The sequence below is a fragment of the Nycticebus coucang genome, chromosome 14, assembly GCF_027406575.1.
Source record: "Nycticebus coucang isolate mNycCou1 chromosome 14, mNycCou1.pri, whole genome shotgun sequence".
Taxonomy (NCBI): Eukaryota; Metazoa; Chordata; class Mammalia; order Primates; family Lorisidae; genus Nycticebus; species Nycticebus coucang.
This window is the reverse complement of record NC_069793.1, coordinates 4,510,485-4,654,321: the sequence shown is the minus strand read 5'-3', so window position 1 is coordinate 4,654,321 and position 143,837 is coordinate 4,510,485. Positions and strand designations below refer to the sequence as shown.

Sequence of the window (143,837 nt, the reverse complement as noted above, 5' to 3'; positions counted from 1 at the left end):
TAAAGTGTTTCTTGTGATGAGACTGAGGCCGGACCTTACTGGGAAGGGTCCTGACACCGTGTGCTCTTCCGGGTGTATCAGATCAAGGGTTTGCAGTGTCGATTTGTACCATTCACCCTGAGCATCTGAGGTTGGCATGTGCCAGGATTCTCCACTATTAAGTTACTATTTTTCCCTTTTTAATTAGTAAATTAGGGGAGAGACTTTGAGACTGTGAAAACATCCTGTCTCTGCTTTAATTTCCACCCATTCATTTCCGTCTTCTTCCTTGGTCTTGTCCATAGCAATTATTACTATAGTGTTCTAATCGTCATTTTCTATTTCCCTCATTCCTCCCACCTTTAATAATTCAGATCCTTCTGTAAGGAAGAGTTATCACTTCTCATTTATTCATTTTTTCAGTCATTTTTACCTATGTGGGCTCATGAATATTGGTTTTATTCTTTGGGTTATAATCGAATTCTACCATTACTTTGTTTAGTTGTTCCCACCTTGGTCATTAACAGCCCTTTCAATTTGACTCTTATGCTTTTTTCTTTCTTTTTCTTTCCTTTCCTTTTTTTTTTTTTTTTTTTAGCACTTTCTTACTTTCTGGGACCATCAGTTCTACCGGCCTGGTGGGAAGGCACCCAGCAAACCAGAACATCCACAAAGGTGTGTTGGGTCAGGGCGCTGGCCTCTCCCTCTCCCAGGTGCAGAGGCTGATGTGGGATGGGCACAAATAGTCTGCAGCCCCCAAGGGTGGGCCCTTCCACTGTAACCAGAGAGGTGACTGGGAAGTGTGGAAGTGAAGAGCAGCCAAAGGAGGAAACACAAAGCCTATTTATTCAGAGCAGCTACAGCAGGGAGCCGGCCACCCACCATTGATTGTGTTTTGTAAAGAATCAAAGGCAGGCAGAGGAGTGGGGAAGCTTTATAGCTAGGAAAGAGAAGGCTCCAGCTGTGCCCCATTGGCATGCAGAAGCTGCAGGTGGGCCCACTAGAAATAGGGTATCTTATGGGGTTGGCTAGAGGTGCATAGTCAACACTTCCAACATACAAGAATGGCCATAACAACGCTCTTGTGATACCTAAATACTAGAAATAACCCAAATGTTGATCTGCAGAATATCAAGAGAGAAGAACCAAACTCTGTAAAATAAAGAGGTTTATTCTGAGCCAGAATGTGCAACCATGTCCTGAGGCCACACCTAGGAAGCCTGAGCGAGTGGACCATTGTGGTTGGGCTACAGTTTGGTTTTAGACATTTCAGGGAGATGAGAATAATACAGAAAGTTATAAAGTGATACCGGAAGGCGTGTGTTGGTTTGACCATAAAACCAAGGCAGGACAGGGAAGTCATCTCCAAGGGGTTATAGTTTGGGTTTAAAGATGCTTTGATTTGTATTTGGTTAAAGAAACGAAGCTTTGTGAAAAGGCTTGGAATGTTTTAAGTTAAAGAGGTCTGGCTCAGCACCCACAGCACAGTGGTTATGCGCCAGCCATATACACCAAGGGTGGTGGGTTCGAACACAGCCTGGGCCTACTAAACAACAATGATAACTACAACAAAAAAATAGCCCAGGAATTGTGGTGGGCGCCTGTAGTCCCAGCTACTTGGGAGGCTGAGTCAACAGAATTGCTTAAGCCCAAGAGTTGGAGGTTGCTGTGAGTGATCACGCCATGCACTCTACCCAGGGTGACACAATGAGACTCTGTCTCAAAAAAAAAAAAAAAAAAGAGGTCGGATAATCAGAGATAAACCACCAAATATATACCCATACTCAAGCAATCTTTTTTTTTTTTTTTTTTGTGGTTTTTGGCCGGGGCTGGGTTTGAACCCGCCACCTCCAGCATATGGGACCAGCACCCTACTCCTTGAGCCACAGGCGCCACCCTACTCAAGCAATCTTAAGTAAATTGAGGACCTGCAGAAGTGGCTGAAGCTTTGTCTTGCGTAGACTTTGGCCTGTTAATGAGCTACAAAGGACATCTCTAAAGAGGGAGGGGGCCTGACAGGCATATCTAACTTCCCTCTCCTGACCAGCAACCCAGCTTTAGAGTATCTCTGGGGGTCTTCTTGGCCAAGAGGGGTCCGTTAGGTTGACTGGGGGAAGGCTTAAGATTTTATTTTAGTTCACAAGAGAAGTGGATTAATAGATGTCGTCATATGTATAATGACATGCAAAATAGCAATGAGAACACCCATGTTACAGCTACATAAAACAGCCAAATTCTAACACAGACCAAAAGAAGCCAGCCGCCAGGCGAGGCAGCAGTGCAGTCACCCCTCTGACACTCACAGTGAGTTTGTTCGGGAATGCCTGGAAAGGCGTCAAACCCCAACAAAAGCAAGGGCAGGATTCTTACAAAAGGCAGGAAACTTGTTATTTGCAGGGAAGAAGGAGAGGGTTTTGGGCAAGGAAAGACAGACACACACACAGCTTTTGGAGAGCTGGTAAAGTTCTAGTTCTTGACCTGGCTGGTAGTTGATTAGTTATTCACTTTGTAATTATTAATTGTGCTGCCCATTTATGCCTTTTGCCCTTTGCTGTATATTCATTACGTTGACAATACTGTAAAAGACTTGGGAAAAATTAAGGGGAGGTGAGAAGATGAATGTAGGATGTACAGGGGAGAATGGAGCCCAGTAGACACGGGGACGTGGGGTGCAGGGCCTCTTGTGGGTCCACAGTACAGACCCGTGCTTGTTTCACCGTTAAGGGAAAGAGGTGGGTCAGAGAGGATGACAGCCAGGAGCGGCAGGAGTTAATCAGCAGGAAAAAGTTCCCAGGGAGACAGGAACCAGCTCTGGGCAAGGAGATCCTTCACAGGCCAGCACCAGCACGTGTCCTCAGCTTGGTATTTACTCAGGCCTGGTGCAGGCAGGAAGGGAGCTCCTATCACGGGGCTGCTGTTTTCTCTTTGAATGAAGAGCCAACGTTCTGCTGAAAGTGGAGAAGGTTTTGAAGATGGGGAAGGGGACGGGAGAGGGTGCCCCGCAGGTCAGCAGGGGGGTGGTTGCCGCAGCACAGATGGCTTGGGCCTGGGGGAGGCAGGTTTTGCCATTGCCAAGGGGTGAGTTGGAAGGTCAAGGATGCTGAAGACTCTGGATTAGCAAGAGAGTGACTGACTTGTTAGATCAAGGAATCTAAACTGGAGGAGGAAGAGAAGGCAGTGTGACAAAGGACCACCAAGTGTGGCCTTGGCCCAAGAATAGGTACAGTGGAAGCAGAGTGGTGGGACGGCTGGAAGGATAGTTTGAGAGCAGGAGCCAGGGAAGGCTATCACTAAGCTGGAGCCTCTCCACGTGAGTGACAACAGGGTCCCGAGCATGGCCTTGGGGCCGGAGAAGCCACCAATGCCACCAGGACTAGGAGGCAGTAAGCCAGAGGCACATAAGAATGGATTTCCTGTGCCATCTCAGGGCCAGGGATGGAGGGAAGACACTGGTCCAATGCCATCAGAGTTGGATGGGAAGGTTGCCCAAGAAAGTGACGGGTGGCATTTCCCTGAGGTAAACACCTACGAGTGTATTACCAGGTTGTACAGCATATATTTACTGGCCAAACCCTTTTCCAGAGTGACTGTACCATTTTGCTTTCCCGGCGGCAATGTAAGAGAATTCAAGTTGTTCTGGATCCACAGAGAGTCTGGGTCTAGGAAGGTGGTACAAGGCAGTCTCCAGGGTACTGGTACTACTGTTTCTTAACTGCGTGCTGACTATACGGGTTCAGTTTGTGAAATCCACCAAGCTGTAAGCTGAAATGTGCATTTTCCTGTATGTATATTGATCCTCAAAGTGATAAAACCATATAAAATACCTTTGAATTAAACTATGAATTTATTGAAATTAAAAACATGCTTTTTTGTTTTTTGAGACAGAGTCTCCTTCTGTTGCCCTGGGTAGAGTGCCATGGCGTCATAGCTCACAGCAACCTTAAAATCTTGGACTCAAGCGATCCTCTTGCCTCAGCCTCCTGAGTAGCTGGAACTACAAGTGCCCACCACAACACCTTGCTAGTTTTCTTTTTTTTTTGTAGAGACAGGGTCTCGCTCTTGCTCACAATGGTCTCAAACTCCAATCCATCTACCTCGGCCTCCCAAAGTGCTGAGATTACAGGCTTGAGCCACCACGCCCAGCTAAAAGCATGCTTTAAAAAAAATTGAAGTTAGGGTGGCGCCTGTGGCTCAGTGAGTAGGGCGCTGGCCCCATATGCCAAGGGTGGCGGGTTCAAACCCAGCCCCTGCCAAACTGCAACAAAAAAATAGCCGGGCGTTGTGGCAGGCGCCTGTAGTCCCAGCTGCTCCGGAGGCTGAGGCAAGAGAATCGCGTAAGCCCAGGAGTTAAGAGGTTGCTGTGAGCTGTGTGAGAGAGCCACAGCACTCTACCCGAGGGCGGTACAGTGAGACTCTGTCTCTACAAAAAAAAAAAAAAGAAAAAAATTGAAGTTAAAAATTCCATGTAAATCCATACCAGGATGGTTTCATTTTCCTTAATACTTTTTTTTTTTCAGCTATACTAAATACCCAAAAACCACAATATTTCTGAACACGATGAGTGCTCACCAGGAGGATGGGTCATACACTACATATGTAATTCTATGCTATTCTCAGCAAATATTCTTTTCTATTCTTAAAATTCTCATAATTTTAATGTCTTTTTGTGTTTAGAGCATGAAAATGAATGTTCTCTTTGCAAATACTGACAATAAAGAGTAGAGCGAAGAGGAAAGTATAGGCCTCCTCCTGAAGGGGAGGAGAGAAGATACTTCCAGGTCTGGACTAGCTCATAAAGCAGGTCTTGTTACTTCTTTAGCTTAACATACAGTTGATCCTCATGATCCGTGGATTCCAAATTTGCAAATTTTAAATTACTAGCTAAACTCTATTCCAAACTCCCAAATCAATATTTGACACGTTTGAGGTCATTCAAAACACATGCATGGGTGGTGCCCGTGGCTCAAAGGAGTAGGGCGCTGGCCCCATATGCCAGAGGTGGCAGGTTCAAACCCAGCCCCGGCCAGAAACTGCAAAAAACAAACAAACAGGGCAGCACCTGTGGCTCAGTGAGTAGGGCGGCGGCCCCATATGCAGAGGGTGGTGGGTTCAAACCCGGCCACGGCCAAACTGCAATAAAAATAAAAAAAAATAGCCGGGTGTTGTGGAGGGCGCCTGTAGTCCCAGCTGCTCGGGAGGCTGAGGCAAGAGAATCGCGTAAGCCCAAGAGTTAGAGGTTGCTGTGAGCCGTGTGACGCCACAGCACTCTACCCGAGGGCAGTACAGTGAGACTCTGTCTCTACAAAACAAACAAACAAAAACACATGCATGCATGTGTGCAGAGGAGAGGGCATTTTGAGTCACCAACATGCATGTTTCCAAGTGAGATCTAGCAAGGTAACACTCCTCTTGCCCTCTTGTTTTGCTCGTCTTTTTAATGCCATGTTTTTCTAATTTTTGTCCTTTTTGTTGGTGATCCTGCCATTTAAAACGGCTCCAACACATGGTGCTGAAGGGGCTGTCCATAATACTAGAGTTCCTAAGTGCAAAAAGCGGTGCTGTGCCTTATGGATAAAATACACATTAGATGATCTTTGTTCAGGCATGAGTTACAGTGCCGTTGGCTGTGGGTTCAATGTTGATGAATCAGTAATATACATTAAACAAGGTGTCTCTAAAAAGAAACAAAAAAACAAGGTTATTGATTGATAAAAATGTTGTAGCCAAAGGCTCACAGAAACCTTTATTTTTCCCTAAGAGCAGTATTCAATAAGTTAGTGTACTTGGGGACTTTATTAAACGTGACTACTGTAAATACCAAAATCAACTGTATGGTGAAACTGAGGCACAGTCCAAACATCCTGTTTGTTGTCAACTCAGTGAAAAAAATGAAGAAGCCAGGACACGAAGCAGAAGGCATTGTTATTCCAGAGCCCTCACTCTCAAATGCGGTGTCCACAGAAGCCTTACATTCAAATAACATTGCTAATTCAATAATTAAGAGGATCGAACTCTGAGCTGATTTAGCTATTTCTGCGCAGAAAGCACATGAAACAATCCGGGCCCTCAGACAAAAGCTGGAGGACTTAATTGTATCTTTCCGTTTGTATTTTATCCACAGCCATCAGAAACGGTTCGCCTGCCCTGGTTAACCATTCGATTACACTACAGAAGCAGCTATGCAGTTCCTAGAGCTGTGCCTTCAATGAACACTTGCCTCCAGTGACCCCAATCCACCAAAAGGCAGAATACCACCTGAGAATGAATTTCCTCACATGCCAGACTGTCCTGGCCAGATATTTCTGATGTCTGAAACCCATTTTGTAGTAACACTTTAGAGTGAGGTTCATCAGACATTTTCTTTTTCTTTTTTAAGGGACAGTCTTATTTTATTGCCCTCGGTAGAGTGCCATAACGTCACAGCTCACAGCAACCTCCAACTCCTGGGCTTACGCGATTCTCTTACCTCAGCCTCCCGAGTAGCTGGGACTACAGGCGCCCACCACAACACCCGGCTACTTTTTGTTGCAGTTTGGCTGGGGCCGGGTTTGAACCCGCCACCCTCGGTATATGGGGCCAGCACCCTACCCACTGAGCCACAGGCGCCACCCATCAAACATTTTCTATAAAGGGCCAGAAAGGAAATATTTTAGGCCTTGTGAACCATATAGGCTCTGCTGCAACTACTCAACCCCGCCCTTTTATGGGAAAAACAGCCACATTAAAAATAAAATTTAAACAAAAGGGAAAAAAGGAGCCACAAACAGTACCTGGTGAAGAGATAAGACTGTGTTCCAACAAAACTTTATTTACAAAAACAGATGGTAGATGCTCTAGAGACGGGATTGTGTGTTGTCTTTGTGATTTTAACCCCAGAAGTAAAAAACAGACCTATTTTGCCAAAGAGGAAATGAAGACATGGAGTCCTAGACACTGAGTTTTGAGATGGACGAGGAGAGAACTTCATTTGGCTGTTCGGGTGTATTTTCACTTCTGCAGTGAGTATGGAAACCGCACTTCTGTGAGAGCTGAGCTTACTGGGAGCATTAAGAGCACACACAAAGCAAAAGGATCTTGTCTTCACATATCTTCCCAAGTGGGCTAGGTCTCAGCAAATCCATGTCCCTGCAACATGAAACTGGACACCGCGGTGGTGACATCATAAATCGCATTTCAGATGCTCCCAGAGCTCAGAGAGGCCGTTGACCCTGTTTGCACTCTCTCAGCTTTCTGTGTGTTCGGTTTCCTAGCCCAACACCCCAAGGTGGGTTATAAAACTGGGAATAGAGCCTTTTTGGTTTCCTCCTGGGAGATTATCCTTGACGGGTTTTAGTTTGGACTCGGGGATGCCTGAGGGTCTTACGCAGACTGCAGTCCCAGAACTAGTAACTTGCCAAACCTTTTCTAATTAAAGTTAAGTACCACATACTTTCCTTTCCGTTTGCCCCATTGTTACCTCATGTCTTGCAAAGCACTTTCTGAGCCTCAGTTTTTGAATCTGGGACGAAGCTCCTTCCTCCATGTCCTACTGCAGAATTAAGTCCTTGGCCCTGCGGGTACAGGGCTTAGCACGGGCCTGACCCCTTGTAAGTGCACAGATCGTTAGCTGCCACCCCATGACTTCTAGGGCACCCCAGAGCCTCCCAAGCTACTGGACGCAAGAGGTGGGGGGAAGCGCGGGAATGTAGGTGGGTTCGGGCGGAAGTCTCACGAGGCGCCTCGAGGTCACCCGCAGGCTCGGTCCCCTGCGCTCCGACTAGGTACCGCTGACGTCGACCTGCCCCTGCCGGGACCCCCAAACGCCAGCTAGCACAGCCCGGGAGCCGCACCCCGGGAACGCCCGCTTCCGCCGCAGACCTACCGAAAATAGCTCTTTCAGGCCGCGCGCTAAGCGTGGCCCAAGCGGGCCTTGGAGGCGGGGCCTGAGTGCAGCCACACCCCTCGCGTCCGGCAGCGCCGGACTCCGCGGGGACCGCTCCCTTCCCCAGACGGGCCGCCCCGCCCCCGGGCCGGCTCCGTGACGTCACTTCCGGCCGTCCTGGGCGGGGCCCCGGCAGGGCGCGCTCCCCTGAGCTGTCTTGGCTGTACTGCCGGCCACGTCCCCGCGCTGGGTCGCGGGCTCTTCCCCACGTCCGAGGGCCGCCGGGCCACCGCGGGCCTGCCGCGCCCGGGTAAGGGGCTTGCGCTGCCGTCCGGGGAGTTGTTGTCAGGGCTCTCAGAACCTGCTTCGTAATGAGAGAGGAAAGTGCGGGGCAGAAGGAAGGTTGAATGGGGCACAACGGGCAGGAGGTGGGTGAATGGGGCGAGAGAGGCAGGAGCAGAGGGACAAGAGAAGCGTCGGATAGGAGCATAGAATGAGTGCAAGACGATGAGAAATGGTGGAGAGGAACAGGAGGAGGGAGGAAGGGACAGGAACCACTTGGGCCGAGACTGGCTGGGGCCCCTGAGGCAGGAGGAGGGAGAAGGGCTGAAGGGGATTTTGGACTGGAGAAGAGGAGGGCAGGTTGCTCCAGTTTGGGAGCAGAGTGGCGACACTCCCTTATGGGGCGTGAACGAAAAGGTCTTCCCCAGGCAAATCCTGGACCAGGTTGGGCCCCAGGAAGTGTTGCCCTCAGAAAGAGTTGCCCTTGGGCGGCGCCTGTGGCTCAGTCGGTAAGGCGCCGGCTCCATACACCGAGGGTGACGGGTTCAAACCCGGCCCCGGCCAAACTGCAACCAAAAGATAGCCGGGCGTTGTGGCGGGCGCCTGTAGTCCCAGCTACTTGGGAGGCTGAGGCAGGAGAATCGCTTAAGCCCAGGAGTTGGAGGTTGCTGTGAGCTTTGTGAGGCCACGGCACTCTACCGAGGGCCATAAAGTGAAACTCTGTCTCTACAAAAAAAAAAAGAAAGAAAGAGTTGCCCTGTGGTTGACCCAGGCCTGTGTCCCAGACACTCTCTACCTGGGAGGGCATTGTGCATTTTCGGAGATTTTCTCCCCTGCTCATCCATCTGCCTGCCTCCCACCCTGAGTCACTAAGTAGTCCCCCATGTGGCTGTTTAGGGTGTGCCTTTAAGGTTAGGCTGATACGGAGGAGTCAGCATCCACATGGTTTGCGCAAGAAATAAACATCGTGCTTATAGAAATGTGAATTTAGCAACTTGCAACTCCCTCTGCCCCCAGGAGGCATCTCTGAAATTTCAATGAAGTCAGCAAGGAAAGTATTTTAAACACAAATTTTCCATGCATACACTGGACCTGCCTAATGGACAAAGGAATGTGAAATCTACCCACATTGCCATCAAGAAGTAGGCCTTAGCATTCAGCAGTGTTACTTCCAAAGATTAGCACAGGTGTGATCTTGACATTTAGGTGTGGAAGTAAGCAGTGTAATTAAGATAATATCCAATGTTCCGGGTTCCCATCTGCCACGGAGTCACATCCTTTGGACTAGAGGACAATGTCTATATACACAAAACCATAATCCTGTGTTCTTTGGGCTTCTGCTACCAAAGTCCAGACAGGTGACATTTCAAGATTAGATGTCTGCAGTTGTCCTGTATTTGTTTCTGCAATCCCTACTCCTTGGTATGTATAGCTTCCCACATTTGGAGTAGGGACTGGGGCCACATTGCTGCTGGTTCATAAGTCATAGCAGCATAATGGAAGGTGAGGATAACTAACTCCTTTCCCACACCTGAGGATTACTTGTGTTGGATCTTTGGGACCTGTCTGGCAGAAAAAAAAAAAGAATTAAGCTATTTGGAGTCCAATTTCATGTAACTTGCATGCAGTACCCTATATGTATAACAAACAGGTTCATAAAATAGTTAAAAATCAAGCCAAAGTCAGAAAACAAGAAATCAGAGACAAGAGGTGTTAGGAGCCAGCTCAAGGATATGGCAGTTGATGCCTGGGGGCACCGTTTGGGGGTGCCGTCTCCTGGAGTGTCACCTGGTGATCCCTGTAGAAAGGGAACTCCCAGCACCCGTCTGAGCTTCCACCTGTCCACCTGCCCAGCCCTCCTACTTAATGTTAACTTAATTTTCTTGCTTATTTCCCTCCTGCCCCAGGGTGCTCTGTCCTTTCTGTCTATTACAATGACAGAGCTTGATCTACCCAGACTCCGCCTACCAGATGGTACTGAGAATAATGGGTTTGCCCTAAGGGCCAGGCTCTGCCTTAAGGCTCACTGAAGCCCTTGCAGGGAAACTTTTAAATCTTATTAATGGTTTGTCCATCATGAGTCAACTTACAAAGATTAGCACAGATCCCAATGTGTGGACATTTAGAGTATTCTGTTGGGAAGTGGAGGCAGGACCATTCCAGAGAAATTAAGTCACGGCACAGTGAAGGCACGTTCTTGACTCTACATAGCAGCCAGTTCCTGTTGCTGTGGGAGTGACCCCCAGCCTACTGGCCCAGAGGGAATGAGCAGTGAGGGAATCCAGCCGAAGTTTCCTGAGAAACTTAGTGGTGTGTCCTTAGCCTGTGGAAGTGTTCTGTGCATGTGTGTGATTTCACACATGCGTGTGTGTTTACATGTGTATGTCTGTGTGTCTCCGCTTACACACGTATGCATTAACTGTGTGTATGCATGAGTGTGTGACTATGCGTGTGTGTATGGCTGTGTGTGCACTTGTGGACAGTCGTGGTGGGGAGCAGGCGCATGGTGGTCCTTGCCATCACCACCTACTGACACCTGCCCAGCATAGGAGGTGATAAGCTGTGATCTCATCTGTACTCTCCCGAGTTCATGTTCAATATTAATTAGTGAGTGAATTCTCTGTGCGATTAACATCTCTTCATTGCAGCTATGTTCCTGGGTTCCTCTAAAGTTTTGGTTGGCTTCTAGAAAAATAAAGCCCTTGATATGTAAATCACCTGTTTTTTTCTAAATTATTAAAATGTAGGTGTGCAACTGCATCCACTTGGATAACACTATGCCTTTCTAAGTAGCTCAAAGTACTTAAGTTAAGATCAGAATAGTTTTTTTTTTTGTTTTTTGGCCGGGGCTAGGTTTAGAACCTGCCACCTCTGGCATATGGGACCGGCACCCTACTCCTTGAGCCACAGGTGCCACCCAGATCAGAATAGTTTTAATCTTTTTTTTTTTTTTTTTGTAGAGACAGAGTCTCACTTTATGGCCCTCGGTAGAGTGCCGTGGCCTCACACAGCTCACAGCAACCTCCAACTCCTGGGCTTAAGCGATTCTCTTGCCTCAGCCTCCCGAGTAGCTGGGACTACAGGCGCCTGCCACAACACCTGGCTATTTTTTGGTTGCAGTTTGGCCGGGGCCGGGTTTGAACCCGCCACCCTCAGTATATGGGGCCGGCGCCTTATCGACTGAGCTACAGGCGCCGCCCTAGTTTTAATCTTTTAATTTTTATTTTTGTTGTTGTTGCAGTTTGGCCGGGGCTGGGTTTGAACCCGCCACCCTTGGCATATGGGGCCGGTGCCCTACTCACTGAGCCACAGGCGCTACCCCTAATTTTTTTTTTTTTTTTTGAGACAGAGCCTCAAGATGTCACCCTGGGTAGAGTGCTGCAGCATCACAGCTCACAGCAACCTCCAACTCCTGAGCTCAAGTGATTCTCTCGCCTCTGCCTCCCAAGTAGCTGGGACTACAGGCGCCTGCCACAACGCCCGGCTATTTTTTGGTTGCAGCTGTCGTTGTTTGGCGGGCCTGAGCTGGATTTGAACCCGCCAGCTCAGGTGTATGTGGCTGGCGCCTTAGCTGCTTGAGCCACAGGCGCTGAGCCTACTTTTTTTTTTTTTTTTTAAAGACAGAGTCTCATTATGTTGCCCTCAGTAGAGTGCCTTGGCATCACAGATCACAGCAACCTCAAATTCTTGGGTTTAAGCAATTATCTTGCCTCAGCCTCCCAAGTAGCTGGGACCACAGGCACCTGCCACAACGCCCGGCTATTTTGTTTTTGTTGCAGTTGTAATTGTTGTTTAGCAGGCCCAGGCCCGTTTCAAACCCACCAGCCCCCATTTCTCATCATCTTGCACTCATTCTGTGCTCCTATCTGTCCTGACCACCGTGCTATAAGCACTGAGCCAATTCTTTTAATATTTTTAAATTTTGATTTTTTCTTTCTTATTTTTTTTTTTTTTTTTGCGGTTTTTGGCCGGGGCTGGGTTTGAACCCACCACCTCTGGTATATGGGGCTATCGCCCTACTCCTTTGAGCCACAGGCGCCACCGATTGATTTTTTTTTTATTATTATTTTTTTTGATACAAAGTCTCACTCTGTACTCTGCCCAGGCTAGAGTGCTGTGTGTCAGCCTAGTTCACAGCAACTTTAAACTCCTGAGTTCAAGTGATCCTACTGTCTCAGCTTCCTGAAAAGCTGGGACTACATGCACCCTCCACAACACCAGGGTAATTTTTCTATTTTTAGTAGAAATGGGGTCTCACTCTTGCTCTGGTTGGTCTTAAACTCCTGAGTTCAAGCAATCCACCCACCTCCGTCTCCCAGAGTACTAGGATTACAGGCATGAGCCACGGTATCCAGCAGAAATTTGTACATTTTTTAACAGCTGCCATAATGTTTTATATAAGAATGGGACCATACTTTATGGAACTGTTCCAGTTTTTTACTATTATAAATAATGCTGTCATGACTATCTTTATAGATCTCCACTTTGGACATCTGTCCAGGAGCTTCCTTAGAAGAAACTCCTGTAGTGGAAATTGCTACATCAGATTTGACATTGAAGGCTTTGATACATGTTGCCACTTTCCCTTACAATGAATGATCTGTTGAATGTGGCTATTTTGGCACCTCCCTCTTGGCTTCTGGAAGGAGTGTTGACTCTTTTTCAAACCCTAGGTTCATCTGTTACTGGAGTGGAGCATCTGCCTTTGTCTCACATGTGCCACAAAGTATGTGGTGGCCCTGGAGTGCTCCACCAGTCTACTTTCACCTGCAAAGCCAGACCTCGCCCGGTCACACAGTGCCAAGCCTGCAGCTCTCCAAGGAGGAAGATGGCCCAGCTGGGAGCACACCCTGAGCAGCTGCCTGTGGTGAGTGTCCCAGGCCCCGCAGACTGGGCCTGCCTGTGTTGTGATGAGACAGTGAGCCCAGAGAGGGCTCTGAGGGGGCTTAGCAGGGTCAGCATAGAGTCTTGGAGAAAGGAAAGAGCAAAGCCTCCCAGTAAGCAAGGGGGGCTTGGACTATGGCCCTCTACTGTCAAGAGTCCTGCCTGCTGAGGTGGATGAGTAGTGTCAGACATGAGGGGATGGGGACCCTCTGTGGCCCTCTTCTGCTTCTGTGATACAAATGCAAGAACCACAGGTGGTTCTCTTCTCGGCCTTGTGTTATGGTACCATGACACTTCCAGGAGTCTCCTCTACAGGGGGGATGCTGCCGCTCACTGATGCAGGGCAATGGCAGAGACCCCCTCTTAGCAGGCCCACTAGAGGCTGCCCCCAGCCCAGGAATGACTCAGGCCTCGTCTGTTCTAAGGTGAGGAACTGGACAGGAAGCAGGAAACTGGTTCACTTCATTACATCAGCTCCTGCCGACCTTTGTTGAAGCACAACTCTACAGTCGGCTGAAGTGCTAGAGCAGAGGGTAGCAAACTACAGCCCTAGGGCTAAGTCCCACCTGCTGCCTGTTTGTGTAAATAAAGTTTTATTGAGACACAGCCATGCCCACCACCTACATAATAGTCCAGGGCTGCTCTTACATCACAATGGCAGAATTGAGACACAGACCATGTGACCCACAAAATCTTACATATTTGCTATTTAGCCCTGTATAAGAAAAGTTTGCTGATCCCTAAAAATTTATAGTCAGGGGCAGCAAAAGGTCATAGACCTGAGGTGCATTCAGGGGGCCAAGACCTTCCTAGCCCATGAGAAACCCTGGTCACTGGCTTGGCACCTGTAGCTCAGTGGCTAAGGTGCCAGCCACATACACCAGAGCTGGCAGGTTCGAATCCAGCCCAGGCCTGCCAAACAACAATGGCAACTACAACCAAAATATAGTCTTGTGTTGTGGCGGGCACCTGTAGTCCCAGCTAGTTGGGAGGCTGAGGCAAGAGAATTGCTTAAGCCCAAGAGTTTGAGGTTGCCGTGAACTTTGATGCCACAGCACTCTACCAGGGCAACACAATGAGACTCTGTCTCAAAAAAAAAAAAAGAAAAGAAAAACTCTGGTCACATTACCCCACCTTGAATTCACCTTTAAATCTGGGGTTCAGGCCCAGGGAGCATTCTGGGCCCAGTGGTATTAGCATTTTAAGTGCATTCAGTAGATGTGACTGGCCAAGAGCCACTGAAATCCACATATTTACCAGAAGCCCAGCTGCACTGCTTCAGCTAAGGGAGGATTGTGAGTCCTTAGTACCCAAGACCTTCCGGTCTCTATTTCCCTGTCATGAGATTGGTCTGTTTCTTCTCTCGCTACCCCACCCCCACTTTTTTCTGTCAGAACAAAGAATGCTTTTTGCACTCTAGAAAACAAATGCAAATCTGGTTTATAAGACTGAGTGACTTTCTAAACATGCAATGTATCAGGAGCCCTTGAGACCATTTTGCAGAGAAAGCTCAGTTTGAAGCGAGAAAAGTTACTCTTGGAAAAGGATGACAAGTGTCATGGAGTGTACTAGCCATCCAGAAGAGTTTGTGCTCAAAGGTGTTTTTGCAGCTATGGGGCCACTTTACAACTATCACCACTGATTCAGGAGGTAGAAAGCCACCTCCCTGACACCCCTTACGCAGCGTGGGAGCCACTTCCGTCTCGTCTCGAAGCTGCGAGTGCTTTGTGGGCTGGGCTGGTGGCCAAGCCAGGTGCTGTGCTAGGCGCTTGCCTGTGTGATCCCAGGTCACCCTCATGGGGCTCTGGGAGGCTCAGGAGGTTCCATGGCTTGCTCAGGCCACTTGGTTGGCAAGCCTGGAGCTGCTTCAGAACTCAGATGCCGTTGCCACTGCGGGTCCTGCCTGCTCCACTTTCTTATCATTGTAGCTTCTTCAAGGGAGCTAAGAGGCTGTTCCTGCAAGTCACACACAGGTAGTCCCAGTCTCTGAGTGGCAAGTGGGGAGCTGCCCCAGCGCCCCCAGCCCTGCAACCACGGAGCCTGGGGTTGCTCTTCACTCTGGGCTGCTAAGTGCCAGTTTCCTTGTGACCATTTCCTTTTCATTACTATCATTATTATTTTACTTAAAATAATGATTTTTCTAACAATGGAGCACTAGAATGAAGAGGGCTTTGCCGTGCAGGTGAGTGGGTGGCCGTGAGGACCGTACAGTCTCTTAAGTGGGGAAGTCGCTCATTCACTCACCTGTCCATTCACCCAGTGACACCCTCTGTGTCAGGTGCCTGGATGTGGTCCCAGCTGCCCTGGACTGGCTTCCCCTTCTTCCCACTCTTGCTATAACCACCTTCCTGCCCTTATCACGCCTCTGCCTAAGGCCCTGCAGGGGTTCCCATCCCTCTTCTGTGAAACCAAACTTCCCTGGAGCTCATGGGACCCCCTGCCTCTCTCCAGCCTAGTTCCTGTCTCACAACTGCTTTCCTGGCCTCTGAGCCTGCCATGGTCATTTGTTATGCCAGTGCTACTTGACCACCAGGTGCCCCATTTAGCTTTTGGAACATGGCCTTAGTATCACATTCCCAGGAAACCTTCCCTGCCACGCCCACCATCACCACCCCTGGCTGAGTTCTTTGTCCTCAGGGCCCCTGTGGCACCCTGTTCTCTGCCACCCTCACCCAGCCACCCTCAGGGTCTCTGACCAGAGGACCGGCGTACCTCACTCTTCAAGACCTGTCCAGACACTGTCTCCTCCCTGCTTCCCAGCACCAAGTCATGCCCTGGCTCAATGCTTGTGCCAGCTTGCAATGGCCTCTTTTCTGTGCCTCCTGCTGGACCGCAGGCCCCTTGGAGAAGGGTTTGTGTGTGCTTCAGTTTTGTCGTAAGTGCGCTGCCTGGCATATGAGTAGGCACTCAGGAGATATTAGATGGGTGGGTGGATGAATATTTGAAAGGATGGATGGATAGATTCAAGGATGGGTGAGTGCTGGGTAGGTGGGTGGGTGGGTGGATGGATGGATGGGTAAATGGGTAATTGGATAGATTGATGTATGAATGGATGAGTGGGTGGGTGGACGGTTGGATGAATGGATGGCTAAGCAGAGTTTCCCATGTGAAAAGCATGGTCATCTGTCACGGGGTTCAGGCTGCAGATTATGGTAGAAGTTGCAGCGGAAGTCTTGGTCAGTCTTGGTAATGAGAAGGCCTTAGTTCTATGCACATGGCCAAGACTTCTCCTGCTCTTTTTTTTTTTTGTAGAGACAGAGTCTCACTTTATGGCCCTCGGTAGAGTGCCATGGCCTCACATGGCTCACAGCAACCTCCAACTCCTGGGCTTAAGCGATTTTCTTGCCTCAGCCTCCCGAGCAGCTGGGACTACAGGCACCCGCCACAACGCCCGGCTATTTTTTGGTTGCAGTTTGGTGGGGGCCGGGTTTGAACCCGCCACCCTCGGTATATGGGGCCGGCGCCTTACTGACTGAGCCACAGGTGCCACCCTCTCCTGCTCTTTTAAACTCTATAAACTTGAGGGTGGGAGAGTGGGAACTTTTGGAGGTTGAGACTCATAATGAAATCAAGTCAAGAAGTGCATCAAATGCGAGGCCCAGGGCAGAGTGTTAGTACCACCGTGGGTCGGATGTGCTGTGCTCCTGGACACCCAGCCCTGTTCTCAGCACCTGGCTTGATTTGCACCTTGCACCCTGGCAGAGCCCTCCATAGCGGGGGCAGTGCTGCAGGCCAGGCTGTGTTGCAGACCAGATGCCTCTGACCAGGATCCTTTCTTGACAACAGATCCTTCGGCTGAGCAGAAGGGAACCATTACCAGCCTGAGGAGCCGGCCAGCTGGGAGCCTCAGGGACCACCCAGCCTTACTCCCAGCTCAACCGCAAGATGTGGACAGCCCTTGTGCTCGTTTGGATTTCCTCCTCATCCTTATCTGAAAGCCAAGCTAATGATTCTAGTAAGTGAGAAAGCTGTGTGACTGTTGGACAGGCTCCCAGTGGCCACAAAGCACCCTGAGCCATGAGAGAAGTGTCTGTAAACCCAGGCCAGTGAGTCAGAAGCCCTGGCCCCGCCCAGGGCTGGGTGTGCGGGGTGGTGGTGGTCAGACTGGAGCTTCCCCAGGCTGATGTGGGGAGGGAGCCCCCAACAGGACAGGCAGCTGAGCTCTGAAAGGTCACTTGCTTGGCTCTGTGAGATTGCATGTCTTCCCTAACTCCTCTCTTCACTAGGGCTTCAGTCATGCAGACATCAGATACTCAGTCACACTTCTACTCTGTGTCAGGCTGTCCACCTCCAAGAAGTCCTGCCCTGAGTCTGATCACAAAGCCATGTGAATATATAATCAGCAGTTTTTCTGCTTTGTAAACCTGGGTGTACGTTTCATGGTGAATCATACCTGTCATGTGAGGTTTTTCATTCTGATGTTGGGAATTTAATCAAAGCTTAAGCCTTCCATGGGCTGGAGGTTCAGAGAGGGCAAAAGTGCTTTAAAATCGAAGTGCTCAGCGCTGTACACCAGATGTAGGCAGAGAGAAGAGGAGGGAAGTGTGTTCACACGTCACCTCCCGTGACAGCTACTAGGCTGGGAGCACAAGGCAGAGCCAGCTGCAGGGGCAGACATGCAGACAGTCTCCGAGCATGTTGTTGAAAATGATTGTATCTGTTTTTCTCCTTTATCTGACTTAAGGCTACTTGTGGCATAAATTAGTCAAGAAAAACACATCTGAGGAAACACTTGATAATAAAACATCCGAGAAAATGACCACGATGGCAGTTTCTCCTGTCACGTTGACCAGAGGGACTTGGGTAGCTGATCTCAAACGGACTTCTATCATAACAGAGGAAGTAGTCAGGACACATGTGAGCTCTCCAACCACTGCCCGAGGTACAACTGGTGATGCAGCCTCCAGAGCTCCCGTGATGCCTGTTCCGTCTGCCCCCACATTCCCACAGCAGACCCTGTCTGCTACCACTACTGGGCTCCCGTCTCTCAGCACACCCCTTGCACAAGTGCCAAGTAGCGCATTGCCAAGAATACCCACCCTGATGACATTGGCCACACATGCTCAGACTGCTGCTGCGACCACAGCAAACCTGAACAGTTCCATGAGCTCACGTGGTCCTTCCAAGCACACCCCCGAAAGCTCCACAGCAAGCCATGCACCCCCCACCAGTCCCCAAGCACAAGGTCCTACCATCCAGGTGACCACGCGCTGGCCTGTGATTAACACAACAAGTAGGTCCACACCTGCCCTCTCCAACATGACCACAGAGTCTGCCAACACCTCCTCCGTGGCTTTGGTGTCCTCCACAGTGGGGACCACCACCAAGGCACAAGCCAAGGAGCCAACTGTGCCAGTGCTTCACCCCAGTCCGACCCCTGGGGCAGAAGCCATGCCCCCCACAACACAACCAAGCCCTTCTCCATCTACACAGGGGACCAGTGGGCCAAGATTGCCTCTGACACCTGAGCAGGTGGAGACCAAAGCCAGTCCTGGTACCATGTCCACTAGGCCAACACCCAGGAGCTCAGGGGACCCGAAGATGCCAGCCACAGACTCATGCCAGCTTAGCACCCAGGGCCAGTACGTCCTGGTCACCACTGAGCCCCTGACCCAGTCCTTGGAGGACAAATCTTCTCTCCTGGTGGTGCTCTTACTGGGGGTGACCCTCTTCATCACAGTCTTGGTCTTGTTTGCCCTCCAAGCCTATGAGAGCTATAAGAAGAAGGACTACACGCAGGTGGACTATTTAATCAATGGAATGTACGCAGACTCAGAAATGTGAGCATGGCAGGCGGCTGGACGTGGGGCCCTTCCTCCTCCTCATCCTTTACATTTTGCCTCAGACCAAACCAAGTGCTTCCAGATTCTTTTGGTGCAATTTAGGAGATATGCCAGATGCTTAAACACATTTAATTGCTGTCAGATTAATTCTATGATCACTAAAGAATTGCTGCTTTTTGCATATTTATTTTTATAATCAATTGTGTGTGCAGGAACAGCCACTGAGTCTGCCCTGAGTGGGGTGGGCAGGCCCAGTGTCCCTGGTACGTGGCATCCGACTGGAATTAAAGCAATGACTGTCTTTCCGTGTCTGGGTCAGTGCATCCCACCCTCAGTCATTCAGGGGGGACTTTTTTTTTTTTGTAGAGACAGAGTCTCACTTTATTGCCCTTGGTAGAGTGCTTTGGTATCACAGCTCACAGCAATCTCCAGCTCCAATCCTGGGCCTAAGCGATTCTCTTGCCTCAACCTCCCCAGTAGCTGGGACTACAGGCACCTGCCACAACGCCTGGCTATTTTTTGTTGCTGTTTGGCCAGGGCCGAGGTTTGAACCTGCCACCCTCAGTCTATGGGGTCCGCGCCCTACCCACTGAGCCACAGGTGCCACACATACTTGAAATGAGTATGATGGGGGTTGTTTTACAAAGCCCTGGAGGACAGCTCTGTCCTTGCCACTTTCTTGATTCTTAAGCTTTACTTAAATTCTCTGTTCTGCCAGTTTGTTGGCACTCTTGAAAAATACCACTACCTACTGTTTTATACATGGAGAGGAATTTTTTAAAAAGCAAATCAAGTATCAATATTACCATTTCCAGTAGATAAACACAAACTGTGGTTTTATTTTTATAATTTGGCTTTCTTGAAGTTACTAAAAATACAGATTACTGTAGTATCTGATAATTACAACAGTATTTTTTTTTTGTTTTTAAAGTAAGTTACAGAGGGCAGCGCCTGTAGCTCAGTGGGTAGGGCGCCAGCCACAAACACCAAGGCTGGTGATTAGAACCCAGCCTGGGCCTGCTGAAACACTGCAATAACAACAAAAAATAGCCAGGCATTATGGCAGGCGTCTGTAGTCCCAGCTACTTGGGAGGCTGAGGTGAGAGAATCGCGTAAGCCCAAGAGTTGAGGTTGCTATGAGCTGTGGCGCCATACCACGGCACTCTAATACCCAGAGCGATAGCTTGAGACTCTGTGTCAAAAATAAAAATAAGAATTAAAAATAAAAATAATTGGGCGGTGCCTGTGGCTCAGTGAGTGGGGCACCGGCCCCACATACCAAGGGTGGCAGGTTCAAACCTGGCCCCGGCCAAACTGCAACAAAAAGGTAGCCAGGCATTGTGGTGGGCGCCTGTAGTCCCAGCTGCTCGGGAGGCTGAGGCAAGAGAATCGGTAAGCCCAGGAGTGGGAGGTTGCTGTGAGCCGTGAGACACCACGGCACTCTACCGAGGGCGGTAAGGTAAAACTCTGTCTCTACAAAAATAAATAAATAAAATAAAAATAATTAAATAAGCTATAGTGTATGTCTAGATTAATCAATGGAATACTCTGTGAATTTGAACTGTATTTATTTACAGGAGTTTAGTTTACAATGCATAAGACTGTACTCATCCATACTTCTTTTGAAGGCCGTACTCACCAGGAAGTTTATATTAAACAGTATCTTTGCACTATGATCAATTCACATGTGATTGTTTACATTAAACAATACCTGGGGGAAAAAAAAAATCACAGCTTCTCTCTGATACCCAAACCTGCCCTGGGCACTCACCAGAGGCCCTAGCCAACATCTTCAATCCTCCTTTTTCTGACCTGGTCATGGTGAGCCTCCTGGGACCTGATTTGGGTGCAATATTCACAGTCCACGTGTGGAGCCAGGTCAGCCTGGGCCTGCTCAGGCCATGAGCTCAGTAGCCCACACAGCTCACGAGGGGGCATGGTCATTACTCATACTAGAGGTCCCAAGGACCTTGCTTGGGTCAACCTGGACCCCAAGGGCAGGCCTGGGGTTCAACCACAGGACTCCTCAGCTGGACAGTCCCCCAGGGTCAAGGCCTTTTGCCCTAACAGCAGTCAGAGCCAGCTGACGCTGAATGCACGTAACTCATGTGGTTGTGGCGTCAGACCCAGGAGATCAGCACTACAACCTCAATTTTGAAGACGGGACCACTGAGGCCCAGAAAGGAGAAGTCAGTCACCCATGAGGCCAAAGTCAGGACTAAGCCTTGGTCCTAGAGCCCCTACTCTTTTTTTTTTTTTTTTTATCCTTGAGACAGAGCCTCAGCTGTTGCCCTGGGTAGAATGCGTGGCTTCACAGCTCACGGCAACCTCCAACTCCTGGGCTTAAGCGATTCTCTTGCCTCAGCCTCCCAAGTACCAGGGACTACAAGCGCTTGCCACAATGCCCCACTATTTTTTTGGTTGTAGTTGTCATTGTTTGGCAGGCCCAGGCTGGATTCGAACCCTCCAGCTCTGGTGTAGGTGGCTGGTGCTTTAGCCGCTTGAGCTACAGGCACTGAGCCAAGCTGCTGCTCTTTTACCACCTGCCAGGACTGAGCTTAGCCTTCCGGCCTTCCCCTGCCACCTGCCCAAGGCAGTGGATGGTCCCCACGTGGCTGGGGCATCTTGTAAAGCTGTGTTCCTAGGCCAGGTCTGCAGTTGTTAACTGTGACCTGGAGCAAGCTATGGAATGTTCTGGAACTCAGCTTCATCAGGGAAATGGGGAAAAACAGCACAACATCTGTTATATGTGACAACAGGGTACTGGGCCCAGACGGGAGGGGAACTGACTGTTGCCTTGGTAGACCTCACACAGCTCACAGCAATCTCCAACTCCTGGGCTTAAGTGATTCTCTTGCCTCAGCCTCCCAAGTAGCTGGGACTACAGGCGCCCGCCACAACGCCCAGCTATTTTTTGGTTGCAGTTTGGCCAGGGCTGGGTTTGAACCCGCCACCCTCGGTGTATGGGGCCGGCGCCTTACCGACTGAGCCACAGGCGCCGCCCGCTTCTCAAGTTCTTAAAAGGATTTCAAATAGCCCATAATAAGAGACAAAGATACTTCATAGCAAATTCCCGAGCCACTTGAAATTAACTTAAAAGCCAAGGTTGGAGAGAGAGAGACAGAGTAGGGAAAGGGGTCAGACAGTGCAGGGTCCGCATTTCCTGCCTCCCAGCTTGCTGCTGCCTCTTTCTCACTCAGTCCAGCCGCCCCCCTGGCCCTTTCCCTCACCGATTGTGCCATCTAGAATGATAGCTGCGTTCCAGCAAGCCTGTGCCCTTTTCTCTGTCCCTTCCCTGGCAGGCTCATTACACACCTGAGGGGCAGTTGCATGTCTAGTCTCAGGCGTGGGCTCTGGTGGTGCCAAGGAAGACGATTGGTTCCGGCCCCAGTGTGTCGCCCACACTGCCGGGGCTTCAGGCCTCCTTGCAGCATTGTGCTCAGCTCTGAGAAGCCGTTTCTGCTGCTGGGCATCACCCCAGTGGCCCAGGCCAGGACTGTCCCATTAAGGGCAGGCTCCCTACCCTGGCTAGTTGAGTCTCACCCAGGAGAGCCAGAGCGCTGGGCCCACCTGAGCCATGGCTCAGAGGGTGTTCTCCTAGACCAGGGGTCCTCAACTTTTTAAACAGGGGGCCAGTTCACTGTTCCTCAGACCGTTGGAGGGCTGGACTATAGTTTAAAAAAAAAACTATGAACAAATTGCTATGCACACTGCACATATCTTATTTTGAAGTAAAAAAAGACAAAACGGGAACAAATACAATATTTAAAATGAAGAACAAGTAAAGTTAAACCAACAAACTTACCAGTATTTCAAAAGGAACCATGGCTAATGAGATGGTCAATGTCCGGTTCCATATTTGTCACTGCTAGTCGTAACAAGTGATGCAAGTGTGCATCAGTTAGTCTAGATCTGGTTGGAGATTTCAGATGTTTCATTCTGGAAAAAGTCTGTTCACAGACGTAAGTACTACCAAAGATGGTTGCCATTTTGAGTGCATGGTTCCTGAGATAAGGATATGTCTCAGAGAGGAGAGATGCATAGAAATTAGGAAGGCTGCTTGACTTGAATGCATCTTTCAGAGAGTCACAATTCTGCAGTTCAGACAGTTCCATTTGGTAAATCATATCCACATTTTCAATGTCGATAGAAAATGGGTTATGGAAAAGCTGTATGTCCTGTTCATGGAGATGAAGCTCTTTAAATCTAAATTGGAACTCCTTTTGCAACTTTTCCAGTGAATCCACACGTTTTATTTGGGAATGCAACCAATGGATTTTCCACTAACAGATTTTGAGTTGTGGGGAGATGGCAGAAATTTTCCTCCTTCACTTGTTTGATGAGGAGGCCTAATTTTACTTCAAATGCTTTCGCATGTGATTGCGTATCACAGATGAGCTTCCCCTTTCCTTGAAGTTGCACATTGAAACTTTGAGTAGCTCTGTTACCTCTGTCAGAAAGGCAAGGTGCCATTTCCATTCTGCATCATTAAGCTCTGGTACTTCTTTGATTTTTGAAAGCAGAAAAACTGTAATGTGTGGAAGTAAGTCATAGAAATGTTTCAAAACACTCCCTCGACTCAGCCAATAGACTTTTGTGTGGTACGGGATATCTTCACAGGCAACATTTAGCTCAGACAGAAATTCCTGAAATTGTCTGCGGTTTAGTGCATTACCTCTAATGAAGTTAACAAAAGATACCACAGTTTTCATAACAGAGTCCCACTTCAGTGATTTACTACACAGTGCTTATTGGTGGATGAGGCCGGGTATGGCTATTGGATAAGAATGGTTATGTTTGTCCATCTCTTGGTTAATGTGAGCAATTACTCCTTTCTTAGACCCCCCCATGCTAGGAGCACCATCAGTTGTCACACTGGCTAGTTTTGCCCAGTCCAGCTCCAAACTATTCATAAATATCCTTTTCATAAATATCCTCTCCTGTAGTTGTTCCTTTGATGCTTTGCAGTGCAGCCAGCTCTTCTGTGACTTCGAAATAGTCATTTGTCCCACGAATAAAAATTAGAAGTTATGCAGAATCACAAACATCATTTACTTTCATCGAGTGCCAAGGAAAAATAAGAAAGTTTTTTTGCGGAGTTTTGCAAATGCTGATGCAAATTGTCTCCCACTTCTTCAATCCTTTGTGTAATTGAGGGTCTTGAAAGACTCCCTGTACTAAATAAATCGGCCTTCTCTGGACACATCTCTTTGGCAACAGAAAGAAGGCATTCTTTAACAAATTCTCCCTCCAAGAATGGTCTGCCAGTGCACGCTATTAGCTTGACAAGTTGAAAATTTGCTCGCAGTGATGAAGTATTTAGCCATTTCTGCTTCAGAAAAGTATTTTGCTGAATTGTCAATGTATATTTCAGTTTTAATATTTGATCTTTTCTCACTTCTCTGACCAAACAATCATATTTATCTTTATGTTGAGTTTGATAGTGTCGATGCAAATTGTATTCTTTGAACACAGGCACTATATTCAGGCATATCAAACACACAGCTCTTTCCTTGTACTGCATGAAAAAGTAATCATAAGTCCACTGTTCTTTGAATATCCTATACTCCGAGTCAATTTTTCTCTTTCTTGATATCATTGTTTCCTAGGGATTCCAAATTGCTATTAGTAAAATACCAATATATATATATAGCGCTCCAAAAACAATATACCAGCGATAACTTTGCCCACACAGAGACATATAGACTGCACTGCCCATCATTGCAGTCTGATCAGTGCCCATCAATGCAGCCTTGCCAGTCCACATCATTTCAGCCTCGCCAGTGCTCGTATGGTGGAACTCCGCTTTTACCTCAGGCTCACATGGGTGTGGTGCAGGCACGATTACAGAGCCGGTTCCTCCACCACCTTTCCAGTTCACACTACCCTGTGCGAACCACATTGCGATCTGTGAACTCTCACAGGAATCTGATCGCATGGGTGAGAAGACTTCCTTTTTTCGGAAGAAAAAAGGCATATGTGCTTTCCCTTTTCCTGCAGTGGAATCTGATCACATAGGTCTTCTCACCCATCTCTGAGCAGCGCGAGTGTGGCCATAGCTGAACTCGCACTGCTCAGAGATCACAACAGTGTGAACCGGGGCTTACACAGCACACAACATACAACATCATACACAACTGAATAGCAATCAGAATATCAATGCACTTACTCTCAATTAAATTGGGTTTCCTACTACTCAGCTGTCTGCAGAGCTGGATTAAGTTCCCATGGGGCCCTAGACAGATTGCCAGTTTGGGGCCCCCATGGGATAACACCGAGCACTGACCATTTGCATTAACACTGACTGTTGACCATTTGCGATAACACTGACTGCCGACAATTTGCATTAATACTGAGTGATAACAATTTGCATTAACACTGAGCGCTTACAATTATCATTACCTCTGAGCTCTGACCATTTGCGCACTGACAATTTGCATTAGCACTGAGCGCTATTTCCATTATCACTGTGATGCAACTTCCCTAGAAACCACCCCCAACCAACCAACTTAAAAAAAAGGCGCCCCCTATCTACAAAAAAAGACCTCCTAACTTCAGAAAAAAAAGGCCCCCCTTAACCGGAAAAAAAAGGCCCTACTAACTGCAAAATAAAAAATAAAAATAAACCTCCTAACTTGAAAAAAAAAATAAATCCTAATTTGTTCTTACCTCGGTCCTTAGGCAGCAGCAGGCTTTGCACAGGCCACCTGTGACTCCTCTGATTACACCAGAGACTGAGAGGAGGAGTGGAGAGACAGACAGAAAGAGGGGAGTGGGAGAGTTTGGGGCACATTCCACACATGCGCACTGCGGCCCGGACAGTCAGCTGCTAAGCAAAACAGGCAGGGTAGCAAAAATACCCAGTGGGCCCAGACAAGTCGGCTGTTAAGCAGGACAGGCAGCCATGGCAAAAACACCCAGCAGGCCAGATAAACGTCCTCAGCGGGCCGTAGTTTAAGGACCCCTGTCCTAGACTGTGGTGCCTCATTCCCTTCTTGAGAGGTAGGACAAGAACCCACAGGGCAGGACTTGTGACCAGGGGCCTCTGCCTGGTACCCCTTCAACTACCTTGGCCCACCTGTCCCACCAGGGGCCCCAAGTTCTTTTATACCGTGAAAGAACTGGTGACACTCCCTGCCCCTCCCTCCTTGGGGATCCCATTCCAACACCCACTGTCATTCCCAGGGGACCACAGGCACCTCCAACTCACAGCACATGAGGTGGAGCTCAGCACTGGCCCCCGAGGTGTATTTGGGCCTAAGGGTCCTCCCTGTACCCAAGGGCATCAACCCCTGCTAAACTAGAAATCTGTGCTGCATCCCAAGTCCATTCAACCATACTAAGTATTCCTGTTCTCCAACCACTCTGCTGCCCTGCCTTGAGTCCCACCATCAACTACCCGCCCACTCTGCCCCCATGCCTCAGCTCATCTGTCCTCCACCCAGCAGCCAGGGACTTCTCAAAACACAAATCTGTCTACACCTGGCCCTGCCCAAAGCCTTTCCCCGGGTAAGTAAAGGCTGAGCAACCCCACCTGGCATTACAGGCCAGGATAGACCACCTGGTGGGTCCTGGCCCCTGCATCGGAGGCATACCCAAATCCAGGGTCCCCAAGCTGTCTCCTCCATGCCTGGAGGAAACCAGACTGCAGGGAGCCAGGCCTGTGTGGGCCTGCCTGGAAGTCCCATTTGAATCAGTTCATCAGATGCTCATTGAGCATCTACTCTTTGCCAACCAGCTGGGGACTCAGAGATGAAACTGCCCAGCCTCCCAGGAGCTCACAGCGTGGCGGGTGAGACCCCAGTGCAGGCCTGGGAAGCACCATGAAGATGGGCTGGAAGGAGGCTCCTCCCTGCTCTCAGAGAAGGCCACAGGCAGGGGGCCTTCGGAGCCTCCCTCTTCTAGGCCTTCTGTCCCTGCATCAGGGGTCGGGCGAGTCCAGGGCCCAGTACAACACCGGCACACAGGAGGCACAGTCCCCGTTTGATGGATGAGCGTCTGTCTGCACAAAAGGGACCAGCAGGCCAAGGTGGAAGCGAGAGTCTGATTCAGGCCTTAGCCCCAAAGGAACTCTCCTCCCCATTGAGGACCCCGGGCACAGAAAGGTCAAGCTGCTTGTCCACGGTCACCCACCAAGCAAGTCCAGGCAGGATTCGCACGGGGTCCGTCCTTGTGCAAATGTCGGCCGTGGCTGGGGAGGACAAGGCAGCACGGAGAGCGGGGGCTCCTGCTCCAAACTACCCGCGGCAGCGGCGACCCAGCGCCCTGTGTCCTCTGGGCAGTCTCAGCAATTCGGGAGGAAGCCCTAGGGCTCCCCCTGGCGGTCAAGGCTCCACCCCGGCCGCGGTCACCGGCCCTGGGGCCTGTCCAGGCCTGACACTGTCCCCCTCACCTTGGTCCCCGCGCCCAGCACCCGTGGAAATACCTCAGCCAAGCTGCCCCGACTCGGGAAGCTTTACTGGTGACTCCCGACCGGAGAGCTCTGGCCCTCCTTCCAGACCAGGGGAGTTTGCCTCCCACATTAGACAGGAGGTGGCACTGCGCCATTTGTGCCTGCCTTCCCGCCAGAAGCCCAGTTCTGGGAGAATGCAGCAAACCCGCATACAGGCCCAGGGCTTCGGTCCCAGAACCCAAAAGCTGGGTCGCTTGGGGCAATCCACGTCCACAATTTCTCTATCTACAGCTTTACTTAGAAACAACAGGGCCAAGGTTTATGCCCCACAATGACTGGTAATAGCTAATAGTTTCTGAACACTTAGTGCATGCCAGGCTCTCGTTTAATTCCCTCATTTATGATCTTCCTGCACCCTCCCCACAGCTCATCCCCCACAGCAGCCCGAAGGATATTTTAGAAACATAACTCAGCCCATAATACTCCCCTGCTCCCACTGTGACTAGGGAAAAAATCCAAACATTGGAACTACAAACCCACTTGGCCACAAAGAGGCATTTGTAAAAAGCCAGGCTCCGGCTTGGGGTCCAGGCAGAGAGACGGGAAGGGCCCCAGGAGGGCCCAAGAATAAGCACAGGGAGGAATCATGTCATCTGACTCAAGGTTTAAAAAATTACTTTTGTTACACTGAATTATCTACACGTGACTCACACCAATAGTCCCAGGTACTTGGGAGACTGAGGTGGGAGGATCACTTGAGCCCAGGAGTTCGAGGCTACAGTGAGCTATGATGACACCATTGCACTCCAGCCTGGGCGAGGGTGACTGAACAAGACTCCATTTCTTGAAAAAAAAAAAAAAAAAAAGGAAGGAAGGAAGTTGGGGTGAAGAGGGAAGAGTTTCTTTTTTTTTTTTTGTAGAGACAGAGTCTCACTGTACCACGCTCGGGTAGAGTGCCGTGGCGTCACATGGCTCACAGCAACCTCTAACTCTTGGGCTTACGCAATTCTCCTGCCTCAGCCTCCCGAGTAGCTGGGACTACAGGCGCCCGCCACAACACCCGGCTATTTTTTGGTTGCAGTTTGGCTGGGGCTGGGTTTGAACCCGCCACCCTCGGCATATGGGGCCAGCGCCCTACTCACTGAGCCACAGGCGCCGCCCAAGAGGGAAGAGTTTCAACTTAAATCTCCTAAGTAAATGATGGCTCTGATCAGGGAGGGACCAGGGGGAGTATATCTTGCTCCCTCTGGGGGAGTGAGAACACTGACTGGGACAAGAGGTGTGTTCACACAGACAGAGAGAAGCCCAAGAACCAACAGGACTTCTATTTCTTTCTTTCTTTCTTTCTTTTTTTCAGTTTTGGCCGAGGCTGGGTTTGAACCCGCCACCTCCGGCATATGGGGCCGGCGCCCCACCCCCTTGAGCCACAGGCGCCGCCCTGGGACTTCTATTTCTTTTCTTCTTCTTCTTCTTCTCCTTTCTTTTTTTTGAGACAGAGTCTCACTCTGTTGCCCAGGCTTTACTTTACTACAGTGCGGTGGCTTTAGCCCAGCTCACAGCAACCTCAAACTTCTGGGCTCAAGTGATCCTCCTTCCTTAGCCTCCCAAGTAGCTGGAACTACAGATGCCCACCACAAGGCCCAGTCAATTTTCCTATTTTTAGTAGAGATAGGGTCTTACTAAGTTGTTCAGGTTGATCTCAAGTTCCTGACCTCAAGTGATCCTCCCAACTCAGCCTTCCAGAGTGCTAAGATTATAGGTGTGAGTGACCCATCTTTCCTGGCTCTGCTATTTCTTTTTTTATTTTTGTTTTTTGAGACAGGGTCTCGCTTGTTGCCTTTGGTAGAGTGCCGTGGCGTCACAGCTCACAACAACCTCAAACTCTCAGGCTCAAGCGATTCTCTTGCCTCCTCCTCCCAAGGAGCTGGGACTACAGACGTCTGCCATCACGCCCAACTATTTTTAGAGATGAGGTCTCCCTCTGGCTCAGGCTGGTCTCACCGGCCTTGGCCTCCCAGAATGCTAGGATTACAGGTGTGATCCACCAGGCCCCGCCTGGCTCTACTATTTCTTTACACATATCCCACAAACTCACTGACTTCCCCCATGGTGCCCATTTCCAGATGAGGAAACAGGACAGAAAGTTAGGTGACTTGCCCAATGTCACATAGGTAAGAGATGGGCCAATCTTTACTCCCAGTCCGCTTGGCTCCAAACCAAGCTTTCGCCCCTGCTCTGTCCCAGTCCACACACTGAGCTGATGTGAAGCACCAGATTTGCTCAGTCGGGGCCATCCAATCTAGCCTTCTGAAGTAAATGGCTCAATGTCCTCTGTGTGGTCCCACCTCCCTGATGGTGAAGACACCCACCAGACAGAACACTGCTCAAGGACAGGTGTCTCAGTGAAAAGAGAGAACCACACAGTGGCTCTAGGGGGCAGGCCCAGTGCATGAGGTCTGGGGCCCCACCCCTAGCTCCGGCCTCTCTCCTGAGTCTTTGGGAGAGCTGAATTCCGTATCTCTGAGAGGCTCAAAGAACAATTCCACAAACCAGGAGCAGACCTTTCTCTCAGGGAAACATAAATCACAAGGAATAGAAACCTCAGGCCATGCCAAAGAAAGTGGGATTTTTTGCAAAGATAGAAGATCTGGGCTCCATGGGTGCTGTGCTCTCTGCTCCTCTCTCCTCTCCTCTCTGCACAACTCTGTTCTCCCTGCGGAGCTCTTGCCTCTCAAGATGTATTGGGTCTGCTTTCTCCAAGGGGCTCTGCCTTTAACCTTGGCAACAAAAGTGGTGCATTTAGAATCCCATGTCCGTGGCAGAGCCTGTGGATCAAAGGAGTAGGGCACCGGCCCCATATGCTGGAGGTGACGGGTTCAAGCCCAGCCCCGGCCAAAAACTGCAAAAAATAAATAAATAAAATAAAATCCTATGTCCATTTGTGGTTCCAGCTACTTGGGAGGCTGGGGCAAGAGGATTATTTGTACACAAGAGTTTGAGGTTGCTGTGAGCTATGGTACCACGGCACTCTACCTAGGGCGACATGATGAGACTCAGTCTCAAAAAAATAAAAATAAATAAACTTTCATATCCAATTATGGGGTCCCTATGGCCCAGTTCACTGTAGGCAGAAGGTTGTCCCTAGTGTTTCTTCATGGCCCAGCTGTTCAGAAAGGGGTATAGACAGAGAAGAAAGGATGTTCACAGCTTGGTATCCATGCCAGGCTCTGGGCTGAGCTCTAGGACACAAAGATCTATAGGAAGTGTTTCCTGCCTCAAGGAGTTGCAGTGGGGAAGATGGTGACAGAGACACCCGATCAATGATTATAGGGGTGCTCCTCGGCTCAGTGCCCATAGCTCAGTGGTTAGGGTGCCAGCCACATACCCAGGGGCTGGTGGGTTCGAACCTGGCCCTGGCCTGCTAAACAACAATGACAACTACAACAAAACAACAACAAAATAGCTGGGCATTGTAGTGGGCACCCGTAGTCCCAGCTACTTGGGAGGCTGAGGCAAGAGAATCGCTTAAGCCTAGGAGTTCGAGGTTGCTGTGAGCTGTGATGCCACAGCACTCTACCAAGGATGACAAAGTAAGACTCCGTCTCAAAAAAAAAAAGAAAAGGGTACTCCCGGACATTTTGCAGAACAACTGGCATTAAATCTAAAGATGAGGGCCAGGTGTAGTGACTCATGCCTGTAATCCCAGCGCTTTGGGAGTCTGGGGCTCAGAGAAAGTTTGCTTGATGCTGGGAGTTTGAGGGAGCCCAGGCAATATAAAGAGACCCAACCTCCACAAAAATATGAAAAAATTAGCCAAGTGTGGTGGCTAACATACCTGTGGTCCCAGCTATTTGGAAGGCTGAGGTGGGAGAATGGGAGTTGGGCCCAGGAGTTTGAAGCTACAGTGAGCTGTGATCACACCACTACACTCCAGTCTGGGTAACAGAATGACACCCTATCTCAAAAAAAAAAAAGAAAGAAGGAAAAAAAATGATGCAATGACACATACTGGTTTCTTTTCTTTTTCTTTTTTTTTTTGAGACAGAGTCTCAAACTGTCGCCCTTGGTAGAGTGCTATAGTGTCACAGCTCACAGCAACCTCAAACTCTTGTGCTTAAGCAATTCTCTTGCCTCAGCCTCCCAAGTAGCTGGGACTACAGGTGCCCACCACAACCCCGGCTATTTTTTTTTTTTTTTGGTGTTATTGTTGTTGTTGCAGTTGTCATTGTTGTTTTAGCAGGCCCGGGCCGGGTTTGAACCTGCCAACCTGGATATATGTGGCCTCACCCTACTCACTGAGCTACCGGCACTGCCAGATACATACTGATTTCTGCCCCGCAGAAGGACACACAGAGGCTCCTAGAAGAAATATCCTTGGCAGTATTATTTGTAAAGGCAAAAAATTGTAAAAGCTCTAAAATGTCTTCGGTAGTGCTGCAAAGTGCTGGACACAGGTTCAAAAGAATGAGCTAGAGCTATACATGTGCATAGCAGAATCAATGGTTTTCCAACACATGTTACTGAACAACAAAAGAAAAAGTGGCCAACAGTACAGCACAAAATCGCTTGTGTTAGTTAGCCATTCACAGCACCCTATGCACCCTCACCATTTCCAGGAGTCTGGAACCCGGCATGGCTTAGCTGGGTCTTCTTCCACGTGGTTCCTCCAAGGGCTGCAGTGTCATCTGAGGCACGCCTGGGGAAGAGTCTTCAAGCTCCTGTACCTGTTGGCAACGTTCTGCTCCCTGAGGCCTGAGAACCGAGGGCTTCTGTTTCTTTTTTTGTTGTTGTTGTTGCTGTTGCATTTCGGCCGGGGCTGGGTCTGAACCCGCCACCCTCGGCACATGGGGCCGGCGCCGCACTCACTGAGCCACAGGCGCCCCCCAGGGCTTCTGTTTCTTGTTGGCTTCCAAGGCTTCCTTGCATGACTGACAGACCACAGACGGCTCGCAGCATGGCAGCTTTCTCCTTCAGTGCCAACAAAGGAGAGAGCCATCCAGCAAGACAGGGGCTATAATCATTTTTTTTATCTTTATTATGATTTTTGTGGTAAAATAGACGTAATATAATATTTACCATTTGAATCATTTTTAAGCATACAATGCCATGGCATTAAGCACATTCACAGTGTCGTGTAGCGATAACCACTATTTCCCAAACTTTTTTGTCGTGCCAAACTGAAGCTGTGTCCTTTAAGTGATGATTCTCCATCACCCTCCACTCCTGCCCCCTAAACACTTTTCTACTTTCTGTCTCTCTGAATTTGCCTATTCTAGATACAGTGGAATCATCCAATATTTGTCCTTTCATTTCTTTTTTTCTTTTCTTTCTTTCTTTTTTCTTTTTAAAGACAGAGTCTTACTTTGTCACCCTTGGTAAAGTGCCGTGGCGTCACAGCTCACAGCAACCTTCAGCTCTTGAGCTTAGGTGATTCTCTTGCCTCAGCCTCCCGAGTAGCTGGGACTATAGGCGCCCACCAAAGCGCCTGGCTATTTTTTGTTGCAGTTTGGCCAGGGCCAGGTTTGAGCCTGCCACCCTCGGTATATGGGGCTGGTGCTCTACCCACGTAGCCACCCTGTCCTTTTGTTTCTGATTGTAACAATCTGATGCACCCCTCCCTCTTTTTTTCTTAGTTAGCCCAGCTCAAGGTCAATATTTTCAAAGAACCAACTTTTGGTTTCACCGTGTGATGGTTAATGTTAGATGTCAACTTGACTGGGTTAAGAGATACCCAGATAGCTGGTAAAGCATTATTTCTGGGTATGTCTGTGAGAGAAGGAACTGGGGCATTTGAATCACTAGATGGAGTAAGGAAGCGCCACCTTCGTCCAATGTGTGTGGGCACCATTAGATTCACGGAGAGCCCAGATAGACCAAAAAGGGAGAGAAGAGGTGAATTCACTCTTCTTCAGGAGGTGGGACGTCCATCCTCTCCTGCCCTTGGACATCAGAACTCCGGGTGTGAGGGCCTTCCGATTCTGGGAATCAACACCAATTTCTCTGTTTCTCAGGCATTCAGCGTCAATTGAGAGATAACACCACTGTGTTCTCAGGCTTTTGGACTCAGTATGACCCACGCCACTACTCCCCTCGCCCGTTCGGGCAGCACGGTGCCGGACTTCTCAGCCTCCATAATCACACAAGCCGATTCCCATAACAAACCCTTTCTTACATATTTTCATCTAGTATACCTATCCTATTGGTTCTGTTTCTGAGGAAACCTGACTAATTAATACACATTGATTTTCTCTACTCTTTTTTCTGCTCTTTTTCTGTTTCCTGTCTTGTCGATTTCTGTTCTAATCTTTATTATTTTCTTCCTTCTGCTAGCTTCGGTTTTGTTTGCTTCTCTTTTTCTAGTTCATTAAGATGTATAGTTAGGCTATTGATTTGTGATCTTTCTGCTGTTTTAATATAGGCATGTGCAACTATAAATTTCTCTCCTAGCACTGCTTTCCCTGCGTCCCTTAAATTTTGGTATGCTGACTTTTCAGCTTGTTCTTTGCATCTCAAGATATTTTCAGGCTGAATACTGTGGCTCACGTCTGTAATCCTAGATCTCTGGGAGGCCAAGGCAGATGGATTTCTTGAGCTCAGGAGTTCAAGACCAGCCTGAACAAGAACGAGACCCCATTTCTACTAACAATAGGGAAAAACAAAACAAAACACACACACACAGTTAGGCCTTGTGGCAGGTGCTGTAGTCCCAGCTACTCAGGAGGCTGAGCCCAAGAGTTTGAGGTTGCTATGAGCTATGACGCCATGGCACTTTACCCAGGGCAAACTGACTGAGACACTGCCAAAAAAAAAAAATTCTTTTTTCTTTGAAGATACTTTCCAATTTCCCTTGTGATTTCTTCTTCAACTCATTGGTGGTTTATGAGTATATTGTTTAATTTCCATACATTTGTGAACATTCTAGTTTTTCTTGTGCTATTGATTCCTAGTTTCATTGCTCTGTGATTGGAAAAGGTACTTTATGTTATTTCTTTTTTTTTTTAATTTTTTTTTTTTGAAACAGAGTCTCAATGTGTCACCTTAAGTAGAGTGCCGTGGCGTCACAGCTCATAGCGACCTCAAACTCTTGGGCTTAAGTGATTCTCTTGCCTCAGCCTTTCAAGTAGCTGTGACTACAGGCACCCACCACAACGCACTATTTTTTTTTAAATTGTAGTTGCCATTATTGTTTAACTGGCCTGGGCAGGGCTTGAACCCGCCAGCCCCAGTGTATGTGGCTGGCACCATAAGCACTGATCTATGGGCACCGAGCCCATCTTAGGTATTTCTAACAGAGCCAGAAGAACAGGATAGAAAAGCACTTACACCCTAGAACTTCCATTTTATAACTGCACACAAAAAATACAGAGGAAAGACCAAAAGGAAACAGGGCAGATTGTTAACCTAGAAATGAGATCCCAGCCAGTTTATTTTTATTAATTAATTTATTTTTTTGAGACAGTCTCACTTTGTCACCCTCAGTAGAGTGTTGTGGCATCACAGCTCACAGCAACCTCCAACTCTTGGGCTTAAGCAATTCTCTTGCTCAGCCTCCTGAGTAGCTGGGACTGCAGGCACCGGCCACAACACCTGGCTATCTTTAGTGATGGAGTCTCGCTCTAGCTCAGGCTGGTCTCAAATCTGTGAGCTCAGGCAATCCACCCACTTTGGCCTCCCAAAGTGCTAGGATTATAGGTGTGAGCCACCACACCGGCCCCCAGCCCGTTTTAATAAGCTTTTTGTTTTACAGTTCAGTGTTTCCCGTTTTTCCACAATGAATCCATACTCATTTCCTTTTCTTTCTTTTTCTTCTTTTTTCTTTATTTTGAGACAGAGTTTCACTGTCACCCTTGGTAGAGTGCTGTGACATCACAGCTCACAGAAACCTCAAACTCTTGGGCTTAAGTGATTCTCTTGCTCAGCATCCCAAGTAGCTGGGACTACAGGCATCTGCCACAACGCCCGGCTATTTTTTAGTTATAGTTGTCATTGTCGTTTAGCTTACCCAGGCTGGGTACAAACCCGCCAGCCCCTGTATATGTAGCCAGTGCCCTAACCATTGAGTAACAGGCACCAAGCCTATGTTATTTCTTAGTCTTTTAAAATTTAATAAGACTTGTTTTTTTTTTTGTAGAGACAGAGTCTCACTGTACCGCCCTTGGGTAGAGTGCTGTGGCGTCACACGGCTCACAGCAACCTCTAACTCTTGGGCTTACGCGATTCTCTTGCCTCAGCCTCCCGAGTAGCTGGGACTACAGGCGCCCGCCACAACGCCCGGCTAATTTTTGGTTGCAGTTTGTCTGGGGCCGGGTTTGAATCCGCCACCCTCAGTATACGGGGCCGGCGCCCTACTCACTGAGCCACAGGCGCTGCCCATAATAAGACTTGTTTTGTGGCTCAGCGCCTGTAGCTCAAGAAGCTAAGGCGCCAGCCACATACACCAGAGCTGGAAGGTTCGAATCCAGCCTGGGCCTGCCAAACAACAATGACAACTATAACCAAAAAATAGCAGGGCATTTTTTGATACTTGGGAGGCTGAGGCAAGAGGATCTCTCTTTTTTTTTTTTTTTTGTAGAGACAGAGTCTCACTTTACCGCCCTCAGTAGAGTGCCATGACTTCACACGGCTCACAGCAACCTCAAACTCTTGGGCTTAAGCGATTCTCTTGCCTCAGCCTCCCAAGCAGCTGGGACTATAGGCGCCCGCCACAATGCTCGGCTATTTTTTGGTTGCAGTTTGGCCGAGGCCGTGTTTGAACCCGCTACCCTCCGTATATGGGGCCGGCGCCCTACTCGCTGAGCTACAGGCGCCACCCGCAAGAGGATCTCTTAAGCCCGAGAGTTTGAGGTTGCTGTGAGCTGTGACGCCACAGCATTCTACCCAGGGCAATAGCTTGAGACTCTGTCTCAAAAAAAAAAAAAAAAAAAGACTTGTTTTGTGGCCTAATGTATGATCTATCTTGGAGAATTCTCCATGTCTGCTGTTGTTGAGTGGAGTGTTCTGCCTATGTCTGTTAGATCAAGTCAGTATATAGCATTGTCCAAGTACCTATTTCTTATTACTTTTTTTTTTTTTGCAGTTTTTGGCCAGGGCCGAGTTTGAACTCGCCACCTCCAGCATATGGGGCCAGTGCCCTACTCCTTTGAGCCACAGACGCCGCCCCAAGTATCTATTTCTTTATTGATATGTCTGGTCATTCTATCCATTGATTAAAGTGAAGTATTGAAATTTCCAACTATTATTGTAGAAATGTCTATTTTTCCTTTCAATTCTGTCAATATCTGCTTCATATTAGGTATTAATATGTTAATAATTATTATCTGTTCTTGCTGGATTAGAACTTATATCAATATATAATGTATTCCTTATCACTTGTAATCACTTACAGTTTTTTATTTATATTCTATTTTATCTGACAATAATATTCACTCCCGATCTCCTTTTGTTACCATGATACTTGCATGGAAAACCTTTTTTCACCCTTTTACTTTCAACCTCTTTGTGTCTTTGTATCTAAAGTGATTCTCTTAAATATAGCATATAGGTGGATCGTTTTTTTTTTTAATCCAACCTCCCAATCTCTGCCTTTTATTTATTTATTTATTTTTGAGATAGAGCCTCAAGCCGTCACCCTGGGTAGAGTGCTATGGCATCACAGCTCACAGCAACCTCCAACTCCTGGGCTTAAGCAATTCTCTTGCCTCAGCCTCCCAAGTATCTGGGACTACAGGCACCCGCCACAATGTCCAGCTATTTTTTGGTTGTAGTTGTCATTGTTGTTTGACAAATCCCAGCTGGTTCAAACCTGCCAGCTCTGGTGTATGTGGCTGGAGCCTTAGCTGCTTGAGCTACAGGCACTGAGCCCAATCTCTACCTTTTAATTAGAGAGTTTAATATATTTACATTTAAAGTCATGGCTCATGGCTTGGCATCTGTGGCTCAGTGGTTAGGACTTTGGCCACATACACCCAGGCTGATGGGTTTGAGCCCGGCCTGGGCCAGTTAAATAACAATGAGAACTACAACAAAAAAACAGCCAGGTGTTGTCGTGGGCACCTGTAGTCCCAGCTACTTGGGAGGCTGAGGCAAGAGAATCGCTTAAGCCCCCCCCAAGAGTTTGAAGTTGCTGAGAGTTGTGACACCACGGCACTCTACCGAGGGCAACATAGTGACACTCTGTCTCAAAAAAATAAAATAAAATAAATAAATAAAGTCATCACTGAGAAGGAGCTATTTTTTTTCAGTATTTCTTGTATGTCTGTTGTTTTTCATTTCCTCCCCTACTGCAAAAGTTTTTTGTATTTATTGATTCTTTTGTATAAAACGATTTTGATTCCCTTCTTTTTTCCTAGTTTTTTTTCTTTTTAGTTATTCTTTTAAGTTATTCTTTTTAGTTATTCTTTTAAGCCACACCTTTCTCATGCTAAGATTTTCAGTTAAGATTTTCCTGTTTCTCTATTGATGTTTACTCAGTCTGCTAAGCTTCTCACAGTCAGCTGACAATTTTGACACATAATTCAATGAATAGTGCAATGTTTTCATCAGTTTGCTCATTACCGTGACTTCTTTTTTTTTGTTTTTGAGACAGAGTCTTACTTTGTCACCCCAGGAGAGTGCCATGGTGTTGTAGATCATACCAACCTCAGACTCTTGGGCTCAAATGATTCTCTTGCCTCAGCCTCCCAAGTAGCTGGGACTACAGGCACCTGCCACAACAAGGCCCAGCTATTTTTAGAGACGGGGTCTCGCTGTTGCTCAAGCTTGTCTCGAACTCATGAGCTCAAGCGATCTCCCAGACTGCTGGATTATAGGCGTGAGCCACCACGCCCAGCCCTACCCTGACCTCTCTTCATCAGCAATGCTTTCTCTGCCCCCAGAAAAACATTTCATCCCTTTGTACACAATTGTTTTCTTCATGGCATTATCCCCACATACTTAGACTAACATCCCTGATTTTACTGACACTTGAGAAGTTTAACAGAAATTTAATGTTTGTTCGTTGCTCTGATTCAAGCTCCAAGGTTTTTGTGACAGCAGACAAAACCACACAACAATGATGAATGCCACTCAGCAAGATACAAATCCACACTCACACTGATAGAACAAGGTCATGAAATTTTACTGAGCTGCTAATACACACACACACATATTTGAATTTCTTCCTGAATACTATTTTAGCTGTATTCCACACATTTTGATGTTGATATAATGATATAGTGTATTTTACTTTATTCAGTGAAAAACACTTTCTAATTTCCATTCTGATTTTTTTTAATTTGTATATATACGTATTTATTTATTTTTTGAGATAGAGTCTCACTTTGTCGCCCTCTACAGAGTGCCATGGCATCATAGTTCACAGCAACCTCAAACTCTTGGGCTCAAGCAATCCTCTTGCCTCAGCTGCCCAAGTAGATGGGAGGACAGACTTCTGCCACAACACCCAGCTATTTTTAGAGACAGGGTCTCTCTCTAGGCTGGTCTGGAATTCCTGAGCTCAGGCAATCCACCCTCCTCGGCCTCCCAGAGAGCTAGGATTACAGGCATGAGTGTTATTAATTTCTAATTGAATTCCATTATAATAAAAAATGCTTTTAAATTTATTGAGACTTGTTTTATGGCTCAGAAGATAGTCCATGTTGATAAATGTATCATGTAAACTTGAAAAGAATGCATTCTGCCGTTACTAAGTGAAGTTTTCTCCCCAGATGTTTGGGGGTGTTGTTCAGGTCTTCCATATCCTTACTGATTTTCTGCTACTTGTTCTATCACTGTTTGAGAACAAGATGTTAAGTTTCCAGATAAAATTATGGATTCTTCATTTCTTGGTCTAGTCCTTCCACTTCTCACATCACGTATTCTGAACTCTGTTGTTAGATGCATGGACGTTGAGGACTGTCATGTCCTCTCAATAAATTGACCCAGTTTTTGTAACGAAATAACCTTTTTTTTTTTTTTTAGAGACAGAGTCTCACTTTATCACCCTCAGTAGAGCGCTGTGAGATCATAGCTCACAGCAACCTCAAAGTCTTGGGCTTAAGCGATCCTTTTGCCTCAGCCCCCCACTGCTGAGTAGCTGGGGCTACAGGTGCCCACCACAACACCTGGATATTTTTAGAGATGGGATCTTGCTCTTGCTCAGGCAGGTTTCCAACTCCTGAGCTCAAGTGATCCATCCTCCCAGAGTGCTAGGACTACAGGTGTGAGCAACAGAACCAGGCCTGAAATAACGTTCTTGATACCTGGTAATATCCCTTTTCTCTCTCTCTCTCTTTTGAGACAGAGTCTCACTCTGTCATCCTGGGTAGAGTGCTCTGGCGTCATAGCTCACAGCAACCTCCAATTCTTGGGCTCAAGTGATCCTCTTGCCTCAGCCTCCCAAGTAACTAGGAATATAGGCACTTGCCACAATGCCCAGCTAGTTTTTTTGAGGGAGAGGAGGATCTCTATTTTGCTCAGGCTGCTCTGGAACTCCTGAGCTCAGGCACTCCACCGTCTTGACCTCCCAGAGGGCCAGGATTACAGGCATTAGCCACCGCCCGGCCTAATGGGCATGTTTAGATCATTAAATGCAAGCAAGGTGACTATTTTATGGCTTAAGTCTTAACGTATTACTATTTGTGTTCTATGTGTCTCATCTATTTTTTGTTTCCTTTTACTCTCTCTCTGCTTTCTCTTGTATTGAGTATTTCTCAGGATGCTATTTTACCTCCTCTGTTAGCTAATTAGCTAAAATTCTTTGGATTTATATTTCAGTCCTTTCTTTATAGCATACACTGCTCTTATGCCACTTCATGTATAGTACAAAAATCTTACATTAGTATACATTCATTTCTTTCCTCTCAGTCATGGTATGCTATTACTGTCATACGATAATTTCTTATTATTTTTTGTTCAATTACCTGATCCAGTAATCCCACTTCTGAGCATGTACCCAAAGATCTGAAATCAGTTTGTCAGAAATATGTCTGCATTCCCATGTTCATTGCACCACTGTTCACAACAGCCAAGTTACAAAATCAACCTAATTGCTCATCAACAGATACATGGATTAAAAACAGAAAAATGGAATAAAAATATACGCAATAGAATACTATTCAGGCAAGCAAGGTAGCTCATGCCTATAATCCTAGAGCTCTGGGAGGCTGAAACAGGAGGATCGCTTGAGGTCAGGAGTTCCATACCAGCCCCGGCAATAGCAACACCCTGTCTCTACTGAAAATAGAAAAAATTATCTGGGTTTGATGATACATGAATGTAGTCCCAGCTACTTGGGAGGCTGAGGCAGGAGGATCATTTGAGCCCAGCAGTTTGAGCTTTCTTTTATTTTTTTTGAGACAGAGTCTTACTATGTCATCCTCAGTAGAGTGCCGTAGCATCACAGCTCACAGCAACCTCCAACTCTTGGGCTTAAGTGATTCTCTTGCCTCAGCCTCCCAAGTAGCTGAGACTACAGGCGTCTGCCGCAACACCCAGCTATTTTTTGTTGTTGCAGTTGTCATTGTTGTTTAGCAGATGGGTTCCTGGTTTGAACCTGCCAGTCCTAGTGCATGTGGCCGGCTCCCAAACCACCCAGCAACGGGCTGCCGAGCCGAGTGTGAGCTTTCTGTGAGATACCACGGGACTCTGGCCTGAGGCACAGAGCAAGACCCTGTCTCAAAAAAATATATATATATATTATTAGCCTTTACAAAAGAAGGAAATGCTGACATCTGCGACAACATGGGTGAAGTCAGAGAACATTATGTTCAGTGAAATAAGCCAGCCACAGAAAGACAAATACCACATGTTCTCACTTATATAGAGAATTTAAAACAATTGAACTCACAGAAGCAGAGAATAGAATGATGTGATTCTAAGACCAGGGGTTGGGAGGAAAATGAGGAGATGATGGTCAAAGTGTACAACATCGTAGGAAGAATATGGTTTGATTTTTTTATATCTATTGCACAGCATGGTGAATGTATTTAATAACAGAAGTATTGTATATTTCAAAATTGCTAAGAGAATAAATTTCAAAAGTTTTCACTACAAAAAAATGTTGATTAGTGATGATATGTTAACAAGCTTGATTTAATTATTCCACATTGTATTCATAAGTCATAACATCACTTTGCAACCCCATGAATTTTTATTATTATTATTATTATTATTTTTTTTTTTTTTTTGCAGTTTTTGGCCAGGGCTGGGTTTGAACCCACCACCTCCAGCATTGGGGCTGGCGCCCTACTCCGTTGAGCCACAGGCACCACTCAACCCCATGAATTTTTACAAACAAATTGTGGATTTATAATTTTTTTGACTTCATGTTTTTATTTCAGATTTTTTTTTTTTTGAGACAGAGTCACCCTCTGTCGAGTGCTGTGGCATCATAGGTCACAGCAACCTCATACTCTTGGGCTCAAGCAATTTTCTTGCCTCAGCCTCCTGAGTAGCTGGGACTACAGGTACCCACCACAATGCCCAGCTATTTTTTTTTTTAGAGATGGATCTCCCTCTTGCTCTGGCCAGTCTTGAACTCCTGAGCTCAGGTAATCCACCCGCCTCAGCCTCCCAAGTGTTGGGGTTACAGGCGTGAACCACTGTGCTGGCCTTCTTTCAGATTAACATGAGGGTACAGATGATTAGGTTACTTGTTTGCGTTTCTTAGGTAAAGTTCTAGTCATAGCCCTTCACCCAGGGGGTGTGCTGAATATCCCCACATTGTGCACCTTTAGGTGACAGCTTCCTCCTCCCCTTTTTCCTTCCTGGATTTATAATTTTAAAAGTCAAGAACCAGTCAAATACTTTATAAAGAAAACTTAAATATTAAGAAAAAATGTTATGGGCAGCGCCTGTGGCTCAGTGAGTAGGGCGCCGGCCCCATATGCCGAGGGTGGCGGGTTCAAACCCAGCCCCGGCCAAACTGCAACAAAAAAATAGCCGGGCGTTGTGGCGGGCGCCTGTAGTCCCAGCTGCTCGGGAGGCTGAGGCAGGAGAGTCACGTAGGCCCAGGAGTTGGAGGTTGCTGTGAGCCGTGTGACGCCACGGCACTCTACCTGAGGGTGGTACAGTGAGACCCTGTCTCTACAAAAAAAAAAAAAAAGAAAAAATGTTATATATTTATCCCTGTAGTCACCATTTCCGGCACATACCTCATTCCTTGAGGTGGCTCCAGTACCTCTGGGTTGTCACTTTCCTTCACGTGAGGGACTTCGTTTGACACGTTCGTTGCCTAATCTTTTCTTCTGTCAAGTCTAATCTACTGTTAATCCTATCAAATATATTTCTCATCTCAGACATTGTAATTTTTATATCTTAAAGTTCAACTGTGGTATTAAAAAATATTTTCCAGGTCTCTACTCAACATTCTTTTTTTCTGAGATAGAGTCTCATTTTGTCACCCTCAGTAGAGTGCTGTGTCATCACAGCTCACAGCAACCTCAAATTCTTGGCCTTTATTGTCTTGCCTCAGCTTCCCAAATAGCTAGGACTTCAGGTGCCCATCACAACACCCAGCTAGTTTTTCTATTTTTGGTAGAGACAAGGTCTCATTCTTGCTCAGGTTGGTCTTGAACTCCTGAGCTCAGGTGATCCACCCACCCTGGCCTCCCAGAGTTCTAGGATTATACACATGAAGCACCGTGTCTAGCTTCTGCTCAACATTCTTTTTTTTTGGCACAAAGTCTCACTATGTTGCCCTGGGTAGAGTGCTATGGTGTAACAGCTCACAGCAGCCTCAAACCTCAAACTCTTGGGCTTAAGCGATTCTCTCGCCTCAGCCTCCCAAGTAGCTGGGACTACAGGCGCCCGCCACAAGGCCCAGCTATTTTTTGTTGCAGTTGTCATTGTTGTTTAGCTGTCCCGGGCTGGGTTCAAACCCGCCAGCCTCCGTGTATGTGGCCAGCACCCTACCCACTGAGCTAGCAGCGCCGCCTCAACAGTCTTGATCTTTACCTTCCTTAGCACATGGAATATAGTTGTAATAATTATTTGAATATCCTTGTCTACTTTTTCTATCATCTGTGTCATTTCTCATTCAGTTTCAACTGATTTAATTTTCTCTTCATTATGCTTAGAGTTTCTCTCTTTTTTCCTTGCCTGGCAACTTTTTATTAGTTGCCATACATCATTTGTGCTACTTTTAAAAATAATTTTACCTAGTTGTGTGACATTTATTTTCGTATTCATATAAATATTCTTAAAATTTGTTTGGGGACACAGTGAAATTCCCAAGAAATGGTTTGACTCTTTCTGGTCTTGCTTTATTAGGCAGCACCAGAGCAATGTTTAGGGAGAATTTTCCTCACTACTGAGGCAGAACCCTTCTGACTTCTCTACCCAAAGTTCTGTAAGGTTTCCACTCTGCTGGTGGAAAAGAAAAAGTATCCTGGACTGAGACTGGTTGTGGGGGAGGGAAAAGCGGCCAAAGGGGATTATTCAAAGTACCGAAAACCTCCTCCAGGGATCCAGCGCAGCGGCACCCCCAGGCCAGGGGCACCTCTGGTGGGGCAGAAGGTGATTGAATTACTCAGATATGAAGATCATTTTCTAGGTTTTGTGTAAAAGGCCCGGATAATTTCAAGTGGCCATTTTGGAGTTACAATGTTTTTGGATAATTTTGCCCCAGAAGTTTATTAAAATTGGCAAGAGTCTAGCCGGGTGTTGTGGCGGGCACCTGTAGTCCCAGCTACTTGGGAGGCTGAGGCAAGAGAATCACTTAAGTCCAAGAGTTGGAGGTTGCTGTGAGCTATGTGATGCCATGGCACTCTACCGAGGGCCATAAAGTGAAACTCTGTCTCTACAAAAAAAAAAAAAAGAAAAAAAAGACATGATTGCAAGAGGGACTTCACCTAACAATTGCAATCAATGTAACCTGGCTTATTGTACCCTCAATGAATCCCCAACAATTAAAAAAAATAATAAATAAATAAAAAAAATTGGCAAGAGTCATCTTTGAAGTAAATTGATAGAAGTGAACAATTGAACAAACTACTTAAAGGGAGACCCAGGCGTTTCTTCAGTATTTTTGATTCAAGTGGATTATATAATTGGTTAAAGTATTTCAGCTGGTGGTATTTTTTTTTTTTGCCCCCCTCCCTTCCCTGTTGTTGGTGTTCTTCAGCCAAAACTGTAAGATATGTTTGAGTTGTATACTGAATAGTTTCACCAGTTTCAAATGACTGTTTAAATATTGCTGAAGTTTCATGGCAGTTTATTTTTACCCTTATTAGCAGTTTTAGGAATTTTTGACCTCATTCCTTTTCATGTCACAATGGGACAGCTTTTCTAAATGAATACATTGAAAGAATACAGAATTTTTTTCCTTTTATCTTGTATTTACATGGAAGTTTAAGACGTTGCTGTTTCCCAGCAGCCTGGCAGTATTGAGATAGCTATGTGTGTCTCTGTATGTCCTGATATTTAGGAATGCTCTTCAGATGTGAAATTTTCTTTTTGTTTTTGCTTTTTGGCTCATAAATTGGATATTTCATCTGCACTGGATAAGTACAACCGTGGCAAGTACATGGAATAACACAGAAGACTTCTTGATCTTAAATCCGAAGAACTTGGCTAATTCTGGAGACAGCCATATGAAAACTTTAAAACAGAAGTACGGGTAGCTGACTTGAAGTAACTCTATGTCAAATAGTCATAGGTTAAGTATCTTCAAAGAACTTGCATATTATTTCAGAGGATACAAAATAAAAAAAACAACTGGAAAACATAAAAATTACAGAGAAAAAACCAATACCTTCCTGTGCAGTCCTCTTGGAATTTACATAATCTCCCTCTTTCAGGTTAGAGTACAGTGACATTATCATATCATACCTCCCTGCAACCTTAATCTCCTGTGTTCAAGAGATCCTCCTGCCTCAGCCTCTGGAATAGGGACTTGCCATGAGGTGTTGAAGCCTTGTTTCACTGAGTTGGAGAGACTGGATCTAAATGGCGCAGCATGACTTTGCTCCAGCCTGGCTTAATTTTCCTACTCCACCATCATCAACAAAGTAATTGAATTTTGAGAAGCATTCTGAAAACTTTTCATGGACAGAAAACCGATACGATGTGAATCGTCGACGACACAACTCTTCAGATGGCTTTGATTCTGGTGTTGGATGTCCTAAGGGAGGTAACTTTGGAAGGAAAGAAAAAAATGGATGGCGTACACATGGAAGAAATGGTACTGAAAACATAAATCATCGAGGGAGATACCATGATGGAAGTTCTCGTTCTCATAGTAGTATTTTCCATTCTGGAAAAAGCCAAGGACTACATGAAAACAACATACCTGACGATGAAACTGGGAGGAAAGAAAACGAGAGAGAACGCAAACAGTGTGAGGCTGAGGATTTTCCATCTTTAAATCCTGAATATGAGAGAGAACCAAATCAGAATAAATCTTTAGCTGCAGGTGTATGGGGCCTACACGCCCAGACACACACATACCCAACCAAAAAAATCTCCCAAGCTCCTCTCTTAGAATATCCTCCAAATCCTAAATCTAGAACTCCAAGGATGCTGGTCGTTAAGAAAGGTAATACATTTAAACTTGCTTCCTGGTGCATAGTGTACCCACTAAAAAGCTAGTGTTATTTTTACAGTATCATTAATTGGAGAGACAAACTGTAAAACAGTTACAATATGCAATGATTAAGTGTGACTGTAAAAACACATACAAGATACACAGTTAGCAAAGACAAGACCTGGGGATGTAGTTACGCTAAAAATAGATCGAATTTTTGGTGCCATTCTTGACCTCTTCTGTGCCCATGACCTTTGTCATATGATGTATGCATTTCTTTTTATATTCATAGGAAAGTTATACTTTCTTGTCCCTTTATTTTGTTTGAATATGCTCTTCATCTTGACCAATGGATGTCAGCAAACATGTGGAAAACAAAGGCTCGAACTGCACCTTATAGAATTGTGCCTGTTGCTCCTACAGTTTTCTTAAGCCATGAGAAGGACACGTCCTGCTAATCTGATTGTTGCAGCAGGAAGATGACAGATACATAGACACGTGATGTAGACCCACAGATCTGTAGCTTGAAGCAATTATCTCTCTAGATCCAGATCACATTAACCAAGTTCCAAACCCATAAGCAAGAAATAAATGCTCTTTGCTGTATGCCAACTAAAAAAAAAAAAGAAAGGTAATACCAAAGACTTACAGCTATCTGGATTCCCAGTAGTAGGAAATCTTCAGTCACAGCCAGTTAAGAACAGAACTGGTCCCAGTGTTTATAAACGTTTAGTCCCTAAACCTGCTGCTCCACCTACAAAACCTACACAATGGAACAGCCAAACTAAAGAAAATAAAGTTGGGACTTCTTTCCCCCATGAGTCTACATATGGTGTTGGCAACCTTAATGCTTTCAAATCAACTGCCAAGAATTTTAGTCCATCAGCAAATTCAGTGAAAGAATGTAATCGCTCAAATTCCTCTTCACCTGTTGACAAACTTAATCAGCAGCCTCGTCTCACCAAACTGACACAAATGTGCACTGATAAGAAGAGCGAATTTTTGAAAGCATTGAAAAGGGACAGAGTAGAAGAGGAACATGAAGATGAAAGCCATGCTGGCTCAGAGAAGGATGACGACTTGTTTTATTTACATAACAGCAATAGCACTCACCAAGAAAGGGATAGAAACCGGAACTTCGATGAAAATGAAATTCCACAAGAGAATGGCAATGCCTCAGTGATTTCCCAACAGATCATTTGTTCTTCAACCTTCCCACAAACTGATGTTCTTTCAAGTTCACTTGAGGCAGAACACAGGTTGTTGAAGGAGATGGGCTGGCTGGAAGACAGTGAAAATCATGAAACGTGTGCTCCTTTAACTGAGGATGAAATGAGAGAATTCCAAGTTATCAGTGAACAGTTACAGAAGAATGGTCTGAGAAAAAATGGTATTTTGAAAAATGGCCTGATCTGTGACTTCAAGTTCAGACCTTGGAAAAACAGCACTTTCAAACCCACAGTTGAGAATGTGACACAGAGACAAGTCTCAGTGACACGTGGGATGACGACGACGTGTGAAGGATTTCCTAACAGCTTTAGAAATTGTAGTGTGATACATCTTTCATACAGTTTGGGGTGAATTGTAAAAATGAAGAACTATAATTTATGTAGTGAAATACCCCATTAGAAGATTTTTTTGCGGGACTTCAATATGAAGAAAACCAAGAATGTTGTGTTGGGCTGTGTTGAACATTATTTCTCTGTAAATGAACGTTGTAGAAATGAGGACTTTGGTTGATCCAGCATCGACTTTCTTCATCACTGCAGCATTTCTCTGACTAGCAATGTGACGATGTAACAAATGAGATTTTCTCATTAATAATAAAAAATTGTGTAATGTTTTGCAAAAAAAAAAAAAGAAAGAAAAAGTATCCTCAGCCCCCTGTGCACGACTGTGGTTGTTCCTCCTGAGCCTGCGGGTGGCTCTCTCCCCAGCCTCAGCATTTCCTCACTTGCCTGCCCTGAGCGCTGCTCAGACTAATGAAGACCCAAAGGCTGAAGGTCTCGGGTGCGCTCTCAGGCTCTCCCTGCCTTCTGTCCTCCGCTGTGAAGTCCGATTTGCAGCGTTGTCTCAGCTATTGCTGCTTCTTCCTCCAGCCACAGACTGGAACCGCTCCTCGCAACAGGTGGTGCCCGCATGGGGGAGTCACCCCATTTGTTTTCTCTCCCTGAAGGGTCACTAGTAAAGAAAAACAATGACAAAGTAGCACCAAAGCTCCCAAAAATGTAAAACAGTTAGGTTTAAATTTAGCCAAGTATATTTCCATGGTAAATGGGAAACTACAAAATGCTGATGAAATAAATCAAACAAGTCCTAAATAACAGATGCCCTGTGTTCCTGGAGGTATAGATGTACGGATATAGTTAAGAGGACAACTCTTTCAAATTCATCTATAGATTTCATTCAATTCCAGTCAAAATCTCAGCTAGATATTTTTGTGAATATCAATAAGCTGCTTTAAAATTTTAGATGGATAGACAAAGGAACTGGAATAGTCCAAATAAATTTGAAAATGGCTCAGCGCCTGTAGCACAGTGGTTATGGTGCCAGCCACATACACCAGGACTGGTGGGGTCGAACCAGGCCCGGGCCAGCAAAACAACAATGACAACTGCAGTAAAACATAGCCGGGCGTTGTGGTGGGCTCTTGTAGTCCCAGCTACTTGGGAGACTGAAGCAAGAGAATCACTTAAGCCCAAGAGTTTGAGGTTGCTGTGAGCTATGATGCCACAGCACTCTACCAAGGGTGACATAGTGAGACTCTGTCTCAAAAAAAAAAAAGAAAAAAGAAAGAAGAAAAACTGAGGCAAGAGAACCACTTGAACCCGAGTTGGAGGTTGCTGTAAACTATGGTGCCACGGCACTTTACCCAGGGTGACAGCTTGAGACTTTGTCTCAAAAATAATTTTTTTTGAAAAAGAGAAACATGATTAGATGTGACACTGAAGGCACAGACAAGTTAGGCCATCACGCGGTGGCTCACACCTGTTATCCTAGCACTCTGGAGGCCTACCCAGAAGGATTGCTTGAGCTCAGGAGTTCAAGACCTGCCTGAACATGAGCAAGACCCTGTCTCTAGAAAAACTAGCCAGGTGTTGTGGTGAGGGCTTGTAGTCCCAGCTACTGAGGAATGAAGGATCCCTTGAGCCCAGGAGTTGAGGTTGCTGTGAACTGTGATGCCACAGCACTCTACCCAGGGCAATAGAGTGAGACTTTATCTCAAAAACAAACAAAAAAGAATAGACACGTTGGACTTTGTGAAAATCTATAAATTTTGTGCGTTTAAGATATTAACAACTTGGGCAGCGCCTATGGCTCAAAGGAGTAGGGCACCCGCCACATATACAGGAGGTGGCGGGTTCAAACCTAACCCTGGCCCAAAAAACTGCAAAAAAAAAAAAAAAGATATTAACAACAGAGGAAAAACACAACTTACAGAAAAGGAAAAAATATTGTAATCACATATCTGATAAGGGATTAATAGCCAGAATATATAGAGAACTCCTAGAACTCAACAACAAAATAGCAAACAACCCAATTAAAAAATGAGCACCTGTGGTCCCAGTTACTTCGGAGGCTGAGGCAAGAGAATTGCTTAAGCCCCAGAGTTGGAGGTTGCTGTGAGCTGTGACACCATGGCACTCTACCTAGGGCAATAGCTTGAGGCTCTATCTCAAAAAAAAAAAGGAGCAAAGGGGGCTCGGCGCCCCTTGCTCAGCGGTTAGGGCACTGGCCACATGCACTGGGGCTGGTGGGTTCAAACCCCATTGGAGTCTGCTAAAAAAATAAACAAACAAAAATAGCCCAGGTGTCATGGCAGGCGCCTGTAGTCCCAGCTACAAGGTAGGGCTGAGGCAAAAGAATTGCTTGCGCCCAAGTTTGAGAGTGCTGTGAACTGTGACACCACGGCCACAAAGGCAACATAGTGAGACTCTGTCTAAAAAAAGAAAAAATGAGGGGCGGCGCCTGTGGCTCAAAGGAGTAGGGCACCGGCCCCATATGCCGGAGGTGGCATGTTCAAACCCAGCCCTGGGCAAAAACTGAAAAAAAAAAAAAAATTTTTTTTTAAATGAGCAAAGGGGCTGGGTGAGGTGGCTGACGCCTGTAATCCCAGCACTATGGGAGGCTGAGGTTGGTGGATCACTTGAGCTCAAGTTTGAGACCAGCCTGAGCCAGAGTGAGACCCCTGTCTCTAAAAAATAGTTGACCATTGTGGCAGGTGCCCCAAGTCCCAGCTAGTGGGGAGGCCAAGGCAAGAGAATCATTTGAGCCCAAGAGTCTGAGGTTGCTGTGAGCTATGATGTCACACCATTCAACCCCAGGGCCACTGAGACTCGGTCTTAAAACAAACAAACAAAACAAGGACTTAAATAAAAATTTCTCCAAGAAAGATACACAAATAGCCAATAAACACATGAAAAGATGCCCAGCATCACTAATCACTAGGGAAATGCAAATCACAACTGCAGGGAGATAGCCCTCGCACTTATTAGGATAGCTGCTGCTTAAGAAGGAGAAAATAGTAATGAGAAAATGCAAATCAAAAATATAGTGAGCTGGCGGCACCGGTAGTTCAGTGGTTACTTTGCCGGCCACATACACCAAGACTGGAGGGTTCAAACCTGGCCTGGGCCTGCTACAACAACAATGACAACTGCAACAAAAAAATAGCTGGGCATTGTGGCAGGTGCCTGTAGTCCCAGCTACTTTGGAGGCTGAGGCAAGAGAATTGCTTAAGCCCAAGAGTTTGAGTTTGCTGTGAGCTGTGACGCCACTGCACTCTACCAAGAGTGACATAGTGAAACTCTGTCTCGAAAAACAGACAAAATATAACAAATGCTTGCAAGGATGTGGAGAAAAGGTAGGAAGATTAACACAACCATGTGGAAAGCAATATGGAGATTTCTCAAAAAATTAAAAATAGAATTGTATGACCCCAGGAATTCCCCTGTTGGATATATAGCCAAAGAAACTGATATCAGTATGTCAGAAAGATATCTGTACTCCCAAGTTTATTGCAGCACTGTTTGCAATAGTCAAGCAATGGAGTCAGCTTAGGTGTTCATTGATGGATGAATACATAAAGCAAATGGAATAGGCCGGGGCAGTGCTCACACCTACAATTCCAGCACTCTGGGAAGCCAAGGCAGGAGGATCCCTGGAGCTCAGGAGTACCAGACCAGCCTGGGCAAGAGCAAGACCCCATCTCTGCTAAAAATACAAAAATTATCTTGGGGTCCTGGTGGGCACCTGTAGTCCCAGCTACTCATGAGGCTGAGGCAAGGGGATAACTTGAGCCCAGAAATTTGAGAATGCTGTGAGCTATGATGATGCCACTGCATTCTATTTGACAGTCTCAAAAAAATAAATAAAATAAAGGAATGGGATACTATTCAACTATAAAAGGAATAAATCCTGGCACTTGAAGCATTTTGTATGAACCTGGAGGTCATAAAGTTAAGTAAAATAAGCCAAGCACAGAAAGACAAATACCACATGATCTCATTTATATGTGGAACCTAGAAGGTTGGTCTCATAGAAGCAGAGACCAGAACTGTGACTGCCAGAGGCTGGGGCTGGCGGAGGGGAGGGCTGTGTGGGGGGAGGTCAATCAACAGGTACAAAGTTACCGTCGGAAAAAGTTATAGTGTTCTATTACACATGACATGGTGGGGTGATCATAGCTAATAACAATATATTGTGTATTTTAAGATAGCTAGAAAAGAGTCTTGAAAGTCATCAAGATAGACATGCCAACTACCCTGATTTGATCATTATACAGTGTACGCATGTATTGAAACATCACACTATACTCCATAAGCATGTACAAATATTATGTGTCAATTATAAATAAACAAATACCCCAGAAATTAACAAATGTTGGCATGGCTGAGGAGAAACCGGAACCCTCATGCACTGTTGATGGAAATGTAAAATAGTACAGCCACCACGGAAAATAGCACTGTGGTTCCTCAAACGATTAAAAATAAAATTACCCTATGACCCTGCAATTCTACTTCTGGGTATATGCCCAAAGAATGGAAAGCAAGGGCTGGCACAGACACTCATGTCGACAGCAGCATTGCTCACAATGCCTAACATGGAGATGCAGCCCAGTGGTCCGTTGACAGAGGGATGGATAAACAAAATGCCCTGTACGGAAGACTTGCTATGAACAACTGGAAATGCTGAATGAAATATAAGAAAACATAATTTCTTATGTATAGTTGAGATTTTAAAAGTTAAATTTAGGGCTTGGCACCTGTGGCTCAAGCAGCTAAGGCGCCAGCCACATACACCCGAGCTGGTGGGTTCAAATCCAGCCTGGGCCCGCCAAACAACAATGACGGCTGCAACCAAAAAATAGCCGGGTGTTGTGGCGGGCGCCTGTAGTCCCAGCTACTTGGGAGGCAGAGGCAAGAGAATCGCTTGGCCCAGGAGTTGGAGGTTGCTATGAACTGTGATGCCATAGCACTCTACCCAGGGTGACTGCTTGAGGCTCTGTCTCAAAAAAAAATAAAATAAAATAGTTAAATTTAGGAAGGTTTGGATTTTTTTTTATAGTTTTTATTTTTTTTAATTTTTTTTTTTTTATTGTTGCAGTTTGGCCAGGGTTGGGTCTGAACTCACCACCCTCAGTACATGGGGCCAGCACCCTACTCACTGAGCCACAGGCACCACCCTGGATTTTTTTTTTATTGAGACAGAGTCTCACTATGTCGCCCCCGGTAGAGTGCCATGGCATCACAGCTCACAGAAACGTCCAACTCCTGGGCTCAAGTGATTCTCTTGCCTCCGCCTCCCAAGTAGCTGGGACTACAGGCACCCACCACAATGCCCAGCTATTTTTCGGTTGTAGTTGTCATTGTTGTTTGGCAGGCCCAGGCTGGGTTCGAACCTGTCATCTCTGGTGTATGTGGCTGGCGCCCTAGCCGCTGAGCTACAGGCACTGATCCTGTTTTGTTTTGTTTTGTTAGACAGATTCTCACTCTGTTTCCCTGGGTAGATTGCCCTGGCATCATCATGGCATCAGCCTAGCTCACAGCAACCTCAAACTCTCAGGCTCAAGAAATCGTCTTGCCTCAGCCTCCTGAGTAGCTGGGTCTATAGGTGCCCACCACAATGCCTGGCTAGTTTTTCTACTTTTAGTAAAGACAGGGTCTGGCTCTTGCTCAGGCTCGTCTTAAACTCCTGAGCTCAAGCAGTCCTCCTGCCTCAGCCTCCCAGACTGCCAGGATTACAGGTGGGAGCCACTGTGCCCGGTCTAGATTTAGAAAGTTTTTGGTTTGGTTTTCTTTTGGTGTACACTTCAGGAATATCATTCAGTCTTAAAAAGGAAGGAAATTCTGCAATATGCTACAACAAGGGTGAATCTCAAAAACAAAATGCTGAGAGAAGGGCGGCGCCTGTGGCTCAGTGAGTAGGGCGCCGGCCCCATATGCCGAGGGTGGCGGGTTCAAACCCAGCCCCGGCCAAACTGCAACCAAAAAATAGCCGGGCGTTGTGGCGGGCGCCTGTAGTCCCAGCTGCTCGGGAGGCTGAGGCAAGAGAATCGCTTAAGCCCAGGAGTTGGAGGTTGCTGTGAGCCGTGTGAGGCCACGGCACTCTACCCGAGGGCGGTACAGTGAGACTCCGTCTCTACAAAAAAAAAAAAAAAAATGCTGAGAGAAATAAGCCAGTCGCAAAAAGACAAATCCTGTGTGATTCCACTTTCACGAGGTCCCTAGAGTGGTTAAAGTCAGAGAGACAGAAGGCAGAATGGTGGTTCCTAGGGGCTGGGAGAGGAGGGAACCGGGAGTGAACGCACACAGTTTCAGCTTTACAAGACGAAAGGGTTTACAGAAATGGATGATGGTGATGGTTCCACATACATGAATGTATTTAATACTAAAATGCATACTTACAAATGGCTAAGATGGTAACTTTTAAGTTATGTGTATTTTACCATAATAAAAAAATTTTGCAAAACAAATCACCTATCAAAAAAAGGGACAAAACAATCCAGTTTAAAAACAGGTAAAAGGGGCGGCGCCTGTGGCTCAGTGGGTAAGGTGCCGTTCCCATATACGGAGGGTGGTGGTTTCGAACTCGGCGCCGGACAAACTGCAACAAAAATGTAGCCGGGCACTGTAGTGGTCCCAGCTATTCGGGAGGCTGGGACAAGAGAATCTCCTCAGCCCAGGAGTTGAAGGTTGCTGTGAGCTGTGACGCTATGGCACTCTACCGAGGGCGATAAAGAAAAACTCTGTCTCCTGGGCGGCGCCTGTGGCTCAGTCGGTAAGGCGCCGGCCCCGTACACCAAGGGTGGCGGGTTCAAACCCGGCCCCGGCCGAACTGCAACCAAAAAATAGCCGGATGTTGTGGCGGGCGCTTGTAGTCCCAGCTACTCGGGAGGCTGAGGCAAGAGAATTGCTTAAGCCCAGGAGCGGGAGGTTGCTGTGAGCTGTGTGAGGCCACGGCACTCTACCGAGGGCCATAAAGTGAGACTCTGTCTCTACAAAAAAAAAAAAAAAAAAATTAACAAAGAAAAGGACCAGGTACTGTGGCTCATGCCTGTAATCCCAGCACTCTGAGAGGATGAAGTAGGTAGATTACTTGAGCTCAAGAGTTGGAGACTAGCCTGAGTAAGAGTGAAACCCCATCTCTACTTACTAAAAATAGAAAAATTAGATAGGCATGGTGGCGGGTGCCCGTAGTCCCAGCTACTTAGAAGGCTGAGGCAAGAGGATCACGGGAGCCCAAGAGTTTGAGGTTGCTGTGAGCTGTGATGCCAGGGCATTCGACCCAGGGTGACTGAGTAAGACTCTGTCTCAAAATTAAAAAAAAAAAATTAAAAGGGATGGCGTCTGTGGCTCAGTGAGCAGAGTGCCGGCCCCAAATACTGAGGGTGGCGGGTTCAAACCCGGCCCTGGCCAAACTGCAACAACAACAAAAAAATAGCCTGGTGTTGTGATGGGCACCTGCAGTCCCAGCTACTCAGAAGGCTGAAGCAAGAGAATCGCCTAAGCCCAAGAGCTAGAGGTTGCTGTGAGCTGTGACGCCACAGCACTCTACTGAGATCCACAAAGTAAGACTCTGTCTCTAAGAAAAAAAGGAAGGGAAGGGGAGGGGAGGGGAGGGGAGGGAAGAGAAAAAGAATAGAGTCACTGGGGATGGCAGAGCGTGAGGATGAAGCAGGTGTCTGGGCTGCTCTCCTGGACGCTGAGCAGAGTCCTGTGGCTCTCGGGCTTCTCTGAACAGGGAGCTGCCTGGCAGCCCCGGATCATGGAAGAAAAAGCGCTAGAGATTTATGATTTCATTCGAAATATCCGGGACCCAGAAAATACTCTGGAAGAACTGGAAGTGGTAATGGAAAGTTGTATAGAGGTTCCCAGAGATAAACGAAGAAGACTATCTGATTATTATCAAGTTTTTTTTTTCATGCAAAATTGTCTTTACTCTCAGAAAAAAAACAACAAAAAACTGTGGCTTACAAGCTGTTATCCAGTCTTTGGCACATTTGTATATATTAGAGATTCTCCACTTTACAATTGTGGTCATGTAAAAATTCTCAATCATGGCTTGGTGCGTAGCACAGGGGTTACAGCGCCATCCACATACACCAAGGCTGGCAGGTTCAAACCCAGTCCCAGCCTGATAAGCAACAATAAGAACTGCAACAGAAAAATAGCCAGGCGTGTGGCAGGCGCCTGTAGTCCCAGCTACTTGGGAGGCTGAGGCAAGAGAATCGCTTAAGCCCAAGAGTCTGAGGTTGCTGTGAGCTGTGACGCTAGAGCACTCTACCAAGGGTGATATAGTGAGACTCTGTCTCAAAAAAAAAAAAAAATCTCAGTCACACTTTGCTTATTTCTCTCTTTTGAGTTCTATTCGATAGACTATCACATTATTCATACTCCCATTTTAGTAACAATGGCTATTTTAATCTTTAAAGATCCCCATTGCGTATATGACTCTTAACTTCATATTTATTAATTTTTTTAATAACAATAACAATGTTTAAAATAAGGACTAGAAACAAAAACCTCCTAAAGAACGAACGAAGGTAAATACATTCAGAAAAGGAATCAGACAATTGCTACATCAAAATATTAAGCAATAATAATAATAATAATGCAAAGAAAGTAACATTCACAAGTTTATCAAGTTTATACCAATAGTACCTCATTGCTCTTTGGCGACTGTTATTGGGCGGTGCTTAAGAGTAAAACTTCAGTGGTGTTTACCATTTAAACACAAGTTGGAAATCTACATTTCTGAAGGCACCCACTCAACAGAAGAAGATATCAACAAGCAGATAAATGACAAAGAGCAAGTGGCAGATGCCATGGAAAACCCCAACTTACAGGAAATTGTGGAACAGCATGTTCTTGAACCTGACTGATAGCTGGTCTAAGAGCCACCAAACTGTAATTGATATACTTGTTTAAACTCTTTGTATAATGTGAAAGACTCATGTTTAATACATAGGTGATTTATACCTTGAAACATTTTTTTAAAGAATTATTTCCAGGGCGGTGCCTGTGGCTCAAAAGGAGTAGGGCACCGGCCCCATATAGTGGGGTGGCAGGTTCAAACCCAGTCCCGGCCAAAAACTACAAAAAAAAAAAAAAGAATTCTTTCCAAGCAAAATTTACTTACAAGGTAGTACCTAATAGGATTTGTAACATTTAAATGATCAGACAGAATAATATTTTCTAGTTATTATGTGTACGATGAGTTGCTATTTTTCTGATCCCCATTCAGATACAACTACTTTTCGTGTCAAATATCTATGTGCCTAAATACATTCAATTTAAATCATTACTCTATAAAATAAATAAATGATAATTCTTATAATAACAAAAAAATAAATAAATAAGAAAAAAGGAAATGAAAACAGAGAACGGTTCTTGTAAAATTAAACGTAAACCATTGGCTCCATCATCCCACACCTAGTTAATTGCCTAAGGGAAATAAAAACTTACATTCAGGCATGGTGTGGTGGCTCACACCTGTAATCCCAGCACTCTGGGAGGATGAGGCGGTGGATTGCCTGAGCTCACAGGTTTGAGACCAGCCCAAGCAAGTGCGAGACCCCATCTCTAAAAAATAGCCAGGTGGCCGGACTCGGTGGCTCACGCCTGTAATCCTAGCACTCTGGGAGGCTGAGGCGAGTGGATTGCTTGAGCTCATGCATTCGCGATCAGCCTGAGCAAAAGCAAGATCCCATCTCTACTTAAAAAAATAAAAAAACTGAGGCAAGAGGATCACTTGAGCCCAGGTTGGAGGTTGCTGTGAGCTATGACACTACGGCACTCTACCCAGGGTGACAGCTCGAGACTTTGTCTCAAAAAATAAATAAATAAAAATAAAAAGTAGCAGGGCTTTGTGGCGGGCGCCTATAGTCCCAGCTACTCAGCAGGCTCAGGCAAGAGAATCGCTTGAGCCCAAGAGTTTGAGGTTGCTGTGAGCTATAATGCCACAGCACTCTACTGAGGGGGACAAAGTGAGACTCTGTCTCAAAAAAACAAAAAGAGGCTTGGCACCTGTAGCTCAGTGGTTAGGGTGCCGGTCATATGTACTGGGGCTGGAGGATCTGAACCCAGCCTAAGCCTGCTAAACAACAATGACGACAACAACAAAAGAATAGCCAGGTGTTGTGACAGGTCCTGTAGTCCCAGCTACTTGGGAGGCCGAGGCAAGAGAATCACTTAAGCAAGAGTTGTAGGTTGCTGTGAGCTGTGACAGGAGAGCACTCCACCAAGGGCAACATAATGGGACTCTATCTCAAAAAACAAAAAAAAGGTTTTTGCTATATCTCACCCAGTATTTCCAGGTGAGATATAGCAAAGGTATATCTTTGCTGAGGAGTTTTTAGGTCTACTACTCTGCCTTCTTTCCAGAGCTGGGCAACTTCCTGACACTGAACTCGGGATCTCTGGGGACCTCTTCCTCCCTCTGCGTCAGCCACTCACACCCATGTCCATGCCCTGGACCTTTTTGCCACCAGGAAGTGCTTGACCTTTGAAATATGTCATAACTCAGACAAACCACTCTCAAACAGGGCAGTGTGGCCCCCCCAGAGAACATTTGTCTGGAGACATTTTTGGTTGTCATGACTGGGGTTGGGGGCGGGGGGTTTCCAGGATCTTAGTGGATGGAGGGCAAGGAAGCTGCCAAAGGTCCTACAGTGGACAGGGCAGCTCCCACCACAAAGAATTGTTGTCTCTCCTTGCAACAAGGGAACCAAGATCAAGAAATGCTCCTGTAGCCAACCCTCCCCACTTCCGGCTCTTCCCGTTCTCCCTTCACCCTGAAGCTTTTCCCACCTAATCTAAACCACCTCCACCTCCAGTCTTCATTCTCTTTCTGTGCAGTGTGCAGTTCACGGGGTATCACCTCGACCACTCCTTGGTGACTATTCTTGTCATCATCAAAAAAAAGTATAAGACAAATAGAAATAGGTAGGGGCAGAAAGGTAAACAAGTTAGGGGAAGAATTCAAGGGTAAAATGATGATCGCTGGCTTGGGGCCCATAGCACAGTGGTTACATAGGCCACATACACTGAGGCTGGCAGGTTCGAAACCAGCCCGGGCCAGCCTGAAAAAAAAAAATGGTAACTGCAACAAAAAAAATAGCCAGGCGTTGAGGTGGGCACCAGTAGTCCCAGCTACTTGGGAGGCTGAGGCAAGAGAATCACTTGAGCCCAAGAATTTGAGGTTACTATGAGCTGTGATGTCATGGCACTTTACCAAGGGAGACATAGTGAGCCTTTGTCTCAAATAAATAAATAAAATGACCACTGAATAAGAGCTAACACTTATTCAGCACTTATGTGGACTTTTCCTAACTTTCACATTGTCACTCTTTGAGGTAGGCACCATGCTGTTCCCATGTTTTAGATGTATAGAGCCCACAGGTGGGAAGGGCTGCTAGGCCGCCCCAGAGTGAAATAGGAAACTAGAAAGATGTAGAACAAAAATGGTGGTTCTCCCAAGCTCTCTGTAATGCCCATCTGGGGCTGATCTTCGTCTCTCTCTGCAAAGCTTCCCTCCTCTCTCTCTAGATCAGTTGGGCCCATTAATGAGAGCAGTTAATGAGAGTTCCTATTGCCCCACATCCTCACTAGCACTTGGTGCTTTTGGGTTTTCCAATTTTAGCCATTCCAATGACTATGGAACACTATCTCGTTGTTTTAATTTGCAATTCCGTAATGACACATAAAGTTCAACTTTTTTTTTCCATGTGCTTATTTGCCATCCGTGTATCTTCATTGGCGAGGTCTCTGTTGGATATTTGGCCTATTTTAAAAATTGGGTTGTTTGGTTTCTTCCAATCTATAAAAATGGTATGTCTCGGGCGGCTCCTGTGGCTCAGTGAGTAGGACGCTGGCCCCATATGCCGAGGGTGGCGGGTTCAAACCCAGCCCCGGCCAAACTGCAACAAAAAAAATAGCCGGGCATTGTGGTGGGCGCCTGTAGTCCCAGCTGCTCAGGCAAGAGAGTCACGTAAGCCCAAGAGTTAGAGGTTGCTGTGAGCCGTGTGACACCACGGCACTCTACCAAGGGCAGTAAAGTGAGACTCTGTCTCTACAAGAAAGAAAAAATGGTATGTCTCTCCATTTAATTAAATCTTCTGTAATCTCTCAGATATGGTATGTAATTTTCAGTATACAGGTCTTTTATAGCTTTTGTTAAATTTAGTCCTAAACATTTCATGTTATTTAATGCTAATGTACATGAAATTTTGTTTTTTAATTTCTTTTTCCAATTGTCAGTTGTTGGTATAGAAAAATATATGTGATTTTTAAAAATCAACCTTATATCCTGTGACTTTGCTAAATTTATTTATCTGTTTTACTAATATGTTGTCTGGGCACAGTAGCTCATGCCTGTAATCCTAGCACTCTGGGAGGCCAAGGTGGGGGGATTGCTTGATCTCAGGAATTCCAGACCAGCCTAAGCTAAAGGGAGACCCCCATCTCTAAAAATAGCCAGGCGTTGTGGCAGGAGCCTGTAGCTACTCGGGAGGCTGAGGTAAGAGTTTGAGGTTGCTGTGAGCTATGACGCCTTAGTACTCTATGGAGGGCAACAAAGTAAGACTGTCTCAAAAAGGAAAAAAAGTAGTTTTACTAATATGTTATCCTCATAATGTGACATCTATGTAAACAATCATGTTGTCTACTAATAGGGACAGTTTTACTTCTTCCTTTCTAATCTTTATGCTTTAATTTTTTACCTTACCTTATTGCACTGCTTAGATCCTCCTGTACAGTGTTGGGAAGAAATGGTGAGAGTGAATATTCTCTTCTTGCTACTGATTTGGGGGCAAAAGCACCAATCTTTCAGCATGACCTTTTAAAGATTAAACACATTCCCTTCTTTCTCCAGTTTGCTAATAGTTTTGTAATCATCAAAGCGTTGAATTCTGCAAATTCTGCTTTATTAAATATAACTATTGAGATGATCCTATGGTTTTCCTCATTATATAAATATAGTGAATTATATTGACTTACAATAGTATTAAATCAACTTTGCATTCATGGGATAAACCTACTTTGCCATCATGCATTTTCATTCTTATACATTGCTAGATTGAATTTACTGATATTTTATTGAGGATTTATACATGCATGAGAGATATTGTTCTGTAATTTTATTTTCTTATAATGCCTTTTTCAGGTTCAGCATCAGGGTTATGCTAGCCTTGTAAAATGAGTTAGGTGATATTCTTTCGCTTCTATTTTGTAAAAGAGTCTGTATAAGACTCACATTACTTCTTTCTTAAATACATACTAGATTTCACCAGTGAAGCCATCGGCCTGGAGTGTGTGTGTGTGTGTGTGTGTGAGAGAGAGAGAGAGAGAGAGAGAGAAGGAAGTTTTTTCTTTCTTTTTTTTTTTTAGAGAGACAGAGCCTCACTTTATCACCCTCGGTAGAGTGCCATGGCATCACAGATCACAGCAACCTCCAACTCCTGGGCTTAAGTGATTCTCTTGCCTCAGCCTCCCGAGCAGCTGGGATTACAGGCACCTGCCAGAATACCCAGCTATTTTTGTTGTTGTTGTTGCAGTTTGGCAGGGGCAGGGTTGAACCCCACACCCTCGTATATTGGGAAGGCACCCTACCCACTGAGCCACTGGCACCACACGGGAAGGTTTTTTCATAACACATTAAATTACTTTGATAGATATTAGACTAGTCAGACTTTTATTTCTTCTTTGGTCAGTTGTGATATTTATTATCCATTTTATCAGACATGTCAAATTTATAAGAATGAAGTTGTTTAGGCGGCGCCTGTGGCTCAGTGAGTAGGGCGCCGGCCCATAGGCTGAGGGTGGCGGGTTCGGACCCAGCCCCAGCCAAACTGCAACAGAAAAATAGCCGGGCGTTGTGGCGCGCGCCTGTAGTCCCAGCTGCTCGGGAGGCTGAGGCAAGAGAATCGTGTAAGCCCAAGAGTTAGAGGATGCTGTGAGCCGTGTGACGCCACGGCACTCTATCCAAGGGCGGTACAGTGAGACCCTGTCTCTACAAGAAAAAAAAAAAAGAATGAAGTTGTTTATAATATTCTATAGGCATGCGACTTGTATTCCAAATTATAAAGAGTGATTATAACTCAATAATAAGAAGACCAAAAAATCCAATCTAAAAATTGGTAAAGTGAGAGAGATTAAAGATGGTGGCTGAGTAACAGCTTCCCTGCAACTGGGAACAGCGAGTCTGGGGAGAGAAGGCTCCAGGCAACTCTGGCCGGTGGGATCTGCCTATAATCATCCCTTTGAGGATACAGGAAGCCAGCAAGGGACTTCTGGACCCCAAGAGGAGGACAAAAACAGTGGAAAACTGGCAAGTGGTTGCAGGCGTTCGATCAACCTAATCATGCCGGCAACCGTAAGTACAAGCAGCAGTGAGACTGCAAACCAGAAAGGCCTTACCTGTGAACTGTTTCGATGTTCTTGGACTTGGCATTCAGTTAAACTGCCTTGGGGAGAGCTTGAGCAGGAGTGTGGAGAACTTTGGGCATTGTCTGGGCCCCCAGACTGAGCCACTGAGCTGGGCGCAGGAAGCCATTGTGAAAGAACTGCCCCGGCAAGCTCCGCCCTCAGAGTCTCAGAGCAAGGATTGGGCGGGTCAAAGTAACCTACTGAATGAGCAGCCTAAAGGCGGGGACTGAGCTGCCTTATAGCCTTAATCCTTAGGGGCAGAGTGAGACGGTTTTGGCACACTGGAGCCTTGGGCTATTGCCCTGGGTAGAGTGCAGTGACATCACAGCTCATAGCAACCTCAAACTCCTGGGCTTGGCACTGCCCAGACCGCCATAAGAGCTGTGCAGTGACCCCCGACCCGTGACCCGCACCCATGGGGCCTCCACATTCCCTGACCAGGAACTGTGGGAGCCACGCAACCCTGCGGCCTCCCTCCTGTGTCCTCCCAGCTTCCACACTAGCCCGTTCATCTGGACAGGGACTCTGGTAGCTGCGTGCCCTTTGGAGCCCTCACTGCCTCTGCGCAGAGCTCTTCTCCTGGCCAGAGACTGCTGGAGCCTTGGGCTCTCTGTGCCAAAGTCACTGGGCGCCTGGCACTCCCAGAACCGTGCACACCACCCCCAGCCCTGTTGCTGGATCCGGGTGTGTCACAAACCGGAGCTGCTTCCACAACCAGAACTCCCTAGCTAGAGCAGCCCCAGAGGAACTACACAGGGTCACTCCCTACAAAGATCCAGCAACAATAGAGTGATCCCGCTGGGGTCTAATCTTGGAGAGACACCTCCCCAACTCTGAGGACGGCCAGAGGCAATGGTGAAAAACAATCATGAGGCGAAATCAACAGAAAAACTCTGGCAATATGAATAATCAGAGTAGATCAACTCCCCCAAGGATCAATGGGGCAGAAACAGCACAAGACCCCATGCACAAACAAATAGCTGAGATGTCAGAAATTGAATTCAGGATCTGATAGCAAATAAGATCAAATTAGAATTCCAAAAGTTATCTCAAGAATTCAACGGATTCAAAGACCAAATGACCAAAGATTTCGACACATTGAGACAAGAAGTTGCATCCCTCAAAGATCTGAAAAACACAGTAGAATCCCTCAGTAATAGAATGGAGCAAGCAGAAGAAAGGATTTCTGACATTGAAGACAAAGCTTTTGAACACTCCCAAACCCTCAAAGAAGAAGAGAAATGGAGAGCAAAAACAAACCACTCTCTCAGAGAGCTCTCGGATAATTTGAAGAAAACCAATATTCATCTTATAGGGATCCCCGAAAGTGACGAAGTGGCTTCACAAGGCACAGAGTTTCTTCTCCATGAGATTATGAAGCAGAACTTTCCAGACATGCCAAGAGATTCTGAAATTCAGATAGCAGACAGTTTCAGAACTCCAGCATGACTCAACCCAAATAAGACATCCCCCAGGCACATCATAATCAATTTCACTAAAGTTAATATGAAGGAGAAAATTCTGAAAGCTGTCAGACAAAAGAAAACCATTACCTACAAGGGGAAGAATATTAGAATAACTGCAGATCTCCAAGCTAGAAGAGGATGGTCATCGACTTTTGATCTCCTAAAACAAAATAACTATCGACCCAGGATCCTGTACCCAGCTAAACTGAGCTTCATTTATGACGGAGAAATTAAATACTTCAACGACATTCACATGTTGAAGAAATTTGCCACAACTAAACCAGCTCTCCAGGACATTCTTAGACCTATCCTCCATAAAGACCAGCGTAATTCTCCACCACAAAAGTAAACCCACCCAAAAAAAAAATTTTTTTTTTATTTACTTTTTTTTTTTTTGTAGAGAGAGAGTCTCACTTTATGGCCCTCGGTAGAGTGCCGTGGCCTCACACAGCTCACAGCAACCTCCAACTCCTGGGCTTAAGCGATTCTCTTGCCTCAGCCTTCCGAGTAGCTGGGACTACAGGCGCCTGCCACACCGCCCAGCTATTTTTTTGTTGCAGTTTGGCCGGGGCTGGGTTTGAACCCGTCACCCTCGGTATATGGGCCCGGCGCCCTACCGACTGAGCCACAGGCGCCGCCCCACCCAAAAAATTTTTGATCAAATTCCAACTTTCACAGTTGCAAAAGGATTAAAACTGTCCACCGGTCTCTCGAAAGGCTTATCAATACTCTCAATTAATGTGAATGGTTTAAATTGTCCTCTAAAGAGGCATAGGTTGGTGGACTGGATACAAAAACTCAAGCCAGATATCTGCTGCATCCAAGAATCGCATCTTACATTAAAAGACAGATATAGACTCAAGGTGAAGGGATGGTCATCTATATTCCAGGCAAATGGAAAGCAGAAAAAAGCAGGCGTTGCAATCCTGTTCGCAGACGCAATAGGCTTTAAACCAACCAAAATAATTAAGGATAAGGATGGACACTTCATATTTGTTAAAGGTAATACTCAATATGATGAGATCTCAATTATTAATATTTATGTACCCAACCACAACGCACCTCAATTTATAAGAGAAACTCTAATGGACATGAGCAACTCGATTTCCTCCACTTCCATAGTAGTTGGAGATTTTAACACCCCTTTAGCAGTCCTGGATAGATCCTCCAAAAAGAAGGTAAGCAAAGAAATTTTAGATTTAAACTCAACCATTCAACATCTGGACTTAACAGACATCTACAGAACATTTCATCCCCAAAAAACTGAATACACATTCTTCTCATCAGCCCACAGAACATACTCCAAAATCGACCACATCCTACGCCACAAATCTAACCTCAGCAAATTTAAAAAAATAGAAATTATTCCTTGCATCTTCTCAGACCATCATGGAATAAAAGTTGAACTAAATAACAACAGGAACCTGCATACCCATACAAAAACATGTAAGCTAAACAACCTTATGCTGAAGGATACATGGGTTATAGACGAGATTAAGAAGGAAATCACCATATTTTTGGAACAAAATAACAATCAAGACATGAATTACCAGAACCTCTGGGATACTGCAAAGGCAGTCCTAAGAGGGAAATTTATAGCACTGCAAGCCTTCCTCAAGAAAATGGAAAGAGAGGAAGTCAATAACTTAATGGAACATCTCAAGCAACTGGAGAAAGAAGAACACTTCAACCCCAAACGCAGCAGAAGAAAAGAAACAACCAAAATCAGAGCAGAATTAAATGAAATTGAAAACAAAAGAACTATACAGCAGATCAATAAATCCAAAAGCTGGTTTTTTTAAAAGATCAATAAAATAGATAAACCTTTGGCCAACCTAACCAGGAAAAAAAGAGTAAAATCTCTAATTTCATCAATCAGAAATAGTAATGATGAAATAACAACAGACCCCTCAGAAATTCAAAAAATCCTTAACAAATACTACAAGAAACTCTACTCTCACAAATATGAAAATCTGAAAGAAATCGACCAATACCTGGAAGCACGCCACCTACCAAGACTTAGCCAGAACGAAGTGGAAATGTTGAACAGGCCTATATCAAGTTCTGAAATAACATCAACTATACAAAACCTCCCTAAAAAGAAAAGCCCAGGACCAGATGGCTTTACGTCAGAATTCTACCAAACATTTAAAGAAGAACTAGTGCCTATACTACTAAACCTCTTCCAAAATATAGAAAAAGAAGGAATATTACCCAGCACATTCTATGAAGCAAACATCACCTTGATCCCCAAACCAGGGAAAGACCCAACAAGAAAAGAAAATTATAGACCATATCACTAATGAAAATTGATGCAAAAATACTCAAAGATCCTAACAAACAGAATCCAACAACACATCAAAAAAATTATACACCATGACCAAGTCGGATTTATCCCAGGGTCTCAAGGCTGGTTCAATATACGTAAATCTATAAATGTAATTCAACACATAAACAAACTTAAAAATAAAGACCATATGATTCTTTCAATTGATGCAGAAAAAGCTTTTGATAATATCCAGCATCCTTTCATGATCAGAGCACTTAAGAAAATTGGTATAGAAGGGGCGGTGTCTGTGACTCAGTCGGTAGGGCGCCGGCCCTGTATACCAAGGGTGGTGGGTTCAAACCCGGCCCCGGCCAAACTGCAACCAAAAAATAGCCCGGCGTTGTGACGGGTGCCTGTAGTCCCAGCTACTCGGGAGGCTGAGGCAAGAGAATCGCTTAAGCCCAGGAGTTGGAGGTTGCTGTGAGCTGTGTGAGGCCACGGCACTACCGAGGGCCATAAAGTGAGACTCTGTCTCTACAAAAAAAAAAAATTGGTATAGAAGGGACATTTCTTAAATGTCCCTTATCTCTAATAGAGGCCATCTACAGCAAACCCATAGCCAATATCATATTGAATGGAGTTAAATTGAAATCATTTCCACTTAGATCAGGAACCAGGCAAGGTTGCCCATTGTCTCCATTGCTCTTTAACATTGTAATGGAAGTTTTAGCCATTGCAATTAGGGAAGAAAAGGCAATCAAGGGTATCCACATAGGGTCAGAAGAGATCAAACTTTCACTCTTCACAGATGATATGATCGTATATCTGGAAAACACTAGGGATTCTACTACAAAACTTTTAGAAGTGATCAAGGAATATAGCAATGTCTCAGGCTACAAAATCAACACCCATAAATCTGTAGCCTTTATATATACCAACAATAACCAAGCCGAACAAACAGTCAAGGACTCTATTCCTTTCACAGTAGTGCCAAAGAAGATGAAATATTTGGGAGTATACCTAACAAAGGACGTGAAAGATCTCTACAAAGAGAACTATGAAACTCTAAGAAAAGAAATAGCAGAAGATGTTAACAGATGGAAAAACATACCATGCTCATGGCTGGGAAGAATCAACATTGTTAAAATGTCCATACTGCCCAAAGCAATATATAACTTTAATACAATTCCTATTAAAGCTCCATTGTCATACTTTAAAGATATTGAAAAAATAATACTTCGTTTTATATGGAATCAGAAAAAACCTCGAATAGCCAAAACATTACTGAGCAATAAAAACAAAGCAGGAGGAATCACGCTACCAGACCTGAGACTGTACTATAAATCCATAGTGATCAAAACAGCATGGTACTGGCACAAAAGCAGAGAAGTAGATGTCTGGAACAGAATAGAGAACCAAGAGATGGATCCAGCTACTTACCGTTATTTGATCTTTGACAAGCCAATTAAAAACATTCAGTGGGGAAAAGATTCCTTATTTAACAAATGGTGCTGGGTAAACTGGCTGGCAACCTGTAGAAGATTGAAACTGGACCCACACCTTTCACCATTAACTAAGATAGACTCTCACTGGATACAAGATTTAAACTTAAGACATGAAACTATAAAAATACTTGAAGAAAGTGCAGGGAAAACTCTTGAAGGAATAGGCCTGGGTGAATATTTTATGAGGAGGACTCCCCAGGCAATTGAAGCAGTATCAAAAATACATTACTGGGACCTGATCAAACTAAAAAGCTTCTGCACAGCCAAGAACATAGTGAGTAAAGCAAGCAGACAGCCCTTAGAATGGGAGAAAATATTTGCAGGTTATACCTCCGATAAAGGTCTAATAACCAGAATCCACAGAGAACTCAAACGTATTAACAAGAAAAGAACACGTGACCCCATCTCAGGGTGGGCAAGGGACTTGAAGAGAAACTTCTCTAAAGAAGACCGACGTTAAGATCTACAAACACATGAAAAAAAGCTCATCATCCTTAATCATATGAGAAATGCAAATCAAAACTACTCTGAGATATCACCTAACCCCAGTAAGAGTAGCCCACATAACAAAATCCCAAAACCAGAAATGTTGGTGTGGATGTGGAGGAAAGGGCACACTTCTACACTGCTGGTGGGAATGCCCACTAATACGTTCCTTCTGGAAGGATGTTTGGAGAATACTTAAGAGACCTAAAAATAGACCTGCCATTAGATCCTATAATTCCTTTACTAGGTTTATACCCAGAAAACCAAAAGTCACAATATAACAAAGACATCTGTACCAGAATGTTTATTGCAGCCCAATTCATAATTGCTAAGTCATGGAAGAAGCCCAAGTGCCCATCGACCCACGAATGGACTAGCAAATTGTGGTACATGTATACCATGGAATACTATGCAGCCTTAAAGAAAGATGGAGACTTTACCTCTTTCATGTTTACATGGATGGAGCTGGAACATATTCTTCTTAGCAAAGTATCTCAGGAATGGAAGAAAAAGTATCCAATGTACTCAGCCCTACTATGAAGCTAAATTATAGCTTTCACATGAAGACTATAACCCAACTATAGCACAAGACTATGGGGAAAGGGCCAAGGAAGGGGAAGGGAGGGGGGAGGTTTTGGTGGAGGGAAGGTAATGGGTGGGACCACATCTATGGTGCATCTTAGAATGGGTACAGGCGATTGCACTAATGTACACAGCTATGATTTAACAATAAAAAAAAAAAAAGAGGGGCGGCACCTGTGGCTCAAGGAGTAGGGCGCTGGTCCCATATGCCAGAGGTGGCGGGTTCAAACCCAGCTCCGGCCAAAAACCAAAAAAAAGAAAAAGAAAAAAAATCCTAAAAAAAAAAAATAAAATAAAAATTGGTAAAGTATTTGACAGGCACTTTGTCAAAGGTAGATATATACATGGACAGGTAGCCCGTGAAAAAATGCCAAACATCATTAGTCATCAGAGCAATGTAAATTACAGCCACAGTGAGACACCATTGTACACTCACTGGAATGATTAAACTTAAAAAGACTGATAATAACAAATACTGGTGAGGATATAAGCAGATACTACTTTGATACATGGCTGGTGGGAATATAAAATGGTGCAGTCACTTTGGAAAAGATTTGGTGGCTTCTTATAGTCAAACACACACCCTTTGACCTACCCATTATGCTACTCCTAGATATTTACTCAAAATAAATGAAAACATTGGCTCAGTGCCTGTAGCTCAGAGGCTAGGGCGCCAGCCACATACACTGGAGCTGGCGGGTTTGAACCCAGCCCAGGCCTGCCAAACAGTGACAGCAACTACAACCAAAAAATAGCCAGGCATTGTGGTGGTCACCTGTAGTCCTAGCTACTTGGGAGGCTGAGACAAGAGCATTGCTTAAGCCCAAGAGTTGGAGGTTGCTGTGAGCTGTGATGCCACAGCACTCTACCAAAGGCAACAAAGTGAGACTCTGTCTCAAAAAAAAAAAAAAGGAAAGAAATGAAATGGAAAAAAACATTGTATTTGTCTACAAAGGACTTTGACTTGAATGCTCATAACAACTTTATTCGGAATAGCCAAAAACTAGAAAAGCTCATCACAGGTTTGTTTGTTTGTTTTTGAGACAGAGTCTCTGTCACCCTGCTTAGAGTGCTATGGCATCATAGCTCACAGCAATCTCAAACTCTTGGACTCAAGAGATCCTCTTGCCTCAAGCCTCACAAGTGGATGGGACTGCAGGTGCCTGCCACACACCTGGTGATTTTTTTTTTTTTTTTTTTTTTTTAGAGACACAGTCTTGCTCTTGCTCAGCCTGGTCTAGAACTCCTAAACTCAAGGAATCCACCTGTCTCATCCTCCCAGAGTGCTATGATTACAGGCACGAGCCTCCCCCTTGAATTGTGGTGTAAATCTGTTGTACCCATACAACGGAATACTTCTCAGCAATAAAACTGAGTGAACTTCTGATACAGCCAAGAATCTGAATGAATTGCTAAAACCGTATGAAGGTCCGGCTGGGAAAAGGTCAAAACTGTGGTTGCGTCTGGAAGAAAAGACTGAGAAGAAATATGAGGGAACTTTCTGGGGTTGATGGAAACACAGGGTGCAGGTTACATGGGTATATTCATTTGTCAAAACTGAATTATACACTCAAGACTTGTGAATTTCTATATATGTAAGTTTTATGTAAAAAATAAAAGAGAACTGCAACCAAATATGGAACTCCTGTTGTTGGTAGATTTGGTTTTTTCCAGCGGAATGGGTTCGTGGCTTTGAAGCTACCTTCTGTGTGTCCTCGACTTGAGCAAATGGGAGTCAGGTGTCTGGGCGTGGGGGAAGGGAGTTACAAACATGGCGGTACCCGTACGAACTCGCGGCTTCTGGCTGACAGATGCAGACAGAAACCAACAGGGGGCGCTCGCGCCCTGCGCCGCCAAGCTCCCTGAGCACTCGGTGGAGCGCGGGCGGGCCCCCACTGGGCTCCGGCCGGCGCCGCGTGCACAGCCAGCCGGGCGAGTCGGCCTTGAACTGCAAAAAAGACGTCCTTGTACCATGACCTGGGAGTGGGGACCAGTGACAAAACAGAGGGCTGGCCCAAAACCTTCAAATTTCTGCAGTGTCAGCTTCAGGCGAAGGAGGCAGCCCTCCCCAAGGCCAAGAGGCAGAGGACGCAGCAAAGTATGGTTCTTGCCCCAGTCATTGACTTAAATTTAAAGCAAGGCGGCTCCTCAGAGGACCGGGAGACTGGGGACACACCACCGCATGTCGCCGCTGGGCTGAATGGTCCAGTTCCCAGTGGGCTTTCTGCCGGGGAGGTTCTGATTGCTTGAGCTGACAAGTATGACCCTGTTTCCTAACAACAGAAAGTAGTGAAACGCGCGGGAGAGGAACAGCAGAGACAGAGGGAGCTGGAGAGGCAGAAGGTAATGAGAAGCAAGACAGACGTAAAGACAGGCTTGAAAACAGGGGCTTTTCAAGAAGACCAGATCCAGGGCTGGGCGCCCTTAGCACAGTGGTTACCGGCCAGCCACACACACCAAGGCTGGCGGGTTCGAATCCGGCCCGGGCCAGCTAAACAATAATGACAACTGCAACAAAAAATAATAGCTGGGCATTGTGGCGGGCGCCTGTAGTCCCAGCTGCTTGGGAGGCTGAGGCAAGAGAATCGCCTAAGCCCAAGAGTTTGAGGTTTGAGGTTGCTGTGAGCTGTTATGCCACAGCAATCTACCGAGGGTGACATAATGAGACTCTGTCTCAAAAAAAAAAGACCAGATCCAGATTCTGATGAAGATGGCATCGCTCCACAGACTTCTCTAGTAGAGAAAGACAAAGCGTTACCTAGACATTTTCCTTATGTAGAGGACTGGAGACGGCGCTCATGTTATCCCACCCTAGGCCGTAGGAGGAGCAGGACAGACCGAGGCTCCCACTGGCTCAGCAACTCCCTCCTCGCTAACATGGGGGACACAGTGGCGCATAAGATGGTGCACAAGTATGGCTTGCGGGAGGGCCAGGGCTTGAGGAAGCCGGAGCAGGGTCTGAGCACTGCCCTGTTGGTGGAGAAGACCAGCAAGCGTGGTGGCAAGATCATTGTGGATGAGTGAGGAAGAAAGGTGACTCCCCAGATGCAACCAAGAAGTCGAATTCAAATCCGTTGACTGAAATACTTAAGTGTCCTACTAAAACGGTCCTATCAAGGAACATCATTGGTGCAGGAGAAGTAGATGAAGACTTGGAAGTTGAAACCAAAGAAGAATGTGAAAAATATGGCAAACTCAGAAAATGTGTGATATTTGAAGCAGTAGGGATATTTTAGAATTTGAGAGAGTGGAGTCAGCAATTAAAGTTGTTGATCTGAATGGGAGGTATTTTTGGTGGACTGGTGGTAATAGCATGTTTCTACAGTTTGGATAAATTCAGGGTCTTGGATTTGGCAGAACAAGTTTGATTTTAAGACCTAGAGCACAAGTCATCTCCAGTGATCCTTAAACGAGCTGCGGGCAGAGCAGAGGAGCAAAGCTACAGCCCCCATGGCTGCTGGGTGCTGAGACTCTTGGAGGGACTTCTAGGACATATGTTAGTTGAACCCTTTTTATTTTGTGTTTTTTTTTTAATATAGTATAAAAATCCCATAAAGAAAAAAAAAAAGAAGTATGCATAGTTATATGTGAAATATATATGCATGTATGTGTTATGTATACTACATCCAGTTTCCAGCTTTTCTTCTGAGATAGTCTCCAGGCAATGACACATTGGTGGAAATGAACATGCCCAGCGCCAAGATCTTGCTTTCTAAACCCCTTCTCCACTAAAAGGAAGCCAGGTTTGTTGGAAATATGACTGATTCCAGGACAGGAACCAACATGAAGGGATCCCACTGGCCAAATCTGGGACAACTTGAGCATCAAAATAGTAATAATGGATTATAGCCCAGTAAATAAATTAAGGACTCTGACTCTATATTGATGTAAATAAATAATAAACAAATAAATGAGAATGGAATGTGAACTCAAAAGAAGCACTGGTGGTAATAGACTATGACCCATTGAATATATGAATCTTTAAGTCTATACATAATGATGTGAAAAAATTAATAAATAAATGGAAGAGAAGGGACAGGAGTTCCTTAAATGCAAAGTAATCAATGGGAAGTACAGAAAGAATGGTGAAGTAGTGGATACTAAACTAGTGGGTAAAGTTTGATGAGAAACAGGATATTTACACAGTCTCAAAGTATTTACCCACGAATTATGTTGTAGAGGTCAAACCTGGTGGGCCCCACTTTAACCGAGTCATCAAGCCTAATACTGTCTGTATTGGGACAAAAAACGCCACGGGCATCTTGACGTGATGTACGGAGAACACAGCCCTTCTGGATATTTTTGCCAAGAATATGCTCTATTTGCCCATTATTAAAGACAAATAGTCAAGTGCAGAGCCCCAGCCCAAGAAGGAATAGTGACCAGGGATAAGGGTCTGGGTCACACCCCTGGGTAAGGCTGGCCCAGAAGTGCTGTCTGAGGGTGAGGGAGACTCAGAACAGATAGTTGAGGGCAGAGACAGTAAATATCAGGCATGTCCCGCAACTAGGTGTAGGGGCAAGTGCTGAGTTCACTGCACTAAGCTTCCCCTTTAAGTTCTCCTTCCCAGAACTTAACAGAAGAAGAGCTCCAAGCAGTAAGGGGGTGGACTGTGGCACAGGCTCTGCTGCGCCACTTGGGTTCCCCTTCAGCAGGGGGCGCTACCAGCCAGTTGCTGCGGTGCTGTTGGCCCGCAGTCCCCCCTTTGGGACGGCCTCAGCTGATGTGGGTGGACTCACCCCAAGTCGCACTCCCTACCAGGGGTTACCTGCATGTAAGGGAGGTCAGGAAGGGAGTGCAAAGAGTCAGCGCTCTCACCCCCACGGCGGCTTGCGTCCCAGATCAGCGTCTGGACCCAATCCTGAGCAGTCTCTACTCCGCCAGCTCCACGTCCGGGTCCCCGAGTCTGTTTCCCGGCGAACCTGAAACAGTACTGAACTGTCCATCAGCATTCATGCCGCAGAAAAAGTATGTCTCTTAATGACTCGGAGTTGAAAGTGATTCAGAAGAGTAAGACTGAGAGTGAAGAAGTCGAGGAATAGTTTTCCCTCTTTATAGATTGCAGACATTGACAATGCCCGGGTCCCACGTCCACCTGACCTTCCCGCTGCGCGTGACCGTAGGACTTCCCTGTCTGTTGGAGCCGCGAGCCTAGCCGGTACTGGGGCCTTAGCAATCCCGGGAGCAGCCATAATTCAGTAACCCGCTCTCTTGCCTCTCTGTTGTGGTAACTCTGAAGCACATTCCACACTGCCACTCAGAGGCTCCCAGCAGGACTAGGCATAGCTGCCCTCAGCAGGGACCAGCTCATTAACACACCCGGTTTTCTGGCTCTCCGCTTCCTGTCTCACTTGCTCCCTCACTGGTGCTGCCTGGGATCGCCGCCCAGAGAAGCCTCCCGTCTCAATTCATTTTCTCAAGGTCTGCATCAGACATGGTCCTAGAAAGCTGCCCCCAAAGATGGGATTATTTGGCAACCAGGGACTCATTGTTGAGCAGAAGGGGGTGGTGATACAACTGGCCTGTTGTAGCCAGAGGGTGGGATGGGGCACAGGAGGAAAGGGTATGCAGCCTACACTGCTCCTGCGGTTGAGGGCACAGAGGCAAAGAGTGGCCACTAGGACTGTGGAGGTGACAGCAGGTGGGAGCTGACAGCAAAAGCTGTAGACAAGAACCAGAGGCTCAGCAGCTGTGGGAATCAGAAAGTCCCCAGGATGGACGGACGTTTAATGGACCCCAACCTCTACAGCCAGAGGACAGAATATGCTAAAAACCGAGGCCCCAGATGTGACCAAGAGAGCACCCTGGTTACAAAGGAGGTTGGATTCACAGTCCCTGGCATTAGGTGCAGGGCCATGCAAGGCACTCTCACACCTCATCTGCACAACAGAGGGGACAGCACACTGGCTCTACCGCTGAGACCATGTAACTGTGGGTAAGTTACTCTGAGCCTCAGTTTCCTCGTGTGTAAATGCAGATCACAATGTTCCCTGATCAGAGCCTTGCACGATGTATGGCATATGATGGAAATTCAGTTACCTGGCTGATGTTTGGGGCTTTTTTTCTAACTGTGCTAAAATGCATAATGTAAAATTTGCCATCTTAACCATCTGTAAGGGTACAGTTCAGTGACATTAAGGACATTCCCATTGTTGCCCTACAATGCCCACTACCCAACCACAGGACACTTTCTACCTTGCAAAATCGACATTCCATCCCCAATTCCCTAGACTGTGGTAACCACCATTCTACTTTCTATTTCTATGAACCTGACTACTCCAAATACCTCACGTTAGTATAGCCAGGCCTTGCTGAAGGAGCAAGAATCCACATTTTCTTCATCTGCAGTTTGAACCTGCGACCTGTACCATGAGCCTGTCAGTCCCAGAAGCAATGTCCAGGAACTAGTCAAAGAAAAACTATTTTGCAAAATGTGTTTGCTTGCAAGACAAGTCATGGAAGAACCAAAGAAGTCTTCACTGAGCAGTAGCAAAGTTCAATTCTGTTTTTATCCCCAGATTTCCCCCCTTTTTTGAGTGCAAAATTTACATGTAATAACAGAACTTAAATTTTACAGTTTAAGAATTTTCACAGCATTTACACCCAGTAACCAGCCCTAGAAAAGGCCACTTCCGTGTCACCAGAAAGTCTCTTGTTTCCATACTAGGACAATCCCACCTTGGTCGGGGGGGAGGGCAAACGACTCTTTAGATTTCTCTCTCCATAGATTATGTTTTCTTCTGTCCTAGCAATCCAACAATTTTTACTGTAAAGTTTCTGATTTCTTTGTCTTGACACAATGACTTTTAAATTTATCCATGTTGTTGTCTGTAACAGTAGTTGTTCGTTTTTATTTCCAAATAGGGTTCTATGATCTGGAAAGACCGCAATTTATCTATCTATTCTTTTGTTGAGTGACATTTGGGTTGTTTCCAATTTAGGGATATTATAAATAAAGCTGCCACAAATAACTCTAAAAAGAGAGAGAGAAAGAAGAAAGGGGAGAGATAAAGAGACAAAAAAAAGAAATAGAGAAAGAGAATGAAGGAGGGTGGAAGACAGGAAGGAAGGGAGGGAGGGAGAAGAGAAAACTAAAATCAGAGCCCAGAAGTTCATTCTGCTGTAAATGTACTAATTGAAAGTTTGATGAGGAATGGAATGTCGACATCTCTCAAGGTACCTCTGCACAGGCTCGGCACCCGTACCACAACTGTTACGGCGCCAGCGACATACACCGAGGGTGTCGGGTTCAAACCCGGCCCAGGCCAGCTAACCAACGATGACAACTGCAACAAAAAATAGCCGAGCATTGTGGAGGGCACTTGTAGTCCCAGCTACTTGGGAGGCTGAGGCCACAGAATCGCTTAAGCCCAAGAGTTTGAAGTTGCTGTGAGCTGTGATGCCACAGTACCCTACTGAGGGCAACATAGTGAGACTCTGTCTCAAAAAAATAAAATGTACCTCTGTACAGAAAATTTACTTATGACAAAGGGAAAACAAGTGATTTTCCCGGAGAAGGCTGACAGACAACCATTAATCAGGGGAACATTGTCTATAACGGGTCAAACTGAAATCCTTTGTGACTTGATAGGATGTAATGACAGCACAGTATCACTTCTGTGATATTTCTGCCAAAGACCCACGGCCTTCATCTAACCATGAGGAAACAGCAGAAATCCTGAATTGAGGGACGGGATATAAAATAACTGGCCTGTCACCTTCAAAAGTACCAAGGTAGGCCAGGCATGGTGGCTCACACCTGTAATCCTAGCCCTCTGGGAGGCTGTGGAGGGTAGATTGCTTGAGCTCAGGAGTTGGAGACCAGCCGGAGGAAGACCAAGACCCCTGTCTCTACTAAAAATAGAAAAACTAGCTGGGCATTGTGGCAGGCACCTGTAGTCCTGGCTACTTGGGAGGCTGAGGTAGGACGACCACTTGAGCCCAAGAGTTTGAGGGTACTGTGAGCTGTGATGATATCATGGCACTCTCCCCAGGGCAACAGTGAGATTTTCTGTATCAAAAAAAAAAAAAATACTTTAGAAAGGGAAACACTTCGGCACATTGGTCTGGGAAAGGATTTCTTGAGTAATACCCCCAAAACACAGGCAGCCAAAGCTTGTTCCAATGGGATCACATCAGGCTAAAAAGCTTCTGTACAGCAAAGGAAACAATCAGCAAAGTGAAGAGACAACACACACAATGGGAGAGAATATTTGTGAACTACCGTCTGACAGGATTAATAACTAGAATACGTGTATACAATGAATCAGACACCTCACTAGAAAAAAAATCAAACGATCTGATTAGGAAATGGGCAAAAGACCTGAACAGACACTTCTTAAAAGAAGACATACAAATGGACAACAGGTGTATGAAAAAACACTCAATACCCTTAGTCGTTAGAGAAATGCAAATCAAATTACAGTGAGATACCATCTCATCCTAGTTAAAATGGTTATTATTATTATTTTTTTGAGACAGAGTCTCACTAGGTCACCCTCAGTAGGTGCTGTGGTGTCACAGCTCACAGCAACCTCAAACTTTTGGGCTGAAGTGATTCTCTTGCCTCAGCCTCCCAAGTAGCTGGGACTACAGGTGCCTGCCACAATGCCCAGCTATTTTTTTTTATCTTGTTGCAATTGTCATTTTTGGTTAGCAGACCCGGACGGATTCGAACCCACCAGCCTCAGTGTATGTGGCCAGCGTCCTAACATGAGCTATGGGCTCTGAGCCAGCTTTTATTTTTTTTAAAAGCCAATAACAAATGCTGGCGTGGATGTGGAGAAAAGGGAGCCCTCATACACTGTTGATGGGAATGTGAACTAGTGTGATGACTATGGAGAACAGTATGGTGGTTCCTCAAAGAACTAGAAATAGGGCGGCGCCTGTGGCTCAAGGAGTAGGGCGCCGGCCCCATATGCCGGAGGTGGTGGGTTCAAACCCAGCCCCGGCCAAAAACCACAAAAAAAAAAAAAAAAAAGAACTAGAAATAGTAACAGAACTACCACATGACCAGGCAATCCCACTGTGAGGTATATGTCCTAAGGAAAGGAAATCAGTATATTGGAAAGATATTTGTACTTCTATGTTTATTCGCAATAGCCAAGATTTGGAATCAATCTGTGTCCATCAACAGATGAACAGATAAAGAAATTGTGGCATAGATACTCACAATGGAATATTATATAGCTGTAAAAAAGAATGAAATACTGCCATTTGCAACATGGATGGAACTGGAGAACAGTATGTTTAATAAAATAAACCAAACCCAGAAAGACAAATCTCACATGTTGTCGTGCATATGTGGAAGCTAAATATTAAAACAATTGGTCTCAAGGAAACAGAGTAGAATGAAGGTTACCAGAGGCTGGGAAGGGTGGTGGTGGGGGATAAAGATGGTTAATAAGTCCAAAAATATAGGTAGATGGTTATAAGAAACTATTTGATATACAACAAAGCAATCCTGGAAGGTTAGCCTTATCCTCCCTCCCTTCCTTCAGCAAACACGTGTGAAGTCTCTACACCGGCGACCAGTGGCTGTTCTGGATGCAGCAGTAATCAAGACAGGCAAAGGCCCTGCTCTCCAGAAGGTTACCGCTTAGAGGGGAGAGACTGACAGTAGACTCAATGAATAAGCAAATAGGTCGCTGGACTGTGACGTGTGCTAAGGATGAAAAAACCACTAAGAGAGAAGGAAAACTAAGTCTTGCATCTGAGCGATGGGAGAATGTTAGTCTGAGAAGTGGAAGTATGCCAGGGAGGGGGTTCTCTCTTGTCTGTGTTATATTTGAAATGCCCACTACGCAGGGCAGGGGTGGTGTCTCAAGTCAGAGAGGTACAGGCTGGAAATTGAGCTGGGAGCACCCTCAGCACAGAAATGATTTTAAAGCTATGGATGAGCTCACTTAGGCATGTCCAAGGACTGGCACCTTTTCACAGTCGAGGGAGTGGCAAATAGATAGGTGACATTATTTGTCCTAAATCATATGGTTGGCAAGTTGCAGAGCTGGGATTCAAACCTAGGTCAGATTCGTGCCAGCCCCTGTTGGCAGTACTACAAAGTCTTGGTGCTGTTGACTGGGGGACCTTGGGCATGTCACTTGACCTTTCAGAGACTGTTTATTAAACATCTCTACTGAAAGAAGGCAGCAGTGGGGAGCAGGTAAAAACCAAAAACAGTACAGGGGGGCAGTGGTGCTCAGGCATAGGGCCGAGAAGCTAGCCAGACACCCAGAGCGGTTACCAGGGTGGGCTGGGTATGCCCTCCCCACTTTATCCACTGTTTTTAAACACTTGCTGTCATCAGAGCAGTCCTTGCTTCCGGGCAGGAGTGTACAGAGCATGAAAGACAACATATCATTTTACAAGAAGCAACCTGCTCCCCAGCCTGGAATGATAGTGTCAATGTGACCTGTGGGCTCTCCCAGTAGACACAGGGTCCAAGCAAGCAAATCCCTCCCAGACAGGCACTAAGCGAACCTGGCACTGGAAGAAGGGGAACTGGAGAGCAAAGCAGGTTGGGTCACTGGACACACCAGAACCGGCCCTGCTAGGGAGACCAGAATAGACTCTGTAGCCTCAGTCAGTGTCCTGGCAAGGGCACTGCACCAGGCCAAGCCTGGGCCAGGCGGACACCCACAGCCAGCCTCACGGAGCTTCCTGGGCTGGTTGGGCCCTGTCCGCTGACTCTGTCTTTCTTTAGAGTTGTTAATCCCTCTTGGTCTGGCCAAGCTAGTGGGGGCCCTATGGCCTCTATGGCTCAGCTCTTCCACTTGAGGGCATCCTGAAGCTTGATGGTGTCAATGCCAATGGCTTCTGTCACGTGGGGACTAGGCAGGTGCCTAGTCACCCACTTCCTGCCCCTCCTCCTGCCTTGCCAGCTGGCAGAGGATGCCTCCGACTGGTCTCTGTCCTTTGGGGAATCTCCCCAGAGCTGGAGCCCTGGCCCACCCAGCCTCTCCACGAGGCTGGAAGAGCAGGAGGCAGTGCAGGGGGCTGAGGGAGGGACGGACATAACACTGGGGAGCCAGAGAGGAGGCTGCACTTGGGTGCCCTCAGCTGAGTCCCTGCCAGGCTGTGTGACAGCCCACTCCCTTGCAAGACAATGCCAGGACACATGGCCTAGCACTGGGCAGTGAATAAATCAAGGTGCCAGCATCTTGGTATATGGGGCTCTGAGTGGGGGTCTGGGTCTCAGCCTGGAGGGAGTATGGAAAGCAGAGCTCAGTTGGGGTGGGTTCTGGGAAGTGCAGCATGGGAAAGACACTGGCATTGGGGCTGTGAAAGGCTACCCAGGGGTGGTCGCACCTGGGACCTGACTGCCAAGACCCTGGTCGACTTGGGGCCACGGCTGCCTACCGGGGGCAAGTAGTGTTTTCTCCGGTGCTTGTCTCTGTGTGCATTCAGGGAATTTGGGGGCAAAGGAAGTCTTGGCATTTCTGGGATAAAAGTTTAGTATTTGGAGCCAACCACTATGACAACTTTGGAAAGCTTAGTGATAAACCAGAAACTGGCTGGGTATGGTGGCTTGCGCCTATAATCCTAGCACTCTGGATTCCTTGAGCTCAGCAGTTCCGGACCAGCCTGAGCAAAAGTGAGACCCTGTCTCTAATAAAAATAGAAAAACTAGCCGGTGCCTGCAGTCCCAGCTACTGAGAGGCTGAGGCAGGAGGATCACTTGAGCCCAAGAGTTTGAGGTTGCTGTGAGCTATGATGCCACTGCACTCTACCCAGGGCAACAAAGTGAGACTGTCTGAAAAAAAAAAAAAAAGCCCAGAAATTGTAAGCCTAAAGCAGCCACTTGTTAGTTGTGTTTGCTCAGAGGGACGTGGCAGGGTGGATTCTGCTGCCGCAGACAGAGCTGCTTCCCGAGTGAACAAGCAGGAAGCACAGCACAGTGTGCCCCAAGATGGCGGGACTGCCCGCCTCAGCCGGGGTGGGAGGAGACAGGTGGACTATCAGGGCAGAGAGGGCAGCTCTGCTTTGGAAGATCCAGCCCTGCCTCGGCCTCTGTTAGCCATATGCCCTTGACAAGTCACTGTGCCTCAGTTTCCCATCTGTGGAAGAGGATAACGAGTATCAAGCCCACGCTCAAGGCCAATAGGGAGGGAAAATGAACTCAGCACTCTGTGCTGGTGTTAATTGGACTTGAGGGACAGTCCCTGTGGTGGCCATGCACACCCTCCACCTCGCCAGGCCCTGGAGATGCAGGGAACGGCCCAAGCAGGCTGAGACTCTGCCTGGAACCCGCCTAAGTCGACTGTCCTGTCTGCCCCCACTCCCAGGGTGCTGGCCGCTGCTGTCCCTCCATTTCCTAACACACCCCACCCACCGTCCAGCCCCAGTCCCGCGCAGCCACACGCCAGTGGCAACCTCAACTTCCCCTTCGGTCCTTGGCACTCGCTTCGGTATCTATTCGTGTCTGTGTTTTCCACCAGTATTATCAGGGGGATAAGAGGTCTACCTCGAGCCCTGACTAGCTGTCACAGAGGTCACCCCACTTATCTGTCCCTCAGTTTCCCTACGTGTAAACTGGGAACTACGACAGTGCCCCCGCTCCGGGGTCTGCCTAAGGAGTGAGATGGCCGACAGCAGCGCCGAGTAAAAGGCCGGACGCATGTTGCTCCCCTACTTGATGTTCTGTAAGTCCTCACTCTCAGATGCGACACCCCCGTCAGGACCCTCCAGGGCTGACCAAACTCCTCGGGGATGCGCCGGGCGTGCCAAGCTGGAGAGAAGGGGCCCACGATGGACGCTCAAGGGCTGCTGGCAACGCGCGCCCTGAGTGCAGTAACTTCAGGCTGCCCACAAGGTCTTCGGGGTGGATCGTCCTCCAGCGACACCCATTCCCACAACAAAGAAACTCGCCTTCCCGGGGCCACCTCCCCCTGGCGCAACCAGGCGGCGCAGTGGGCGAGGCGCGTCCCCGTCCCGCGCGCAGCCCCTCGGGCTGGGGAGCTGTCCCTGGTAGGTGCGTGCGAGCGAGGGCCTGGGCAGGGGGCGGCCCGCCGGGGCCTTACAGGGACGCAGGTACACGAGAACAACCCCGGGAACTAGGTGGCGCCCGTGAGGCGCACGGAGACACCGCCTCCAGCCGCGATTTAAAGGGCAGCGAGGCGGACGGATCCCTGACCATCGAGCAGTCACAGTGGATCCCTCCGCCGCGAGGTGAAGCGACGGCAACGACCGGTCTCGTCCCCACACAACTCGCTCTTTTTGTCCCTCCGCCGTCGGGATCACCGGTGGGGAACTTATTTCTCTCTCGCTCTCCTCCCCCCCTCCCCCCCAGAACCCTGTCGGAGCCTCCGAGCCGGCCGGCGCGGGCGGGGGGCGCGCGCACGCTCTTGGCGGCACGGCGTGGTGTCCCTCCGCCGTCGAGTCCGTGGGACTCCTTTTTGTATCCTTCCACCGATCCCGGGCGGTGTCCGGGTGGCTCACCGGGGGCGGCGACGCGTCTGCGGTGCGGCCAGCGAGGCTCCGGGACTATGAGGTGAGGACGCTCGAGACCCGAGGCGACACTGCGCGGCGCGAGCACCCGGGACGTGACGCGCCGAAGCCGGTGGATTCTTTTCGGACCCCGCGGCCGTATGGGAGGCGAAGGTGAGCCCCGGGGACGGTGGGACGGGGGCGCCCGGGCGCGACGAGCCGAGACGGGGGGCGCAGGCGCCTGAGCTCCAGCGAGCGCGGTAGCGGCGGCGGGTGGGGGCGGGGGCCGCGGCCGCAGCTGGGACTTGTTTTTGCCGACAGCGGACGGAGCGGGCGGTGCTTCGGCCCTCGCCGCCATCTTGGATTTTACTCTCCATTTTTCTCTGGAATTATTTTTTGGTGATTAATTTTCTCGGGGTGCGGCACGGTGTGGGCCGGCAGCGCGGCCCCCTCATCGCAGCGGCGGGGCGGTGGGGCCCCGGACGCGCCCCGAGGAGGACTGGGCCGCTCCGGCGGTGAGTCGGGGGAGGGGCAGGCCCCGGCGCGGGGGGCGGCTTCGGGCGCCAGGGCCGGCAGGCTGTGCGGGGCCGGGCGGGGGCCGGAGCGGGGCTGCCGGGCCCGGGGCGGGGAGGCCGGGGCCGCGGGGCCCGGTGGCCTGCGCGGGGGCGGGGCCGCGGCGGGCCGGAGCCGGCGCGGGGCCTGCAGTGGTGGCCGCGGCCGGAAGGGAGCGGTAGCGGCCGCCGGGCAGTGTCGGGGCCGGGCCGCGGCCGCACGAGGGGAGCAGCCCCGCCGCTCGCGATTGGGGGACTCCGGTTTCCTTGTTCTCCAATGGGCAGCCGTGAGCCGTCTCGCCCAATCTGCTCCCTCTGCCGCGCTGAACTTCTCACTTTTGTTTTGGTTTGAGCCTCTCGTCGAGTGTCCCCCCCCGCGCCCGCTGTCCAGGTCCCTGTTCCTCGACGCCGTCCCGGCTTGCGGCCGGGTCGCGTCCTCTCCCCTTTGTGCCTTTATCCGTTGCCCTTTTGGTCCCATAGCGAAGTGAGGCAGGTCACCCCCATCTCCGAGAGGGGCAAGGGACGTGTTTTCACAGTGACAACTCGACCCACTTTGCGGGAATGAGGTGGAAACAAACTGGGCGCTGAGACGCTCGCTGTCTCCGTGTCGGTTCGTTTGACCCCGTTCTGGAGCCGTAACTTAACGACCCAGTGAGCGCTGAAACTTCACGAATGTTGGGAGGTTGAAAATGAGTTCTTTAAAGTTATTTTTAAGAACTTGCCCAATGAAATTGGCTCTAAGGGGAAAGTTAGCTAGAACAGCGGGCAGGTGCGTTAACTTGATTAATTGTAGTTCTGTTCACCTGGACCTTTTTGGATTTAAACGCCTTAGGTCTGATCTTAGCTGTGGAGGCAGTTGCTAGCTATAACTTTTTCCCTTTTGTCTTTATTGAGAACACGCCCGTAGTTCTTGGCAGTTAGTGAAAACATAAATGTTCGGAAAAGGGAGGACAAAATCGTTTTTTGCCTGAAACCTCATATAATTTGTGCGTGTTGAAATTCATAAAATGTTACTTGCTATATGGATACAAGTTCATTGTGTTGAGCAACTTGAATCACAGGTGTGGCCCCATCCCTGTTGGAGCTCCCTATATTCCAAGGTTAAAGTCCACAAACGCTTCTAACCTTGGCATGTGTGGGAACTGCAGCCCACTTCTCAGTTTTTAGTATCTAAGTTTTCTACATTCTACTCCCTCTGAAACTCTAGCAGCGCTGGCTCCCCAGTACCGCGTCCTGCACCCCTCTCTCCTCCCCAGTGTGTTCTCTTGCTTCAGAGAGGCCCAGTGAGAATTGTCTCCTAGTGACACTTCCCCTTAAACACACGTTCAGGGCTGGCCCACTTAAAAGAATACATCATCTTCTGTTCCTTGAGTGATTATAACATTATATTAATTTGTGTGTTTTTTCTCCCCCCCTCCTTTCTTGGGAGTTTGATTCTGTTATTATTTATCTCTTCTGCCCAGGGGGGTGGGGTACAGAGTAGGTGCTCATTAGACAACTTGATGAATGTGTTAATCTGTTCATCTCCAAATTGATGAGTTTAACTGGTAGTTTGTGTTTAGTTTTTCTTTCTTTTTTTTTTTTTTAGAGACAGAGTCTCACTTTATCGCCCTCGGTAGAGTGCTGTGGCATCACAACTCACAGTAACCTCTAACTCTTGGGCTGAGGTGATTCTCTTGCCTCGGTCTCCTGAGTAGCTGGGACTACAGGCGCCTGCCACAATGCCTGGCTATTTTTTTGTTGCAGTTTGGCTGGGGCCGGGTTCGAACCCACCACCTTCCGTATATAGGGCTGGCGCCCTACCCACTGAGCCACAGGCGTTGCCCCTGTATTTAGTTTTTGAAAATGCCCATTCTAATGCATTTTCCTAAAAAAAGGACTTTTTTTAAAACTTAGTTTGAGAGTGAAAGGAGTATTATAACTTAGTCTTCAAGAAGATAGCAGGGCTCAGTTCATTAACCATAATCTTTGAAACCAAATTTATTTCAAAATCATTTTCAAGGCTTCTCGCCTGTATTTTCATCTGCCTTTTAATACACATGGAACTGCTCTGAACTCTCCATACTTGTAGCAGATACCAGTGGGCAATCCTGGGGAAGCTGGAGATGGGTAGGGGGTAGCAGAAGATCTGTGCGGAAGGGGGAGAATCCTAGGTTTATATATCCTGAGCAGGGAGTTTTTGTGGGTAAAGGATGTTAGTTTGTAGTTTTTCCCTTGGGTCATATAAATCTGGGACTGAATTTGATTTTTCTTTACCTGAGTATCAATTTGTGGGTTTATAGGACATAAATACATGACTGCGTTGTGTGACAAAGAGATTTGTGTATGTGGCATCTGCGCAGCTCCCTTCCCATGGCTTACAGAGCAAATCCTTTCAGATAAATCACTGTGATTCCATTATTTCATGTTTCTGTGTACCATGTATGAGCTTTGCTTCTCCATGGGCAGGAGTGCCAGGACTGTGTCAGCCCTAGAACACTCTAATTGTTAAGAGTCTTCCACACGTTTTTATTTATTTTTTATTTTTTTGCAGTTTGGCCACAGCCAAGTTTGAACCTACCACCCTCATACATGGGGCCGGCGCCCTACCCACTGAGCCACAGGTGCCCCCCTTCCACACGTTTTTAAACACAGGGACCCTGTTTCTTCCCCTCACTGTCTCATACTATGGACTATGTAGTATTTATTAAGTATACTAGAGAGATCTGTTATATTTACATAGGGTCAATTTGGGGCTAGCTGATATCTGTATGAGAGAACCCCAAGCACCAGGCAACCTTCTAGGGCCTTATGTAAGATTACGACTGTTGTATAAATATACTTTTGGGAATAGTTGAAGGATCTTTGAGTCTATAGGAATAAGAATATCTATATTCCAATCTCTGCTATGTTACTATTTGTATAAGACATTGATAGGGCCAGATCTCAGTTTCTTCATCTGTAAAATGAGTAAACATTAGTCTCTGAAGTTACTTCAATCCTAAATTATACTTAAATTTTTACATTTAAATGCTAGTCTGTGTTCTTATGCTAAAATTGTCATATTTTGATACCTTTCTAATTGGCTTGCTTATTCATCTGCATGTTTCATGTAATTTTATCACCTTCCACCCCCCCCCCCAATGTCATTAAATTGATGAAATGGGTTACACTCAGTTGGGTTTTAGAATTGAGAGACCAGGGCGGCACCTGTGGCCCAGTGGGTAGGGCGCTGGCCCCATATACTGAGGGTGGCGGGTTCGAACCTGGCCCAGCCAAATTGCAACAAAAAATAGCCAGGCGTTGTGGTGGGTGTCTGTAGTCCCAGCTACTCAGGAGTCTGAGGCAAGAGAATCACCTAAGCCCAGGAGTTGGAGGTTGCTGTGAGCTATGATGCTACGGCACTCTACCAAGGGCAATAAAGTGAGATTCTGTCTCTAAAAAAAAAAAGAAGAATTGAGAGACCAGAGTATGTATCAGTGATTCCCAGGGGCTTGATTATTAAGACTTAATATGGCTGCTACATGCCAGCTGCATCTTTGCAAAATGTCTCAGTTTCTGTGTAATAGCATACTAAAGAAAAAAATAAATAGACCAAGGTATAGCATTTGCCAGTGACAAGCCTTTTTTTTAAGCCAGAATCTCACTTTGTCCCCTTGGGTAGAAGGCAGTGGTATCATAGCTCACAGCAACTTCAAACTTTTGGGCTTAAGTGATCCTCCTGCCTCAGCCTCTAAGTAGCTGGAACTACAGGCACCTGCCATAACACCCGGCTAGTTTTTCTATTTTTAGTAGAGACAGGGTCTCACTCTTGCTCAGGCTAGTCTGGAACTTGTGAGCTCAAGCAGTCCACCTGCCTCGGCCTCCCAGAATGCTAGGATTACAGGTGTGAGCCACCTCACCCAGCAACAAGCCTCTTTATTTATGAATGACACATGTGGCTCAAGTATTGAAGTAAACCCCAAGCTGCAGTTTAAATGTGAGAGTTTTAGACCAAGTGTTACTACTTAATAGCACTTTGTTCCAAGAAGGCAGTTCATTTATGAGCTTTAGCTTTATTTATGGTGATAATATCTGTCTCATCTACTTCCTAGAGTTGCTGAGCTAGTGAATCTTGCATCACATGTGTTAGGGTGAACCAACTTAACATCTAATACAGGTGTCAAGGCACCACCTAACTTGTGCTACCTGTATGGGAACAGCTGGTCCCCATACCTCTGACACTGGGATTGCCTCTCAAGCCTTATGCAAAAAACCTCTTTAATGGAGGGTCATTCTGCTTTCTACTCTGTACCCATCTGCCCTGTTCTTCAGATACCCAGTTTTTTCCACATGCTGTCCTTTGGTTTTGGTTCCCACTTGTTTAGCAACCCTGAACAATTTTCCTGAAAATAGAAGCTCATGTGCGCCCTCTGGTGTTTCTTGTTAGTCACCAGTTTTTCCAGCACCATGAACAGTGCCTGCTGGCTTCCGGTAGGTTGGTTGATAAATGTTTTTTGAATTGTGAGGTTTCTGGGTCTGCAGAATGAATCGTTTTGTCTGATTTGTTTAACAAGGTTGAAGTATCTGATATAGTTTAACACATGAGGAATATTTTCAAGGAAATGCTTATGGTGCATCGTGGGGAGAAATACGTATTTTTAATAACCTGCTCATAGGAAGATGAGAAGTAAAGGGGGCTGGATCCTTCAGCCAGTGATCGAATGGAGTCCAGGCTGGAGAAGCCATAGTACATCTCTTCTAGTGCGTGGGACATGTGCTGTTGAGTACCCAGCTAACTTAATGTCTGCTCCTTCTCTCTACCCTTTACAAAAGGAGGTCCTGGAAGCTTTAGACAAATTCACTTGCCTCAGAAAATATTTGTTTGGTGGATATAAGTGAATCCCAAGAGGGGTTTGACCCCCCAAAAGTGATCATTTTTATATCTACGATTTTGATTTTTCCTTGATCATACAATTTAAAGTCTGTTACCATATTATTCTCTCTCTTAACATCCTATTTGTTTCTTTTATAGCTCTCATGACAATTCATAGTTGCACATTTATTTGTTTCTCTTCCCACAGCATACTCAGCTCCTTGAAATCAGGAGCCTTGTTTATTTTGTTCTAGGTTCTTATTCTTCAAATATGGAGCAAAGTGTGTTTACAAATTTGAGTCAGGATTATATTGCTTTCCTACATGATGTTAAGGGTGTACTGTGTCTCAACTTGGCTTTGGCTTTATTTTTTACCCTAATTCTCTAAGACTTATTCTCATTTATAAAAATAGGGGTGACAATAATATAGTGTGTTTCTGTTAAAGAGCTGTGGCATAAGGAAATAATATGATGCACATAAAGTGATTGGCACAGTTCTTGGATCATTGTAATGCAACCATGTAAAATGGTGCCCAGAACACTAGAGCTGGGACAGGGTCTCTGTTGTGCTCAGGACTGCCAGATCATGTGTGTGGCGTTCAGTCCCTCACTTGTATCATGAATAGAGATTAAGCTAGGTGGGTACTTAACAGCACATGTCCCCGCACACTGAAAGTGCCCTGCTGCCTTGCAGTACTCATCTGTCTCTTGCTCATCTTTCATTTCCTTCTCTGTTTCCTCCCCTTTCTCCTTAACTGCCCATGTTAAATACTTTTTATCAAAAAGTGTTTTTTTGTTTCGTGTATTGCTCAGAAGAAGGGAATTACTTTGAACAAGTAAACACATCTCCCTGAGCTGGTTTCTTTTAATTTCAGACTTTTTGTAGTGAATTGGGATAATGTTGAAATGCTTGATAAACTAGTGTTTTTATTAATGCAATCTCTTCAGAATTCTAATAGCTTATGATATCTTTACCTGTATGGTGCCCTGCTCCCCAAACTTAGCAAATCCAGTCTTTCAAACCTTTCTTGCAAGCCTGCTCCTTCTGTCTTCCCTGTGGTTATGGCAGTCTATTGTAGTCTCCCAAAGTAGAATTTTTGCCCCACCTACATATTTCAGACTTGAATTCTTTGCTCTTCCTCACCCACTTATATCTAATTTGCTGCCAATTTTGCCATGCTTGTGTTTCAAACACCAGCTTTTCCCTCTTCCCATGCACATCAGCTGTTGCATTTGATTTCCTGACTGGTCTCTCTGCTTCTAATATCATGGTCTCCGACTACAGGAATCTTTTTCCAGAGCACATTTGAGGGAATTTCCAACCTCATGTGTAACAAAAAAATAGTATCTACTTTTGTAGTGTGAGAGAATTAAGTGATAGCATGAGTATGGGAAACACTAAGTGGAGCTGTTATCATTGATTGTTGGTGTTTTTATTTTTTTTAATTTTTATTTGTTTGCAGTTTTTGGCCGGGGCTGGGTTTGAACCCGCCACCTCTGATATATGGGGCCGGCGCCCTACTCCTTTGAGCCACAGGCGCCACCCTGTTGGTGTTTTTTAAAAATGGAGTTACAGAAGAGAAAAATGTTTTACCAGATATACAACAAACTAAATTCCATTGTCCCCAAATCTGTGGTGCCTCTGTGTGTTGTATATGAGGTGTATTTGGTATGATTTTTAAATCATATACATTGAATCACATTACTTCCATTTAGGGACAGTAGGAAAAACAGAAGTGATGCTCAGTTCTGTATTATAATTAGCACTTTCAATCTTTTTTATTCTCTTTAAAGCTTGTACTTTTCAAAAATTAGGGTGATGTGATTTTCTTGTGGGAGTTAGGGTAGGAAAGGTAATGGTGGAAGAGAAATCTTTACTTGATTGTTTACAGTTTTGTGAATAATGTTAGTTACTTAAAAAGAGGAGGCAGTTGGAGACTTTAGGAAGTGGGCCCTCTTTTCATCTTACTAATGCAGTGTGAACACTGTTAGAGACTGCTGGTGTAGTGGGAGTGGAGTCCAAGTGTTTGATACCAAAGTCACATCCTTAACCACAATGTGGGCTGCATCCTGCAGAATCCACAGGCTGGCAGACTCAGACTTGGCCCCAGAGGTTCAGGTCAAGAGTCACCTTTGGAAGTTTTTCCTCATCCTTGTTTTGATGCAGCAAGACTGTTCTTTTGATCTATTTGTAGTTTCTGAGCTGTAAAGACTGTAGTTGCAGACACTTAGCACTTGGTGGCATCTGTTTCCAGAAAAGTGAAATTCTCTCTGGGTCTTAGATGAAATGGTAACCACGAAAGCATCCTTGATTTTAGTTATAGGCACTACTAGGTAAGCAGGTGTATCAAATGTGGAGAGATGGAAAGTAGGTGTTTTCTGTTCTGTGAGTTTTTTGTGTAATTTCCCTTAACCTCACTAGCTAAAAACTTTATTTTAAAAATAAGATGAATGGAGACATGAAATCTTATATAAAAGCCTTTACAGTGATAACATTATTGAACATGGATCTGCAAGGATGAAGCAGTATTTTCCATAACGAGGTAGTCAGAGGGGAGTTTATTTGTGTCTGAGTGTAGATCGGTAGCCAACTAAGTGTAAAAATTGTAAATGTGTGATTGGAAACTTCACCTGTAGTGGGTCTTTCACTAGGTAAAATGATCTGCTACATGAAAAATTCTGATAGTTTTTATTGTAAAACAATTTTATATTTTTATATAAAGAAATTCAATCGTATCTAGTTTAGTACAGTGTGCGAGTAATTAGATGTGTGAGAAGCCAGCTTTCAAGATTCCTGTAACTCAGCTGTTTCAGACCTGCAGTTGAAGAAGAAAAATGAATTTTAAAAGTTGTTTTAGATGCATTGTTTCTGAAAGTGTTTAAAATCCTTTTTCTTTGACACACTGGAATTTTGTTTTTGAAGTGTCATGACTGTTCAACATTTCTCTAATAAATAGTTTCCTGTGGCTGCTGTAACGAATTACCACATGCTTGGTGGTTTAAAATAACAGAAATCTATTCTCACAGTTCTGGAGGCCAGAAGTGCTAATGGTGTTGCTGGGCCAAAGTCAGAATGTTGACAGGGCTGTGCTGTAGGGGTGCTTTGGTTGCTGCTGGCTGCTCATTCCTTCACCTATGGCCACATCACTCCAATCTCTGCTTTTCTTTTTCTGTTGAGGTGACAGTTCTCCCTCTTATAAAGGCATTTGGGATCGCTTATAGAGCCTACTTGGATATTTGAGAATAATCTTTTATCGCAAAGTCCTTAGTTTAATAAGATCTTCGAAGACCATTCTTCTCATAAGGTGAAATTTACAGGCTCCAAAGATTAGGACCTGATGTCTTTGGGGGCCATTTTTTAGCATACTAAAGTCTCCTTTCTAGCAAATAGCTTGACCAATTTAGTATGATCCAATATTTTTCAAAACTAGTGATGTTATCTCTAGCCATCATTTTTGTCCTGAAAGGGCGCATAATTATGCCTTGGTATAAATTGCTCACTTTCAGGCCTCATTCCCTTGGAGGTCCGGTGGGGGCATTTCCACCAGAGGGTGCTTGGGAAAGCTGTTGAATTGTCTGAAGCTGGACCAAATGCTAGAGAAGGAAATAGGAATGACAGCTTAATCATAACAAGGACATTTGTAATTGTTTTACAAGTATCGAGACCTATTTGCTATTGTGTTGATGGTGCTACATACCCAATTAGCATGATAACTCGTGTCTTACTCTGCTTTCAGAAAAACAAAAATCCCCAAGGTTTTTCTCCTTTCATAACACTAGCAGTAGTTGAAGTACTCTTGACAGGTCCTCTAGCTTCTCATCTCAAGTGAGATTTATTTCTGACAAAAATATTTATAGCAGTAAATTTTAAGGTTATAAGTAGGAACATGAATTCATGGTAGTTTTTTTTTTTTTTTTTTTTTTGAGACAGAGTCTCACTATGTCCATAGAGTGCTGTGACATCACAGCTCACAGCAACCTAAACTCTTGTGCTTAAGCAATTCTCTTGCCTCAGCCTCCCAAGTAGCTGGGATTACAAGCGCCGACCACACGCCCAACTATTTTTTGGTTGTAGTTGTCATTGTTGTCTGGCAGGCCTGGGCTGGGTTCAAACCTGCCAGCTCTGATATATGTGGCTGGTGCCGTAGCTGCTGAGCCACCGGCACCGAGCCTCATGGAAGTTTTCTAACAAATTGGCAGCTGAGCAATTGCCCTGTCAAAAACTGTATTACAGCCTTATGACGGAATATTGATCACAAATGCTTCTGATAACTTTTTAGGGTTTATAGTGGCCTAATTTCTATAATTATTGATACAGGATTCCTTGGAACTTGAATATATTGTATATTCATTGCAGGTGAATTTGGAATGGCCATTGATAAAGACTGATTTGGAATTCTTTGGTATGTTAGAGTCGTTTTGTAATTTCAGATTTGGGAAAAAGAACTAATAACCACTTGGGCGTATTTATAGCAGTTAGGTTTGGGAATAGAATAGGGATGTAATATGAATGGACCTATATTAGGCCATTGTGCAAGGTTCCAGTGACTTGAAAGTGTATCTTAGGCTAGGCGCCTGTGGCTCAAGTGGCTAAGGTGCCAGCCACATACACCTAAGCTGGTGAGTTCGAATTCAGCCCAGGCCCGCCAAACAACGATGATGGCTGCAACCAAAAAATAGCCGGGCATTGTGGCAGGCACCTGAAGTCTCAGCTACTTGGGAGGCAGAGGCAGGAGAATCACTTGAGCCCAGGAGTTGGAGGTTGATGTGAGCTGTGATGTCACGGCACTCTACCCAGAGCAACAGCTTGAGGCTCTGTCTCAAAAAAAAAAAAAAAAAAAGTGTATCTTAGCTAGTTTATTCTGTAGTGAAGAAGTAGATGCTATCAGATGTTATCAAGTAAGTGGTCAAAAAATGAGTACAGTTGTAATAAGCACCATGATGAAAAATGTAAGCGGTTAAAATGTGTAAGAAAATCATGGGGTAGCTAGAGGAGTGGGGTTGGGCAGGGACTGCTTAGTAAGTTGACGGTATCCTCATTTCAAAGACCTGTGTAGGAAGCTGCCAACTTTTTTTTTTTTGAGACAGAATCTTGTTACGTCACCCTCAGTAGAGTGCTGTAGTGTCATAGCTCACAGCAACCTCAAACTCTTGGGCTTAAGCGATTGCCTTGCCTTGGCCTCCCAAGTAGTTGGGATCACAGGCACCTGCCAACACTCAGCTATTTTTTTGTTGCAGCTGTCATTGTTGTTTAGCTGGCTCAGGCCAGTTCAAATCCACTCAGTGCATCTGGCTGGCACCGTAACCACTGTGCTATAGTGCCAGCCACATGCACCAAGGGTGGCGGGTTCAAACCCAGTCCAGGCCAGCTAAACAACAATTACAACTGCAACAAAAAAATAGCTGGATGTTGTAGTAGGCACCTACAGTCCCAGTTACTAGGGAGGCTGGGACAAGAGAATTGCTTGAGCCTAAGAGTTTGAGGTTGCTGTGAGCTGTGATGCCATGGCACTCTACCGAGGGTGACATAGTGAGACTCTTGTCTCCAAATACATATATATAAACTTATGTTAGAGAGAGTGGGGAGAAGAGATGAGAAAGAGAGCAGGAAATGAGAGAGGGAAGATGAAGGGGGAAAAAGGAGGGAGAGAATGGCATCCCAAAGGAAGAATGTCAGTCTTATTTTGCGAAATTGAACATAAAACAGGTCAAAGTTGTTTGTAATCTCATTCTCCAAAGATAACATTCTTTAACACTTTGGTGTGTTGCATTGTTTTCTTACCAAATTATAGCTGAATCACTCAACATATTTTCTTTGTTTTTGTCAATAAAGATTTCCAAAAGTCCTCTTACAGGGTAGAGCTTGCTTTTTTTTTTTTATTTATATTAAATCATAGTTGTGTACATTAATGCGATCATGGGGCACCATACACTGGTTTTATGGACTGTTTGACACATTTTCATCACACTGGTTAAAATAGCCTTCCTGGCATTTTCTTAGTTACTGTGTTAAGACATTTATATTCTACTTTTACTAAGTTTCACATGTACGCTTGTGAGATGCACCGCAGGTGTAGAGCTTGCTTTTTAAAAATGTGGCTTGGGCGATACCTGTGGCTCAAAGGAGTATGGCGCTGGCCCCATATACTGGAGGTTCAAACTCGGCCCCAGCCCAAAAAAAAAAAAAAAAAAATGTGTCTTAACTTTTCATCCACTTAAGGATTGTTTCCCTGCCACTGGATAATTTCTCTAAGATAAACTACTTGTAAACAAGTTCAACACATAAACTGGCTGGAGAGTTTTTGGTAATGTCACAGGAATTAGGTTAAAAATCTTGACAGTCCATTCCAGTCAGTGTTTTTATTTTTCTGACAGAGCTTTTAAAAATCCTGGCTCGTGGCCGGGCGAGGTAGCTCATGCCTATAATCCTCGTACTTTGGGAGGCTGAGGAGGGTGTATCGCTTGAGCTTACAAGTTCGAGACCAGCCTGAGCAAAAATTGAGATGCCCGCCTCTACTAAAAATAGCAAAAAGAAAAACTGAGGCAAGAAGATGGTTTGAGTCCAAAAGTTGGAGGTTGCTGTGAGCTAAGATGCCACGGCACTCTACCCGGGGCAACAACTTGAGACTCTGTCTCAAAAAAAGAAAAATCCTGGATCATGTTAGGACCATAAGTAAAGTAACTCCTGTCTTTAAGTGAAAAGAAATTGGAACCAGCGTTCTCAACTTGGGAACAGGCTGTTAACTCAAAAGCCACTTAACAATTTATAATCCTACCTAGGGACTATGGAAAGAGAATGGTTGTGACATTCGTTGAGGGGCCAAATTACCTGAGTCTAGCACATTTTCTGTGAAACAACTCTGCATTCTTTTGAAACTTATCCAACATATTAAGGCTTTTTTCTGATTATAAATAGTAAGTATGTTCACTGTACACATTTGGGGGAAAAATAATATTTTTTAAAGTCCCATCCCTCCAAAGATAGCCACTTGTATTGATGATTTTGGTATGTATCCTGGTAGTCCTCTGTGTGGTGCTTTTTTCCTTAGTGGTACTATAATATGATTACGAGTTTCGTCTTTAATTCTTGAAATATTTTCTCCTTTAAATACAATTTTTGCCAGGCACAGTAGCTCACACTTGTCATCCTAGTACTTTGGGAGGTCAAAGTGGGGAATCACTTGAGATTAGGAGTTTGAGACCAACCTGAGCAACATAGTGAGACCCTGTCTGTATTTTTTAAGAAAGAAAGGAAAGGAAAAATCAGCCAGACATGGTGGCACATATCTTAGTACCTGTTACTTGGGAGGCTGAAACAGGAGGATCACTTGAGCCTAGGGTTTGAGGTTGCAGTGAGCTATGATGATGCCACTGCACTCTACTCTAGGCAGTAGCATGGCACTGTCTCCAATATAAATAGGTAAATAAATACAATTCTTATTTTAGCAGCTTTACATCGATCATAAATTGCCACTCCTTTGGGGTGCCCGTTGCTCAGTGGTTAAGGTGCTGGCCATATGCTCCAGGGCTGGTGGGTTTGAACCACCATGCTGGCCACATGAACCTGGCCTGGACCTGCTAAACAAACAAAAAAAAATAGCCAGGAGTGTAGCGGACACCTGTAGTCCCAGCTACTAGGGAGACTGAGGCAAGAGAATCACTTGAGCCCAAGAGTTTGTTGCTGTGAGCTGTACGCCACAGAATTCTACGGAGGGTGACAAAGTGAGTGGCTCAGTGAGTAGGGCGCCGGCCCCATATACCGAGGGTGGCGGGTTCAAACCCAGCCCCGGCAGAACTGCATCAAAAAAATAGCCGGGCGTTGTGGCAGGCGCCTGTAGTCCCAGCTGCTCAGGAGGCTGAGGCAGGAGGATTGCGGAAGCCCAAGAGCTGGAGGTTGCTGTGAGTCCTGTGACGTCATGGCACTCTACTGAGGGTGGTAAAGTGAGACTCTGTCTCTACAAAAAAAGAAAAAAAAATTGCCTCTCCTTTTTATTTACATTTGGGGCTAAAATCTAGAGTGTGTGCTGTTGATCACATAAAGTGAACCTTACCTGTTGACTTTAGTGTTTGGGTAAACCACTCAGGGAAATGGTGCTGCCCATTTCAGAGGGTAATAACAATTGCATTTCCTTAGACCCTAGTTGCATCATTTTTGTGAACAGTCAGAATGAGCCACTGCACCTAGCCTTTTTTTGTTTTGTTTTGTTTTTGCAGTTTCTGGCTGGGACTGGGTTTGAACCTGCCACCTCTGGCATATGGGGCCAGCGCCCTACTCCTTTGAGCCACAGGCGCCACCCCCTCTGTCTATTTCTTAAGCAAACCCCTTTCTGTCTTCCTTACAGTCTCAAGACATTATATCCACTTCAGAAGTTCTCTGCTGTTTCTGAGCAAGGCACACAGATTGTCAATAGCCCATCCTTTCCACTCATAAAAGAAAGATATTTGCTTTCTGGGCATGTGCAGCCTTTGCCCAAGTTAATCAGTCCCTTCTTGAAGCCTGATTCTTGGTTTGCTCTTGGTCCTCCTCCCTCACTAGTTACTCCTTTCTATTATGCTATGCTGCAGTCTCCTCATCTTGTTAGAGTGCTCTCTCAGTGCTTGGGTTCCTTTTCTCTGTACTCACTCCTGGATGATTTCATCTGGTCCCATGGCTTGAAATACCATTAATACTCCAAATTTTTGTCTCCGACTTGGACCTGGACTCCAGGCCTCTTATATATTCATCTGCATACTCTACTTCGACTTTTAATGGGCATCTCAAAAATGATCAAAACCAAAAAAGAATAAAAGTTGAAAAAAAAAAAAAAGAAAAGAAAAATGACCAAAACCAAACTCATTCTCTCTAAACCCTACCCAAAGCTGATCTTCCTGTACTCTTTGTTACCTCCCTAAATATTTATTCCATTCTTCCATTTGGAGGCATATTTGAGTACTCATTCTCTCATATCCACATTCAGTCTGTCAGCATGTCCTGACTATCAGCAAAACCTTCAGAAAAGATCCTGAAACCAATTACTTCTTGCCACGTGTGCTGCTGCAAGCCACTAGTTCTCCAGTTTATTTCACTAGTCTCTTAAGTAGTCTCCCTACATTCTCTTGTCCCCAGAAATCATTAGTAACTTCTGTAGCTTCATTAGAACTGCTTTTTAAAAATATTTGTGAGTGCTCTGCAACAACAACAAAAACAGCCGGGTGTTCGTGGATGTGGAGAAAAGGGAACACCTCTATGCTGCTGGTGGGAATGCAAATTAGTACATTCCTTTTGGAAAGATGTTTGGAGAACACTTAGAGATGTAAAAACAGATCTGCCATTCAATCCTATAATTCCTCTACTAGGTATATACCCAGAAGACCAGAAATCACATTATAACAAAGATATTTATACCAGAATGTTTATTGCAGCCCAATTCATAATTGCTAAGTCATGGAAGAAGCCCAAGTGCCCATCAGTCCACAAATGGATTAATAAATTGTGGTATATGTACACCATGGAATATTATGCAGCCTTGAAGAAAGATGGAGACTTTACCTCTTTCATGTTTACATGGATGGAGCTGGAACATATTCTTCTTAGTAAAGTATCTCAAGAATGGAAGAAAAAGTATCCAATGTACTCAGCCCTACTATGAAACTAATTTATGGCTTTCATATGAAAGCTATAACCCAGTTATAACCTAAGAATATGGGGAAAGGGGAGAGTGTGGGAAGGGAGGGGGGAGGAAGGGCGGAAGGAGGGTGATTGGTGGGATTACACCTGCGGTGCATCTTACAAGGGTACATGTAAAACTTAGTAAATGTAGAATATAAATGTCTTAACACAAAAACTAAGAAAATGCCAGGAAGGCTATTTTAACCAGTGTGATGAAAATGTGTCAAACGGTCTATAAAACAAGTGTATGGTGCCCCATGATTGCATTAATGTACACAGCTATGATTTAATTAAAAAAAAAAAAAAAGCCGGGTGTTGTGGGCGCCTGTAGTCCCAGCTACTAGGGAGGCTGAGGCAAGAGAATCGCTTAAGCCCAAGAGTTTGAGGTTGCTGTGAGTTATAATGTCACAGCACTCTACCCAGGGTGACATATTGGCACTTTGCCTCAAAAAAAAAAAAAAGAGGTCAATAGTCCTTTCTTGAAATTTTTTTCCTGCTAATTTTGGGACAAAATTGAGGTAATATTTACTTCTAAATATAGTTGATGGCTAATCAAATTTGTCAACCACAGTGCAGTGGGGGCATTTCCATATGAACCAGCTATGTTCTGTGGCAGAGAGACTGCACCCTTGTTTGTTGGGGGGCAGGGGTCCCTTGTGGTAAACATGAAGCGTTTAGGCTTTGCTGTCCACCTGATGTCTCCAACACCAGTAGTCTACTAAAATGTCAACCTGTGTTAGCTTGGTGAAATTATTTCAAATTATTTCATTGTTTTAATATGTAAGGTTGTAGTTCTCTAGGAAAGATCTCACACCAGAAAGAACAGGTTCCACACTCACAGGGGAGAATAATGACCTGATAATTAGTGGCATGTATATTGACTTCTAACTAAAAATTTATAAATGGCACCCAATTATTGATAGCTTTATTAGAACGGTTTTTACAAAATTTTCACTTGTAAGCTTCAGTAAGGTCCTTAGCCTTACTGCCAGCTACTGTGTGGATGTGTGGGAGTACCGGGCGCAGCTGCCGGGCTGCATCCAGACATGCGTAGTGTGTCCGAGCTGGTGAAATTCAGCCGTGTTCTGTGCCTTTTATACTAAGGCACCTTTGAGTCACGATAGTATCAGTGGACCACAACATAAATGAGACCCAGGGTCACTAATTTGTCTGATGTTGGATTGTCAACCCACATTTAGTTAAAATTATTTATAAATTAGAGTGGATGTCAGCCTGTGTTTGAACTGAGCTGAAGTGTGCTTCCTGCTAAAATGATTTATTGGCCAACTTTTTCTAATTTTCAGAAAAACTATTTGGTTGATAGATACAATTTCTTCACATTAAATTTTTTACTCTATAATTTTTCCTAAAATTTTGGCATCTGTTCTTTGCTGTAACAGATAATAAACTGAATGAATAAAGTAACTTAGAGCAGCAGTTCTCACAGTGGAGCTGGCATCACCTTGATTTCACTACACTGTATTGCTGGGCCCCATCCTCGGAGTCTTGGTTTCGACTTAATGATTTTCCATGGAGACTCTTTATTCCAGGTTTTTTTTTTTTTGAGACAGAGTCTCACTTTATCATCCTCGGTAGAGTGCTGTGGTGTCACAGCTCACAGCAACCTCCAACTTTTGGGCTTAGGTGATTCTCCTGCCTCAGCCTCCTGAGTAGCTGGGACTACAGGCGCCCACCACAACACCCGGCTATTTTTTGTTGCAGTTTGGCCGAGGCCGGGTTCAAACCCGCCACCCTCGTTACATGGGGCCGGTGCCGTACTCACTGAGCCACAGGCGTCGCTCCATTCCAGATATTTCTTTTCTGTTCCATGTAATTACACTTTATGTCTTACCATTGGTGAATATTAGGACTCCTAAGAATCTTAAAAGCACAATCTTCAGTAATGATCTGTAAGTTGTGTGTCACATGTAGGCATTCTAGAGACCAATTTCCTAAAGAGCCAAAAGCACTTTACCTTCTCCTTGTTTTTCTCTGGAGGGTGAACCAAAAAGCATGAGAGCATTTGGGGGTAGCGGCTTGTTTGAACCTGTGCAGGAGTTTCTCTTACTACCTTAACACCATGGGCATCTTGAGAAAGAAAAGGATTTGAAGAGGTGAGGCAATAATTTTAATTTACAGCGTATTTTAAAATGTAGAAATAGTTTCTATGACATGGGTAGACTACAGCTTCATTTATGCTTTCATGATGAGTGCCTCTGGTACGCTGTGCGCTGTGCAGATGCTGAGATCAGGGATGAAATAGAGGCACCCGCCCTCAGGAACTCTCCAGTCAATTAAAGAAGCAAACAGACAAGTACACTAAGTTTTGTAGTAGAAATATATAACTGGATTTGGCAGTCTTCTAGAGAGAAAACTTCTTAAAGCACATAAACACTGTACGTGACTTAAAGGAATTAGCCAGACAAAAAGATGGGGTTCTATGGGCGGTGCCTGTGGCTCAGTCGGTAAGGCGCCGGCCCCATATACCGAGGGTGGCGGGTTCAAACCCGCCCCGGCCAAACTGCAACCAAAAAATAGCCGGGCGTTGTGGCGGGCGCCTGTAGTCCCAGCTACTCGGGAGGCTGAGGCAAGAGAATCGCTCAAGCCCAGGAGTTGGAGGTTGCTGTGAGCTGTGTGAGGCCACGGCACTCTACCCAGGGCCATAAAGTGAGACTCTGTCTCTACAAAAAAAAAAAAAGATGGGGTTATAGTTTTCTGGGCAGGCAGAGGGGAAAGGCAGGCTATGATACATTGCCCCTTTTTTAAGCTTGCTTTCTTTTCCCTTTATGCTTCAGAAGTACACTTGAGTTCTGTGCCTTTTCTCCTAAGTGTAAATATAGGATATTTGACAAGAGGTCTGGTCTTGAATTGTTAAAGTAATTGAAAATTATTTAGCTTATACTTCATGGATAATAGTTTTACTTAGCCTTTCCTGTTTAAGTAGTAGCATTTCTTTGGGTTTAGTGAAGCCCACAAGAAGAATCAAAAAACAGGCGCAATAAAAATTAAATACAAATTAAATTTAAATCGTGAAGGAGATAGGAGAAAAATACAATTGTAAAGGTATCCTTAGTATCGATCATGCGCTTTTTACCTTGCACCTAAGTATTTACATACACATCTTACGCCACTGAATTCACACAAATATTCCTAAGAGAGAACTAAGGCCAAATAAAAAATAATATTTTGTGTTTGTGTTAGGTGTCATTAAAGGTTTGTCCAGGTATGCATTTCTGGGAGTACTTCAGAATAATTCATCATCTGTACTTTCTGTGTATTTGGGGAAAAGAAGGGAAATTGACCCTTATCTGGTATAGTTGAGAGATTTGGAGGCAGTAGTGCTGGGTTCTGCTCATGATTCTGATGCAAGTTAATTGTATGGAATTGAGCGTGTGACCTCATTTTCATCTGCAGATTGAAGGAGTTGTACTGGTGATTTTAAAGTCCCCCTTAGCTCTGATGTTCTGTATTTTTGCACTTTATCTTTTTTTTTTTTTTTTTGCAGTTTTTGGCTGGGGCTGGGTTTGAACTCCCCACCTCCAGCATTTGGGGCTGGCGTCCTGCTCCTTTGAGCCACAGGCGCTGCCCTGTACTTTCTTAAGGTCTTTTTAGAATGCCTTACACCAAACCATCCAATCCCGAAATCCAACTTTTGTTGTTGTTTTATTTAAGACAGTCTCACTCTGTTGCCCAGGCTAGAGTGCAATGGCATCAGCCTAGCTTACAGCAACCTCATACTCCTGGCTCAAGTAATCTTCCTACCTCAGCCTCCTGAGTAGGTGAGATTACAGGTGCCCACTACAATACATGGCTAATTTTTCTATTTTTATTTTATTATTATTTTTTTTTTTTTTGAGACAGAGTTTCACCTTGTAGCCCTCAGTAAGTGCTGTGGCATCACCGCTCACAGCAACCTCAGACTCTTGGGCTTAAGCGATTCTCTTGCCTCAGCCTCCCAAGTAGCTGGGACTACAGGCGCCTGCCACAATGCCTGGCTATTTTTGTTGTTTTTGTTGTTGTTGTTGTCATTGTTGTTTAGCAGGCCTGGCTCAAACCCGCCAGCCCCCACTGCATATGGCCGGCTCCCTAACCACTGAGCTGTGGGCACTGAGCCAAATTTTTCTATTTTTAGTAAGGATAGAGTCTCTTCCTGCCTTCAGCTCCCCCAGTGTTAGGATTATAGGCATAAGTGAGATTTTGATAGTGAAAGATACCCCTATACTATTATACTGCACACGAACTTTATCTCCACCCTGTATAATACTCCTGATAGCCTCTCAACTTTGTTGCCACTGTAAAGGAATAAGGCAGATATTTTCAGACATTGATACTTGAATATTGGCCCCTTAAATATCTTGAACAGTGAGCTAAAGCTAGTAACAACAAAAAGATGTGAAGTTCTTTATTCTTGTTACTTTGCCAAATTGTGCGTTTCTTTTTACTGTAAGTAATGTGTAGCTAATGTAACAGTAGGAGTCTCTTACTCTGGTGGACAAAACTTAACATAATGCCTTTTCCTACACTTTCTTTGGAACAAGGGATATAAATAACTTCTCTGTAGTTTACTCTCAGTTCATTATCAAAACACGTTATTTGAGCAGACTGTAGAACTATACCTAGATACCAGCATTGTAAGAAGCAAGGATGATTTGTCTTGGTAACTGGAAGATAAATACTTAACTGAGTACCTATTATTTGCTAGTCATTATTCTAAGCACAAGGCAGAATGAGCCCCTGCCTGATGCAGCTTAAATTTCAGTCTGAGTATGTGTGTGAGGGTGGGGGGAGAGCTGTAGTTCTGAGCATGGCATCATAATGACTGGGGAAAGACAAGATTGTATCAGTTGAAACATCTGTTACTAAATTATAATCACTCTTCAGTTAATAGAGAACATCCTGAGAAATGCATCATTGTGTGAACATCATAGAATGTACTTACGTAAACTTAGATGATACAGCCGGAGTACATTCCTAGGCTATGTTATATATAGAGCCTATTGCTCCTAGGCTACAAATCTGTGTAGCATGTTACTATACTGAATACTATAGGTGATTGCAGAACATTGGTAAGCATTTGTGTATCTAAACATAGGAACGGTACAGTAAAAACACAGAATAAAATACAAAAATATAGTATACAATAGAACCTCCATAGTTAACCATCTCCATAAGTTGACCTAATTTTCATAGACTGAGCATGCGCCACATGTATGTATCAGTACGGCAGGCCTAGTTCCTTGTGTTGACCACCTCCATGTGTTGACCAGTCTGTTACAGTCCCTTGGTTGTTCAACCTACAGAGGTTCTACTATATCCTTTATATCCTTATTCTCTTTTTAAGCTTTTTTTCTTTTAAAACTTTTTTTAAAAAACTAAGACACGGGGATGCCGCCTGTGGCTCAAAGGAGTAGGGCACCAGCCTCATAGGCCGGAGGTGGCAGGTTCAAGCCCAGCCATGGCCAAAAACTGGAAAAAAAAAAAACAAAAAACTAAGGCTTGGTCACACACATCAGCCTAGGCTTACAGAGGACCAAGATCATCAATATCACTGTCTTCCATCTCCACATCTTGTCCCACTGGAAACTCTTCAGGGTCAGTAACGTGCATGGAGCCATCACCTCCTGTGATAACAAGGCCTTTTCCTGGAATACCTCCTGAAGGACTTGAGGCTATTTTACAGTTACCTTTTTGTTTTTTTTTTTTTTTGGTAAGTAGAAGTACACTGTAGAATAATAATGAAAAGTATAGAATATAGTAAATATTAGGCAATAGGAATTTCTCAACTTCATTATAATTTTTCAACTCCATTATATGGGTCTGTCCTTGACTGAAACCTCATTATATGGCATATGACTGTACTTTCAGTGTTATATATCTTTCTCAAGGGTCTGTTCAGAATGATCTTTCATGTGTTTACCTCTTTATTTTGTTTTTTCATATTTTGTTTCTATTAGGAGAGAACATTGAAATTCTCTGAGTTATTAGAAGAAAGTGACTAAATGCACCTGGGTCAGGCTGTCTGTGGGTATGAAGTGGTTGGGAGAATCCAAGAACATGGTGGTGAATGGCAGGAGAAATGGAGGCAAGTTGTCTAATGACCATCAGCAGAATCAGTCAAAATTACAGCATACAGGGAAGGACACCCTGAAGGCTGGCAGAAACACGGTCGAGAGGAGGTCAAGCAGATGTATGTACCGTGCTTAAACAGATAATACGTGACTGTTTTCGTTGCAATACAGATAATTCTTTCCAGTTTGTAATGTGTATTTTGTTTTCTTTTGTCTTAGAACAGTGCTTTACAATTTCATAGTTAATAGTATATAGCTTTTTTTTTTTTCTCTTCTTGAGACAGAGTCTCAAGCTTTTGCCCTGGGTAGAGTGCCATGGCGTCAAAGCAACCTCAAACTCTTGGGCTTAAGCGATTCTCTTGCCTTGGCCTCCTAAGTGGTTCAGAGTACAGGCGCCCACCACAAAGCCTGACTATTTTTTATTGTTGTTATTGTTGCAGTTGTTGTCTTTTAGCTGGCCCCGGCCAGGTTCAAACCCACACCCTTGGTGTATGTGGCCGGCACCCTGCCGACTGAGCTACGGGTGCTGCCCAGTATATAGCTTTTTTACTCTGAAAGTTTTATCAGTTTTTATTCTCATCAACCATATATCAAACTTAAATTTAATGCGTAATATTATCTTAATCCTGTTTTTCTGTCCATAACTTTATATTTTGTAGAATTTATGCCTGAATGGTTGATGTGTTCTATTTTAAAATTTTAAAAATACTGATGTTGAATTTCTTACAGGTTTAAACTATATATATATTCTTTATTTATTTATTTATTTGAGACAGAGTCTCACTCTATTGTCCCAGGTTGAGTGCCAAGGTGTCATATCTCACAACAACCTCAAAGTCTTGGGCTTGAGCAATCCTCTTGCCTAAACCTCCCAGGTAGCTGGGACTATAGGCATGCACCACCATGCCTTTTTTACTATTTTTAGTAGAGACAAAGTCTCACTTGTTCAGGCTGGTCTCAAACTCAAGTAATTCACCCATCTGGGCCTCCCAGAGTGCTGGGATTATAGGCATGAGCCACTGTGCCCAGCCCCCATAAGCAACTTTCTTAACCTCTGGGCCTCAGTTGCCTGCAAAGTGGGGATGATAATCACCTCATCTCTCCAAAAGCAGGAAGTTGAAATTAGCTCCTTGAGATTCCTTTTGTGCTTGATATCTTTAGTTCTGGCACTTCAGAAACTGTCTTGTGTTCCTCTTTTTTCCCCTCTCAACACAGCCCTGTCTGTAATGGCCATACGTCATGTTAAATAATAAACATCATCCATCCACTGTTTCTCAATGTTCCTTGGAGGTGGTAGAGTAAAGCTTCTGAACCAGAAGTTCTCACAACTGTGCAGGCCCCATTCTTGAGAACCTGATGTTTATCTGCTGACCAAAATAGCCTCAGTAATTGAAGTAGTTCACTGCATTTTGTTTTCTGTTTTATGCCAAAATTCTTCATTACTAAAACTGATTCAAATACCTAATTTTTTATTTCTTGATTACTAGCTTGAATGGGCAGTGAAAATAAAGATTTTGGGGGATAGCTTTAAGTAGTTTTTAACTTCAGTTAATTTTTTTTTCCTTTGCTTTTCACAGGTAATGGTAATTCAGGATTTGAAGGACAGAGTCGTTATGTACCATCTTCTGGAATGTCTGCCAAAGAACTCTGTGAAAACGATGACCTAGCAACCAGTTTGGTTCTTGATCCCTATTTAGGTTTTCAAACACATAAAATGAATACTAGGTAATTTTAAATCTTTATCCTGAATGGAACAGATGGTAATGTTGAATTTAAGAAAATAATTGGCTAATTTTACTTTTGCTCAAGATTTAAAATAGTATTAAAGGAAAGTTCTTAGCTACAGAAGGGTTTTCTGTATGTGAGCTAAAAGAAGCAAGCAAAGCCTCTGAGAGTCTTTTTCAATTTTAATTTTGTGTTCTTATTTTACCTCAGAACATTTCTATTAAAATATAAAGCTGGAGGAGCATCTTCATGTTCTATTTTAAATGTTGTTGATAATTATCTTACCTAAAAGAAAAATTTTACAAGCATCCTGCAAAACTTTGAAAATGTGTGATTCTTTCTTAAAGTAGGTTACACCCCCCTTTTTATTAATTTATTGTAGACTTTTAAATAATTGTTACTGTATACAGGGGGAATTTGTCACGTTTAATCTTTGGAGTTCATCTAATCATTTTTAAAGATGTTTACATTCATTATGCAGGTAAGAAATTAGATATATCAGGTGGTGAAATTAGAAAATATTACATTAATCTTGAAATCAGTCATCCTTTAACATCTGAGGCCTCTCTTTTATTCTAATTCTCTTAAATAACATCTCTCCCTTTAAAAAAGACCCTTAGATCATTTCATAATTGTTTCTGCCACTAAACAGGTCAGAGTTTTTTTTTTTTTTTTTTTTGGCCGGGGCTGGGTTTGAACCCACCACCTCCGGCATATGGGACCGGCGCCCTACTCCTTGAGCCACAGGCGCCGCCCAAACAGGTCAGAGTTTTGCAGCTTTTTGTTTTTTTGCAGTTTTTGTCCGGGGCTGGGTTTGAACCCAGTACCTCCGGCATATGGGGCCAGCACCTTGTTCCTTTGAGCCACAGGCACCACCCCAGCTTTGCAGCATTTTTATCTCTTTCATGACAAACGGTTGAGTCTGGTGGAAAAAAATAACAGGGACTTAGAATTTAGAGCACCATTCTGTACCTTCATTAAAGTTCATTGTACTTGGGGTTCATAGCTCTAGTATCAGTGGCAACCCTAGAAGATAGTTACTGATAAGTAGTTGGGGTAAGATGACAATTGGTGGGCAGCGCCTATGGCTCAGTGAGTAGGGTGCCGGCCCCATATACCAAGGGTAGCAGGTTCATACCTGGCCCCGAGGCTGAGGCAATCACCTCAGCCCGAGAGCTGGAGGTTGTTGTGAGCTGTGATGCCATGGCACTCTACCAAGGGCGATAAAGTGAGACTCTGTCTCAACAAAAACCAAACAAAACAAAACAAAAAAACACACACACAAAAAGATGACAGTTGGTGAGTACCAGTGATTGGAGGAAATTCTTCCTTTTTCCCCCATTTTAATTTGGTTCCCTTGCTGAATTAAAACATAGTATAGGCTCAGCGCTTGCGGCTCAAGTGGCTAAGGCCTCAGCCACATACACCTGAGCTGGCGGGTTTAAATCCAGTCGAGGCCCACCAAACAACAATGACAGCTGCAACCAAAAAATAGCCAGGCATTGTGGTGGGCACCTGTGGTCCCAGCTACTTGGGAGGCAGAGGCAGGAGAATTGCTTGAGCCCAGGAGTTGGAGGTTGCTGAGAGCTGTGATGCCGTGGCACTCTACCTAGGGCGACAGCTTGAGGCTCTGTCTCAAAAAAAAAAAAAAAGGACACAGTACAATTGGCTAGATGTGATAGCTCATGTCTGTAATCCCAGCATTCTGGGAGGCCAAAGTGGATGAATTGTTTGAACTCACAGGTTCGAGACCAGCCTGACCAAGAATGAGACCCCGTCTCTAAAAATAGCTGGGCTTTGTAGCCAGTGCCTGTAGTCCTAGCTACTCAGGAGGCTGAGATAAGAGAATCACTTAAACCCAAGAGTTTGAGGTTGCTGTGAGCTATGACACCACAGCACTCTACGAAGGTGACAAAGTGAGACTCTGTCTCAAAAAAAATAAATGCAATACAGTCATTTAGTAATCAAGAAATTTAGGTTAAAATGTTCCTTTAGGGTGGCGCCTGTGGCTCAGTGAGTAGGGCGCCGGCCCCATATACCGAGGGTGGTGGGTTCATAACCCAGCCCTGGCTGAACTGTAATCCCAGCTGCTCCGGAGGCTGAGGCAGGAGAATCGCGGGAGCCCAAGAGCTAGAGGTTGCTGTGAGTCCTGTGACATCATGGCACTCTACTGAAGGCAGTAAAGTGAGACTCTGTCTCTACAAAAAAAAAAAAAGTTCCTTTAATATTTTCATATAATTTTCTGTCATGTATCATAAAATGTTCCTTTAATATTTTCTTTTTTTTTTTTTTTTTTGTAGAGACAGAATCTCACTGTACCGCCCTCAGGTAGAGTGCGGTGGCGTCACACGGCTCACAGCAACCTCTAACTCTTGGGCTCACGCGATTCTCTTGCCTCAGCCTCCCGAGCAGCTGGGACTACAGGCGCCCGCCACAGCACCCGGCTATTTTTGTTGTTGTTGTTGTTGTTGTTGTTGTTGTTGCAGTTTGGCCGGGGCTGGGTTTGAACCCGCCACCCTCGGCATATGGGGCCGGCGCCCTACTCACTGAGCCACAGGCGCCACCTCCTTTAATATTTTCATATAATTTTCTGTCATGTGGGTGGTGCCTGTGGCTCAATGGAGTAGGGCGCTGGCCCCATATGCCAGAAGTGGCGGGTTCAAACCCATCCCTGGCCAAAACCAATTTTCTGTCATGTATCTTTACTCACTAAGATGAAGTGAGATGTTGGAATGGAGTTGAGAGATTATTTAACTAATGGCTGACCATTCTCTGGAAAATCTACAAGATTAGATGGTCCAACTAAGGTCTAGATTGCATTGTAAATCCACTTCCCTTTTTCCCCATTGTACATAAATGAGACTAGCTCTCATTCTCTTCCTGGAAGACTAAAAGATTCTGATAGTATTTGGGTTGCCCATAGCCCTGTTTTTCTTTTTCCCTGGGTTAAGAAGTGTGAATATGTGAATCACTGTTTGACACAGTTGTCAGGTAGCATTCAGGATATAACCACAAAAGCCTCTGATTTTTGACCTGGAGTCAAGAAACTTACGTTGATTATGTCTTGCGTACTGAGCTATGGAAGCACATTAAACATTTTAGAAAGTGTTAAATTAAAATTACAATGGCTCAGCGCCTGTGCTCCGTGGTTGGGGCAGCGGCCACTTGCACTGGAGCTGGTGAGTTTGAACCTGGCCGGGGCCTGCTAAACAATAACAATAATAATTACAAAAAATAGCCGGGCATTGTGGTGGGCACCTGTAGTCCCAGCTACTGGGAGTCTGAGGCAAGAGAATCGCTTAAGCCCAAGAGTTTGAGGTTGCTGTGAGCTGTGATGCCACGGTACTCTACCAAGGGTGACATAATAAGACTCTGTCTCAAAAAAAAAAAAAAAAAAAATTACAATGAAAGTTATAGTCAGTGGTTTTGGAAGAACTTCATATATTCATGCTTTTATTCAAGAGGTGAAGGGTTACCTATTAGTGGTTTCTGCATTAGGAAATACTCTAATTTTATGTAAGTCCTCCTAGGCCACTGCTTATCGTAATTAACTTACATATGAATCACTTGGGAATCTTGTTAAAATGCAGGTTCTAAAAAAAAAAATGCAGGAGGGCGGCACCTGTGGCTCAGTCGGTAGGGCGCCGGCCCCATATACCGAGGGTGGTGGGTTCAAACCCGGCTCCGGCCAAACTGCAACCAAAAAATAGCTGGGCATTGTGGCGGGCGCCTGTAGTCCCGGCTGCTCAGGAGGCTGAGGCAAGAGAATCGCTTAGGCCCAGGAGTTGGAGGTTGCTGTGAGCTGTGTGATGCCACGGCACTCTACCAAGGGCCATAAAGTGAGACTCTGTCTCTACAAAAAAAAAAAAAATGCAGGTTCTGATTCAGTAGCTTTGGGGTAGACAGGGCAACAGTTGTTTCCTAGGGTGTACCTAAAACCATATCATCAGGTGGCACCTGTGGCTCAGTGAGTAGGGCGCCGGCCCCATATACCGAGGGTGGTGGGTTCAAACCCAGCCCCTGCTGAACTGCAACCAAAAAATAGCTGGGCGTTGTGGCGGGCGCCTGTAGTCCCAGCTGCTCGAGAGGCTGAGGCAGGAGAATCGCTGAAGCCCAAGAGCTAGAGGTTGCTGTGAGTCCTGTGACTCACAGCACTCTACTGAAGGCGGTAAAGTGAGACTCTGTCTCTACAAAAAAAATATATATATATAAAATGTAAAGTTTAGGATTACCACACAAATTAAAACTCAAGAAGTTACTGTTATCTAAGGACTCTTAAAATCCATCCAGTACATACAATTTTTTCCCATTGGTTAGGTGAGGTAGTTCCTGCCTGTAATCCTAGCACACTGGGAGATTGAGGTGGGTGGATTGCTTGAGCTCAGGAGTTCGAGACAGGCCTGGACAAAAAGGGGACCCCATCGCTATTAAAAATAGGAAAGAAAACCTGAGGCAAGAGGATTTGCTTAAGCCCAAGAGTTGGAGGTTGCTATGAGCTAAGATGCCACAGCACTCTACCCAGGGTGACAGCTTGAGACTCTGTCTCAAAAATAAAATATATATATATATATATTTTATATATATATATATATATTTTTTTTTTTTTACCATAGAAACTGAAGTATCTAAAATCAAAGCTGGTTTAAACAAGTTAAACTGGAGGAAGATAACATTTATTCATAGTTTTCACCACAACATTTCACTCTATAGTTCCTAAAACAGCTTGTGGTGATGTGGACAGTCCTATCCCCTGGTTGGAGCAAGCTGGTTTGTCAGAGGCCCTCGCACTCCAGGTCAGTGTGGCTGCACAGGCCTCCCCTCTCTCTGCTAGAGGAATTCAGTTCATGCACATTTTACCAGACTTTTCTCTTATGCTGCTATTTAAGAAGACACAAATTTTAGGTGGCGCCCATGGCTCAGTGGGTAGGGCATTGGCCACATGCACCAGGGCTGGTAAGTTCAAACCCAGCCCAAGTCTGCTAAAACAAAAAAAAGAAGAAGAAGATACAAATTTTATTAATGAAGCTTAGTAATCTTAGGAAAAGTGTACATCTTCATTTCATCTTAGTGGATTTATTTGAAAATAAAACTATGCTTGGGCAGCGCCTGTGGCTCAGTTGGTAAGGCGCCGGCCCCATATACCGAGGGTGGCGGGTTCAAACCCGGCCCCGGCCAAACTGCAACCAAAAAATAGCCGGGCTTTGTGGCGGGCGCCTGTAGTCCCAGCTGCTCGGGAGGCTGAGGCAAGAGAATCGCTTAAGCCCAGGAGTTGGAGGTTGCTGTGAGCTGTGTGAGGCCACGGCACTCTACCGAGGGCCATAAAGTGAGACTCTGTCTCTACAAAAAAAATAAATAAATAAAACTATGCCTTTTAGCTTTTCATCTTTTGAGCAAGAATTTACCAGAATATTGATTTCAGTCATTTTCAAAGATATATTTTTTAGAAAGTAAGAAAAATCTGTAATGTTTTATTGGAATAGTAGATAATCCAATAAATTCTTCTTAGTTTATTGACTTTCTCTTAAAAGAAGTGACTGGAAAATATAATGGATCTTGGATTTTAATTTTCCAAACTTTTGGTTCCTGCACCTGTGTAATAAAAAAATTCTCCAAGCCGTCTGCGCATTCCTTGAAGTGGTCTTTTTGTTGATGTTTATGCATCAGTAATTCGATTGTCATTTTTAAATTTCTCTTTTTTACATCCTTTTGCCTCCCTTCTACTTCTTTTAGTTTACCACCAAGAAGACTGTTTAGAAACAGTAGATGTTTAATGATTTGAGAATTTTCAAAACTGGCTATATTTTGAGTTGATTTAATATTTCACTATATTTACTAAGAAATCTGTCACAGCTGTAGCATGAATATTTAAAAATAGTATAAATAAAATACTAATTTCAGTTTATTGAGGAAAATTTGGATCTAATTGACTTTTTTGTTAATTATGAAACTTATTAAGAGAGTAGAGTTCTTACTGTTCTTGTTTTTATTATTTTTTTTTTTTTTTGAAACATAGTTTCAAGCTGTTGCCCTGGGTAGAGTGCTGTAGTGTCACAGCTCACAGCAACCTCAAATTTTTGGGCTTAAGCAATTCTCTTACCTTAGCCTCCCAAGTAGCTGGGACTACAGGTGCCTGCCACAACACCCAGCTATTTTTTGGTTGTAGTCGTCGTTTGGCAGGCCCTGGCTGGGTTTGAACCCGCCAGCTCCAGTGTATGTGGCTGGCACCCTAGCTGCTGAGCTACAGGCGCCGAGCCCAGTGCTCTTGTTTTTAAAAAACAAGGAATGGAGGCCTGTGGCTCAGTGAGTAGGGCGCCAGCCCCATATGCCGAGGGTGGCGGGTTTAAACCCAGCCCCGGCCAAACTGCAACCAAAAAAAAAATAGCCTGGCATTGTGGCGGGCGCCTGTAGTCCCAGCTGCTCGGGAGGCTGAGGCAAGAGAATCGCGTAAGCCCAAGAGTTAGAGGTTGCTGTGAGCCGTGTGACACCACGGCACTCTACCCGAGGGCGGCACAGTGAGACTCGGTCTCTACAAAAAAAAAAAAAAAACAAACAAGGAATGTAAGCAGGGTATTGTACGGAGATACTTTCACTAATGCCCCCTTGTTTAGGCTATGTCACCTTGAGGTTTTATAGTATCCTGAAGAGGGGGAAGTCTCAGGTAAACATCTAGCTAAACAGGAAGTAGCATTTTAAAAAATGAGTCATCTCAGGACAACTTTTCTTTGACACGTCTCTTGTTTTCGTAATTCACACATAAGCCTGTACAGTCCTTCCTTATCTTCCCACAATATTACTTTAAAATTAGGTGCTTGACTAGAGTGCATAAAGAAGTTTTCCAGACTTTCCAACTTAATGGTAAGATTGTTACGTGGGAGGGAAAGAATTTCAGCAGTTTTTACTTCACCTTGACTGCCCATGGCATCTCCCGAGTTCTTAAATATCACAGAATTTTAAGGATTTTTGCAACGAGTATTGTAAGCCTGTTTGGAAATTAACAAGTACAAATTATACAAATAGCTTTTTATTGTTGTTTGTTTTTGCATTTATATAGCGCCTTTCCTTCGAGGAGCTCAAGGCATTTTTCAAAATCTGACAGTTTTCCTCACAACAACCCTGTGAGGTAGGTAGAGTGCATTACAAACAATAGTAAGATCCCAACTAACCTATTTCAGCCTTTATAATGTTCTTTTAAGTATTTTGAGGTGTCAGCATAAATGTGAGTTTAAGAACATTTTGCAAACCTTTTACAATAGTTGGTAATAGTTATATTTTTTTAAAAAACCACTTGTACTCCATAACAGGGTAATTTTAAGAGAAATCATTCATGAAAAGATCAGGAGTCACTCCATGGAATTAGCTGAGCACTGATTGTAGGACTCAGCCAGGTATGTTTTTGGTTCTTGTTTATTTTCAGGTCCAGATGGAATGGAGAGTTATGGTTCTGTGACTCCTGCTCGGCATCTACAGACTGTCAGTTTGCAGCTAAACTTCCTTCAGAGGGGGAAATGTGTTCACTGTGTTGCCTCATGGTCTTATTTTTTAATATCTTAAAAATATTTGAGCATTTTTCTCTCTTCCTCTCTTCTTTCTTTTTTTCTGTTCCCCTTCCTCTCCCCCCACCCCTCCAGTCAACTCTTGATTGTACATGCTAATGGAAGGGCACAGTAGTACACCTAATACAAATCTGCAACTTTTCTTCATTGCCACAGTGGTCTCTTGGGTTTGGAAACAGAAAAACCAAATAGCAAGAAAACCTGGGAAGTCAGTCTCTGGAAAGAGTGGGGAACAGGTGTGTGGGAGTGTGAATTCATGTTTTTTTTTTTTCCTGCCCCTTTTAATAATAGCTATTGTAAATGACACATTTTTGTATTTCTTATACTAGCCATTTATCAGAAATGTGGGAAGAGAAAAATAATGTAAAATTTGCTACTTTTAAACAAATAATTTAAGAGAGGGAGGAAGGGGCAAATTGATTTGGAAATGCCAAATACCTATTTTTCTTGCCTCCCCTGCCACCCTACCCCACCCCCCAAATGCTAAATTTAAACATTCATATTGATATCCATCCCTTCCACTGTATTTATTGTCATTATACAAGCTAGAGCTATCTCTGGCTGGGCTCAGGGCTGGTGCTTATGGCAAGCACGTAGTCAGGCACTCTTCTAACCATGAACTGACACAAGAGGGCTCTCCTGGGCCAAGTAACAGAACTGGAGCAAGAAGGGCTTGGGTATGTCACACCTCTTCCATTAATTAGCTCTAAGTCCTTGGCAAACTATTTAGCCTTGCTAGGCCTCATTTGTGGAATGAGGGTTTTAATGATCTGAGTTTTTTTCTATCTTTACCATAGTTATAAAGATTGCTTAATGCAGTTTAGGAGGTTAGAGTGATTATGATTAAGGAGAAGAGATAGAGGGTATTTTCCTGTTCAATAAGAGAAAATTATTTTTTTCCAGGGTTCTTCAGTGGTTTTGCTCTGGCCCCAATGTCTGTTAACAGTCCTAATTTTTATTTCCCACACGATTTTTGTTATAATGGGATTTGACTTGAGCTGTCAGCCAGGTGGTTTTTCTATCTTATTGAAAACAGCTATCTCTTCGCCTGCCTGTCTGCACCCATAACCATTTTCTTCCTCTTCTTCACTGTCATGTCATGCCCATAGCAGCCAACTGTGCCAGTAAGTTTTAACACTTGAGGGATAGCAAATTACATTATAAATGAAATAGAGTTTTTTGCTAGCTTGTAACAGAGGATAGCTTTGGGAGTTTTATTTGTGTTTGAGGCAATAAAGTTAGGAAAACAGAAACAAAAGTCAACACAGGAAAGGTGGAAGGCAGAATATTGCTAAATCAAGAGTTGACTATTTTGTATTGGTTTTAGCATTTAAATTGGCATCATGAATAAAGAGTAAACAAAACTAAGGGCCCCTGAAAGGCATTTTTACATACAAATAACATGTTTCTGTAAGTATAGAATACATATAAGGCCTATTAAAAATAGCCAAGATCCATTCCAGGTATGTAGCTACTTTAATGTTCTTAAGAGCTTAAGGTGAATTTAGCACTAACTGACCTCCATTTTAAAATAGAGCATCTCCGCTGGTCATTTCTGCATGGAGCATGTGAAGATAACTCAGTTCTTTCTGTCCATTGGACCCCTGCCACTTTAATGTCATAGATAATGTATTGCATTTGCTCAGTGTAACCTTTCTGATTACTGTGCTAAACCTGGTCATCTATTTCTCCCTGTTTCATAGTTCGTGTTGCTTGAAGTATCTGCCTTAGCTCACAGCTGCTTGGTTGTCTTATGTGTCTTTCATGTGCAGGTAACCCCGCAGTGCAGGGCTGCAGCAGGAATGGTCTAGGTGGGGTTTCTTAGAGTCTTACTTTGACATGATCGATCATGATGGCAATTAGTTTAAGCACATAGTTTAATATGATGTCTGGATGCTTGCCTGGTTCTACAAATCCTTTAGATTATTTTAGTGGTGATTTCTCCAGCAGCATATTCTGACAACTTAAAGACATGTTGAATTATTGAAAGGGCTTACAGTCATAGTCTTTTAGGGTTTATATACTGATGGATTGAAAATGGAAAATAAAATACAGCATTATCCATTTTGTCTTATTATCTCTAGGATATGTTTGAGTTCTGCTTAATAGTGATTAAGAGTTCAGGATTACTGAAACTAAAGTAAGTTTCTGGTGGTATCAGTATGCATTAATACACCTGTGAGGTCTTATAAGAGATCCTGTCCAGTGAACATACCTGTTCTGGACCTCATGTCTTCCCGCTTCCTGGTTCTAGTACTTTTTTATTGCTAGCCAGCTGACCCTGGTCAACTATTTGAATCCAGCCTTCTTAAGATCCTCTGCTTAGACTTCTCACTTCTTTTTGATTCTCTCCCTCCTATTATATCATATTTTTAAAAACCCTTCCCAAACAGTTCTTACGCCTTAACTGTGGTTTCCGTATTGCTAGGTCAATGTATGGTTTTACTATAGTAACATGCATGTGCCTATTGATGCCTTGCGTAAACTATTTGATGCATGCATATACCTTTTATTCCCAGTTTATCCATTCAAGAACAATGACCATGTCTTCTGTATGTTGTCTTTTTCTTTTTTTTTTTTGAGACAGTCTCACTATGTCACCCTCCGTAGAATACTGTGGCATCACAGCTCACAGCAACCTCAAACTCTTGGGCTTAAACGATTCTCTTAAGGACTACAGGCCCCTGCCACAACACCCGGCTGTGGTGGTTTTTTTTTTAATCATGGCTAGGTATATTAATGCAATCATGGGGTACAATGTGCTTGTTTTATATACAATTTGAAATATTTTCATCAAACTGGTTAACATAGCCTTCATGGCATTTTCTTAGTTATTGTGTTAAGACATTTATATTCTACATTTGGTAAGTTTCGCGTGTACCCTTCTAAGATGCACCGTAGGTGTAGTCCCACCTGAATGTTTGGGAATGTTCTGAAAATTCCGAATGTTTCCTTTGCTGGATCTCACTTCAGTTTTAGCATTTGCAGGTTTATGAATTATGTAATTTTAGAGTAAGGTATATGGTTCAATTTTTTTTTTTCATTTAAGTCACTAATTTTTTTTTAATATATTTTATTTAAATAGCAATATGTTAAGTCCTTTTTGTTTTAAAAAATATTTGATGGGCGGTGCCTGTGGCTCAAAGGGGTAGGGCGCCGGCCCCATATGCTGGAGGTGGCAGGTTCAAACCCAGCCCTGGCCAAAAACTGCAAAAAATAAAAAATATTTGATAACAGTAGCCAAATGAAATTGGCATAAAATTTTGAAGTTAAGATTCAAGTATCGGCTAGGTGCCTGTAGCTCAGTGGCTAGGGCACCAGCCAAGTACACCAGAACTGGTGGGTTCGAACCCAGCCCAGGCCTGCCAAACAACAATGACAACTACAACCAAAAAATAGCCAGGCGTGTGGTGGGCACCTATAGTCCCAGCTACTTGGGAGGCTAAGGCAAGAGAATCACTTAAGCCCAAGAGTTTGAGGTTGCTGTGAGCTGTGACGCTACAGCACTGTACTGAGGGCAACATAGTGAGACTCTTGTCTCAAAAAAGAAAAAAATTCAAGTATCTTTAATCATAGTAGACATGTTTTACTGAAATCATGGCTTTAAAACAAAGGGCTCACTACTTTTAAGTCTGGACTGATCATTATTATGTATTAATTTATGCCTACCAATGTAATTTTCCAAATTCATCATGGCTGGTTTTGCAATAGAAGCCTTTTTTCTTTTCTTTTTTTTCTTTTTAGAAACAGAGTCTTAATTTGTTGCCCTTGGTAGAATGCGATGGTGTCACAGCTCACAGCAACCTCCAGCTCTTGAGCTTAGGAGATTCTCTTGCCTCAGCCTCCCGAGTAGCTGGGACTATAGGTGGCTGCCACAACGCCTGGCTATTTTTTGGTTGCAGTTTGGCCAGGGCTGGGTTCGAACATGCCACCCTTAGTATATGGGGCCGACACCTTACTCACTGAGCCACAGGTGCTGCCCACAGTAGAAGCCTTTTTTTTTTTTTTGGCCGGGGCCAGGTTTGAACCCACCACCTCCGATATATGGGGCTGTCACCCTACTCCTTTGAGCCACAGGTGCCACCCAAGAAGCCTTTTAAAGTTCTATCCCAACAGTTTTCTTTCATCACCAATACGGCCAGAGTTATACTTTTTGTTCCCTAAATACAGTTATCAGAGATCAGTTTGACTCAGGTGAATAGAATCCGCAGGTGTGTTTCACATCCTGTTAGAATACTTGGTTTGCGGTTTTTCTGTGTACATAGAGAATGTTTTTTGTTTGTGTCATGATTTTGTTTATTTCACCATACTTCTGTAACTCATTGCTTTGCATTCCTCCAGCTTGATTTTGCATGTTTTTAAAAATTCTCGTCATTCTAACTCTCAGTTAGATGTGCTCTATTCTAGATCTCTCATTTTGTACTTTCCAAAGTAGGTAGGTAGAATGAGTCTGAATCAGGCAGCTTTTGTTTGCATCGTCTGGTCACCTCATAGTTAAGTATAGGGAAATAAAAATACTAAAATGCTATTTGAAGAAAGTTTATATCCAAGTGATCGTTACTTAAATAGTAATCGAGATTACTGATTGTTGTTCTCTTTTGTTAGATCTTTATTCCAATAACCATGGCTGTTTTTAGACCACTAGCTTTTTCTCAGAACCTCTTAAAATGTATTCAGTGACTAAGGGTTGTGGCAGATAACTTAGTGTTTTGACCTCTTTCAGATTTCGGCCTATTAAAGGAAGGCAAGAAGAACTAAAGGAAGTAATTGAACGTTTTAAGAAAGATGAACATTTGGAGAAAGCCTTCAAATGTTTAACTTCAGGCGAATGGGCACGACATTATTTTCTCAACAAGAACAAAATGCAAGAGAAATTATTCAAGGAACATGTAAGTTTATTAAGGTTAATATTAGTAATCTGTTTGAATAAGAATAGTAAACTAAAAGCCTAAATGTTACTGAATATTGAAATTTTCAATTAATTTTTCATAAAACTAATCAGTATGATAGTCTTATAATGCATAAGTTCATTTGGATAACTATCCAAAGAAAAAACTTGTCATGTAGAAGTGAAATTCATTGTAAACTTTTAGATAAACAAGCTCCTATATTTAAACGCAAGTTGAGTGTTCTTAATCCAAAGTTTTGGAATCCAAAATGCTCCACAGTTCAAAACTTTTTGAATGTTGCTCATTTGACATTCAAAGGAGATACTCATTAGAGGATTTTAGATATTCCAGCATTGGAAAAAATTCAAAACACTTCTGTTCCTAAGAATTTGAGATAAGGGATTAGTTAACTTGCATGTGAAATTTTAAAGTAACAGTAACATTTGATACTTAATGATCTTGTATTCTTTTACATTGTTACTGGTGATTTGTTTTTATAATTCTGAGAAAGTCTACCAGGATAAACAATTATAATAAAGTCCTTATCTTTTTTTTTCCCCCCTGTTTTAGGTATTTATTTACTTGCGAATGTTTGCAACTGACAGTGGATTTGAAATATTGCCATGTAATAGATACTCATCAGAACAAAATGGAGCCAAAATAGTTGCAACGAAAGAGTGGTAACTATTATACTAGTATAAACCCATAGAGTAATTTTATTTAAAGTTCTCTCTTAAATTACTATCAAAGTGCTAAAAAATTCATGATATGGAATGGAGCCACTGGCTGTGCGGGAGCCAGTGCAGTGCCATTGCTTTGGCCCATTGACTGGAGTCAGGATGGTGAAATTAGAAGTCTGAGGGCCGGGCGAGGTGGTTCACGCCTATAATACTAGCACTCTGGGAGGCTGAGGCAGGTGCATTGCCTGAGTTCCTAGGTTCAAGACCAGACTGAGCCAGCTCAAGACATCATCTCTAAAAATAGCTAGGTGTTATGGCAGGGGCCTGTAGACCCAGCTGCTTGGGAGGCTGAGGCAAGAGAATCACTTTGAGCCCAAGAGTTTGAGGTTGCTGTGATGCCACACACTCGATTGAGGGCAGCAAAGTGAAACTCTGTCTCAAAAAAAAAAAGGGCGGCACCTGTGGCTTAGTAAGTAGGGTGCCGACCCCATATACTGAGGGTGGTGGGGGCCCCATCCAAACTGCAACAAAAAATAGCTGGGCTTTGTGGCAGGCGCCTGTGGTCCCAGCTACTGGGGAGGCTGAGGCAGGAGAATCGCCTAAGCCCAGGAGCTGGAGGTTGCTGTGAGCTGTGATGGGACAGCACTCTACCAAGGGCAATAAAGTGAGACTCTGTCTCTACAAAAAGAAAAAAGAAACAAAAAGAAATTGGAAGTCTGAGTTGAACCAGATCCTGTCTTTAGGCCACAGTGCTTTTTTAGTAAGTCTGGATGCCCTCTCTGTGAAAAGACTACCGAAAGGTTCAGGGTAACTTGGTTTCCAGAGTCAGTCTTTCATTGGCCTTTACAAGAAATTAGGGATGAAATGCTAATGATCCTAGGAATTCTATTTGAGTGGAAATGTCCTAATGCTTTACCTGCTTAGAGATGTGTACGCCCACTTGGTTGAAGAGTTGAGCCAAGCCAGGAGGGGTAAAAGCCACAGATGAAAGAAGGAATGTGTAGAATATAGGCACTTCTTCCCCATAGTGCCTATATTCTGCCTTATCTCCCAGGAGAAATATGTAGCTCCTGTCATATACCAACCCCCAGGTGTATTTCTTATAGCAAAATTGGGGGCTCGGGTACTTGAAAATGGAATGGACAAAAGAAAGTTACTCCCAGGCCTTTCAGGTGGGTGTGAGTACATGAGTGTGCTTTGTTTGCCTCCGGATGGTTTCATGATGTCAAGCCTGCTAATTGAGTGCTGTGGTCCCCTGTGTTGCTGATGGGCGTGTAGGTTTGAAATCTAGGATGTGAGAGCTGTACCATCTAGTATAGTAACCACCACCCACATTGGGTCCTTGAAATGTGTCTCATCTGAATTGAGAAGTGATATTATTAATAGTTCTCAAATTCAATTACCTGATAAATTTTTTGTAAATATAGGGTTAAAATATATTGTTAAAAGTAATTTTACTTGTTTTCTCTTTGTTAATATGGCTGCTAGAAAATTTAAGACGCAAATTTGGCCTATATTACATCCCTAGAAGATGGTATACTATAAAGGGTGGCAGCATAATTCTGAGTCCTCATAAATCCTTACTGCCAGTGGACCTGTCTGTTTCGTCCAGCAGCCAACAAGTTTAATTAGGATAGCAAGTATTTGAGTACTTTTTGTCTGCAAAAAGGTGCTGCAGAGGATTCAGAGACGTGTAGCATACTTCTTCTTTTTTTTTTTTTTTGGAGACAGAGTCTCACTTTGTCACCCTTGGTAGAGTGCTGTGGCGTCACAGCTCACAGCACCCTCAGACTCTTGGGCTCAAGCAGTTCTCTTGCTCTAGCCTCCGAGTAGTAGTAGGCACCCGCTACAAGGCCTGGCTATTTTATTTTTAGAGACAGGGTCTCACTCTAGCTCAGGCTGGTCTCAAATTCCTGAGCTCTGGCAGTCCGCCCACCTCAGCTGTAGCATACTTCTTTTTTTTCCTGGAGGGCTCTCCAGTCTCTTGAAGTGACAAGGCACACGAGTACACAGGGTGCGAGGCAGTGGGGCGCCAAAGAGAAGAGACATGCTGGTGAGGGTCTGAGTGAACTAGTAACGCATACACCGCTAGGTCTTCTCACTTTCTGGTATTTATTGGTCAGCCTTATTTTATTAAAAGAAGCCTCTTATAATTACTAGTAATTTTTAACACATCACATATTTTAAATAGGAAACGAAATGACAAAATAGAATTACTGGTGGGTTGTATTGCCGAACTTTCAGAAATTGAGGAGAACATGCTACTTAGACATGGAGAAAACGACTTCAGTGTCATGTATTCCACAAGGAAAAACTGTGCTCAACTCTGGCTGGGTCCTGCGGCATTTATAAACCATGGTAAGCTCATTTCTCAGGGCTGAGCCCTGGCGTTGGATGGTCCTGCTAACAGAATGGCCTTAATCAAATCTTCCATTAAAGGGAAGTTTGAAATAGGAATGCTTTTTTCACAAATGTGTTAAAGTAAATATTCCTTTAGTTTAACTTGAGACCTAAACTTCTATCAAAAGCTGTAAAATTATATGGAAACCTTATTTCAGATTTCTGTAATTGTTCGTGTTTCAGATCTTATCAACAGTTAATTGACTTTATCTTTTGGACATTTTTCAGATTGCAGACCTAATTGTAAGGTAAGCATAAAAATTTTTTTCTCAAGTATTTTGTTTCTGCTTCAGGTGTGAGTTTCTTAATGAGTTACTTTTATTTTAGTTTGTGTCAACTGGTCGAGATACAGCATGTGTAAAGGCTCTCAGAGATATTGAACCTGGAGAAGAAATTTCTTGTTACTATGGAGATGGGTTTTTTGGAGAAAATAATGAGTTCTGCGAGTGTTACACTTGTGAAAGGTAAAATATTAAGTAATATCTTCAGCTTTAACTTTTTTTTTTTACCTATTCTGTTGAGAATTAACTCAAATTACCTCTTTATCAATTAAATGCAGAGTTAGTCATTTGTGTTCTATAGGATATCACCCAGTACAGTGTATACCAGCAAAGTCAAATGGTACACAACTATTTAGGGACACTGGCACCTGTTTCTTTAAAATCTTAATATATATATTATCAGTTGTACTTATGATGGCCAGAATACAAATCTGCTTAAGGCGAGAAAGGGGTAATAGCTCACACATGTATGCACACTGTGCCAGAATTGCCCCCCACTCACAATGGCAAGTGAAGTTTACTGATAGTCACGTAAAAATCCCGAAGTTGTCTTGCATGTTATCTAGCTATGTTTTCTGGGATTTGTGTTTCAGTACACATAATCTTCACAAGTCCTAAATTCTATCCCCTGCTGTCACTCAGTAAGGGACCTTTCTTTATGGCCCATCAGTATTCTGGAATCCTTATGGAAAACCCCAAAACCTGTCTTGGATGGACTGTCAGTTCTCACTGCTCATTGTAGTGACTTCTGTGCACAAGTGCTCCGTGGAGGGAGGTTCTTAAGCACCTAGAGATAAGTGCTACAGTAGGCAGCCTCGCCCTAGAAAGTAGTGCAGACCGCCCAGGCCACACAGAGAAGGAAGCCTATATTTGGTTGAGCCCGTTTTGCATGCCTTCACTGTGCTGGTCACCTTACTCACCCTGACTCATTCAGTACTCAGAGAAAGCGTGTGTGAGAGAGAACTAGAAGGTGCCCGTTTTACAGGTACACAAACTTAAGTACCATGTACCTGGACCCCAGTCAGCCTAACTTCAGAGTTTTTGTTGTCATTCTCATTCTCTTTCTTTTCTCTTTTTAAAAGACGGTCTTACTCTGTCATCCTGGCTAGAGTACAGTGGCTTCTTTGTAGCTCACTGTAATCTCAAACTCCTGAACTCAAGCAGCCCTCCTATCTCAATTTCTTGAATAGCTGGGACTACAGGCATCTGCCACCACACCCAACTAGTTTTTTCTATGTTTAGTAGAGATAGGGTCTCACTCTTGCTCAGGCTGGTCTTGAACTCCTGAGATTAAGCAAGCCTTCCACCTTGGCCTCCCAGAGTGCTAGGATTCAGGTGTGAGCCACTACACCTGCCCAGATACCTTATTCTTTTCATGTCATAATTGCTTTTCCAGTTATGAGCAAAGTTATTAGTTCCACTTCTCCCTCTTAAAATACCCAACCTGCAAAACAACCAGCTTGTAGGGAGGTATAGGCGATGCCTCAGTCACTGTTCCCCTCCGTTCTGGATAGTTAGGGATCTCTAGTTGTGTAGCAAGACAGAGTAGAGTCACAGTACTACTTAGCTATTTCTCGCTCAGCGTTGGATGGGCTTCTTGCCATGAAGGGATGGCAGGAAACATTCCTAATGCTGCTGAAATTCTGCTTTTTTAGTCTGTGTAATTAGTTTAGTAATGCTTTAAAGCAGTGATTCTCAACCTTCCTAATGCTGCAATGTATTTTCATTGTTAAAAAGGGATTGTGGGGCGGCGCCTGTGGCTCAGTCGGTACGGCGCCGGCCCCATATACCGCAGGTGGCGGGTTCAAACCCGGCCCCAGCTGAACTGCAACCAAAAAATAGCTGGGCGTTGTGGCGGGTGCCTGTAGTCCCAGCTACTTGGGAGGCTGAGGCAAGAGAATCGCTTAGGCCCAGGAGTTGGAGGTTGCTGTGAGCTGTGTGAGGCCACGGCACTCTACCGAGGGCCATAAAGTGAGACTCTGTCTCTACAAAAAAAAAAAAAAAAAGGGATTGTGACCCGCAGGTTGAGAACCCCAGCTTTAAAGTCATTTTATAGAGAAAACAGTATTATAGCTAAATGCCTGAAATCTGGAGTCAGACTGCTGGAGTTAGAATCCTGCAGCTCTGCATTGTATTAACTGTGTGGTGTTGGGCAAGTTATTTAGCTTCTTTGTGCCTTAATGGGGATAATATCAAAAGCTATTTCATAGGCCCGATATAAGAATTAAATTTATTTCATAATGTATGAAACAGTACAGACATTAGCTATAGAATTATTATACACATTAGCTATAGAATTATTTTGTGGTTTCTGGTTATTTTCCCAGTAGAATATAAACTTATAAAGACGGGCTTGGGATGGTGCCCTATGGCTCAAAGGGGTGGGGCGCTGGCCCCATGTGCCGGAGGTGGCGGGTTCAAACCCAGCCCCGGCCAAAAACGGCAAAAATAAACAAATAAAGACAAGCTTGTATCTGTTTTCATTTATTGCTTTATCAGCATACTGAGCAGTATCTGTCACATAGTAAGTTCTTGGTAAATGAATGAATGAATGCAGTAAACAAATAGGATGAATAGGTTTGGGGACAATTTCCTAGAAAACAAAACCTAACCACAAGGGTGGGGCGTGGTGGCTCACTCCTGTAATCCCAGCATTCTGGGAGGCCAAGGCAGGCGAATCACCTGAGCTCACAAGTTCAAGACTGGCCTGAACTAAAGCAAGACCTAGTCCCTAAAAATAGCTGGGCATTGTGGCAGGTGCCTGTAGTCCCAGCTGCCTATAGTCCCAGCTGCTTGGGAGGCTGAATGAAGCAAGAAGATCTCTTGAGCCCAGGAATGTCAGGTTGCTGTGAGCTATGACACCATGGCACTCTACCCAGGACAAGAAAATGAGATTCTATCTCAAAAAAAAAAATCTAATGAAGAACCAAAAATAAAATCTAAGTAAAAAGAGCTGTAATCTTAGCTAGAAAAGACTTAAAATCATAAATATTACTCCTTCCCCAATTAATGTATAAATTATTTGGGACTTTAAGTATTTTAATCTTGGAACTGGTCAAAATTATTTTAAAGCGGCTCGGCGCCCGTAGCATAGTGGTTACAGCGCCAGCCACGTATACCCAGTGTGTGGTGGGTTTGAACTTGGCCCCGGCCAGCTAAACAACAATGACAACTGCAACCAAAAATAGCCGAGCAGGTGGTGGGCACCTGTAGTCCCAGCTACTTGGGAGGCTGAGGCAAGAGAATCACTTGAGCCCAAGTATTTGAGGTTGCTGTGAGCTGTGACACCACTGTACTCTTATCAAGGATGACATAGTGAGACTATCTTAAAAAAAAAGAAGAAGAAGAGGCTCAGCACTTGTAGCTCAAGCGGCTAAGGCATCAACCACATACACCAGAGCTGGCAGGTTCAAATCCAGCCTGGGCCTGCCAAACAACAATGACAACTACAACCTTAAAAATAGCTGGGCGTTATGGCAGGCACCTATAGTCCCAGCTACTTGGGAGGCTGAGGCAAGAGAAACGCTTAAGCCCAGGAGTTGGAGGTTGCTGTGAGCTATGATGCCACAGTACTCTACCCAGGGCGATAGCTAGAGGTTCTGTCTCAAAAAAAAAAAAAAAAACATTTTAAAGTTTATATAAAAGTAAATCTGGTAATAGAAAGCCAACAAAAAAATTCTAAACTTAGGGGAGACTTGCCATAACAAAGTTATGAAATTGTGACCATAATTTGATGATATTGGCCCAGAAATGGACAAGTAGATAAGAGTGCATGAATGGAGTCCTGAGAAGAGGCACGGCTATCTGAGACCTTAATACCACATGTTGGGAAGTTATTTCTTTAGTAAATGAAAGGTATGATTCATTGTGCTTCTGGGGGAAAACTAAGCTAGACCCACATATCACATGATACACAAATTCCAGATGGAAAGATCTAAATTTAAAAAACATTATAAAACTGGGTGGCACCTGAGGCTCAAAGGGTTAGGACGCTGGCCTAATATGCCAGAGGTGGCAGGTTCAAACCCAGTCCCAGCCAAAAACTGAAAGAAAAAAAAAAAAAAAAAAGATGGAAAAAACATTACAAAACTATTAAGGATCTCTATTCTCCCTCAGTTTTTCCCTGAAATACCTAAGACAAGAAATAATAGGGTCGGTGCCTGTAGCTCAGCAGCTAGAGCATCAGCCACATACAGCGGGGTTGGCAGGTTCCAACCCTGCTAAACAACGACAACTACAACAACAACAAAAATAGCCAGGCATTGTGGCGGGTACCTATAGTCCCAGCTACTTGGGAGGCTGAGGCAAGAGAATCGCTTAAGCCCAGGAGTTGGAGGTTGCTGTGAGTTATGACGCCACAGCACTGTACAGAGGGTGACATAGTGAGACAGTCACAAAAAAAGAAAAAAATAATAATAAATCCAAAAATCTTTGAACACCCAGATAAAGTCAGAAGACAAATGCTGTACTGAAGGGAAATAACAAGCACACAAGGCAGAGAGTTAATATCCTAATAACAATCTCCTTTAAACTGCGGGGCATACTGGCTTAGGCCTGCAATGCCAACAGCACAGGGGAATCAGGCTAGGTATGGTGACTCACGCCTGTAATCCTAGCACTCTGAGAGGCTGAGGCAGGTAGATTGCCTGAGCTCACAGGTTCGAGACCAGACTGAGCAAGATGAGACCTCATCTCTAAAAGAAACGTGTTAGGCATTGTGTTAGGGACCTGTAGTCCAGCTACTTGAGAGGCTGAGGCAAGAGAATCACTTGAGCCCAAGAATTTGAGGTTGCTATGAGCTGTGACACCATGGCACTCTACGCAGGGCAACGAAGTGGGACTCTATCTCAGAAAATGATAATAACCAAAGGGGAGTCATTTGGGAATTTGAAACTAGCCTTAGCAACCAGCCTCTTAAATAAATAAGGAAAATTAGCCAAGTGTGGTAGCACATGCCTATAGTCCCAGCTACTGAAGAGGCTAAAACAGACGGATCCATTGAGCCCAGGAGTTCAAGGCTGCAGTGAGCTGTGATTGCATAGCTGCACTTCAGCCTAGGTGACAACAGCAAGCCAGGGGAAAAAAACAAGGAAAATGTCTATAAGCTCATAAGGAAAAGACAGTTCAATAGAAGAAATTGTAAAATGGTAAAGGTAGGAAAGATGCTACCCAGAAAATTAAAAATGGCTGTAAACTGGGGAATTAAAACAAAATTAGAGATTCATTTTTCACTCAGATTTGGTACCATTTAAGGGAATACAATACAAGGTTAGAACATTTAAGTTTGCAGACTCATTCTAGAAAAATGTACTTTGAAAGAAGGATGAGGCACGGGCATCAGTGCATAGCTTCCCAAGGGGAATACTTTGCTACCGTAGTGATATTGTACAATGAGGTATGTAGGTGAGTTCTAGGATGAGTGAGTTTGCAAACTTAATTGACCATGTACAATGATAGCACTGATTGTTGGTCTAGAACAGGAGTTTCAAAATTGCTTTGAAGGGTAGACTAGGCACTGGCATCAGTGCGTATCTTTGCAGGGAAGTACTTCAGCAGTGACCATATTGATAGTCAGCAATGAAAGATTATGTAGCACTTTACTAGGATTAGTTCACAAACTTAATTGTCAAACCTCATATACTGCTGGTGAGGATACAGAAATAAAGGCACTCATACAAAGCTAGCAGGGCTGTGAATTGCTTTCCTTTGGGAAAGTAATCTAGCAGTATTTATTAAAAGTAAGTGCACCCTTTTACCTGGCAGTCCCATGTGGAAGAAACCACCCTGTAGAAATACAAGTACCACTTAGTAGAGATTTGGTTTCAATAGTGACGTAACAACAACGTTCATGGTGGCAGGCAAAAAAGGAAAACCAAGTTTCAGTAATCACCAAGGAGGAGTGACTGAACATACAGAATGTTTATTCTGTGGAAATATACAACTTTAAAAATATATGTTCAGTTTGTTTAATCCATGATATAATGATAAGAAAATTGGTTGTTGAAGAAGGTGTTTGGTGGTATTATTTTGGTTTTAGTTTGCTTAAAAAGAAACTTCAGTGTGGGGGTACACTGGCTCATTCCTGTAATCCCAGCTAAGGAAGGAAGCTAAGGCAGAAGGATCCCTTGAGCTGAGGAGTTTGAAACCAGCCTGAGCAAGAACAACACCCCATCTCTACTAAAAATAGAAAAAGTTAGCCAGGTATCTTCTTGAGCTCCTTTAATTCTAGCTACTTGGGAGGCTGAGGCAGGCAGGATCGCTTGAGTCCGAGTTTGAGGTTGCTATGAGCTAGGCTGACACTATAGCACCCTAGCCTGGGCAACAGAGTGATACTGTCTCAAGAAAACAAAAAGGCTAGGCGTGGTGGCTCACGCCTGTAATCCTAGCACTCTGGGAGGCCGAGGCGGGTGGATTGCTTGACCTCACAGGTTCAAGACCAGCCTGAGCCAGCTGGAGACCACGTCTCTAAAAATAGCTGGGCATTGTGATGGGTGCCTGTAGTCCCAGTTACTTGGGAAGGCTGGGGCAAGAGACTCACTTGAGCCCAAGCTCAAGAGTTTGAGGTTTCTGTGAGTTACGACGCCATGCCACTCTACTGAAGGTGACAAAGTGAGACTGTCTCCAAAAACAAAAAAGGAAACAGAAATTACAGAGTAAATTGGTGTACGTACCATGATAAATGGAGGGGAAGATGACACTATTGGCAGATGGTTAATACTGGTACCTAGGGCTCTGAAGAGGGAGGGTAGTCAGGAAATACTGTTAAATTTTGCTTTATGGATATGGCTCCTAGGATTGTTAGGCTTTTTGCAGCAAGCTTAAGCACGTATTACTTTTTGTAAGTTAAAGTAAAATAAAGGAAGTAAAGGTGAATGGAAGAGTTTTACTTAATTCTGATTTCCAAAAATTATTTCTTGTTCATTTCTTTTCTTTTTTTTTGGAGATAGTCTCACTTGGTCATCCTTGGGAGAATGCTGTGTCATCATAGCTCACAGCAACCTCAAACTTTTGGATTCAAGTGATCCTCTTGCCTCAGCCTCCCAAATAGCTGGAACTACAGGCGCCCGCCACAATGCCTGGCTTTTTTTTTTTTTTTTTTTGAGACAGAGTCTCAAGCTGTCGCCCTGGGTAGAGTGCCATGGCATTACAGCTCACTCTTAGTCTTAGACTTAAGCAATTCTCTTGCTTCAGCCTCCCAAGTAGCTGGGACTACAGGCCCCTGCCACAATGCCTGGCTTTTTTTTTTTTTCTTGCAGTTGTCATTGTTTTAACAAGCCCAGGCCAGGTTCAAACCTGCCTGCCCCATGTATGTGTCCGGTGCCCTCCCCACTGAGCTACAGGTGCCATCCCTCAGCTGTTTTTTAGAGATGGGGATCTTGCTCTGGCTCAGGCTCGTCTCAAACCTGTGAGCTCGGGAAATCCACCTCCCTCAGCCTCCCAAGTGGGCCACCCATGCCCAGCCTTGTGCTTTCTTTTTAAACGTTATAAATTCCTAATTTACTTTTTTGAATAGAGCTGAGTAGAAATTTATACTGAATAAAGCAAAGATTTGTAAAGCTGGCTTTATTAGGAAGTTTAAGAGGATCTCATTAAGTGCCCTCATTTACTTCAGAAGAATTTATAAAAATATAAATAGGGTAGAAACCATTCTTATTCTGTAGTGAAAAGCAAGTCTTTAATTTTTTTTTTTTTTTTGGCCGGGGCTGGGTTTGAACCCGCCACCTCCGGCATATGGGACCGGCGCCCTACCCCTTGAGCCACAGGCGCCGCCCAAACAACCAAGAACTTTTTTTTTTTGTGGTTTTTGGCCGGGGCTGGGTTTGAACCCGCCACCTACAGCATATGGGACCGGCGCCCTACCCCTTGAGCCACAGGCGCCGCCCAAACAACCAAGAACTTTTTTTTTTGTGGTTTTTGGCCGGGGCTGGGTTTGAACCCGCCACCTCCAGCATATGGGACCGGCGCCCTACTCCTTGAGCCACAGGCGCCGCCCGAAAAGCAAGTCTTTTTTTTTTTTTTTTTTTTTTTTGTAGAGACAGAGTCTCACTTTATGGCCCTTGATAGAGTGCCATGGCATCACACAGCTCACAGCAACCTCCAAATCCTGGGCGTAAGCAATTCTCTTGCCTCAGCCTCCCGAGTAGCTGGGACTACAGGCACCCGCCACAACGCCCAGCTATTTTTTGGTTGCAGTTCAGCCGGGGCCGGGTTTGAACCCGCCACCCTTGGTATATGGGGCCGGCGCCTTACCAACTGAGCCACAGGCGCCGCCCGAAAAGCAAGTCTTTTAAATGTCTTTTATTAAGTAACATTTTGTTATTTAAGCTTTCGTGTTAGTTCAGAAACTTTAAAAGAATTATTTAACAGATTTTATTGCTCCAGAAAGACAGATTTTCCTTAATAATAGTGTCATCATTAGTGTCATCTTTTTGCAAAGGATTCCGATTAGAGTTTGTTTATACCTAACATTAAGTTCTTAGTTTATGGAAATTCTGTGAATTTTTAAAAATAGTGTTAAATCATGCCAACATGTGGGATTTTTGTTTTGTTTTGTTTTTTGAGACAGAGTCTCGCTTTGTCGCTCTCAGTAGAGTGCTGTGGCATCACAGCTCACAGCAACCTCCAACTCCTGGGCCTAAGCAATTCTCTTGCCTCAGCCTCCTGAGTGGCTGGGACTGTAGGCGCCCGCCACAACGCCCAGGTATTTTTTGGTTGTAGTTATCATTTGGCAAGCCCGGACTGAATTCGAACCCGCCAACTCCAGTGTATGTGGCTGGTGTCCTGGCCGCTAAGCTACAGGTGCCAAGCCAAGCTACAATTTAGAACTAACTATTGTGCTAACTTTTTTTTTTCTTTCTCCACTCTGTTACCTGGACTAGAGTACGGTGGCATCATCATAGATCACTGCCACCTCAAACCCCTGGGCTCATCCTCCCAAAGTAGTGCTAGGATTACAGGCATGAGCCACCACTCCCAGCCAGGTAGTATAGAGGCTTTTTGTTTGCTTCATTTTTTCTTTTTTTTTTTTTTTTTTTTTTTAAGACAGTCTCATTCTGTTACCCAGGTTAGAATGCCATGACATCAGCCTGGATCACAGCAACCTTAAAGTCCTGGGTTCAAGCAGTGCTCTTGCCTGACTCCAGTAGCTGGGACTACAGGTGTCCACCTAATGCCTGGCTAATTTTTCTGTTTTAGTAGAAATGATGTCTCCCTCTTGCTCATGCTGGTCTCAAACTTTTGAGCTCAAGAGATCCTCCTTCCTTGACCTTCCCTAGTGCTAGGATTATAGGCATGAGCCACCATGTATAGCCTAGTATAGAGTTTTTAAAGTTACTTTTATTGTATACATGTTTAATTTTCTTTGAGAATTCTATACTTGCCAGGTTGCCAGTGATGGTCAAGGCCCCCTATTTCACATCTGTGAACTTGATGGGGCTGAGCACTCTCAGCAGTTAGGTATTGTAAGTATGCTCTGTTTGTTTTGTTTAACCTGTGCTATTTTCTCTTTCAGACGGGGAACTGGTGCTTTTAAATCCAGAGTGGGACTGCCTGCGCCTGCTCCTGTAATCAATAGCAAATATGGACTCAGAGAAACAGATAAACGTTTAAATAGGCTTAAAAAGTTAGGTGACAGCAGCAAAAATTCAGACAGTCAATCTGTCAGCTCTAACACTGATGCAGATACCACTCAGGAAAAAAACAATGCAAGTAAGTAAGGGAGATTTAATAAGCAATATCTTCTAAGTATTTTCACACAATTTGCTTTTTAAAGCATGCTTCAATAGTTTTAAACTTTGAAATATTAAGAGAAACTGGGATCCATGAACATTGTCAGCAATGCAAGGTTCTAGAAATTATTTGAATACTAAAGCACACCCTGTATCCCACCTCCAAATTCAGTATCATACTCTAGACCGTTTTTCCTAAATACTTGGTAACTGGATATTGAGTTATTCATAGTTCAGGGTTATTATATGTTTGAGAAAATCATTTACAAGGTGTTAGTGATACTTCAATGATACTGTTAAGCCCTACAAAAAGATAAAGGCTCATACATGTTCCAGTGTCTAGCCAGTCTGTTTGGAAAAGATGATGGACTTGGGGAATTTATTGCATCTGGCCTCAAGGTTTCAACCTTTCTACTACTTGGTTACCTTTCTTAAAATGAACTAACCCAGTTCACCAAACCACCAGTTACCAGACTCAGAATTGTGATTGAGGAGCATTCTGAATGTTGCTATATGGTGACATGTTGTATAGTAACTACTACAGAAACTAGGAAGAGAGATGAAAAAGAGAAAGAAGCAACCGTTGAGATACCATTGTTTGTGGGGGGAAGATCTAATGGAAACTGGAAAAAGAATAAAGAGAAAATAACGAGAAGAAAATCTAAAGGGGCAAAAGAAAATACTTCATGTTTGGAGCACTTTCAAGTACTGGAACTGTTGTAATGGCTACTGTTTTTCTGGGTGACATGAGTTTTCTGTGGTCGCCACTAAAGCAGTAGCCTTCAGTCTGATTTATCTTTGAGAGAGGCAGATGTTGTAAAGTCTAACTTGGTGATTCCCAAAGTATACCTATGTTGGCACTTTCAGCATCCAGTGAGACTTCTTAGCACTTAGGAACCTCTGAGATACTGATTGTTTTAGGCTCTTCTCCCTACTTTCAGATGTTCTCAGCCCACCACTGGGTGCTCCCTTCCCCTACAGAAAATCCTGAAGAAAAGGGACGGTGTCTCCCATGATGGTGAATGTCACTGCCGTGAATTCCTGAATCTACTGCTGCTGGGAGTCAGAGGCCAGGTGTAACCTCTGTAGTGGAAAATCAATACTGTAGTCCTATTCCAGTCTTCTTAGTTAATGTTCAAAGTGAACCAAAAAAAGAAGAGTTAGTCAATCATTCACTGTTGACTGTTGAATTCTAATAATAAACACAGTGTAATGAACATCTGTTTTCTGAGTCTGGTTCCTTGGTGAAACTAGAGACTTGAGAAGCCCATTTTGTAAATACATACATAAAAACACTTGAAAGCTGGGCGTGATGGCACGCACCTGGAGACTGAGGCAGGAGAACCACTTGAGCCTAGGAGTTCAATACCAGCTTGGGCAACACAATAAGAAAAAAACCCACACACACTTAGGTGCATGCTGCCATCTGTACGTGGAGATGGCCACCAAATTGCCCACATTGAATGGCTCTGTGACATACACTGGGGTCTTTTGTGCTTTTGTGCACTGACTTCATTACTAGTGTGTAGATACTGAAGTTAGTACACCACTTAGTTTAAAAGATCAAAATCCAAATAATTTTGGAAGGTATTGCATGTATTAGTAGTATATAGCCATTAATATTCCCAAATTTTATTTGGTGTAGTACTTACTAATAAATGCTTAAAGAGATACAATGATATTTGAGACTTCATCCTCCTCTCTAAAGAGTTTGTGCCTTTGCTCCAGGGTAAGGCGAGTGCATAAAATAACTACACAGACTAGAAGTGCCATTTTCTTGAGTTGAGAGGGACTCATGATCCCTTTGAGCTGCAGTTTTCAGTATTACAGCATAGAAATATAGCACTTTGCAGTGATGGTTTATATTGGGATGCTTGCTTTATTCAGATTATCTTTCTGCAGCATGATGGGAATAACCTGAGGGTTGGAGTGACTAACACTGAGGTCATGGACAGTAGATAGATGTGGCTCAGTGCTTGGAAGGAGCTCAAAGCTCAGTGTACACTAAATCGTGTTCATTGAGGATTTCCTTGAGTTCTTGTATTCAGGTAGGCTGTATTTCTTCTGGTGTTTGTATCTCAAACATACTCTTATACCTCTTGGAAAGAAAGGCTTTTGGAAACTCCATGTGGTAGAAAAGCCAGAGTTGGCAGAGCTCCTTTCCCAAGGTTAGTAGGAGAATGTTGTATGTGCAGAGCGCTTTTAATTTGCTTGTCTTTATCCTGCAGTTCACCTAAAATTTAGCAGCTTGTAAGAGGAATGGCTTTTTTTGAGTAGTATGTATATATAAATAAATATTTCTCCCTAGTCAGAAGAAAAATATTTTCTCCTTTCATGCATGTGCTTTTTTGGAAGGTGTCTTGAGAATTACAGCTTGTTTGCTTTAACATCCAGGAGTAGAAACAATAAGGAATTCATTTTTACAAATGCAGTCCACACATCTGAATTATAACGCCATCATTGGGATATTCTAGTTTTGGAGGCCTCTTGTGTTTTGCTGGCTGGGCTGGCCCCTCTGTTAGTATTGTGATACAGGGTGTGAAGCCAGAGGCTCTTGAGCAGCATGGGAAGATACAGGCATAGTCACTGCCGCTACTGCAAGTTGGGATAAGCCCCAGAAGACTTGAGCAGTGGGAGAAATTCACCTTAACTAAGGAGCATCTGTCCTGGATGCCGAGGCTGGGGCACCACTTTTCACTCTCTCCCATCACTGGTACCTCTTGACTGGCACTTTTCTGCTAAATCTACAGGCTGCTTCAAAGTTCTTTCCAGCACCCTGTTGTAGGTAACAGTCTGTGTTGGTTACATTAAATGAAACCTATTTGTGCCCAGTAAACTCCTTGCGACTGAGGTCTTTACAGTCCCCTTGGGGGAATTTCTAGATCCTTGAGTTATGGAGTTGAGACTGCACATGGTTCTTATGTTATCTTAGTTCACATTGATAGTGTGCATTCCCCATGCAGTCTGAGCACTTGGGAAGGCTTTAGTGTCATTTTGTAGCTCTTGTATCTGCATGTAAGTCTTGATGCCACACTGCCTTATGGATTTTCAGGGCACCCTAGAGCAGTCACGATAGCCATAAGTGCGTCCCTTACCTAAGAGGTATGACACCTTACAAGTGGCATAACAGTAATTAAACTTGAGATCTTGATTTGAGCCACAGGCCTAAGCTCAAGTCCCATACCTGGTGGATGATCTTAGGCTAGTCTGTGTAAGCTTGGCTTTCACATGAGTTTAATACCACTTTCAAGGATATCATTTGGGATTGAGATCATACTAATTTGGCCATTTTGTACAGCATCCAGTTTTAGTAATTGGCTAAGAGGGTTGTAGATCTTCATGTAAAAGTACTGTCCAGGTTTATGCATTTGTGATTTGTCCCAGCCACTAAGAGAAGATAATTACATGACGAATATTAGGCTGATGCAAGAATAACCACAGGCACATCTTGTCAACACTTGTGCGTAATCCTTTGTCCCTTGATAGACTTGGGTTTGTCATTGTGGCCACTGTCTTTCTCCTTATTGTCAGAAATTCTCAACCCCCACAAAGTATTGCACCTTCTTTGGACAGTGAAGGACTCTTGGTACTCTACTGGACTCTCATCTTAGTCGAATTGCTCACATTTCTCTTGCCTGACTTACCTGTGACTCTTTTTGCCTTTAACTTGATGAGCTTACTTTTCGTCTGGGCTTTTGATGAAGTAATGTGTTTCAAACAAAATGAGAATACCGTGATAAATACACAAACATGTAAGTGGAATCTCTATATTGAAGTAATACACAGCATCAAATGCAGTCCATTGTGCACTCGGTTCAGACACGTGCCAGAGCTTCAATGCTCTACAGCCAAAAGTAAAGCTTTTGGAAAGAGGGAAAGGATGGAGAGAGGCTGGATTCAGAATCACCATAAAATGGGATGTCATCTAATGGGTAAAAATAAGTACCAAGTAAGGAGAGTCTTGGGTGCTGTGAAAATACACAGGAAAGATACCACCCTACCATACAGAAAGAGGGCTCCCTGAAAGAGGTGTGGCCTAAGCTGAGTCTTAAAGGGGTTGAGAAGTTGGCGGACTGAGACAGACATAATTGAAGCAGAGAGAATTTCAGACAATGGTATGCACAAGTGGAGAACTTGAGTAAAAATTTACTTGTACTCACCAATGGAGGACAGGTGAGAAGAAGAGATGTGATCAGAATTTAAAATTTTGGACTTTATTCTTAGGGTATTAGAGTACTGCTGACAGGTTTAAAGCCCAGAAGTGACATAATGTACTGGGAAAATCCTCCTGGCTACACAGTAGAGAATAGATTGTTGGAAAAGTATTAGGAGAGGGAGGAAATGGCCATAGTTCAGGCAAGAGACATGGCAGATTGCAGTGAAATTGCAGGTGGACCCCATAGGCTGTGTAATCAGCTAGATGAGGCAGTTGGGGAAAGCAAGAATGAAAGATTTCTCCTTTTATAGTCAGGCAGCAGGGCAGGTGGTCATCATGATGACCAGAAGGGGGAGCTGCCAGGGGACTTGGTGGTGACCTAGGTCTAGGCATGTTGGCTGGATCTGTAATTTAGGAGAGGGTCAGAGAATGGAGTTAGGAAGCCATCAGTATGTAGGTGGTAACAGCTGTGGGGGAGCACTTAGGAATGGCAGTCTAGGGCCAGGTGGAGGAAGTCCAGGCAAGTGTGCTCATTGACAGCCAAAGGAAGAGAGGACTTACCAAGAAAAAATGGTCATCAGTGTTGCATTCAGAAAATGAAGGAAGGGCTGATAAGTGTTCAAGGGATTTCATGATGAGGGTGTAGATTGGCTGATGCTGTCCAGTTGGAGGGACAGGCTGGGTCCACAATCCAGGGGATTGCTGTGGAGAACCTGATCCACATATGATCACTGTATAGGGATGATTGCAGGCATGTGGTAAGAATAGTATGGAAAGAGGAAAAATAAGACTGAGAACCACTAAGTTGGTCATAAATTGGTTCTTGAAGAAGCAGAGGGTAGGGCTGGGTGCTGTGGCTCACACGTATAATCCCAGCACTCTGGAAGGCCATGGCTGGTGGATTGCCTGACCTCACAGGTTCAAGACCAGCCTGAGCTAGAGCAAGACCTTTGTCTCTAAAACTAGCTGGGTGTTGTCTCGGTGCCTGTGGCTCAAGCGGCACCAGAACTGGAGTGTTCGAATCCTGCCCGGGCCTACCAAACAACAATGACAACTACAACCAAAAAATAGCCAGGCATTGTGGCGGGGGCCTGTAGTCCCAGCTACTTGGGAGGCTGAGGCAAGAGAATCGCTTAAACCTAGGAGTTGAAGGTTGCTATGAGCTGTGACGCTACAGCACTCTCCCCAGGGCAACAGCTTGAGGCTTTTCTATCTCAAAAACAAACAAACAAAAAAAAAATAGCTGGGCGTTGTGGTAGGCACCTGTAGTCCCAGCTACTTGGGAGACTGAGACAAGAGAATCCCTTGAGCCCAAGAGTTTGAGGTCGCTGTGACCTATGACACTATGGCACTCTACCAAGGGCGATAAAGTGAGACTCTTATCTCAAAAAAAAAAGGGTAAATGAAGGATCATCATGGCCACATTTGGGAAAGCCAAGCAAATGGCAGCCAGACAAATGCAGTCCTTGGCTTTTGTCTAGAACAAACCAAAACACCAGTGGCTGTTTATATTATTACCTGTGCATCTCAGTAGATGCTTTAACAAAAGAATTCACTAAATAGCCTTATTCTAAAAAATATTTTCTACCAATTCTGTGTAATTCCAGTTCATGATAAATGACTCAAGTTGGATAGTATTCACACTTAATTACTCCTACTTTTCTAAAAATATGTGGCTTCCATGTTAGCAGCCCACATGGATAAGTATGTTCTTGTTTCAACCATTGGATCTCATTGCTGTGAATTCTGCCTAAGCCAGGCTTTGAGTACAGAGCCTGGTATTCTTGGTGGATTGATATTTTTGGAATGCATGTTATGCATTCTCACTCCTTTCTCAATAAAAACCAGTGCTAATTTTCTTGCCTAGCCAGACAGAGGAATGGCAGTTGCCTTGGCAACCCTCAGCCGTTTTAAAAGCAACAGAAACTTCCTCCACAGGATCCTGATTGTCATGGAGTGGGTGGTGTGCTGGGTTACCCATATTTGTTGTTTTTATTCTCCCTGTTTTCTGATGAGAAGTGGTAATTATTTATTCATACATCTCAGCTTCCTTAGTGAAGGGAACATCTTTAAAGGGTTGTTTTGATCAAGGAGAAGTTTTTCAAGTGGGGGATGCCAAAACTAGTTGAGAAATTGACTTGTGTAAAATTATAAATGATATTCCAGAATGTAAATGCGGAGAGGAAAATAGGCAGCAGAAGGTCAATGGCAAGGCCAGAGACTCGCAAGAGCAGCTAAGTTTGAGTCACACATAAAACCTTTTTTGAGAAGCCATTCAACTGTCATATTAGTTCTTAGGTTATTGTTACCATGAGGATCTTTGCCACCTTATTAATTTTTTTTGGAGACAGTCTTGTTTTGTCACCCTAGGCTAGACGCAGTGGGATCATCATAGCTCACTGCAACCTCGAATTTCTGGGCTCAAGCAATCCTCATGCCTCAGCCTTCTGAATAGCTGGGACTACAGGTACCTACCCACCACAATACCTGGCTAATTTTTCTGTTTTTAGTAGAGATGGCGTCTCCCTTTTGTTCAGGCAGTTCTCAAACTCCTGACTTCATATGATCCTCCACCTCAGCCTCCCTGAGTGTTAGGATTACAGGCGTGAGCCACCCTGCCCACCCTCATTGCATCTTTTTTGTATCCATGTCTTTTTTTTTTTTTTTTTTGAGACAGTTGCACTATGTTACCCTCGGTAGAATGCTGTGGTGTCACAGCTCACGGCAACCTCAAACTCTTAGGCTTAAGCAATTCTCTTGCCTCAGCCTCCCAAGTAGCTGTGACTACAGGGACCAGCCACAACGACCGGCTATGTTTTTTGTTGCAGTTATCGTTTAGCTGGGCTGGGTTCAAACCTGCCACCCTTGGTGCATGTGGCCAGTGCCGTAACCACTGTGCTCTGGGCGCCGTGCCTGTATCCATGTCTTGGAAGAAGGAAATTGCACCGCTCTGTCCTGAGAGTGTATAATTCTAATAGTGTACTATTGCTTTCTTTCACTCTGCCTGTTGGCATCAGGTGGTCACTAAAAGAACAGGCCCGTGTAAGTTGTGCAACTCTTCAGATGGCACAGCCCACTTACTCTCTTCTGGTCCTCACAGAGTTGAAGGGAATAAGTTACAGTGATGCAGTTCTGACAGTATACTTTCCGGAGTAACAATATTATGGTTCTTAGGATGTATTTTTTTGAGGGGGGTGGAATAGAGGCTGTCACCTTGGAAAGAATGCTGTGGTGTTACAGCTCACAGGAACTTCAAACTTGTGGGCTCAGGTGATCCTCTTGCCTTGGCCTCTCAAGTACCTGGGACTACAGGCTGGGATACAATGTCTGGCTAGTTTTTCTGTTTTTAATAAAAACAGGGTCTCACTTTGCCTAGGCTGGTCTCAAACTCCTGAGCTCAAGCAGTCCACCCATCTTTGCCTCTCAAAGTGGTAGAATTATAGGCGTGAGCCACTGTGCCCAATTAGGATCTATTTTTCTTGTGATAGAATTTGTCTCTTAGAACTTAGAGCCACTGATAATATATTTCTGTTACATGTTACTGGCCAAGTCTATACTTAGTTTGTGTTAGTGAGTAACAGATGAACATTTAAAATGATAAATGATAATTTTAGGCTAGGCATGGTGGCTCACCCTTTCAATCCTAGCGCCTTGGGATGCCACGACCAGTGGATAGCTTGAGCTCAGGAGTTCTAGACCAGCCTGAATACAAGCAAAAAACCATCTCTACTAAAAATATAAAAACTAGCTCTGCGGGCGGCGCCTGTGGCTCAAGGAGTAGGGCGCCGGTCCCATATGCCGGAGGTGGCGGGTTCAAACCTAGCCCCAGCCAAAAACCACAAAAAAAATAAAAAAAAAAAAACCAGCTCTGCATCATGATGGATGCCATAGTCCAGCTACTCGGGAGACTGAGGCAGGAGGATCACTTAAGCCCAGAAGTTTGAGGGTGCTATGAACTACGATGACAGCAGGGCACTCTACCAAGGCGATAGAGTGAGATTGTTTCAAAAAAAAGTAAATAAACAGATGAAGTGGGGATTTTAGGAGGAGTTTGTGAAAAAAAGCTATGATTCTTACTTAGCTTTCCTTCAAAATTTCTATGTGAGAAAATACTAAATCAGGAGAAAAAAGCTTTTGTTTGGACCAACATTATGACCGATGAAGGAGCAGCTTAGAGTGAAATCTAGGTTCTGCTGTGCTAAAAGCTCCTAACATATATCAAAAATGAAAGATCCCCCAGTGAATGTCAAAAGCCATGTAGAAAATGTGTATGTGCTGGCGTACACATTGGGGTCTGTTTTCCGTGCATTTGTATCATCTAAGCGTACATATTATAGCTAATAGTCTGGTTTGGGGCATTGTTCTGTTGAATTCTGCTGTGTTGCCAAGGCTGTTTTTCACCTTATTTTTTTTCTAAACTTTACAGCTTCTAACCGAAAATCTTCAGTTGGTGTAAAAAAGAACAGCAAGAGCAGAACATTAACAAGGCAATCTATATCAAGAATTCCAGCCTGTTCCAACTCTACCTCATCTAAGCTAACTCACATAAATAATTCCAGGGTACCAAAGAAACTGAAAAAGCCTGCAAAGCCTTTACTTTCAAAGATAAAATTAAGAAATCATTGCAAGCGGCTGGAACAAAAGAATACTTCAAGAAAACTCGAAATGGGAAATTTAGTACTTAAAGAGCCTAAAGTAGTTCTATATAAAAATTTGCCCATTAAAAAGGATAAGGAACCAGAGGGACCAGCCCAAGCTGCAGTCACTAGCGGGTGCTTAACGAGGCACGCAGCGAGAGAACACAGACAGAACCCTGTCCGAGGTGCTCATTCGCAGGGGGAGAGCTCGCCCTGCACGTACATTACCCGGCGGTCAGTGAGGACAAGAACGAGTCTGCAGGAGGCCTCTGACGTCAAGCTTGAACCAAATATGTTGGACAGCTATAAAAACAGCATGGCAGAACCTTGCCCTGATGATAGGGAGCAACCAACTCCTGAGGTGCAGGAAGAACTTGTTCATGAGACTGCACAAAAGGGGGAGACTAAGTGTTACAAGAGTGACACTAGTGTGTCCAAAAAGAAGTCACGACAGGGAAAACTTGTGAAACAGTTTGCAAAAACAGAGGAATCCACTCCGGTGCATGATTCTCCTGAGAAAAACGAGGCTGCAGAGGATCTGCTGGGGCCCCATTCCGCCCAGGGTGAGCACAGTGGCGCCATAGGCGTGCCTGTGAGCTACACAGACTGTGCTCCTCCTCTCGGTTGTGCGGTGGTTACATCAGATAGCTTCAAAACAAAAGACAGCTTTAGAACTGCAAAAAGTAAAAAGAAGAGGCGAATTACAAGGTATGATGCACAGCTGATCCTAGAAAATAATTCCGGGATTCCCAAATTGACTCTTCGGAGACGTCATGATAGCAGCAGCAAGACAAATGACCAAGAGAACGATGGGATGAATTCTTCAAAAATAAGCATCAAATTAAGTAAAGACCATGAAAATGATAATAATCTCTATGTAGCAAAGCTTAATAATGGATTCAACTCAGGATCAGGCAGTAGTTCCACAAAATTAAAAATCCAACTTAAACGGGATGAGGAGAGTAGGGGATCCTATACAGAGGGGCTTCATGAAAATGGGGTGTGTTGCAGCGATCCTCTTACTCTCCTGGAGTCTCGAATGGAGGTGGACGAGTACAGTCAGTACGAGGAAGAAAGTGCGGATGATTCCTCCTCTTCCGAGGGAGATGAGGAGGACGATTATGAGGATGACTTTGAAGATGACTTCATTCCTCTTCCTCCAGCTAAGCGACTGAGGCTAATAGTCGGAAAAGACTCTATAGATATTGACATTTCTTCAAGGAGAAGAGAAGATCAGTCTTTAAGGCTTAATGCATAAGCTCTTGGTCTTAATTTGACCTGGGATAACTACTTTAAAAAAATTTAAAAATTCCAGTCAATTATTCCTCAACTGAAACATTTTAGTGGCAGCACTTCTACCGTCTCTTCACTTATCAGCATAATATTGTAGAAAGTGTATAGCATACTGACTCTTCTTAAGTCTGATTTGTGCAAATTTTTATCGTACTTTTTAAATAGCCTTCTTACGTGCAATTCTGAGTTAGAGGTAAAGCCCTGTTGTAAAATAAAGGCTCGAGCAAAACTGTACAGTGATAGCAACTTTCCACACAGGACATTGAGAACAATAATGTGGCTACACAATTTTTTTAACTTTGAGAGCATCCATTGGCTCTTTAATATACGACTAAATGATAATTTAAAACAAATCATAGTAGCAGCATATTAAGGTTTTCTAGTATGCTAATATCACCAGCAATGATCTTTGGCTTTTTGATTTATTTGCTAGATGTTTCCCCCTTGGAGTTTGTTGGTTTCGCACTGTTTGCTGGCCCAGGTGTACTGTTTGTGGCCTTTGTTACTATAGCAAACCATTGGTTGGGAGTCAAATTGGTTTCTTTAAAAAAAAAAAAAAAAAGGAAATACGTTTTACACACGTGACAGCTCACTTTCCAGTACATTACATGTATGAAGGTAGCAGTGTGCAGGATGAGTTTCGATACAGCGTATTTATTGCTCGTCATGTAAATTAAAGAACTTGTATTTAACTCTTTTCAATCCTTTTAGATAAAATTGTTCTTTGCAAGAATGATTGGTGCTTATTTTTTCAAAAATTTGCTGTGAACAATGTGATGACAACAAGCAACATTTATCTAATGAACTACAGCTATCTTTATTTGGGTCTTCAAGTTTTCTGTTGCACTTGTAAAATGCTACAAGGAATATTAAAAAAATCTATTCACTTTAACTTATAATAGTTTATGAAATAAAAACATGAGTCACAGCTTTTGTTCTGTGGTAACCTATAAAAATGTTTGTCTTTGAAATTCAATGTAAAGACCTGAAAACAATGTATATGTTGTAAATATTTGTGTGTTGTGAGAAATTTTTGTCATAAGAAATTAAAAGAACTTACCAGGAAGGTTTTTAAGTTTAGAAATATTCATGCCAATAAAATAGGAAATTATAAATATATAGTTTTAAGCACTGCATCAGTGGGAGTTCTTGGCTTATGTTAGTTTATTATGAAAATATCAAAGATTTTTTGACTATATATTCAGTTAAACAAAAAGAGGAGTCAGATTTGTTTTTTGAAGCACTTTGAGAAGAGAAATTAATTTTAAGTAACTTAATGAGCAAAATTTTGATTACACTTTATGTTCGATACCAGGCTGTTTTCCTTTCTCTGGATCATTTTACAAATCATTGGGCAAAGGATTTGGGAATATAAATCTGTAACAGGTGTTTAACACCAGTCAGTCTCTTTATTTCTGGGAAATGTATACATGTACTTTCAGATACAGTGTTTCTAAATAAAATCAAATTGGGGCATTTGTATAGTGTCTATAGAAGAGTAGCCCATGTCTTAAAATATTAAAAGGAATCTGCAGGTATGAAAAGTCCAGTGGAGAAAACCTCAATGCTTACTGTTACTACTAATTGATTCCTACCAGTTTCCAGGTTTGGGGGACATCTTTTAAAAATTCAATTCCTTAAACCTTTTGCCCATAGGTTCCAAATAGAAATAAGATTCATTAAAAGTTTTTAAAGTTTAGGTTGTTTTCACCTATGTTCTCTAAGGAGTTACTTCTGTAGTCTTACATGGCTTCATCCTTGTTTTGTTATGGTGCAGTCTAATTCCTCAGGTATTAATTTGGAAGCATGTTAAAGTAGCCTTCCACACACACCCCTTCCTGCCACATCTGGAGGTAGGCAACCCCTAGTCAACAGGAGCACCTGTGCCCGGGCCCTGGGAGCACTTGGTAGCCCAGGTCCATTCCTTGAGGGGTCCCTGTGCAGGAGAAGTGTGAGACCCTTGCCATGGAGACCCTGTGTCTGGAGAGTGCTGCAGGGCAGTGGGTTACCTTGTCTCTCACTTTAGTTCAGGGTGTTTTGAGGAGGTTGAGAGACTAACACTTTATTTATATACCAACAATAGCCATTTCAGGAATTTCAGTCTTGAAAAGGTAACAGTAACACATTTCCCATTTTTCTTCATTTTTAAACTTAATTTTACTAACTTATTTATGATATTTTAATTTTATTGTGGCCTCATCTTTTGAGGCTGACTTTCCCATGGGTCTCAGAGCAGTGACATTTGGTAAGGAATCACTGCCTCTCAGGAGTTGGTATGCACAAGCACTCAGCAGCCGCTGTTGATGCCTTCTAGGGAAACCTAATTTCCGTTTTTTAAAGGTAGGGGCCTCCAAACTGTCGTAGGTCTGCTGTCAAGCTTCACTGTGTGGAGGGGTGAATCCACACTGCTGACCAGTTTGGAAGAGGTTGCATTCAATAAAACTTCTAGCTTGAGCTTATGCAATGATTGGTTAAGATTTTGGCATTGTAAGAATTAGGAAATGATCTTAGAAATATATGTAAAGTATTCAATTTTCAATCATTTTTCAAATTACTGTTTTAAATTGTTTTGCTGAGTTGTAATACTTTTGAGATACAATGTATTCCTTGTACTGAAAGAATGAAAGGACTTTTTCAGCATTTGAGGTAAGTTCTTTAACGTTTCATTAAAAACATTTTTTACAAATATTTTGTACATGCACTTGCAGTATTGAGGTTAATCATTTTAATAAATTCGGAAATTAAAACAATTTGGCGGTGTTCACTGTATCTGAAAAGATCAAAGTGGTGACTTTTCTCCAGGAAGTTTTCACATAAACCAATTTAAAATCAGAAAGTTTCTGAAGGTTTTCAATATCCATGGGTGTTGAGTTTTCTAGTTTCTGGTTGTCTCTCGTGTCTCATGACACTCAGTTTTCAGGTAAAAAAAGGGTAAGTACTCAATCTTCTCTCAGTACAGAGACTACTTTTCAAACTACATATTCTCCTAGCTCTTGAACTCAAGACATCTTTGCCGTCGACTGGAACAAAATAGCATTTGAGTGCTTTCACAATCTGATTATTAATAGTTCCTAATTGGGTGTTTTCCCCTCACTCTGCTGGACAAAACTAGTATATCCTGAACTGGCGGGGATCCTCCTTTCTCCTATTTACTGTTGCAAAACCTAGTTGAAAGGAAATATGACTGCTGTGGGAATCAGGAAACCTGAAATTGCCTGGTTCTGCCAAATCTGAGTAGCCCTGACCAAGCTGCTTAATCACCCCGTCTTACCTAGCACCTAGCACAGTTCTTGGTCAGAAGTCAACATGGACACCAGGTCCTGTCACTTAAGTGTCAGGATAAACCTCATCTACCCTTGAGGATGACCTGTGTGAACGGTATAGACCAGGCAAGGCATGAGGTTTTCCTAGTTCATTGACATATCTTCCCAATCTTGTGTTCCCAGCAGGGAGAAGGCTAAAACGTGACACAAATTTTACGTGCTTAGGTGTCCGATACAACACCCGGGGTTTTCTCTGCTTTCCAATAGTCAATGACAGCTGGCTTGTCCAGGGCCCTTGTGTGACTTATCAAGTGCCACTTCTCTGGCTGTTTGTGTACTTGACTGCAAAATCCAGTGGTACTTGGGCAAGGTGTAAACAAGCTGACAGCCTTGGGGCCATTTTTATAGCCCCATTGTGGTTAGGGTAGCCCTCACGCTCAAGAGAAATGAGAAAGTCAGCTTTTCCCCCTTCCTCATATCCTGGGTGTATAAGCACTGCTTATGTTAACTAGTATGGAACCTCGAGGAAAGTCAATTTTGATTCTTTGAAGGAGCAGAAGGACTGGTGGGAAGGGACAGGGTGTGTGAATGCCCAGGATTAGGAAGACAGTTTACTGATTATCGTGTCTCCACCCGTCTAATGCTTGCTTCTCTGCCCCTCACATTCTCCAGAGCATTAAGCTTACAAATACAGAAAAGGTGGTAAAGTCACTAGTCTGGAGGACAGACAGACCGCAAGCTCATGGAGGTGGCTTTGTTAGTGTTCTTAAAAGTCAAATCTGTTACAG

General features: G+C 44.5%; 2 protein-coding genes and 4 pseudogenes across 7 annotated transcripts; all 6 read left to right on the top strand.

The window, feature by feature from the left end:
- The first annotated feature begins 8,003 nt into the window (after positions 1–8,003).
- On the top strand, positions 8,004–18,972 carry C14H11orf24 (chromosome 14 C11orf24 homolog). Its single transcript, XM_053561219.1, has 4 exons — positions 8,004–8,150; positions 12,796–12,989; positions 16,793–16,961; positions 17,691–18,972. The coding sequence occupies exons 3-4, from the start codon at positions 16,892–16,894 to the stop codon at positions 18,788–18,790; spliced, it is 1,170 nt and encodes a 389-aa protein (XP_053417194.1). The 5' UTR covers positions 8,004–8,150; positions 12,796–12,989; positions 16,793–16,891; the 3' UTR covers positions 18,791–18,972.
- A 25,070-nt stretch (positions 18,973–44,042) lies between these two features.
- Positions 44,043–45,758, top strand: LOC128565026 (vasculin-like; annotated as a pseudogene).
- A 52-nt stretch (positions 45,759–45,810) lies between these two features.
- Positions 45,811–47,700, top strand: LOC128565024 (vasculin-like; annotated as a pseudogene).
- A 7,154-nt stretch (positions 47,701–54,854) lies between these two features.
- LOC128565346 (cytosolic iron-sulfur assembly component 2A-like) lies at positions 54,855–55,943 on the top strand (annotated as a pseudogene).
- A 13,745-nt stretch (positions 55,944–69,688) lies between these two features.
- Positions 69,689–71,333, top strand: LOC128565345 (splicing factor 45-like; annotated as a pseudogene).
- Positions 71,334–81,228: 9,895 nt separating this feature from the next.
- On the top strand, positions 81,229–142,536 carry KMT5B (lysine methyltransferase 5B). 6 transcript variants are annotated; one of them, XM_053561204.1, is made up of 11 exons: positions 81,230–81,516; positions 102,331–102,563; positions 104,022–104,169; positions 111,221–111,289; positions 116,446–116,611; positions 117,182–117,291; positions 119,483–119,649; positions 119,920–119,939; positions 120,019–120,155; positions 129,484–129,680; positions 138,283–142,536. In XM_053561204.1, the coding sequence occupies exons 2-11, from the start codon at positions 102,404–102,406 to the stop codon at positions 139,749–139,751; spliced, it is 2,643 nt and encodes an 880-aa protein (XP_053417179.1). In that variant the 5' UTR covers positions 81,230–81,516; positions 102,331–102,403; the 3' UTR covers positions 139,752–142,536. The 6 variants fall into 6 exon arrangements, with proteins under 6 accessions (XP_053417181.1, XP_053417179.1, XP_053417184.1 ...); XM_053561209.1 differs by lacking the exon at positions 138,283–142,536 and adding an exon at positions 130,682–130,916 and having other exon boundaries at positions 81,339–81,516; XM_053561205.1 differs by lacking the exon at positions 81,230–81,516 and adding an exon at positions 81,656–81,857.
- Positions 142,537–143,837: the final 1,301 nt, after the last annotated feature.

Bases quoted from the DNA above. Each gene is read 5' to 3' on its own strand.
- C14H11orf24 (XM_053561219.1), top strand. From the start codon at position 16,892: ATGTGGACAGCCCTTGTGCTCGTTTGGATTTCCTCCTCATCCTTATCT. The intron at 16,962-17,690 runs GTAAGTGAGAAA...ATCTGACTTAAG, and splicing joins AAGCCAAGCTAATGATTCTA to GCTACTTGTGGCATAAATTA.
- KMT5B (XM_053561204.1), top strand. From the start codon at position 102,404: ATGAAGTGGTTGGGAGAATCCAAGAACATGGTGGTGAATGGCAGGAGA. The intron at 104,170-111,220 runs GTAATTTTAAAT...GCATTTATATAG, and splicing joins ACACATAAAATGAATACTAG to CGCCTTTCCTTCGAGGAGCT. The intron at 117,292-119,482 runs GTAACTATTATA...TATTTTAAATAG, and splicing joins ATAGTTGCAACGAAAGAGTG to GAAACGAAATGACAAAATAG.